At 42.5% G+C, this 119820-nt stretch overlaps 7 protein-coding genes and 2 non-coding genes across 19 annotated transcripts; 3 read left to right on the top strand and 6 right to left on the bottom strand.

The window, feature by feature from the left end:
- Window positions 1-6605: 6605 nt before the first annotated feature.
- Window positions 6606-25439, bottom strand: LOC108937868 (uncharacterized). The gene is made up of 23 exons (XM_018758061.2): window positions 25343-25439; window positions 19148-19298; window positions 18355-18546; window positions 16795-16881; window positions 16379-16526; window positions 16068-16192; window positions 14843-15034; window positions 14304-14399; window positions 13873-14020; window positions 13596-13720; window positions 11897-12088; window positions 11388-11483; window positions 10761-10908; window positions 10504-10628; window positions 10000-10200; window positions 9662-9757; window positions 9233-9380; window positions 8977-9062; window positions 8514-8705; window positions 8213-8308; window positions 7432-7579; window positions 7192-7296; window positions 6606-7021 (listed from the first exon to the last, which is right to left on the bottom strand). Exons 2-23 carry the CDS (start codon window positions 19271-19273, stop codon window positions 6978-6980), a joined length of 2916 nt encoding a protein of 971 aa, XP_018613577.2. The 5' UTR covers window positions 19274-19298; window positions 25343-25439; the 3' UTR covers window positions 6606-6977.
- Window positions 25440-35181: 9742 nt separating this feature from the next.
- Window positions 35182-69445, bottom strand: tep1 (telomerase-associated protein 1). 7 transcript variants are annotated; one of them, XM_018758023.2, is made up of 58 exons: window positions 69311-69445; window positions 68988-69063; window positions 66421-66930; window positions 66035-66184; window positions 65684-65833; window positions 65386-65550; window positions 65001-65138; window positions 64581-64652; window positions 64116-64237; window positions 63846-64003; window positions 63605-63714; window positions 62763-62841; window positions 62459-62636; window positions 62051-62276; window positions 61466-61618; window positions 61245-61319; window positions 60297-60418; window positions 56377-56409; window positions 56144-56215; window positions 55659-55805; window positions 55076-55367; window positions 54878-54999; window positions 54664-54777; window positions 54123-54240; window positions 52446-52640; window positions 51882-52066; window positions 51496-51637; window positions 50693-50872; window positions 50458-50550; window positions 50212-50344; window positions 49812-49971; window positions 49566-49699; window positions 49384-49472; window positions 49159-49273; window positions 48947-48991; window positions 48356-48584; window positions 47271-47391; window positions 47007-47131; window positions 46780-46879; window positions 44607-44762; window positions 44233-44445; window positions 44019-44075; window positions 43808-43931; window positions 43446-43670; window positions 43029-43186; window positions 42617-42724; window positions 42275-42379; window positions 41908-42037; window positions 41387-41478; window positions 40333-40468; window positions 40030-40163; window positions 39733-39854; window positions 39464-39604; window positions 39260-39359; window positions 39027-39144; window positions 38108-38190; window positions 37895-37999; window positions 35182-37581 (listed from the first exon to the last, which is right to left on the bottom strand). In XM_018758023.2, exons 3-58 carry the CDS (start codon window positions 66886-66888, stop codon window positions 37462-37464), a joined length of 7737 nt encoding a protein of 2578 aa, XP_018613539.2. In that variant the 5' UTR covers window positions 66889-66930; window positions 68988-69063; window positions 69311-69445; the 3' UTR covers window positions 35182-37461. The 7 variants fall into 7 exon arrangements, 6 of the variants coding, with proteins under 6 accessions (XP_018613539.2, XP_018613538.2, XP_018613540.2 ...); XM_018758022.2 differs by having other exon boundaries at window positions 69026-69063; XM_018758024.2 differs by having other exon boundaries at window positions 69026-69060.
- A 1506-nt stretch (window positions 69446-70951) lies between these two features.
- LOC108937829 (E3 ubiquitin-protein ligase ZNRF2) lies at window positions 70952-76886 on the top strand. Its single transcript, XM_029250267.1, has 5 exons — window positions 70952-71725; window positions 74827-74922; window positions 75619-75724; window positions 75889-75975; window positions 76239-76886. The coding sequence occupies exons 1-4, from the start codon at window positions 71209-71211 to the stop codon at window positions 75944-75946; spliced, it is 777 nt and encodes a 258-aa protein (XP_029106100.1). The 5' UTR covers window positions 70952-71208; the 3' UTR covers window positions 75947-75975; window positions 76239-76886.
- A 4697-nt stretch (window positions 76887-81583) lies between these two features.
- On the bottom strand, window positions 81584-81666 carry trnal-cag (transfer RNA leucine (anticodon CAG)). Its single transcript has one exon. It is a non-coding gene; the product is annotated as a tRNA-Leu (tRNA).
- Window positions 81667-83496: 1830 nt separating this feature from the next.
- LOC114912396 (small nucleolar RNA SNORD126) lies at window positions 83497-83574 on the bottom strand. Its single transcript, XR_003798253.1, has one exon. It is a non-coding gene; the product is annotated as a small nucleolar RNA SNORD126 (small nucleolar RNA).
- A 2704-nt stretch (window positions 83575-86278) lies between these two features.
- Window positions 86279-89620, top strand: sdr39u1 (short chain dehydrogenase/reductase family 39U, member 1). Its single transcript, XM_018758095.2, has 6 exons — window positions 86279-86404; window positions 86768-86874; window positions 87562-87644; window positions 87785-87906; window positions 88418-88570; window positions 88670-89620. Exons 1-6 carry the CDS (start codon window positions 86389-86391, stop codon window positions 89095-89097), a joined length of 909 nt encoding a protein of 302 aa, XP_018613611.2. The 5' UTR covers window positions 86279-86388; the 3' UTR covers window positions 89098-89620.
- A 55-nt stretch (window positions 89621-89675) lies between these two features.
- Window positions 89676-99504, bottom strand: mettl17 (methyltransferase like 17). Its single transcript, XM_018758073.2, has 14 exons — window positions 99363-99504; window positions 97221-97362; window positions 96633-96782; window positions 95759-95846; window positions 94773-94854; window positions 94575-94648; window positions 94048-94142; window positions 93148-93218; window positions 92946-93053; window positions 91063-91131; window positions 90813-90860; window positions 90444-90536; window positions 90171-90364; window positions 89676-90054 (listed from the first exon to the last, which is right to left on the bottom strand). Exons 1-14 carry the CDS (start codon window positions 99435-99437, stop codon window positions 89973-89975), a joined length of 1371 nt encoding a protein of 456 aa, XP_018613589.1. The 5' UTR covers window positions 99438-99504; the 3' UTR covers window positions 89676-89972.
- Window positions 98404-112702, top strand: parp2 (poly (ADP-ribose) polymerase 2). 5 transcript variants are annotated; one of them, XM_018758066.2, is made up of 16 exons: window positions 98404-99045; window positions 101703-101828; window positions 102026-102564; window positions 107068-107118; window positions 107216-107312; window positions 107420-107495; window positions 107598-107700; window positions 107975-108131; window positions 108265-108403; window positions 109866-109929; window positions 110071-110205; window positions 110302-110429; window positions 110601-110700; window positions 110821-110919; window positions 111445-111569; window positions 112282-112702. In XM_018758066.2, exons 3-16 carry the CDS (start codon window positions 102508-102510, stop codon window positions 112439-112441), a joined length of 1491 nt encoding a protein of 496 aa, XP_018613582.1. In that variant the 5' UTR covers window positions 98404-99045; window positions 101703-101828; window positions 102026-102507; the 3' UTR covers window positions 112442-112702. The 5 variants fall into 5 exon arrangements, with proteins under 5 accessions (XP_018613582.1, XP_018613584.1, XP_018613583.1 ...); XM_018758068.2 differs by lacking the exons at window positions 98404-99045; window positions 102026-102564 and adding exons at window positions 100925-101172; window positions 106587-106657; XM_018758067.2 differs by lacking the exon at window positions 98404-99045 and adding an exon at window positions 100926-101172.
- A 110-nt stretch (window positions 112703-112812) lies between these two features.
- Window positions 112813-118679, bottom strand: LOC108937881 (protein lifeguard 1). The gene is made up of 7 exons (XM_018758092.1): window positions 118543-118679; window positions 116244-116642; window positions 116018-116100; window positions 114839-115039; window positions 113741-113869; window positions 113514-113657; window positions 112813-113163 (listed from the first exon to the last, which is right to left on the bottom strand). The coding sequence occupies exons 2-7, from the start codon at window positions 116521-116523 to the stop codon at window positions 113011-113013; spliced, it is 990 nt and encodes a 329-aa protein (XP_018613608.1). The 5' UTR covers window positions 116524-116642; window positions 118543-118679; the 3' UTR covers window positions 112813-113010.
- Window positions 118680-119820: the final 1141 nt, after the last annotated feature.

Here is a 119820-nt window from a genome sequence, read left to right as displayed (position 1 = left end):
TTCATGACCACAGACGTTAGGGCGACAGGTCTGTAGTCATTAAGTCCTGTGATTTTGGGTTTCTTTGGGATGGGGATGATGGTGGAGTGTTTGAAGCAGGAAGGAACTTCACACATCTCCAGTGATCTGTTGAAGATCTTTGTGAAGATAGGGGCCAGCTGGTCAGCACAGGTTTTTAGGCAGGCCGGTGAGACACCGTCTGGGCCTGGTGCTTTCCTTGTCTTCTGTTTGACGAAGACCCGACGCACCTCCTGTTCGCAGATCAAAGGTGCAGGAGGGGGGGAGGTGGGGGTTACTGGAGGTGTTAATCGATTTGTGGAGAGAGGGTCTGAATGGGTGTGGGGTGTGAGACAGGGTTTATCAAACCTACAATAAAACTCATTCAAATCGTCGGCTAGTTGTTGAGTTGACACGGTGCCGGGGGGTGGTGTCTTGTAATTTGTGATGTCTTTCAGGTCTTTCCACACTGATGCAGGATCGTTGGCTGAAAACTGTTTCTTCAGCTTTTCAGAGTAGTTTCTCTTAGCCACTCTGATCTCCTTTGCCAGTGTGTTTTTGGCCTGTTTATACAAGACTCCGTCCCCGTTCTTGTAGGCGTCTTCTTTGGCCTGACGAAGCTGTCTGAGTTTTGCAGTGAACCACGGTTTGTCATTGTTGTATGTTAAACGAGTCCTGGTAGGGATGCACATATCCTCGCAGAAACTGACATATGATGCTACAGAGTCTGTGAGCTCATCTAGATCGCTAGCAGCAGCCTCAAAGACACTCCAATCGGTGCACTCGAAGCAGGCTTGTAAGTCCTGCTCTGCTTCCCCAGTCCATCTTTTAACAGTCCTTATTACAGGTTTAGCTGATTTCAGTTTTTGCCTGTAGGTCAGTACAAGATGAACCAGACAGTGATCAGAGAGCCCCAAAGCTGTCCGTGGAACAGAGTGATATGCATCCTTTACTGTGGTGTAGCAGTGGTCCAAAATATTACTGTCTCTGGTGGGACATGTAATATGCTGTCTGTATTTTGGCAGTTCACGGGAGAGATTTGCTTTATTAAAGTCCCCGAGAATAATTATAACAGAGTCCGAGTGTTGTTGCTCTGTGTCAGTGATCTGGTCGCCCAGCTGTTGCAGCGCTGCGTTCATGCACGCTTGGGGTGGAATGTAAACACTTACGAGGATGAACGAGGAAAACTCCCGCGGCGAGTAGAAAGGCTTGCAGTTGATGAAGAGCGCTTCTAGGTCGGGACAGCACATCTTCTTCAACGCTGTTACATCTGTACGCCACCTTTCGTTGATGTAGAAGCATGTCCCACCGCCACGTGATTTCCCCGCCGCGATCCGCTCTGAACAGCTGGAAGCCCGGCAGATGTAGCGCGCTGTCCGGGATGGCTTCATTCAGCCAGGTTTCCGTGAAACACAGAGCAGCAGAATTTAAGAAGTCCTTGTTTCTTTGGGACAGGAGGAAAAGTTCGTCCATTTTGTTGGGTAAGGAGCGGAGGTTCGCCAGATGGATACTAGGCAGCACTGTTCTAAAGCCGCGCTTTCGGAGCTTGAAAAGCGCACTGACTCACTTTCCACGCTTGCGCATCTTGGAGCGCTTGAGTAGCGCTGCTGCACCTCCGATTACACACACACACACACACACACACACACACACACACATTTTCAGAACCACTTGTCCCATACAGGGTCACGGGGAACCAGAGCCTACCCGGTAACACAGGGCGTAAGGCTGGAGGGGGAGGGGACACACCCAAGACAGAACGCCAGTCCGTCGCAAGGCACCCCAAGCGGGATTCGAACCCCAGACCCACCGGAGAGCAGGACTGTGGTCCAACCCACTGCGCCACCGTGCCCCCACCTCCAACTACAATGTCCAGCAAAACGTCAGAATAGTCGAAAACCGGTAAAATGTCGGGTGGTCTGTACTGCCGAATGTTCAGCAGTTCTTCCCTGGTAAAACTGATTGTCGGAGTATAACTAAAGACAGGGCAAACTAACAAAAACAGTAAAACAACTGTGGAGCTCCACACCGAGGCGGCCATTCGCGGCGCCATTGTGAGCATTCTTTCCTGGGGCACCACGATGGTGGAGACCCAGGCATTAGTGGATTCTGGTGCTGCAGGCTGCTTTATGGACATCTCGTTTGCCAAGAAGCACCAGGTCCCCAGGCATCGGTGTAAGATCCGGATGAGGGTAAGTGCCCTGGATGGACAGCTGTTGGGAAAGGGGATTGTTAATACCCAGACCAAACCGGTCCGTCTGACCGTGGGGGTGTGCTATAAGGAAGATGTACAGTTCTATCTGCTTGCTTCTCCTGAGGACCCAATCCTTCTCGGTTTCCCATGGCTCTCCCTGCATGACCGTATATTTAAGTGGAGCACAGGCAAACTGGTGTCTTGGGGGTCTCAATGTCAGGGAAGATGTATTTCTCTCCCATGCCGGGCCACGTCTGTTGAGTGTTCAGAATCACCCCCACAGGTCGACATTCCCTCTGAGTATCAGGAGCTAGCCGAGGTGTTCAGCAAGAAGCAAACCGCAGCCCTTCCTCCACATCGGATCGGCCCTGGGACTGCGCTATCTATCTCCTCCCAGGGACGACACTTTCCTGTGGCCGGATCTACCCCCTGTCTATACCTGAATAGCAGGCCATGTAGCACTACATCACGGAAGCCCTTTCTGCAGGTATAATACGGCCTTCCACCTCACCAGCCGCAGCTGGCTTCCTTTTCGTGGAAAAGAAAGACGGTGGCCTCCGTTCCTGCATAGATTATCGAGGTTTGAACAACATCACAGTAAAGTACCCTCACCCCTGCCTTTGATCACAGCAGCCCTTGAACAGATACATCAAGCCCAATGGTTCACGAAGCTCGATTTACGTAGCACCTACAACCTCATCCGCATCCGGGAAGGGGACAAATGGAAAACTGCCTTCAGCACCACCCTAGGTCATTATGAGTGCTTGGTAATGCCGTTCAGTCTCTCTAACGCATCCAGTGTCTTCCAGGCCTATGTTAATCACGTCCTTGGAGAGCTCATCAATAGAGGGGTTTTGGTCTACCTAGATGATATCCTCATCTACTCCCCATCCTTAAAATCACATATTGAGCTGGTGCGCCAGGTGCTACACCAGTTATTACAGCATCGACTCTTCATCAAGGCAATAAAATGCCTCTTTCATCAACAGCAGATCTCGTTTTTGGGGTTAGTGCTTAGTAAGGATGGGATCGCTGTGGATCCAGACAAGGTTAAAGCGGTTGTCCAGTGGCCCCGACTTTCCACCGTGAAAGCCCTCCAATGCTTTCTCGGGTTTGCCAACTTCTTTTGGCGTTTTATTAGGGCTTTCAGCACCCTGGCTGCTCCTTTAACCGCCTTAACCTCCTCCAAGGTAGCACGGCTCAGCTGGACAGAGGAGCCTTTGAGGCCCTGAAATGTAGGTTCCTCTCGGCCCCTATCCTCCACCACCCAGATCCAGACAAACCGTTTGTGGTGGAGGTAGATGCATCGGAGACCGGAATAGGAGCGGTGCTGTCCCAACGGCAGGGAGATCCCCCAAAACTGTATCCACGTGCTTTCTTTCCTTAGAAACTTTCCCAGGCAGAAAAGGACTATGACATCGGCAACCGGGAGCTGCTGGCCATGAAATTGGCGTTGGAGGAATGGAGACATTGGCTTGAGGGGGCCCGACACCCATTCGTCATCTTAACTGATCATAAGGACCTGGAATACCTACAAACAGTCAGACAACTTAACCCCCGACAAGCCAGGTAAACTGTCACTGTAACTTACCGTCCCAGCAGCAAAAACACCAAGGCCGATGCTCTATCCCATGTGTACGAAAGGGAACCCGCTGAACGAGGTCCAGGCTTTATCATATCCCGGACCTGCTTTGTCGCTCCTGTTCAATGGGACTTCTTTCAAGAACTCACCCAGGCCCAGGACACCAAACCAGAACCACCAGGTAAACCCTCTGGAAAGCAATATGTTCCCCCACAAATGAGAGCCAACATCCTACAATGGGCCCATGACCATCCCACCTCAGGACATCCCAGGTTTAGCAAGACCCAGATGCTCCTAAAAAACATTTCGGGTGGTCCTCGATGACCGAGGACACCCAAGACTACATTCAAGCATGTCAGATCTGCACCCAGGCCAAGCCCTCGAACCAACGACCCACTGGACGTCTGGAACCCCTGCTGGTGCCCAATCACCCCGGTCACACATTGCCCTGGATTTCTTGGTAGATTTACCTCACTCAGACGGTAAGACCACCATCATGACTCTGGTAGACTGATTATCTTAGGCCTGCTGGTTGGTACCCCTCCCCAAACTCCCTACAGCACTGGAAACCGCAGAACTTCTGTTTCTCCATATATTTCACCTCTTCGGACTACCGGAAGACATAGTGTCTGACCGTGGACCACAGTTCACCTCCCGGCTGTTGAAGGCCTTCTGGCGAAAGTTGGGGGTATCTGTAAGTTTAACGTCGGGGTACCAGGCGGGACAGGTGGAACAGTTACAGCAGGACATAAGCCAGTTCCTGCGTAGTTATTGTACCGAGCAACCACGACAGTGGGTGCAGTACTTACCATTGGCTGAATACGCACATAATTCTATGCCTCAGGCATCTACAGGATGTTCTCCATTCCAGTGCGTACTGGGCTACCAACCCCCTTTGTTTCCCTGGCAACCAGGCTCCAGTGACATTCCGGCCGTAGACAACTGGTACCGGTCCAGCACAAAGGTATGGCAGACCATCCAACGACACTTACTACACAGCCAGGCCTAAATGAAACGGCAGGCAGACCATCGAAGGTGTCTGCTCTTCTTCTTGCCCGGGCAGAGGGTCTGGCTGTCCACCAGGGGTCTCCGGGGGGCATACCTGTCCAAGAAACTCAGCCCCTGGTACATTGGTCCCTTCAAGGTCCTACGCTGCATCACTCTGGTCTCCTACCTCCTCCAGTTGCCACATCACCTACGGATCCACCCAATGTTCCACAACTCTTTCCTTCGACCCTGCGCTACGTCCTTACATCAGCCACTTCTGAACTAACCACCTACAATACCCCAGCCAAATGAGGACAGCCCCGCTTACAGGGTACAGACCCTGCTGGACTCCTGTCGGCGGGGTGGCGTCTTGCAGCACTTGGTAGACTGGGATGGCTACGGGCTGGAGGAACAGTGCTGGGTGGCCGCTCATGATATCCTGGACCCTGAGCTGATCACTGAGTTCCACCGGAACCACCCTGACCATCCCGTGCTTTGACCCCGAGGGCACCCACCAGTCGTCACAGAGCGGCGAGGGCCACTCGTGGAGGGGGGGGTACTGTCATGCCCACCACCTCAGTAATGAGCAACACCTGCAGCTGATCAGGGTCCGGGCACGTAAAAGGACAGCCCGGACTGCAGGAAGTTGTGGAACCTTGTTCAGCCTAGCCTCTCAGTCACGCTTCTTGTTACCGATCTCTTGACCTCCCTGTTTCCTCGTCCTGCTCCTCGTCGTGTTGCTCCTTGTCATCCAACTCCTCGGTTACGACTTCCTGGTTTGCCACGACTTCTCGCCTGTTTTCCTGGTCAACAACTTTCGGATTTGCCCTTCAGATTCTGTTCACAGATCGGTGACCCTTTTGCCTGTTTCCCTGACCATGTCTACTGGATCGCCCCTTGACTCCACTTCCTGTGCTCCGCACTTGGGTCCGATGCTTCCGCACCCGGGGGACATCATGACAATTTTTATTAATTCTGTTCAATGTTGTCATAATGAATGTGATTCCTAAGGAAATATCAATTCTAAAGAATGGCAATAGCTGTCTATTAGAAATGTTTTAAAAATTTGTAGTTCATATCAGACTGCAAGGAAAGAATATTTAAACTATGGATGTAAGAAAAAATCTTTAAGATCCATATTCCAAGTTGAAAATATCCTCGCAGTTACAGTATACTGGAATTCCTCATTTTGGACTTTAAAAGGTAAAGTAAAAGGTTCAGGGAAGAGTCCTACATTTGAAGACTTAAAAATACATTTAAAGAGATATTTGCAAACTTCTTCAAAATGTCAAAATATGAAAGCAGCATGTACTTTGTCTTTATTTAGTTTAACCTTTTTATGATGTGTATTTGTACTGTGTATCCCGATCATGCTTTCTGATATGTTTTTAGAAATGCTATGTACACTTGTGTTTCTATTGTTTTATGTGTTGTTATTCAAAATAAAAAGAATCGCTCTTTTAAGTGGTGCTCAAGCTCACTCTCTAGAAGTGGTGCTGTCACTTTGGTTTTCTCATGATTTTTATTCATTTAGCTGATGCTTCAATTCAGCTCAAAATACTACTACTAAAATATTACTAGTAGTGAAGTTCCCATGGCTAAAGTGGCAGAATCTAACTGAGACCCAGATGGTGCTTCTGACACCTTTGCTCCTTTCAGATATTATCATGCAAATATTCAAGCTTCTTAAAGACATTCTTTGGAAACAAAATTAATGGAAAACGTAGTTTTGATTCTGTGTAGAAAAAAATTTCTCACCAGAATTTTAATTCATTCCAAACCTTTTATTATTATATTAACAGACACAAATTCCAAAGGATACATTTAATTAATTTCAGTGTTGGGATAAGAAAACACCACCATATGAAAAAGCAGAAAAGGACTTTCACAGATACCCACTTCATGATTCTGGTTCGCAAAGGTAATAAAGGTTATCTTTTATTATACTGTATAGTATTTAATGATTTCATCACTTTTTGTACTCAGTGAATTGTTCCTCGAACTTACAATAAGTCTTACAACTTCATCTTTAAGTGAAACACACTTTGTCACTCACACACACACACACAGAGTAGGTGATTTTATAGTCACATTAGTGAGTAATTTTAATATTAGATGATAGAGAGCTTTTATATATGTCAATCTTCTGAGCATTGGAAAGGTTGACAACACATCGACCACCCTCTGTCTTCTTGACCTGATTGATTTAGATTTTCCTCAAAACAGCTGGAAGGGCACCACACTAAGTAGGATTAGCAAAGCTGGAAATAAAGCAAAAACAAATTAATTTAACTATATTTTCCTGATACACACTGGAAAATTGGAAGTAATATCATCTTAAGTGAAAAAGTGATGAAAGAAATATATAAGAACAGTAACTGGCAGCATTTCAGAATATCACTTTTTTTGCAAGATTTTTTGAACTGGTTACCTGAATAGGAGTGAATGGGTGGGCTGCTTGAAAATAAGTTAACAGTGGCATTTGCCAGGTCAACCAAGACAGGTTGCAACTTAATGACTGGAGCTTGCAGTGTTCCTGGGGAGAAAAATTACAATTTTACAAAGTCTGATATTTTTGGTAATTTGGTGGTTTTGGCAAACACCATAAAGTGAGCTGTTTGTAAATATACACTTCAACAGCTGGTATGCAAAGCAATTTTTTTTTTTTTACCATTGTTGACATCTCCGGTAGCAAGGAAGACAAAAAAGGTGGTATTTAGTGCACGAATCTTTGAGGCTGTGGAACTGAGGCCAGCAGTATTAAAAGTGCACCGAATAACATTTCCATTCTGCGTCCCCTGAATGTTGTCCACACTGATCTGAAACAGATGGGGAACAGACAAGCTTCACTGCTGCTGGATTCAGGTGTTTATTTGTGGCATGGAATCCTGGTTCTCAATGCCATACAAGGACAAAGAGTTTAGAGTTGGTTTTTTCTTCATAGGTGTAACCCTCCAAATCTGAATGACACAAGTCTCACACACTACTACCACAACACACTATTCATATTCCTCTTTCTCAGAGGCCCAAGGTGGCCTTGGTGAATTTAGGTCTTGCAGACTCTGGGCCAGACCTTCAGGTCCTCCACGCTGTTCCTCAAAACATCCTGCAAGCAAACTTTCACAAAAAGTTCCTGTCCTTGCAGTACACAGTATTCCTCCTAACTGCCAGCACATTCAAAGCACATATGACACCAAAAAGGTGTGTGAAAGGACAGGTAAAAGGAAATCCCACAGTCCCAGGCTTGTGGTTCCCACAGAATGGGTCACCACAGGCTAACAACCATGCAAATTCATCTCATTACTTCTGAGCTCACAGGCTACAGAGACTGCCATGCAGGTCAAGCTATGCTGCAAGTAACAGTCAGCCTAATAGGCAATATATTATAATTGAGGCAAAATGCAGCAAAGGAATGTAACAGAATTTGCATAAAAAACAATGAAAACACTCACTGAACTGTCCTGGATCACTGAACTGTTTATGAGCTTGGTGCTGAACAGGGAGACAGTGCCACTTAGCTGTGCACAGGCAAACATGATGGCATATTGCTAAAAATACAAACAAAGACAACACAAAGGTTAGCTGCTAAAGCAAAATATGCAAATATTTAAGATTAGAGAATTAATAATGAGGATATCAAAGGTTTTTTAGCATACAAGGAAAAATCACCAGTTACATAACAAAGCAGAAGTATCTGTTGACTATATTTCTGTCACTGGAGCCTCTGTATGGTGCTGTATGATGTATAGTTACCGTTGTGTTGGCTGTGCTGAGTCCCAACGCAATGTACCCATTAGACTGTCCTCGGAGCTCAAAAGTCATGATTCCTTGGGATGAGGTGGCGGAGGAGGCAAACAAGCACTCACTACTGCCTGCTGGGTTACAGCCATTTGGTGTCCTCAGACACAGCTTGGTCTTCCCACAGTTTGTGCTAGTGATACTTGTCTGTTTTCAACATCATGATAACACAAATTAAAAATCTTCACCGTTATTGATGTCTTCATTTCCCCAATTTCAGCATCTATTTCATGTATACAGTTCAAATCCCACTCCTGCTGTTGAACCCATGTCCAAGGTAATTTCCCTGATTCTGCAGTAGTTCATCTCTAGACAATTTTTGTGTCTGTTTCAATTCTAGGTTGATCAAAAATGAGGACAAAACAACAATGTGAGACTGCATTAGTTATTTCCCAAGGAGCAATACACTTATCCTTACTGTGAGAGGTAGTGTAGGAATGGGGATGACACTGTTACTGTTGAGTGACGTAGGTGACAACTGAATGACAGGAGCTTGCAGTATTCCTGGGAACAAGATCAATCATGCTATTCATTAACTTATTCATAAGAAAAGTACACAAGATTCAGTTCAGGATGAATGTTATAAAGTGCTGAATTCACTGTGTTTGGTTCAGCACTACAGTATGTGGCAAAAACTTGTATTGGTGAACTCTCATCAATTGCGTGATTTTTACCGTTGGTGATGCTGCCATTAGCAAGGAAGGCATACAGGTCTCTGATCTGATGACCAGAACCCAGAACCAAGGAACTGAGGCCATAAACTTGGAAAGTGCACTGAATGACATTCCCACTCACTGATCCCAAAGCAGAGAGCACTGGGTACTGAAAGTAGATGGAAATCCATTGATGTCACCACAGCCCACCACCACTTCACAACACCAAAATAAAGCCTCATTGCCTTTAACAGTCTACAGACTGTAACCCAGTACAGTAAAGTTATACCACAAAGTTCAACAGTGTTATATTTAAATTAAAAAACAGACCTATGCAACAGTGTGGTTTATAAATCACTGTTCATGTAATTCCCAGTTCTACACTCTATGACAGTGTCTGTATTATCAAACAGACAGAGGTGGAAAAACTAATTAACAGTAAAAACTCACTAAGGTGGACTGGTACAGAATATTGTCAATGGACTGGAAGGTGTACACGAAGATGCTGCCATTTTGCTGTGCACAGGCATACACAATGGAATTTTGCTGGAAATGATAAACAAATGAAGAACATCAAAATTCAAATTGAGATTTAAGACAAGATATAGTAGTAACTGAGCATTATTATAACTAGAGTGTATTGAAACCTATAAATGCAAAGCCTGGAGAGAGTGTAAATACTGAACAAACAGTTCATTAACCATAATGTAAGGATATAAGTAAGTAAATATATGTAAGTAAATTAATGTAAGTAAATAAAAGTAGGGTGTACATGGTGCAGATGTTACCGTTGATTGTGTTAAGCTCCCTCCTACTGCAACGTAGCCACTAGAATCCCCTCGAAGTTCTATAGTGACATTGGTGTTCTGTAGTGAGGAAGTGTTGGTGATGGAGGCAAACAGACACGGAGTACTGCCTGCTGGGTTGCATAATACTGGTGTTGCCACACACAGCTTGCTGTTCCCACAGGTTGTGCGAGTGATGCTTGTCTGTAATCATAACATACATTAAGAACCTTCATCATCACTGTTACTGTCATAAGTGCACTAGTTTCAGGTGTCACTTGGAAATACTTCAGGCTTTTTTTTGTCTCAGCAGCGTACAACTTCACAATCTAGCAGTATCTCACACTGCTTAAAACATTTAAGAAAAGAGATATAGAAATAACACTCAAAGTCAGTAAAAGACATTGATGGCAACTACACATTAACATCCAGAGGACAGAAACAAGTAATCAGAGTCTGTTCAGTTTCCTAGTGACTCATATGTTCACTGTCTCCATGTGTACGTACAGTCAGAGACTGTGTGGCCATGGGAACATAAAGCAGGTTGTTGAAGAAGGTGATGAAGTTGACCATATTCATTAGGCCAACGAAATCTGTGTTGACCAACTGAACGGCAGGAAGGCCTGGCATTCCTGTAAATAAATTATAAATGAAAATAGTTTTAGAAACAGTTACTCTTTTGCCGAGCAGCATGAAGAGGGCAGTTGAGCTGCTTTCTCAGTGTCAGTAGTGTATAGAAAGTAAATGGTTGTGTGAATCTTTACCGTTGGTGATGCTGCCAGTAGCAAGGAAGACGGACAAGTTTTTGGCTTGAGTTACAGAATTCAAGATTACGTAATTCAGACCAGGAACTTGGAAGGTGCACTGAATGACATTCCCACTCACTGATCCCGAAGCTGAGACCACTGGGTTCTGAAAACAGATGGAAATCCATTGATGTCACCACCACAATAAAGTCTCATTGCCTTTACCAGTGTACAGACTGTAACCCAGTACAGTAAAGTTATACTACAAAGTTCAATACTCACACACACGCACACACACATTGACTGAAACTGATTGTCCCGAGCGGGGTCGCAGCGAGCCGGAGCCTAACCCGGCAACACAGGGGGTAACGCTGGAGGGGGAGGGGACACACCCAGGACGGGATGCCAGTCCGTCACACGGCACCCCAAGCAGGACTCGAACCCCAGACCCACGAGAGAGCAGACACGGGCCAAAGCCGCTGTGCAACCAAGCCCCCCCAGGTTCAACACAGTTAAATTTAAAAGAAAAAATCAGACCTATGTAACAGTCTGCTTTATAAATGACTGCTCATATAACACTCTGCAACAGTGTCTTGTATTGCTAAACGGAGTCGGGTGGAAAAACAAGTAACAGTAAAAACTCACAAAGGTGGACTGGTACAGAATATTGTCAATGAGCTGGAAGGTGTACACGAAGATGCTGCCATTTTGCTGTGCGCAGGCAAGCACAATGGAATTTTGCTGGAAATGATAAACAAATGAAGAACATTAAAATTAAAATTCAAAATAAATAAAAGAGTTTGCAATTACTGAGCATTCTAATAACTGCAATGTATTAAATCCTATCAACACAAGTAATGCATGTAAACAGTTGCCTGGTGACAATGTAGAAAGTATACAAATAGTTAATTGACCCTAATGTTACGATACACTCAGTTAATGGAAGCAGGGTTCACAAAAAGCTGAAGGGAAATAAAGAAGAGGATCCCAGCATCTAGATGGAGAGATTTCATCACAACTACAGTGGTTGAAGTCTCAGGGCACAAATGAAGAACAGATGATTCTGGAAATAGTATATTGTCACATCAGCAGTTTTCAACTACTTTTTCTGGGAGCAGGTGTGAGTGAGGTGTGGAATGCAGTATGGAGATTACCGTTAGGTTTGCTGTACTCAGTCCCAGTGCAATGTACCCACTGGAATTCCCTCTGAGCTCAAAAACCAGGTTTCCTTGCCATGACATGGATGCGGAGGCAAACAGACATGATGCACTGCCTGCTGGGTCACAGGAGGTGGGTGTGGAGAGACACAGCTTCTTCTGTCCACACGTTGCATTTGTGATGCTTGCCTATGAACCACATGATCACAACAAATTTTCAGAACCATCACCATTATTGCTACTGTTCCAGTTTGAGGTGTTACTTGTAAGTCGATGATCCTCCATGTTTTGTTTGTCTAGACAGCATAGAGCAGGGTTCATTAACTACTTTCTCATGAGGGGCAAATTATTACATATAAAATGAAGGGAGGACCAAACATTTTCAGAGTAATTCTCAAATCTCTGCACTTACATGTGAGCATAAAAAGTAACACTAAACATAGTACTGTGTCAAAGGGTGTTTACTAACATTAATGGTGATATTTGAATTGATATGAATCACACACACAAACTATCTTGAAAAATGTACTGGGGGTTGGATTGTAATTGTGTAACAATAGGCTGGAATGCCATGCCCTTGATATGATGCCTTCGTTACATCTTTGGAATCTTACTCATGACTTGCTTCAATCACGGTTCATTTTAAGAGAACAGAAAATATCTGCAGGAATACACACACACACACACACCTTCAGAGCCGCTTGTCCCATACGGGGTCACGGGGAACCGGAGCCTAACTCGGCAACACAGGGCGTAAGGCTGGAGGGGGAGGGGACACACCCAGGACGGGACGCCAGTCCGCCACAAGGCACCCCAAGCGGGACTCGAACCCCAGACCCACCCGAGAGCAGGACTGCGGTCCAACCCACTGCGCCACCGCACCCCCTCTGCAGGAATATAGAATGAATAACAAAATGTGTGGATCTCAGGTGACCTTCATGATTTTTCTTTATTTCTGATTATATAGTTTATGTAAGGTACACATCTAACAACCAGGGTCCTCTTTCTCTTCTAACAAGCAAAACTGCATTTACTAACTTTCAAAGAGAGTGATTAATACAGGATCTCATAACAAAGTCATGAAAGTCAGAAGCATCCAATCAAAATCTGACAGTATGTGGGTGGGGCTAAAAGTAACAGCCATTTCCTGTTTGAGGAATTTGGAGTGGGTGCATTTTTCACAAGAAGAGCATTTTTTGTTTTTTTTTTTGGACAAAATAGCTTTTTAGTTTTTAGTGTTAAAAATCAACTAAAGGATTGGATAAGAAAATGGTTTGGTTCATAGGTGCCAGCTGAAGAGTCCTGGCATACAGCTTCACAAACTAGGACTAGCAGTATCTCACACTGGTTCAAACATTTAACAAGAGAAAAATACACGTAGTAACACACACACACACACATCTTCAGAACCGCTTGTCCCATACGGGGTCACGGAGCCTACCCGGCAACACAGGGCGCAAGGCCGGAGGGGGGAGGGGACAAACCCAGGACGGGACGCCAGTCCATCGCAAGGCACCCCAAGCGGGACTCGAACCCCAGACCCACCGGAGAGCAGGACTGCGGTCCAACCCACTGCGCCACCGCGCCCCCTCTCCACGTAGTAACACTCAAAGTCAATTAAAGACAGTGATGGCAACTACATATTAACATCCAGAGAACAGTAACTCAGATGTGTACTGTCTCCATGTGTACTTACAGTCAGAGGCTGTGTGGCCATGGGAGCATAAAGCAGGTTGTTGAAGAAGGTGATGAAGTTGGCCATATTCATTAGGCCAAAGAAATCTGTGTTGACCAACTGAACGACAGGAAGGCCTGGTATTCCTGTAAACAAATTATAAATGGAAATAGTTTTAGGAACAGTTACTCTTTTGCTGAGCAGCATGAAGAGAGCAGTTGAGCTGCTTTCTCAGTGTTTCGCTCAGTAGTGTATAGAAAGTATATGGTGAACTTTCTCCAGTTGTGTGAATCTTTACCGTTGGTGATGCTTCCAGTAGCGAGGAAGCTGTACAAGTTTTTGGTCTGAGTTACAGAATTCAAGATCACAGAATTGAGGCCAGAAACTTGGATGGTGCACTGGATGACATTCCCACTCACTGATCCCAAAGCTGAGACCACTGGGTACTGAAAGCAGATGGAAATCCACTGACGTCACCACAGACCACCACCACTTCACAAAACACCAAAATAAAGCCTAAATTCCTCTAACAGCGTACAGACGGTAACCCAGTACAGTATAGTTATACAATGGAGTTCAATACTGTTATATTGAAAAAAAACAAAAACAGACCTTTGTAACACTGCTTTAAAAATCACAATTCATGTAATTCCCAGTTTTTCACTCTACAACAGTGTCTTGTATTACCAAATGGAGTGAGGTGTAAAAACAATGAATAGTAAAACTCACAGAGGTGAAGTTGGAAAGAATACTGTCTTTGAGCAGGAAGGTGTGCAAAAAGATGCTGCCATTTTGCTGTGCGCAGGCAAACACAACGGAATTTAGCTGGAAATGATAAAAAAAAAAAAAAAAAAAAATGAAAACATCGAAATTAAAAATCAAAATAAACAAAGGAGTTAGTTGTCAGCAAGTATAATAATAACTACAGTGTACCAAATCTTATAAACACAAAGGTAATGAATGTAAACAGTTGCCTGGTGACAGTGTAGAAAGTGCGCAAATAGTTCATTGACCCTAATGTCAGGATACTCTCAGTAAGTGAAAGCAGGAAAATAAAGAAAAGGATCCCAGCATCTAGATGGAGAGATTCCATCACAACTACAGTGGTTGAAGACTCAGGGCACAAATGAAGAACAGATGATTCTGCAAATAGTACATTGTCACCTAAATCTGATACTGACTTGTTGCCACTAAACATCAACAGTTTTCAACTGTGCTTTTTCTGGAAGCAGGTGTGAGTGAGGGATGGGATGCAGTATGGAGATTACCGTTGGGTTTACTGTACTTAGTCCCAGTGCAATGTACCCACTGGAATTCCCTCTGAGCTCAAAAACCAGGTTTCCTTGCCATGACATGGATGCGGAGGCAAACAGACATGATGCACTGCCTGCTGGGTCACAGGAGGTGGGTGTGGAGAGACACAGCTTCTTCTGTCCACACGTTGCATTTGTGATGCTTGCCTATGGACCACATGATCACAACAAATTTTCAGAACCATCACCATTATTGTTACTGTTCCAGTTTGAGGTGTTAACTTGTAAGTCGATGATCCTCCATGTTTTGTTTGTCTAAATAGCATACAGCAGAGTTCTTTAACCACTTTCTCATGAGGGGCAGATTATTACATATAAAATGAAGGGAGGACCAAACATTTTCAGAGTAATTCTCAAATCTCTGCACTTGTGTGTGAGCATTTAAAGTTACACTAAATATAATACTGTGTGTCAAAGGGTGTTTACTAACATTAATGGTGATATTTGAAGTGATATGAATCACACACACAAAACTATCTTGAAAAATGTGCTTGGGGTGACTTGTAATTGTGTAACACACACACACACATTTTCAGAACCGCTTGTCCCATAGGGGGTCACGGGGAACCGGAGCCTAACCCGGCAACACAGGGCGCAAGGCTGGAGGGGGAGGGGACACACCCAGGACGGGACGCCAGTCCGTCGCAAGGCACCCCAAGCGGGACTCGAACCCCAGACCCACCGGAGAGTAGGACTGCAGTCCAACCCACTGCGCCACCGCACCCCCTTAATTGTGTAACAATAGGCTGGAATGCCATGCTCTTGGTATGTTGTCTTTCTTATATCTTTGTAATCATACTTAAAATTTGTTCCAATCACGGTTCATTTCAAGAGAACAGAAAATACCCCCAATAATACGGAATGAATAATAAAATGAGTAGATCTCAGCTGACCACTTGACCAATAAGTTTTTTTTTTTTTGCAGACATAATAGCTTTTTAATTTTTAATGTAAAAAATCAACTAAAGGACTGGATGAAAAAGGATTTGGTCCACAGGTATCAGATGAAGAGTCCTGGCATACAGCTTCACAAACTAGGACTAGCAGTATCTCACACTGGTTCAAACATTTAACAAGAGAAAAATACAGGTAGTAACACTCAAAGTCAATTAAAGACAGTGATGGCAACTACATATTAACATCCAGAGAACATAAGTAATTAGTCTCCATGTGTACTTACAGTCAGAGGCTGCGTGGAAATGGGAACATAAAGCAGGTTGTTGAAGAATGTGATTAAGTTGGCCATATTAATTAGGCCAATGGAGCTTGTGTTGAACAACTGAACGGCAGATGATTGTGACATTCCTGCAAAATAAATTACACATTAGAATAGTTTTAGGAACAATTAATTGCGCTTGAATTACTTATTTAGGAACAATCACTCTTTTGCTGTGCAGCATGAAGAGAGCAGTTGAGCTGCTTTCTCGGTGTTTCGCTCAGTAGTGTGTAGAAAGTAGATGGTGAACGTTCACCAACTGTGTGAATCTTTACCATTGATGATGTTGCCAGTAGCAAGGAAGACGTACAAGTTGTTGATCTGAGTAAAAAAATTCAGGATCGAGGAAGTGAGGCCAGAAACTTGGAAGGTGCACTGAAGGACATTCCCACTCACTGATCCCGAAGCTGAGACCACTTGGTACTGAAAACAGATGAAAATGTCATGATATATCAGAGAGGCTTCACCACATACCATGACAACTTAAACTCTTGGTCTACAGAATTTTACAGAGACCATCATTTAGGAGAAAGTTATGCTGTAGAATTCAAGATGATTACTTATCAATCTATATCCTTATACCAGTTTATTTTAGCTGGTTTACAGCTGAATAAAAATTCAGTATCCAGTTCTTTACAGTGCTGTTTTGTGTCTTTAATTGTAATGATCTCAAAAAGTTGTACCATCTTACCTGGTAATTTGGGTTCAGTGAATTATTTGTGTATAGAAAGGACGCATTGCCATTCATTTGACCACAGGCAAACATGAAACCATTTTGCTGAATAGAAAAAACAGAATACAAAGGCGTTAGGAATTTAAATATACAACTAGACCAGGGGTGTCAAACTCAGTTTCATCCCAGGCTGCATCAGCATTATGGTTGCTCTTAAAGGGCCGGTTGTAACTGGAAGACTATATGAATGTACGAAATCAGACATCAGAAGATTACAGCAGATAGTTCGGACTGCTGGAAGAATCATCGGCACACCCCCCAGCTCTCCAAGAACTGTACTTGTCCAGAGTCAGTAAAAAGGCTAGCAAAATCATTCTAGACCCCTCACATCCAGGCCACTTCCTCTTCGAACCTTTGCCATCTGACCAGTGCTAGAGAGCGCTGAGCACCAGGACAGCCAGGCACAAGAAAAGTTTCTTTCCTCAGGCCATCTACCTCATGAACAGCCAATTCCCACCTAGAGAGTAAACCAGTGCAATACACAATGCTATTTATATTTATAATTTTATCGATTTATCACATCATATGTCTTACATTCCCTTGCATTTGTATAGAACATATCTGTACATACATATAATGTCTAGTGACTATTTTTGTATATTGTGTACTTTTTATTTTTTAATACATTTTTTATCCTTTATTCATATATTCTATCTTCTCATCTGCGTCTTGTCACTGTCATTCTGTCTGTGCTGTGGAAGTTTCTGTCATCAAGACAAATTCCTTGTATGTGTGAACATACTTGGCAATAAAGCTCGTTCTGATTCTGATTCTGATGTATCTACTCTTTTATTACATTACATAATTACCTCTGCATTCAATTACTACTGGTTGTGGTAATAACTCAATTAATACCTAACTTTGAAAGTAGAAGCCCAGGACAAATATAATGATAAAGTGTATTCAAGTGTACAGCTATTGTACAGTTTATTTAAAAAATAAATGAGGTAACAAAAACACATGCTTGTGCTGGATGTGAGCACACGCTCAGATTTCTCTGTGACATTCTAAACTACCTTAATTCATGAAATTAAGAAAAAATCATTACTTATACATTTGCATCAACTTTTCTTTTCTTCGACATGATGGGTCTATTCGTATTTTTTTTACTAATCCTATCACTCCTTCTAGAACGCCGCTGCAGGATAAAACAGATATCCAGACATTGCCGTCTACTGACTAGATGCCTTCATCGCGCAGGCAATGAAACTGAGATGCATTTTCAGGTCCCGAAAATAAAATTTATAATAACAATAAAATAATTTGTAAGCTCTCACGGGCCGCATAAAATGAGGGGGCGGGCCTTGAGTTTGACACCTCTGATCTAGATGGAGAGATTCCATCACAACTACAGTGGTTGAAGTCTCAGGGCACAAATGAAGAACAGATGATTCTGGAAATAGTATATTGTCCCCTAAATCTGATACTGACTCGTTGCCACTAAACATCAACAGTTTGAAACTGTACTTTTTCTGGAAGCAGGTGTGAGTGAGGTGTGGAATGCAGTATGGAGATTACCAGTGAGCTGTCTGAGCTCAGTCCCAGAACAATGTACACATTGGAAATCCCTCTGAGCTCAAAAAATAGGTTTCCTTGCGATGAGATGGATGCGGAGGCAAACAGACATGGTGCACTGCCTGCTGGGTCACAGGAGGTGGGTATGGTGAGACACAGCTTCCTCTGTCCACACATTGCGTTTGTGATGTTTGTCTGTTGGCCACATCAACACAACACACATTCACGACCTTCACCATTAATGTTACTATCATCTATGCACCAATTTCAGACAGAATTGTAAAGTTGCATCATGAAGTGAGTTACACCAGCAATTCACACTAATTAAAATATTTAGCAACAGAATAGCAAAGAGGTCGTTACAAGAGAAGGTGACACCATTCTCGGTTCACAACACGGACTGTGTGAGCTACTTCACTCGCGCACTTCTGTATGCTTCTGTATTTCAACCATCCATTTACTAACTCGGAATATATCAAGATGGCGCCACACATGGCTGCCTCAGTGCGGTGCCCTCCAGTACTTTTGTTGTTTTTTGTTTATTTGTCCTGTTTTTAGTCCCATTTTCCAACCAGTTAAATTTTTTTTCTGTCAGCTGTTTGTTTGTCTGTCTGTCTGTAAATATTGGAGGCACCTAGAACCAGAGGAAATACCTTGTGTGCCTCAGCACACTGGCCAGTAAAACTCATTCAGATTCTAATTGATTGATACCAACAGGTGAATGAAAGCAGTCAGGCGGAGTCTGTATTAATTATTTCCGAGAAAATACCACGTGTCGTGCAAGTGCAATACTTACAGCGAGAGGCTGCACATCAAATGTGTTGAAAGTAGCGTTACCGGATGTTGAGATTGTGGCTGTCCCTCCTTCCAGTATTAAAAATCCGGCAACCAAGGTCATAGCAAATATCAGTCTGTGATCCATTTTTGAACAGTTTGTAAGAAAAAATCTGTCAGGAATGGAAAATAACCAGAAACAAATTTTCACATGTGAAGAAGAATTATGGAGTAAGATTCAGAATGTCATAAATTATTTCAAGTTTGAAACAGGCTCCAAACTATAGAGAGATGTTAATATATGCATGTTTGGAATACATTTTTATGTAATTCTCTCTTCGGTGGGCTCACCACCTGCCGGAGAAACCATAAGGGGCCGGTGCGTTGTGATTTGGGCGGTGGTCGGGGCCGAGTGCCCGGCCGACCCGAACCTCGGGCGCCAACTCTGGTTTTTGGGACTTGGAATGTCACCTCACTGGCGGGGAAGGAGCCTGAGCTGGTGCGGGAAGTTGAGAGATACCGTCTAGATATAGTCGGGCTCACTTCCACTCACAGCTTGGGTTCTGGAACCACTCTGCTCGATCGAGGGTGGACTCTCCACTATTCTGGCGTTGCCCAAGGTGAGAGGCGGCGGGCTGGTGTGGGCTTATTAATAGCCCCCCAGTTCAGCCGCCATGTGTTGGAGTCTACCCCGGTGAATGAGAGGGTCATCTCCCTACGCCTTCGGGTCAGGGAACGGTCTCTCACTGTCGTTTGTGCTTATGCGCCTAGCGGCAGTGTAGAGTACCCGGCCTTTTTAGAGTCCCTGGGGGGCGTGCTGGAAAGCGCTCCCACTGGGGACTCTGTCGTTCTACTGGGGGACTTTAACGCCCACGTGGGCAGCGACAGTGATACCTGGAGGGGCGTGATTGGGAGGAACGGCCTCCCTGATCTGAACCCGAGCGGTGAGTTGTTATTGGATTTCTGTGCTAGTCGCGGTTTATCCATAACGAACACCATGTTCATGCATAAGGGTGTCCACCAGTGCACTTGGCACCAGGACACCCTAGGTCGGAGGTCGATGATCGACTTTGTAGTCGTTTCTTCTGACCTTCGGCCATATGTCTTGGACACTCGGGTGAAGAGAGGGGCTGAGCTGTCAACTGATCACCACCTGGTGGTGAGTTGGATTCGATGGCGGGGGAAAAAGCTGGACAGACCTGGCAGGCCCAAACGCATAGTGAGGGTCTGTTGGGAACGTTTGGCGGAGGCCCCTGTCAGAGAGGTCTTCAACTCCCACCTCCGACAGAGCTTCAACCAGGTCCCGAGGGAGGTGGGGGACATTGAGTCTGAATGGACTATGTTCCGCTCCTCCATTGTCGGTGCGGCTGTTCGGAGCTGCGGCCATAAGGTCTCCGGTGCCTGTCGCGGCGGCAATCCCCGAACACGGTGGTGGACACCGGAAGTAAGGGATGCCGTCAAGCTGAAGAAGGAGTTCTATCGGGCCTGGCTGGCTCATGGGACTCCTGAAGCAGCTGACAGGTACCGACGGGCCAAACGGAGCGCGGCTCTGGCAGTCGCCGTGGCAAAAACTCGGGCTTGGGAGGAGTTCGGTGAGGCCATGGAGGAAGACTTTCGGTCGGCCTCAAAGAGATTCTGGCAAACCGTCCGGCGACTCAGAGGGGGGAAGCGGTGTTCCACGAACACTGTTTACAGTGGAAGTGGTGCGCTGCTGACCTCAGCTGAGGATGTTCTCGGGCGGTGGAAGGAGTACTTTGAGGATCTCCTCAATCCCTCCGACACGCCTTCCGTAGAGGAAGCTGAGGCTGGGGACTCGGAGGGGGACTCGTCCATTACCCTGGCTGAAGTTGCTGAGGTAGTCAAAAAACTCCTCGGTGGCAAGGCTCCGGGGGTGGATGAGATCCGCCCCGAGTTTCTCAAGTCTCTGGATGTTGTGGGGCTGTCTTGGCTGACACGCCTCTGCAGCATCGCGTGGAGTTCGGGAACGGTGCCTCTGGACTGGCAGACCGGGGTGGTGGTCCCTCTTTTTAAGAAGGGGGACCGGAGATTGTGTTCCAACTACAGGGGGATCACACTCCTTAGCCTCCCTGGGAAAGTCTATGCCAGGGTACTGGAAAGGAGAATCCGACCGATAGTCGAACCTCGGATTCAGGAGGAGCAATGCGGTTTTCGCCCTGGCCGTGGAACACTGGACCAGCTCTATACCCTCACTAGGGTGTTGGAGGGTTCGTGGGAGTTTGCCCAACCAGTCCATATGTGTTTTGTGGACCTGGAGAAGGCATTCGACCGTGTCCCTCGTGGCATCCTGTGGGGGGTGCTTCGGGATTATGGGGTTCGGGGCTCGTTGCTACGGGCTGTTCGTTCCCTGTATGACCGGAGCAGGAGCTTGGTTCGCATTGCCGGCAGTAAGTCAGACCTGTTCCCGGTGCATGTTGGACTCCGCCAGGGCTGCCCTTTGTCACCGATTCTGTTCATTATTTTTATGGACAGAATTTCTAGGCGCAGTCAGGGAACGGAGGGTGTCTGTTTTGGTGGCCGCGAGATCTCGTCTCTGCTTTTTGCGGACGATGTGGTCCTGTTGGCTTCATCAAGTCAAGACTTGCAGCGTGCACTGGGGAGGTTTGCAGCCGAGTGCGAAGCGGCGGGGATGAGAATCAGCACCTCCAAATCCGAGGCCATGGTTCTCAGTCGGAAAAAGGTGGATTGCTCCCTCCGGGTTAGGGGGGAGTTGCTCCCTCAAGTGGAGGAGTTTAAGTATCTTGGGGTCTTGTTCACGAGTGAGGGAAAAATGGAGCGGCAGGTCGACAGACGGATCGGTGCGGCGTCTGCAGTAATGCGGTCATTGTACCGGTCTGTTGTGGTGAAGAGGGAGCTGAGTCGTAAGGCGAAGCTCTCAATTTACCGGTCGATCTACGTTCCTACCCTCACCTATGGTCATGAACTCTGGATCATGACCGAAAGAATGAGATCGCGGATACAAGCGGCAGAAATGAGTTTCCTCCGCAGAGTGGCTGGGCGCACCCTTAGGGATAGGGTGAGGAGCTCAGTCACCCGGGAGGAGCTCGGAGTAGAGCCGCTGCTCCTCCGCATCGAGAGGAGCCAGTTGAGGTGGCTCGGGCATCTGTTTCGGATGCCTCCTGGACGCCTCCCTGGGGAGGTGCTCCGGGCTTGTCCCACTGGGAGGAGGCCTCGGGGCAGACCCAGGACACGTTGGAGAGACTATGTCTCCCGGCTGGCCTGGGAACGCCTTGGGGTTCCCCCAGAGGAACTGGAGGAGGTGTGCGGGGAGAGGGAGGTCTGGAGTACTCTGCTCGGACTGCTGCCCCCGCGACCCGGCCCCGGATAAAAGCGGAGGAAGATGGATGGATGGATGTAATTCTGATATTTTCCAATATGTTTTTAACATATGTAAAAGACTAAAGATTAATTGTGTCGATACCCATTTCCTTTTCAACACCACAGAGCTGGTTCTTGAACTATTTTCTCATGAGGACCAGATTACACACACACACACACACACACACACACACACACACACACACACACACACACACACACTGACTGAAATTGCTTGTCCCGAACAGGATGGCAGCAAACCGGAGCCTAACCCGGCAACACAAATGATGGGAGGGCCAAATGTGTTTAGAGTAATTAATTAATTAAGGATTGGGGGTGAGCGTTCAGTTTTTACTGCATTTATACTTGAATGTTCACCTCATAATGAACATAGACAAACACTGTCTCAACATTTACAGAGTCTAGTCACTATTAAACTGTCTACTTTCATATTCCACTTTTCCCTTCTTTATGCAAGAAAGGGATATAGTTGTTTTCAGAGAAATGTACTAACTAGCAAAGAGGTGGATTAGTGCAGAATCTTCCAACTTTGTCAAACTTTGGCGTGCAGCTCAGAGCATCCAATCAGGATCTGACAAGAGGGGTCGGGGCAAAGAAGTTTTATTTGTTTACTTGTCAGGTTTAATCTCGTAAATCAAGGAATGCTTGTATTCTTGTCATGGGTTCCAAGTAATGGGGTTTGACTGGGTGCATTTTGGCCCAGAAACAGCTTTTTTGTGCAGATAAGTGCATTTAAACATTTAATGTTCCAAATCAGCTAAATGGTCAGATAAAAAGTATTTACGGGCCACCACTTGAAAAACCCTGCCATAAAGAAACTGTGGGGCGGACTACTACATTTATCAATCCATACGTAACCAATCATATAAATAAGTCGAAAAATAAATGTTACCATGTGAAATGTGAAGTGATTAATTATTAGACCCTTTTTTACAGCTGACAGTTAATTTGCAGTCAGTCTAATATGACTTACTTTAAAGCTACGTCTGTAAGTGTGATTTAGTTTACTTATTTAGTTGCAACTTCTTATTCTTGTGGTGTTTACATTACTTTGTCCAACACCTGCATGCCTTTTTTACAGCAGAAAATCAATTTCAACAAAGCAATCGCATTAACTGCTGTCACCTGTTACCCACATACAGTAAATTACTTTTTACACTTGTGCCTTGTGTTATGAACATCTATGACTTTTCTGGTTTCCTTTCTGAAATTCTGCTGCCATGTGGAAATGGCCTCAAGTTCCACTTTCCGCCACTACGGCAGTTAAACCCTCTCAAGTAAAGTCGAAATGGAAACTATGGAGGGAGGAAAAATGAAAGTGGAGAGGGGTAGGATGCACACGCGCACACACACACACACGCTGTTCAAAACCACTTGTCCCAAGCGGGGTCACGGCAAACCAGAGTCTAATCCGGCAACACAGGGCGTAAGGGGAGGGGAACACACCCAGGACAGGACGTCACTCTATTGCAAGGTACCCCAAGCGGGACTCGAACCCAAGACCTACCGGAGAGGGGGACCCGGTCAAACCCTCTATGCCACTGTGCCCCCCCACAGAGGTGGGATGTGCAGTTTTAAATATTTATTTAATAACATTTTTATTATTCCGATACATAATAATTTTTATTATTGCTACATCCAGAATTTGCCCAGTGAAAAAACAAAAGTACTCTTTAACAAATTAAACAGTTTTGACTGCAGATGTTTTCAGATGCTCACAAACACGTGCACTGTATATCCTCAATCAGCCTCTTTCTCATGGCCAGTTTTGTCACAGCTTCACCACAAGACACACAGCTGGTATTTAAGGTGGAGCATTCTTTATCCCCATGCAATCCTCCATTACTCTGCAGCTCATCCTCCACTCTTTCTTTGGTCTGCAGCACTCAAGTCACACACATTGGCTAAAACCACTTGTCCCAAGCAGGGTCAAGGTGAGCCGGAGCCTAACCCGGCAACACAGGGTGTAAGGCTGGAGAGGGAGAAGAACACACCCAGGACAGGACACCAGTCTGTCAGAAGGCACCCCAAGTGGGACTCAAATCCCAGACCCACCTGAGAGCAGGCACAAGCCACACACACTGCCCGCTCCACCACTGCACCCCTCTAGCTGCACCCCAAGTCTTACAGTCAATTTTCCCTCCAATTTACCTTTATTTTACCTTCTGATCTCTTTAAAGGAACCTAATCTGTGAATAAATTAAAGGGTTCGGCTATATTATTAAGGTTTTATTGTGAAAGAGTTGGTGGATTTACAAATAATTCAGTTGCGATCTGACTTCTGGTCCCAGTTGCATTTGTAAGTTGCGGTACATAGGTATATCAAAACTGGACCATGAAACAAAGTGGCCAACATTCCACTGAAAAAAGTACAACATGAGGAGCAATTAAATGTGACATGATAAACAAAGAAATACATGTAATAATTCCCAAAAATATTTCACTTTCTAACTGCTTAAAATGATGAACAGTTAGGACTGAATAGCAGTTATGCATCAAATTACATATTTATATCTCAACTACTTTTAAAATTAGTTTTAATGTTTTATACATTTATGTATCATATATGTCACAATTTATTCACAAGTTGAATATGCTTGCATAAACTCTGCATATTCAACCAGTTACCCTGTTTTGCTTTACCTACATTTTACCCAGTTTATATTTTGATATAAACCTTAAAATGCTATGAGATCAACTCTTACAACTGCAGTTTGACTACCTTTTTACAACAATAGTTTTATGCAAAAATATCAGAGTATCACTTTCAGGTGTACATAATTGTAATTAACCTCTCGGTAACCATTTCTCTTTAAGGGTTAAAACAGTTTGTGTGATTATGACAAAGGCTCATCTTTACCTCTATATGTGTATCCCTGATGAAGTAAAGTGTTGGAGCAAAGTTGTTCCTCTGGCTGCTTGCTGTCTGCCAGCAGTCCTGGTGGTAGATGCATGGAAAATTTGTTCTTCTGCAGTTTTTAACCCATAAAACCAGATGGGTGAGTTGATATCATGAGTCTGGGCGTGGTGTGCAGGTTTTGAGGCGTATGCATGCATTCAAATCTCTGTGATGTTCTGAAAATCATTAATGCAACTGGGGGAAAATTCTATTTGAACCTTTCATTTATAAAAGCTGCTTAGCATAAGATGTGATACGTTTGTACTTCTCCTGTTCATTAAATAAACAAAAATAAAACGTAAAATATTGCCTTAGAGGGGGTATGGTGGCGCAGCAGGCTTGGCTGGGTCCTGCTCTCTGGCAGGTCTGGGGTTCGAGTCCTGGTTGGGGTGCCTTGTGCCGGACTGGCATCCCATCTTAGGTGTGTCCCCTCCCCCTCCAGCCTTACACCCTGAACAGGCTCGGAAGGCTGGCTGAGGTGCAGGTTCTGGAGGAAACGAGGTCTTTGGACCAAGAGTGTTATTTCCCTGGTGCCAGTGTTCATATAAATCGTTTGTAACGAATGCTGCCTCCACATCCTTTTTTGCCCCCTCCAAACTGATGGTGCTGTGCGCCACAATACTTCAGAAATACACTGTAAGTAGCAAACAATTTATGACAAAGAAACTGTTTTTCAGTTTTTTGTCCCATTGCGCCAGGCCTTCCCCTGGTTCTGAAGGATTATTGGTTCTCTTTATACCACAAATAATGCGCCAGCACATTACACTCTCACTTTCAGTATTCTCAGTTTTAAGTACTCTGGCTGTCTATTGTTATTATTACTGTATTTATTGTTATTGTTAGCATTATTTATCATTATTGTTTTGTCCAGTATTATCTACTGTTTTTTCTTCATAGTCTGTGGAGAAGCACTCAAGGAAGAATCTCATGGTACTTGTACCTATGACAATAAACCTTGATCCTTGAATCTTGAACCTAAACTCAGCACTGAAATAGAGATAACTAAATGAATGCCAAGTGCTCCAAGAAAACATGTACACTTTGGACTATATTGTTATGATCAGGTAGTAACAGAAAATCTACATTTAGACTATATTCTAAATACACACACACATACACACATTTTCAGAACCGCTTGTCCCATATTCTAAATAAGGCTTTATGAATCAGTGTCATTCTCCTTATATAAGGTGTGAATAATTTGTGAATAATTACATTTTATGAAGAAATTATACACCTTGTTCATTCAATATTATCTAGAAATGCAACCCGTGAAATAACCAGATTAATGGATAAGACTAATTTAGTCTAAGCAATATTTTGTGTTTTTTGGGGTACATAACATACATTTCTGAACCGCTTGTCCCATACGGGGTCACGGGGGACCAGAGCCTAACCCGGCAACTCAGGGCGTAAGGCTGGAGGGGGAGGGGACACACCCAGGACGGGACGCCAATCTGTTGCAAGGCACCCCAAGCAGGACTCGAACCCCAGACCCACTGGAGAGCAAGACCCGGTCCAACCCACTGCGCCCCGCTTACATAATGTATTACATTTGAAATTTACTAAAAGCAGGATAGAGCAAAAGTTTGAGTGTTCCTGTGCTAATACTGAGAAGTCCCAGATTACATTATGTGACTCATACGTCCTCAACAGATGTGATAGTTACACTTTAATAGTTAACCGAAGTGATGATACATGTCCTGAACATTGGTTCATATGGTGGAAAGAAACAAACTAACTGTACTTAAGAATCATGCATCTGCATCTAAGTCTCTCTTTCTGCCAATGTAATGGACACATTGTATTTTCTATGAGATGTATGTTGCTTTGGAGAAAAGCATCTGCTAAATGAATAAAAGTAAATGTGCTTAGCTGAGTTTAAGCAGAAGTCCCTCATGCAATCACACTTTTGTTTAAAGTGATTCTGTTCACTGAAGTGTCATATTTATCATATCAGGGCCCAAGTCTGAAATGACCCAGGGATTCAGTCACTGTACACACACATTTTCAGAACCGCTTGTCCCATACGGGGGTCACGGGAGCCTACCCGGCAACACAGGGCGGAAGGCCAGAGGAGGAGGGGACACACCCAGGACGGCATGCCAGTCCGTCGCAAGGCACCCCAAGCGGGACTCGAACCCCAGACCCACGGGAGAGCAGGACCTGGTCCAACCCACTGCGCCACCACGCCCCCACTGGTCACTGTACACTAACACACAAATCAGACAGGAATTTGGTGATTGCAGAAGTAAAAGTAAATTATTCTGCTTTGTCACTTGTTTATCTCTATAACTGACATTGATAAAAGTATCTGAAGAATTTTGTATGTTTTGGAAAACAAGTGTACAATTAACCAGCATGGAAAGAGTTTCATTTTATCTTTGTAGATCGAGTAGAACCAGTTTTCCACCTCTGATCTGAGTGGTTCTGTATTTTGGTGATAACTTTCATTTCATGAAAAATACGTTAAAAAGTGAGGGGTGTGGTGGCGCAGTGGGTTGGACCACAGTCCTGCACTCCCGTGAAGCTGGGGTTCAAGTCCTGCTTGGGGTGCCTTGCGCCAGACTGGCGTCCTGTCCTGGGTGTGTCCCCTCCCCCTCCGGCCTTACGCCCTGTGTTACCGGGTAGGCTCCGCAACCCTGTATAGGACAAGTGTGTGTGTGTGTGTGTGTGTGTGTGTGTGTGTGTGTTTACATTAAAAAGCACCCCTCACCCAATCAATTGAAGATATCAAAAGTACTTCTAAAACCTAACAGGCCTCACCCAGAATCATTCACTATATTTTTCCACCATCAATGACCGAGGAAAATGCTATTTTTTAAATCATTTCCTGCACTGCATTCTGTAACTAAACATCAGCCAGGCATTTCAGCATTGTATGTTGCCCATGCTACAGCTTGGTGTCCACCACCACGAAATAGCCTCAGATATATCTCTCACTATCTCTCTTATGGTAATTGTTTAGGTTAACACTAATGTCATGGAGCCAAGAGAATTATTATTATCATTATTATTTTTATTTTTTATAGAGCGCTCTTCTCACGTAGTGACACAGAACGCTTTAACACAGGCATACAGCAAGAAAAATTGATTGAAACAAAGAAGACAGTCAACTAATGGCTACCATAATGAAGAACTTATTATAGAGCTACAAGTATACCTACTGGCCACCGGGGAAAGGAACAAAAACTCCCAACTGAAGGTTGAGGGAGAAAAAAAAAACCTCTGGGGGTCCACAGGCCAGTGGTTGCCCACCCCTCCTGGGCATTCTAGAAAGTAACAATTTGTAAGCCAGTGTTTAACAAGTAATTATAATGTTGGTAAATGGCATCTTGGATCCCCAGCTTGGCATGGAACGTCTCGATCATCATGGCAAATGGACATCATCCTCTGTCAGCACGGGATTCATCTGTTTCCACTGGCCAGCCTCCTCAGGTCTTATGTAGCGAGGTAGTGCTCAACGAGAAGATAGGACAGTTAGTAATTTGTTACTTAAGTAAATTTAAAATGTATTTTTGTAAAGGTGATAAAATACACAACCAAGGCAGGTTGAATTACATTAGGAGGTGGAATGCCTGAGTGAACACACACACTTTCAGAACCGCTTGTCCCATACGGGGTCGCGGGGAACCGGAGCCTACCTGGCAACACAGGGCATGATGCCAGTCCATCGTAAAGCACCCCAAGCAGGACTCAAACCCCAGACCCACTGGAGAGCAGGACCCAGTCCAACCCACTGTGCCACCGCACCCCCCCAATGCCTGAGTGAACATATAAGTCTTAAGTCGGGATTTGAAAACAGAAACAGACGGGGCATTTCTGACAGTAACTGGTAGACTATTCCACAGTTTAGGTGCTCTATAACTAAAGGTGTGACCTCCTACTGAGGTCTTATTGATCACAGGTACTTTAAGGTAATCTGCATCTAATGAACGGAGATATCGTCCTGGGATATAAAAATTAATGATCTCACAAAGGTAAGCCAGAGCAATGCCATGTATTGCCTTATAGGTCAAAAGTAGGATTTTATAATCAACTCTATAAGAGACCAGGAGAGAATGCAAGGATTTAAGTACCGGTGTTATATGGTCATACTTCCTAGTTCTAGTAACAATTCTCGCAGCAGCATTTTGTACCAACTGTAGCCTGGATACAGTCTGGTACGGACAACCCGACAATAAAGCATTACAATAATCCAGCCTGCTGGAAACAAAAGTATGAACCAGTATCTCAGAATCCCATCTACAAAAGAATCGCCGCATTTTAGCTATGCTTCTTAATTGAAGGAAGCACGACTTAGTCAAAGCATTTACATGTGATACAAATGACAGCTTTCCATCCAGCAGGACACCCAAATCCTTGACACAATCTGGATGCTTGAAGGTAATACCATTTGTTGTAAAGATTAGTGTGATTATGTCGAGAGTTTTAGCATCACCACCCACCACAAGTACCTCTGTTTTACTGGCATTTAGAGATAAAAAATTATTACTCATCCATAATTTTATACTGGTAAAACAATTAGCTAACGACAGAATCCCTTTACTCCGTAAGCCTGACTATCGACACTTTCATATCACATGTGAAGATATATTAAACACGCAGCAATTTTAAATGGACTCCATATTGCAGTTTAGACATGCTGTTAAATGGAAAAGAAGACACCCACTGAAGCTGTTTTAATACTGGTTAATGACATTTAACTCAACAAAAATTGTGAACACCTTTAGTATTCTACAAATTGCATGTTGCAATTTCACGAATGTATATGCATTGTTTTCAGAATCAGAGAATCAGAATCAGAATGAGCTTTATTGCCAAGTACGTTCACACATACAAGGAATTTGTCTTGATGACAGAAACTTTCACAGCACAGACAGAATGACAGTGACAAGATGCAGATGAGAAGATAGAATATGTGAATAAAGGATAAAAAATACACACACACACTTCCAGAGCCGCTTGTCCCATACAGGGTCGCAGGGAACCGGAGCCAACCCGGTAACACAGGGCATAAGACCAGAGGGGGAGGGGACAAACCCAGGACAGGACGCCAGTCGGTCGCAAGGCACCCCAAGCAGGACTCGAACCCCAGAGCCACCGGAGAGCAGGACTGTGGTCCAACCCACTGCGCCACCGCACCCCCCCGGATAAAAAATATATAAAAATATAAAGTACACAATATACAAAAAATAGTCACTAGACATAATATGTATGTACAGGTATGTTCTGTACAAATGCAAGGGAATGTGAGTAAGACATATGATGTGATAAATAGATATAAATATAAATAGCGTTGTGTATTGCACTGATTTACTCTCTAGGGGGGATTTAGCTGTTCATGAGGTAGATGGCCTGAGGAAAGAAACTTTTCTTGTGCCTGCCTCTCCTGGTGCTCAGTGCTCTGTAGCGCCGGCCAGATGGCAAAGGTTCGAAGAGGAAGTGGCCTGGATGTGAGGGGTCTAGAATGATTTTGCTAGCCCTTTTACTGACTCTGGACGAGTGCAGTTCTTGGAGAGCTGGGGGGTATGCCGATGATTCTTCCAGCAGTCACACACATTATTATAACAATTTAATAAGTATATTAATGTTAAGGGGGCATGGTGGTGCAGTGGGTTTGGCCTGTGCCTGCTCTCTGGTGGGTTTGGGGTTTGAGTCCCGCTTAGGGTGTCCTGTGATGGACTGGTGTCCCATCCTGAGTGTGTCCACTTCCCCTCCTGCTTTGCGCCCTGTGTTGCCGGGTGGGGCTCTGGCTTGCTGCAACCCCACTTGGGACATACAGTTTCAAACAGTGTGTGTAGTATTGCTAAATGTACAGGGCTTCATGCAATCACACTTTTGTCAGTTTTTTCACATTCTGCTCCATATATACAGTAAAGTATATAAGTAAATAAATACACACACTTTCAGAACCGCTAGTCCTATACGGGGTCGCGGGGAACCAGAGCCAACCCGGTAACACAGGGCGTAAGGCCGGAGGGGACACACTCAGGACAGGACACCAGTCCACTGCAAGGCACTCCAAGCAGGACTCAAACCCCAGACCCACCGGAGAACAGGACTGTGGTCCAACCCACTGCGCCACCGCACCCCCTAGTAAATAAATAAATAAGTAAAATATAATATAAGTTCATCACATACCAGTGAATAATTCTCAAGTCAATCAGCGGCAAACAAAAACCGTGTGGTGCCACCAGGGAGACAGCGACAGTGGGTTTGGAACTCGACTCAATGAGGTCCCTGGGAGAGAACTGTGGCTGAGACGGTACAAAACACAGATGGTAAAGATATCTGAAGATTAACCCACAATCAAGGCTCGTACAGGAAGGTTGCAAAAAGGAGGAATGATGAAGAATGAAAACGTAATGTGCTGTGTTACATACCATATATAATATGGAAACACCTTTGGGACAATGCATGTACACTGTGCAGGACAAACTTTTTAAGTATTTTGGGAGTGGGCTTCTTCAAAAACCTAAAGAATTACTGTCTATTGTTAAAGTATTTAAGTGCATATTGTGTGGGTATTTGTTAAATTTCACTTATTGACAACTCATTAATGGGCCCATCATAAGGCAAGCTGTGACACCAGCACTTCATTTTGACCGGAGCTGATGACTGCATCTCCTTTACCTTTTGCTCGGCAGTTTTTTGCTCTGCTTTGCTCTGTGGTTATTTGATTTCCTTTATAGCTTTAATGCCTTTTACACTTGTAGTAATTTAACGTAGAGCTAACTTTTTATCTTTGCCACTGCTTTGTCTCCTGATCCTTTATTCATTGCTGTGTCCCTGCATGAGAAGAACACTGTAAAAATGAATGGAATTGGACTGGATTGAACTGGACTGGATTTAGCTGAACTGAAGCGAAGCACACCTTTCCGAGAAATCACATGACAACCCTAGAAATGTGCTGAACACAAATATAACACATGTTCATTGTCTAGAGACTATGTAATGAAAGAGTTAGATGTTGTACCTGCTCAGCTACCACCTACAGGAAATGCAGGACTAAAGATGTCTCGTGTGGCTGATGGAATGATGTGAGTCAAGTAGGACTGCAAAATGCCAGACCTGTCAATCAAGTATCTGGGAAATGTACCAGTAGACTGCAGTCCAAGGATGGAGAGGAGGAGACACACAGGTATGTGGCAGTTACACTCTGCCCTTCTCTCCATAGTTTATACAGCTGTTTGTAAAAGAATAATAAAATAACAATAATAATGTTTAATCACAATGTCCTTGGCTGGCACACTAGTGCAGTGGGCAACCCTGCTGCCTCATAGTACCTGGTTCCAGCTCAGTCTGTGTGGAGTTTGCATGTTCCTTTGAGTCTGTTTCCTCCCACAACCCAAAAACATGCAGTGCAGGTGGATTGATGGTGCAAAATTGCCCATTTTGTGTGTGTGTGTGGTTACCCTGCAACGGACAGGCAATTTAACAACTTAATTCCTGGTGTTGCTCTCAGTGACTCTAAAGGCTGTAATTTTGTCTGTGTTCGCAATAGGATCAATTTGAATTTCTGCCTGAGTCTAATTGCAGAACATGTGACATCACTGAAAAAATTGTTCTGTGTCCTTAGCCTATGTGTGTGAAGCATAAAGGTTTGAATGTGGAACTCATTCAATGAACAGTGATAAAGCGCACATTACTGAAGAGCTCAGCTGCAATAAAAGGCAGCATACACGAGGGTCCCAGGGGTCTGCAGTCCCACTACTCGATACCCCTGACCTGTAGGACTGGAAGTTATCACAAGCAAATTAATAAAAATTGAATTGTACATCTTAATCATGAAAAGGAGGATGATCATTCTTTAGGGTCATACATTATATAACGTTACATTCCATTACATTTTGTAAATGACACATGACTTAGGTGTTACAAACAGTTTTTAAGGTCGTCAGTCTAATTCTCAGACTACTAATCCTCAGGAAGGTTAGTTTGACTTTTGGAAGATGATGAAAGGATATTTTTATCAATAGGACAGATGATCATGGGGGTGCAGTGGTGCAGCCGGTTTGGCCTGGGCCTGCTCTCTGGGGGGTCTGGGGTTCGAACCCTGCTTGGAGTGCCTTGCGATAGACTGGTGTCCCATCCTGGGTGTGTCCCTTCCCCCTCCAGCCTTGCGCCCTGTGTTGCTGGGTTAGACTCCGGCTTGCCGTGACCCCGCTCGGGACAAACAGTTTCAGACAACGTGTGTGTGTGGATGATCATTGGTCATTAATAGAAAGGGCTTCTTTCAAAAACATGTGAGTACTAGTTTGAACACCAAAAAAAAAAAACAGAAAAAGAATCCCTTAAAATTTTCTTATACAGTATCTTTTAATGAAATTCACAATTTCTTTTTCTTTTAACTGGGAACTGTGCTTCATTCCCAATGATGTATAACCGGGATGCAAATATGTGTGTACTATTTTCAGATTGTACACTGCAATTTCCCATATGCACCTATACACTGTTTTCACAAACAATATTCAAATATATTGTTTCATAAATCTACAGTGCATCATGCAAATTGCACTTCAAATTTTGCTTCAAAAACATTTCGGAACAACCAAGCTGCCCCATCTGTCAGACAATGACGGTGGGTCAGGAGGGTCAGGATGTACCTATGAAAGAAGATATTCTAAGATTAACCCACAAATAAGGCTCACATGGGAAGATGTCAAGAAGGAGGACTGCTGAATGAAGAAGTTGTCCTTCATACTTTTTGTATGGAAACACATTTGGGAGGACAATGCATGAACAGTATATGTGAGAAGGTGTTTAAAAGCCCTCCCAGTGGAATAAAAAGAATGATTAAATAAGTGCTTGAACATTTAAGGAATTGATTGCTAGAAGAGAGCTGCCATGTATCATTAAAACGTCATTAATTCACAACTCGCCAAGAAGTGATGTGTGCCAACCTGTTCTACAAGTCCTGTACTGGAACAGGGAACGTTCATGCACACAATTAAAATGCAGTTTCATTATTGAGAACAGGTATAGCAGCATTTATTCACGCTGATGATACTGATGAATCTGATGGAGTAAACACATTCCTCTGTGTGGACTAGCACAACTGCCATTTACAGGAAAACAATTATCTGTATAATGTCAATTCTATTTAAACAACTGAAATTAACTGTAAAATTCCTAAAGGCTGAACCAAACACCACTTGTATGAAACAAAAAGTTAAAAACGGCATCACCAACCAATGTCAACAATCACTTGCCCCGAGCAAGGCTGCAGCGAACCTAAGCCTAACCCAGCAACACAGGCCACAAGGCTGGAGGGGAAAGGGACACAAGTCCATTGCAAGGCACCCCAAGCAAGACTTGAACCCCAGACCCACTGGAGAGCAGGACCCAGTCAAACCCACTGCACCACCATGCCTTCACAAAAAAAAGTAGTTTTTCCTCAATGTTTTTTAAGCAATGCTTTTGCTGGGTATCATCTGAAAATTCATTTTATAAAATCAGAGCCCCAGGTTTCCATTTTCACTGTTAATTCCACAAAAATTCTCCCTCTGTGTTTTATTTACTCATTTATTGTATTATGTTAGGATATGTTTTTTTATTGTGGGGGTGCGGTGGCGCAGTGGGTTGGACCGCAGTCCTGCTCTTTGGTGGGTCTGGGGTTCAAGTCCCGCTTGGGGTGCCTTGCGGCAGACTGGCGTCCTGTCCTGGGTGTGTCCCCTTCCCCCTCTGGCCTTACGCCCTGTGTTGCCGGGTAGGCTCCGGTTCCCCGTGACCCCGTAAGGGACGAGCGGTTCTGAAAATGTGTGTGTGTGTGTGTGTGTGTGTGTGTGTGTGTGTGTGTGTATTTTTATCTGTGCATTATTACTTTGTATCACTTTAACACTGATCAGGGTGCTTTCCCTTCAGAATGCAGAGCCTGTTCTGGAGAGTGATGCAGGTGAAAATTCCAGACTGTGAAAATATAACTATAGTGCTGTGTAGTGTTACTATTCTATATTAGTATTAACATGAATAATATGTGAAAACACTATTACACAATTTAACATTCACACATACATTGTTTATATACAGTTGCAAGAAAAAGTTTGGGAACCGTTTGGAATTTGCTGGCTTTTGGTATTATTCATAAAATGTGGTCTAATGTTCAACTAAGTCACAGTAATAGATAATCTGCTTAAACTAATAACTCACAGTATTTAATACATCATTTGAACATTCACAGTCCAGGCTGTAAAAAGTATGTGGCCTCACATAGTACATCCGGAGCCGCTCGTTGCTGGATGGCAGTTTGAGGACCAAAAAGGTAGGTCAGTGGCAGGTATTCCATGAGGATTAACTCACTCTTGTCCCAGGTTTCAGCACCAGTGCCTGTTAGGTGTGACTGTGTTGGAGCTGCTGCCTTTAGACCCAAAAGGTTACAGGTTCAAATCCCACCACCAGCTGTAGAACCCTTGAGCAAGATACTTTCCCTAAATTGCTCCAGTAAAATTACCCAGGTATATAAATTGATACAAAGTTGTAGATAGCCCAACATCACAAATTGCTCTGCAAAAAAGTGTAACTAGTGGAAGATAGGAAAATGTTGTTTTTGGATATTCTCTGGGGTCAAATCCAGTCTGTTACTGACTAGTGAAAATCATATGGAAACCCCCAATTCACCACCTCAGACAACCTATAAGGTTATCAGCACTAGGTTTGGAACACTGCTTGTTGAAGTTACGGTGAGACTTCTCTAGCAGAGATTCAAAATATAGGCTTCATTTCCTTCAATATTGGTACACAAACAGCCTGCACAGAAGGGTGACAGCCACCTGTGAGGAAAATCCATTGTGTGATCCGTAACTTTTGCAAGGATCTCTTTTCTGTAGAGTGCAATGTATTATAATTTATGAAGTTCATGTACATGAGTTCATTTCTTGAAGCTGAAATAGCAACACTGGTGTGGTTAAGTACAGCACTTACACTGAGGAACCTATTCGAGCAAGAAAGTTCTCCTACCTGCCCCTACTCATTTACAACCATTTCCGGCCTTACGCCCTGTGTTGCCGGGTAGGCTCCGGTTCCCCGTGACCCCGTAAGGGACAAGCGGTTCTGAAAATGTGTGTGTGTGTGTGTGTGTACAAGAAACAAGTAAAACCTGGGGAACTAAGGAATGAGACAGCTGAAGGAAGTTTATAAAATAAGTAATGGGTCACACAAAAAACTCTAAAATGTCTTAGCTAGTAGCAGGAAAACCCAGGACAGGGAGGAGTTGAAACAGGTTATGGTACAGTACAGTTTTGGTACATAATATTTTTTCTTGGTTGGGTACTTGCACAGGAAAATTATTCTTCAAGAATGTTGGTTCTTAACTTTATTATCTTAGTGTGCAAGAATTCAGGCTTGTTTTAAAACATGTGGGCCTTGCCTGTTGCACACTGCAACTGATTCAAAGAATGCTAACCCAGCCGTAACACCTTAGCTAGATCACGTCAAGTTCATTGTCATGTGTACAGAGTACAGGCATCGTGTGCATTTAAAGAATGCACAACATCTGACTACAAAAGTAAACATTCAACATGTAAATTAAAGCTACTGACTTTAACAGCCATGCAAATTAAATATATGAATTTTTGGCTTAGTTTGACTATTTAAAATATACAACTGATGCAGCAGGTCATTAGTGGTGCCCCCAGAAATTTCAAGGTTAAGGGGATGATGATACACATCACTATCTTCTATGAATGTATAAAGCACAACAACACATGGAATAGGAGGTTGTGGACATTATATGTTTATCCACCTTTCAGCCATTTTAAAGTACATTTTGCTTTGTCTTGCTGTGTCTTGCTTTAGGCTCATTGTTTGCTGTACAGAGGAACACAAACACTGCAATATGTGAGCTGTTCTGGGAAAATGAAATAAGTTTTAACAGCACATTTTTATTTTAATAATCATTAATTTAATAATTATTGTTAATTATTTTTAAGAATCAAGGGATTAAAGTTGTATTATTGAGCTTTTATTAACCATGATGTAGTGGATTGTCCAATTCAAGTTACAAACTTCTGGTCTCAACTGTGTTTATATGTTGAGGTGCAAGCGTGTATATGGGTGTTCAGATGTGCCATAAATAGAAGTCACTCCCTCCAGGACAGGTAGTACACTTGTCCCTGTCTGTCTGCACACACCAGTTCGTTGGGGTGACAGGGGTTCACCTCAAGACTCACAACAGGACCTTTGCATATGAACAGTCCCACCTATGGGGGGGGGGGAAATACCATATTAATACAAGGATGTTACACTTACCACACATAGTTAGTCACTCTCTCCATGAAAAGGACATCCAGAGAGACAAAAATGTTTTAAAGGCAAATATTATCCATATAAAACCAAAGAACAATGTAATAAAAATGACTGTCCGGCTTTCTGAGCTGTTTAATTATAACTTATGTTCTTATGCATATAATTTTTTTCTTCCCCCAAGCAAGTAGAACACCTGTTGATTAGTCTGGAAATCTACAGTCAAGTACATCTTTTTACTAGTATAGTTTAGTCCATAATCTAACACACCTGTTTCTTTGTTTGAAGGTCCCACAGTTTAACGGTCCGGTCGTGTGACGCAGAGATGATCTTGTTGTCTGTAAGTCTCAACACGGTGATTCTGTCATGGTGCACCTGTAAACCCAGCACTATCATCCTCATCACAGTTACAGGAGTCATTACACTGCCCAAGAATGCTGACATTTTGAACAGCACTGTACCAAACATGTTACATCTCCTTACCCCCATCTTCTTCTTCCAGGAGCTTAGTTCTGGTGGCATATTGAACCAAAGGTTCCCCCTGGAATCTCCACACACCATGAACTCTTTAAGAGGCAAGAAGGAGGACAAGTCAACATGGCCAGGACAGAAGTGGTCCAATTTTCAATTTTACATCTTTATGTGAAGCCACTTAAAGCTTACTCGTTTATTCATTTAATAACTGGGAGCTACATCACATTTAAAACAAATTTTAAAGAAATAAAAATATGTTTCCACAAACTCCTATTCAGTGCTTATTGCTGACGAATTAACTAATTTTTGGTATTTTCAGCTTTCTTTGAGCTCCACTCTGACCTTCATTCTGAGAGTCCACCTGTTCTCACTGGCTCTGTCAAAATCTCTGACACGCACACATACCAGAGAATTCTGTAAAAGTGACTTAAATTAAAGTTCCCTTACTTCTGGTCATTTAATCTGCTGGCAGCAAATAAAGGAAAACATAGGTGAAGATAAAAACAGGTCATATTTCTCCCTCTGCAAACATAAATTTTAGAAAATCAGAACAAGAATTTGGTTTTTTCAACCTTTGTAGCAGTATTTTGCTATTGTCGTAACTTGTTGGATCTACTGAATGCTAAAGGATGTCACAATTTCAACAGCACTGTAGCTAACCTGCTATACCTCTCTTAGTTTCTTCTTTCTCCAGACATTTAGCTATGAGCAAGACAACTGGAAAAATAGTTGTATCTTCAGAGAGTCTTAACTTGAATTCTCCTCTTTACCAACTTCATACCACACGTTTTTTATATATATAAAAAACAGACTCTTGTAAATGACAAACTTATTAACTGAAGGTTCTGAGGGTCAACAACAGCTGCTCTTTACATAGTCAGTAGACAAAGACTGCTAATATACCCAACATAAAAGACACTTGCCGTACCCTTGTCCAAAGTGGCCGCAGTAAAGCAGGTTTTGCAGGCCAGTTCAGGTGCAGCTTTCTCTGAAACATCCATCTTAAAGGTACTACATGATCTGTCCATGTCAGGACCCATGGCAAACTAGAAAGAACATTATTAGGTAAAGAGCCACTCAGTGTGCAGCAGTAAAAAAAACTTCATATTTAGATACAGTAAGTATCCTGTCATTACAAAATAAAGATGACAGAGGACTTACTATGAAGCCCAGGACAATGTCACCCTTGGACTCTCCCAGAATCCAGGCACTCTTCTTGTCATTAAGTTTTGTACCCAAGGGCACAGTGTTATATGAAAAACTGCAATGGAAACAATACGTGCTGAAGGACAAATACCCAGTCTAGAGAAGACCTGAATTTTTATTTCCACAAATACATGGATGGTGCTATGAACAAATGCCTACCTCAATTCATGATGCTCCCTTGTCTCCTCTGACTCTGTGATGCTGTAAATGCATTCATCATCGCAGATGCCGAACAGAACAGAGCAGTACAGAAGGAACAACACTGGCGAGGGAACTTTGTAAGAGGACACATGAAGGAAGCTGGAAATAAACAGCACCATGGTAACCTTGGTTACAGGAAATTAAAAAAAAAACATTAAAACCCTGGGAGTTCACAGTGCTTCAGTTAGTAGGACAAAAAAGTAAAACTTCATAGGTCACAAACTGACTGTGCAGATGTGCGTTGAGAATTCCAGGCCAGCTGCCACAGAGAAACAGAACAGTCACCGGAGCTCACGGCAAACTGCTCCTCTTGTAAAAAGGTCACTGCTGTGATCATGTGCTCAGTCACCTGAAAAGAAGGGCGTCTAACACTGTAACCACACAGTTCAGAAAGCATGAAACTATCAATAGATGATTAATCGAAAAATTGGCGCATGAGAAAATTATTGGCAGTAAACAAAAAAGTGTCAGAACAAGAACCCAGTAGCTTATCCAGTGAAAGAGAATCACAGAGAGATCGTTACCTGTTTCCAGCATAACACAGAGCTCTGGAACCACCACATCTCCACCCTACCAGAGGTGTAGCCCAAGAGCACCAGCTGACCCAAGGGAGAGAAACAGAGGGCTGTGACACTGCCCTTTTTGATGGGACATTCCTCTGCAAGTAGAAGAAAAATTCCTTAACAGCTGTAAACTATACAGCTTTTTACAGTTAAATTTGAGAAGCAGAGTGAAAAACGCTGCAATTACATCATATCCCTTTAAATAACTGCAACAGTGAAGGTAAAGCAGCAAAACTGAGTGTGAATTACTTAATTTACAATTACCCATTGCTGTATCAATGCACCAGGACCTTAATGAAAAATCTTCAGACACAGTGAGAAAAGCTGAGACTACATCCTGCCCCATCGCTGCAGCCTGTATCCCTCCACTGTGCTCGGAAATAGTGCTGTGATGGTGCACCTGCGAAGAGATAAATTCAACAGATAAAAATTTACTGCAAGACCTTTATTTACTTACTGTAGTTTCATAACTCGGTTTTATGGCTTCTCTATACTGGAAACATCAGGTGTGAAAAACAGAATACGGAGGAAGGAACAACACTCCATCAGAGAATTTTTTTACTACTTTTAGAAGTAACATTAAATTTAAGACTATGATTTATTTTATTTCCAGAACCTCCACTTACTCATCTCCATTTCCTTCTACTGAATGTTTGGGGTTTCACTTTATACATGCAGGACAGTAACATGCAGTACATTACTGTACAGCACATCTGGAGGCGCAGAAGTGTAATGGAGGATATTGTAGGGAGAACATTTTAAATTGTGTTTGACCTTAAATACTGGCAACGTATTTCATTTACAACTGAGGTTGTAAGCATGTAATGTCTGTCAGCTTCTGAGCACTTTCAGTTTGTAATCAAAAGGGCTTTACTAACAGATACGTACAGCTTTACTTAACTTATTCACTAGGTAGATTCCGTGGAAGTCTCACCTATAGCTATAATGAATTTTTTAAAAATGCTGAATGAAATCAGTCCTGCACAGTTCTGTGAAGTTGCCCTACAACAAACAGCACCTTTATGTTTCTGAGTATGTTTTGCTGCCAACTATTGGCAGAAAGCAAAAAGAGAGGTCACTTCCACTTCACAGAAGAAAATTTTAGAGAATAAAACAGAAAAGAAAAAGCTATTAAAAATAAGTGTCTCTCTCTATTTCCTAACCCAAATTTTTTAAACTGGAGGTACCAGTGTGTTTATGATATACTTAGCTCTACACAGTTCAGCCATACTGAGAAAGTAAGAGGTTTTTAGTGTTAATCAGACAAGAACTACATTTAAAAAGACCACATGGATGTTTTAGACATAGAAGCACCTGCCTTCAATGGCTGCCAGAATTTAACTATTCCATCATCAGATGCTGTGGCAACCATTAAATTTTCTTCATTGACTTCTTGACTCTTACCTGAATCTGAAAGTTTAAGAGAAACAAAAATCATGTAACAATCTTTCCAAGGATTTCCAATCCTATGGGTCCAATTTAACAAACCAAAGATGTATGGTAAATCGTATCAATTCAACTCATGTGCTAACCCATTATACCCAGACAACTAATGTGACAAAAATGTGGAATAACAGTTCATAGCAGCAGATCTGTTGCAGTGATTTCAAAATTGGTTACACTGTTCATTACTAATCAGAAGTGGCATTGCTTCACTGCTCCCCACTAAAAGTGAGATGGGTAAATAGTACCAAAATTTAATTCATGGGTTAAAGGTTTAAAAAGGTGAGTCTTTAGTCCAGCAGCAGACAGGTAATTCTCACAGGTATCGGGAGCCTGTTCTACAGCTATAGAATGACTATCCACTTAATTTAATGTGTGGTGCGTGTTGTGGTATACCAGTGTGATCCAACACGCAGCACTGGTGGATTGTGGACTTGTGAGCAGGGATCTTTGTAATCTCCACCCCCGATTCAGAGTTCCACACCAACAACTCCCCTTGTCCTGACCCAGCAATGACATACTTTTGCTAGAAAAGGAGAGGGATGGAAAATAAATACAGTAAATAAATAAATACTATTGCCTGGACTGTTTCTTACTACAGGACACTTCAAATACAATTATTTATAATAGTTTGCCTTCAGTACTATTTCACACCTGTCCATACAATATATTTTGTTTGTTCAAATCCACTCTTTCACTACAGCCTTCACCACACTGCTGTCCTTAGTACCATACCACCTGTCCCCTATTGTGAGAAACTCACCAGACAGCAAACTGAAGTTAGGGAATCACTCCCTGAAAATTCTTGAACCCAGTGTCCTGTACTCAGATCCCACAAACGTACCGTGCAATCAACAGAGCAGCTCACCTAAGGAGACATGAGTTGCGGTTGGTATTAAGAAGGGTGAGACAAGAAGATAGTTTTTTTTTTTTTACCCATTAAAACCATGAACACCTCTGTGTAACATGTAGCATTATCGATCTATATTTAAAAGAGGTGGAGGACAGGCAAATTCAGGAATATCTAAAAGGGTATGAGCTCAGTAAAATTCAGTTTACTGGGGTAGTTTTAGAGTGCAAGTCCTGATCTATTAGAAAATCTCACCACAAAATGGGGGGTCCAAGCACAGCCAGTTATCCAGTCTCCATGACAGTGAAGGAGGGACTGAGAAAGTGATGGTGGGGAAGACATGACATTCCACACAAGCAGAGCCTGAAACACAAAAGGTTGGAAGTCACTATCACCAGGCCAAAAACCAGCATCAACACTACCATAACCACTTTAAACTGCAATCAACACCGCTGTCATAACCCATATAATTCTAACAAAAACATCATTAATACCTTCATAATCATGAGAACCACAAAAACCACCACTGCCATTATCATCATTCACAATCCCTGGAATTAGTCTCCATCATCAAAAATACTATGATCATCACCATTAATTACTGTCAATGTGAAAAATATGCTTTGGTGGTACTGGCCAGTAAAGACACACTGGATTCATCATATACCTGGTCTTTCCCCCCTGAAAGAAGTTGCTCCCCACTGGGACTGAAACACAAGCATGTGACTCCTTTACTGTGACCTCTGAGGAGAGAAACTGGACTGGGGTCAGTAAATGGGTTGGCAGTCAAGTCCTGAATTGACCACAGAGCAATGGTGAAGTCCTCTGAGACAAAGAGATGAGTGTGGGGGAGAAAAAGAAGACACTACTGTTATTAAAAATATTTCTTTGAACATAGCAGTGTAGCAATGGCCAATAAAACTATCTTGCATAGCATGGCAATATGACAAGGTAATAAACTCCTAAACATTTAAACAGTGATCACTAAAGACTGTATAAAGTGAATAAAAAGCTTAACAGAGCATCTGACTTGGGATCAGTTTCATTCATTCAATAACAAAATGTAGGTGATGAGTTGAAACACCTGATGCGGAAGCCAGGTAAGTCGAGGACTGAGCCATGGCAATGACAGGTGCCTTCTGCTTTCCAAAAGAGGCCTGTGGCTCCATGCCACCCTCTGTCCGCCTCCAGATCCTCATGTAGCTGTCCCCACCCCCTGAGACAAGCAGCTCCGCCTCATTCTGTGTCATGGCCCAAACTAGGCAGTGTATGGACACACTGACATCTTCACTGGCCCATATTCTCTTCCCTAAAAAAAGAAAAGAGGGCCAGTGAAGCACTACACTGTGGGAAAGCATGTGCAAGTGGCAGAACTTCCTGTTACGAATTCTGGATGAGGCTGAGAAAAGCTCAAGATATTATAAATACATGGTGTCCTAAGCATACCCGATTCCACAGAAAACAGCTGGAGGCCATCACCATGGTAACCTACAGCTGCATAGACCCCAGCAACAGCTACACAGAGGGCTGGGGATTTTACTTCAGGGAACCAGTATGAATCTGTCTGCGTCTGAGGAACAAACAAACAAACTAAAGTCATACACAACAAACTGAAACAATATAAAGGTATCAGTACAGACTGGTAAACTGGATCTACCTTTACTCCTCCCAGCTGACCCACTGAAAACCCAAGACTCCCTGACCACAACTTGACCTGACGAAGGAAGAAAGGAAGAGAAACTGGAAAATTATACATTTAATCATAGCTAGAAACCTTTATACACACACTGCTTCTGCAAAACCACAGCATCTACAGCAAGGTGTGTGAAAATCATACAACTGTTCATCATTCAGTGTTATATTTATCTTACCATGCTGTCAGATCCAGCACTCAACAGCAGTCTTCCTTCCTGCATGAAGCTCAGCACTTCTGCAGATCCCTTGTGAGCCTGATAGCACCCCACACAGGATGAGGTGGGAACAGACCACAGCCTTACCTCCCCAGACAGAGAGCCAGAGGAGAGCAGAGAGGAGGAGAGAGAAAAGGACAGGCTGCGCACAGACTGCTGATGACCAGACAAAGCCTGAGAGAGATCAGGAAAAAATAAAGCAAGGAAAAAAAAGGTGACAGCTTAACCAATTTTTTATGAACATGAAAAATATAACTATACATTCACTTATTTCACTGTACAGCACATTCAGCTCATCTCACAGAGGATTCCTATTCCATTCCAGTGGAACTTACCACAACCATCTCCCCACTGAGCCAGTTGCAGAGCCGTACACAACCATCCCAACAGCCAAGTGCCAGAATATGACCCTCGGGATGAAAAGCCACACAATTGAGAGGACAGGGGTTTATGAGTGTGGCAGCAAGGGTTCCCTTTGGAGATGCCCACACCTAGGACAATATGTGAAACCAAAAATATTGTTGTATAGCAATAATCATAAAAAACCAACAGAGCAGAACAGCTATCATTGCATAACCAGAAAAAACCATTTTGGAAGATCTGTCTGCAAAGAGAATGCTCATACCAAGAACTCCTCATTTCCATTCAAATGTAGAAAATATATACATATGGAGAATTCCTGCCTTATCCTTTAAGCACAAAGAAAATGTAGCACTTAAAACAATTACTTTTGCTCCATTTTACACTAAAACTATAATTTTTCAATTTAGACATCTCCGATTCACTCGGAGGGGGGTGTGGTGGCACAGTGGGCATGACCTATGCCTGCTTTCTGGTGGGTCTGGGGTTCAAGTCCTGCTTGGGGTGCCTCGTGGCAGTCTGGTGTCCCATCTGGGGTGTGTCCCCTCCCCCTCCAGCCTTGCACCATGTGTTGCAGGGTTAGGCTCCGGTTCACCGCGACCCCGCTCAGGACAAGCAATTTCAGACAGTCTGTGTGTGCTATTCACGCTCTCACTGCAATTTCTACACAGGCCTACAAATCAGCTCACGATAATAATTGCGCCTCTTGGCAAAAAAAAAAAAAAAAAAAAAAAAGGTTGATGGTAAAGAGCTACAAGATTTCAAGAGTTACTTGTGAGTCATAAGAGATATCTGACAACTAACATGTTCCAGACAAGTACCTTTTGAGGTGTCTCGATGTCAGCAAGGTGTGCATATTGAACTGTCTTTAGGCGAACATAAGAATCGACAGCTATAAATGGGGAATTTTTATAATTCTCACTCAAAACCGCTGAATCCCTCTCAACATTCCACAAGGGTCTCAAAACAACTGTATATGGAGCTACCCATGTAATGTATACCAGTTTACATCCGTCAAATTGTACTGTGCTGTACTGACTGCACTTTGAGAATTGTGTTTCTGTACCCATGTCTCTATTATGAAATGCGCATCTGTTTTTGTCAAGTTGGGTGTTGGGCTAAAGCATCTGCACACTGAATAAATGTAAACTCACACCAACACAGGCAAAAGATATAAACACTGCAGACTAAGCCAGATTTAAAACTACATGCAAACCCATAGACCAGGAGCAGTGAGGGATTAGTGCTACCTACTGCGCCACCCAAGAGCAACAAAATAAAACAATGAAGAGAAAAATCATAGTAATGTACATGACATGGGGTAGAAAAGGAAGAGTATTACTGTGCAGTTGTTGTGTATAAGCCAATTTAAACCTGTGGGCATTAAGTCTGAATTTAAAGGTGTAGTAGTTTTGATATTCTGGACATGGTTTTCAATTACATTTACATTTACGTTTATGAATTTAGCAGACACTTTTGTCCAAAGCGACGTACATCTCAGCAAAACTACAATTTGTGCATTACATTAAGAGAAAGAGACATGGCTACAGACATGTGACTCTTAAGCAAACCTAGTCTGTTACTATCCACTTGATGCACCGATGTTCATCGCTCGAGTAGGCGCATAAAACGCAGGATAGATGAATCCTGATGACCTCCTACCAATTTTTTTTTTTTTAAGAATAAGGTACACAAACTAATAATCACATACAATGCCGGAGTAACGGCTGTGTAAAGGCCTATCTGGGGAACATCACGAAGCTATGGTGCATCAACTTTTACACCACACATGAGATGGAGAGATCCTGGGCGAAATGGGTCTGGAAAAGGTAAGTTTTCAGACCCTTCTTGAATGTAGACAAAGTTTCTGCAGTTCTGAGTGAGAGGGGAAGGTCATTCCACCACAGTGGAGCCAGAACCGAGAACCTCTGTGCTTTACCTTTCGTATTAATATATTGTTAATATATCATATAAATTAGATTTCCTATGTGTTTAAAAGATAAGGTAAGGATTCTGCATGCCTGGATAAACGTTATTTATCTTTCTCCTTGCACTTATGGTAGCAGAGTTCAAGAACAAATTATGCCCCTCATGCAAGACAAGCCTGTATTTCAGAATCCATATAAGAATTGCTCCCTTAAGCCAAACCTTCAGCTTCGTATCCAAAGAGACTGTTGCAAAGTGCTTTCTGTCTGCACTGACATCACTTCCTGTGATATTGCTGGAATGGGCATCAATACAAGCAGTCCTTGCAAAACAAAAAAGAATATTCAAATTAAATGTTAGTCAAAAAAAAGTTGACACGATTGAGTATACATGCATGATTCTGTAATACATTGTTAATTTCAGATTGAGCATGTGCAAACCAATCTTACCTACAACCACTGTCAGTGTCCCACATTTCTATCTTTCCATTAAATGATGTTGAACCAAGAAGCCCCTCTTCCAGGAAAATACAACCAGATATGCCATCACAGCTGCTAAAGAGCAGTCTTACTTCCTGTAAACACCAGACATATTACGGCCCAAAATTTTTATTCTCTTCAATTATGAAAATCCTTATGATGCGAAAGACACTTTTGACATATATGAATGTTGGGATGTGTTCTGGAAAGACAACAAAAGAAGCAATAACATACCTGCCCAGTTGCCATGTGCAGGATATGAAGGGAACCCTTTCCAGTGCCTACAACCGAGGTCCTGCCTGTAGGACTCAAGGCCACACAGGTGGGTTTGGACAGAAAGGTGGACACCAGTTCACTGCAGACAGTTGAAACATGGCATGTATGTGTACATGTGTTATGACCCACTCACATATCTTCACAATTTTGGCTTTATACACTTATTCCCTGTTATCTTGTACTAAAGGAAATTTTTAATTTTAGATCTTTAAAATAGATTAACAAATTAAGATTTAATAAAATTAACATACCATGACAGTAGGCATTAACTGGCTCAAATAAGGTGAAGGTCATACGTGACATTGAAATATATCAATTATTAGCCAACTGAAGCACAAGGGAGCAAAATACAGAATGCAAGCCAAAAAAAAGTATGCAGCTAAGAATGTAGAGTGCAGAAAGCAGGAAGCATCTTGGGAGTCTGGGAATGTGGCTCCCACAATATAGTGGGTCTCTCAAATAGCTGCTGGCAAAGTTGTCAAATGTGGTCTCAGTTTATCAGACCAAATCAAATATCGCATGTTTAGGCTGGATGTGACAAACTGGAACTAGAAGAAAATCTGGGCCAATTAATGATAAGTGGTATTAATAATCTCGGATCAGACACATGAAAATCCAGATATCAAGAGACAAAATAATTAAGGATGAGTGTAAATATTGTGGCCGTTCGTGGGGTGGGGGGGGACCAAGGCATGTTTTAAAATAAACTGGTTTTTATTGAGTAATCAACTAGAACCAAACTTTCCAGGTCAAAACGAAAGCTAATTAAAAGTAACTCTCCCAAGCCATGCCCTAAACTGTTGTCCAAACTCCTCAGGCTAGCCACCTTTATTGTCCATCCTCCAACCCCTTAAATGAGTGCAACTGGTCATCATTATTCAGTTAGGACAGCAGTGGGCACTTCAGAGTTGCCAATCATGCAGTTCTCATGTCCTGCCCAAGGTTTGACTGCTGACCCTAAACAACTAATAATACCTGTGTGCTTTAGTAATTTAAAGAAAACCTCTAACAAAAGCACAGAATTTTTAACACAAATTATGTACCTGAATTCATTGCGGGCATTTCCTGGTTTGTTGTGCCATCTCATAACATGTACCCCTCTTGGAGAATTTTTTTGCCCTTGTTCCAAAACACCTTTGGCCCAGGTGTGGGCAGCTCCACCTTCCGGCTCATTGAATGCCTGCTGCACAAAGAGGGCCGGCCAAGAGGACAAGATATGTGCATGGTGTTTCAGAAAGGTGTGGCATTCTTCCAGGTCTCCATGGACAGTGCCTATAAAAGTATAATAATACTTCGTGAATTTTCTAGACAAAGTAATAAAACAGTTTCTTCAACTGAATTTTTTGACCTTGTTACAAATTTTCTGAATTCTTACTGAAAATTAAACAGTTCACTCAAGGAGGTTTAGTCCTGCATAAGTCTAGTTCTGACATTCATGGCACACATTACAAAACAGGAAAACATTAAGCAATCAACACCTTAAACAAACAGATGCATTATCACACAAAGTTTCTACCAATTTGAACATAAGGGGGAGGGGAAGAAAGGGGAAAAAAAAAAAAAAAAAATGTACTGCCATTCATAATTCCACGCCATACAACCACAAATTCAAATCAACTTTCCTAACTCCTCACCTGAGAAATCTTCAGCCTCCAGCTCATTGTCCAATGTCCTTTTACCTGCAGTTTTTGTAATTTCATAATTCACTTTATCATGATTGCAACAATATAAGAGAAATGAGCCTTGCACTCCTGTTTCTAATAAATAATCATACTGTACTTTCAAGTGTTAGTATGAGGAACTGTGTACAAGGGTGTCTGGAAGACAAACTGAACCTTTGACTCACCAAACAGACTGTATGTCTCCAGTAGGCGGTGAAGGAGACCATTCCGTATGTTGGCATACAGGAAGTCAAAACTACAGAGCAGAGAATGCAGTATTGCCCAGTGGCCACTGCTCATCTATAACAGGAGATAAGACATTATATAATCATTAATACAGAGGAAAGTCAGAAGCTTGGTTTAAAGTTGGTGAGGGCTGGCGGTGCTGGATGACAGCAGAAGTCACTAACCAGGTGGAAAGGCAGGTGAACAAGGGCATCAGTGTCACAGTGAAGAAAGGTGCTGTTGCCCTCAGGATCACACTGCACCCAAAGGTAAGCTGAGCAAAGCAGATATAAAACATATTGCTATTATTGAAAATGGGTGAAATTATGTACATTAGAAGAGAATGTCTCTGCACTACATCTCCCACCTGCCAGTAAGCTGTGAGCTCTGGACCTGTCATCATCTCTTGACAGGAACAGTTCCTCAAAGGCCAGTTTCACCTCAGGGTTTGTCAGGGCAAGACGGCTGTCTGGGCCTTGGCAGTAGGACTGGCCGATCAGGCTGCAATATTTTCCATCAAGGGCTTTAGGCCAACCAGAAAACTCTATCCAAATACTTCTATAGCACTTTGGAATATGGAGTATTATCACATTTCATAATAATTTGGTCTAACCTCTGTATATTCCTAGTAAGTTGAGAGAAAACTGCCATGGGAACATGACTCTGTGGCTTCCTGGCTGACTGCAGCAATTCCCTCCATGTGACTAGTCCACTTCCTGTGCAGAACTCACTGCACATGGCCAGTATGGTGTATAGGTCCATCTCCCTGAGTCCTGCAAGGCAACCAAGAAAGTATGTCAGTATGACAGCAAGAACTAGAAGAGCTGCTCTGAGGTTTGAAGCTATAGTGAAGTCATGACCTGCAGACAGCATTTACAGAATGTGACAAAATGAATAATGCATGTATTGCAGCACAGTAGCAGTGCAGAAGACCTTGAATCCAGGTTCATTATAGTTGGACATGTTGAGCATGAGCTGAGCATGAAATCTGATGTGTGTAGTGCTCTTCCCACCTGTGTTGCTGACAGCCAGTGCTCCCATTGCCCAGCCCAGCCCCCGTTCTTTGTACTGGGACTCGAGTCTGGACAGGCAGTGCTGCACCAGCTGTCTGAGAGACTGGGGCAGAGACTGCAGGCTCTCCTTCATCTGAAAACACACCCATATTTACCTTCTCTGCAAGATCTTAAAGCATTCCTGTGGAATTCATAATTCATTTCACAATAAGGTAAAGCAGGTGGCAAGAGTATTGTGACCCTGACCTTTTCAAAGACAGCAAAGCTCCTGAGTTCCTTGCAGGCAAGACAGAGGTAGAGGGGACTCACTGCTCCTTTCTTCATCAATAGGATCTGTAGCTGCATACAAAAACACAACAGAGATTCAGCAGAGATGCATTCAGATGGTAAAAAGCACACAATGTCTCAGAAGTTGTTTATACAGGTACACATCCCACATATGATCTAATCATTTGGTTTCCCTTTGCAGTAAAGAACAAACCTGATTGTTAAAAGCAGAATCGTTAAGTTTTTTTCCATACATGGCAAGTTCCTTCTGAACAATCTCTCTCCTGTCTGGCAGTGAAAGCTGACCCAGGGAAAACGAGACGGACACTTTTTTCTTAGCCAGAATTTGCCGGAGCGAAGAGCTGGAGGTGACACTCAGAACCAGACACACACCCTGAAAAGACAGCAGGTAAGCTCATGAATGAAGAAACAATACAGAACGCACAGAAAGATGCAATAAAAAGTACGTTCCTGCAAACACACACAACAGAACAAGAGACATCACATAATCATGCAACTAAAAAGGATTTATATTTGGAAGGAGGTTGTGTTTCAGACCAGACATGGGTAGTAGCGAGTTACATTTACTACAGAAATGCAGTAAATGTACATTCCAGAGTAGTTTAGTACATCAATGTTTCTTACTTTTACTCAATTACATTTTCACATGTAATGGTTTTACTTTCTACACTTAAAACTTATAAAGTCAGCACTAGTGTGAACCACGATGACAGTTATACCAAGCAGACAGTTCTAATACCTAGCAGACTGTGGCCTTTTGAATTTATATGAGTATTCTTATTGAAAGTACCTAATTTTATTGGCACAACAGAATTTATTTAAAAGATATGTAGACATTTTTTCATCAAGTTAAAACTACATTTAAGCTGCTAACATTGCTAATGGCCCAGAACATTAAAAGACTTACTTTGAATCAAAGAAACAAGTGTTTGAGTAGACTTTTGAGCTTTATTTATTTATGTTTTACTTGATTCAGACTAATTTGAGCAGATTTACCGGAGGGGGGCAATGAGGGATCCAGTCAGAAATCAGCTGTCCTTTGGCATCTTCCACAAGGTCCACTCCATCAATCAAGAGGATCAATGACTGATGTTTCTCCAGGGAATTAAGGTGAGAGTAAAATTCTGCTAATAAATCCCTACAGAAATATAATTGCAGATCATGACAGCATTCATCAATTTATCAGATTACATTTTAGGTCACAATGCCAAAAATTTTATGGTAATATACATTTGAGTGCAAACAACACTTAAGGTTGCGTATTTCATGTTTGTTATGACTAGACATGTCGAGACACTAAACCTAATTAATGGGATATTTGGATACTTTGTATCCAGTAAGTATGATTCCTTCTAATTCACATCACATCACCCTTAACATACTTGTAAGTGGTAGGGAGAGAAACCTCCTCTGGTTTTCCCAACTTTTCCCTCAGTGACCTGATGAGGTAGCGCAACATCTGTTCCACATTGCAAGCTGATTGGCTGGCAGCAGTGAAATAGGAAATGACATCACAGCTGTGAGTTCCTTTGGACTGGCCAGTCCTCAAGGCATTAGTCAGTGCCGCCTGTGGTAGAATTACAAGCAGTCAAATGAACTGACAGGTAGAAGACAGAGTGAATGAGGACACAAACAAGTGACGTAAACAAATACAGAGGAATAAAGTACACCAAGAGGGCTATTTTACTGAGCTACATGTCACACAACCTGTTTTAAATGGGCCTATAGGTTTTCTGATGTACAATAAAACAAAAAAAAACCCACTTTCCCCCTTGCTGGTACAACATCTTTTAAGTTTATTCTACACCAATTTCCAGTGTGAAAATAAAAGGATACAAGAGACACAATGCACTACACATATCTAATGAGTGATGTCTTTATTGATTGTCTGTGGTTTATGAGCAGTCCCTTTCTTAGTGTGTGTTCACAAAAAAGGCAATAGTTACCATGAACACAGTCTTGCCATCTCCAGGGGCACCCTCCACCAGGATCAGCCCCTTGCCACCTTTGCACAGGGTTTCCTGAACTTTTGCCATCACAATAGCAATGAGCTTCTCCCGCCCATGACACTGTCGTTGCTGGGCATCCTGGTAAAATTCCTGTTCCGTGACCCCTGACACAGCTTCTGTCTTGTCCGCTTCCTAGAAACCACACAGTCATTTTCTTTCACATGTAATGAGTTGCCTTTAATTACGCTGTTGCCCAGAATGTCAGAAGGGATGTTAAGTCTAGCATCATATAACTAACAAAATTAACGCTGTACTTCGACTTGTAATTTAAGGCCAAATTTAATAATAATAATAATAATAATAATAATAATAAAAAAAATGTTGCAGTTCCCACAACCCGGCCAATCTTAATGAAGTACTGAGACCTTGTCACATTTCTGGTAGCGGATGGGAGTTTTGACCATTTTGTATATAAATTGCATAATAAAATTGAATATACACTGGAAATCTCAAATGAAAATTACATGTTAATCAAACACTCACGCCAAGGAATACGCATTTTATAGACTAATGTACATCTCAAGTAACAATGTCGAAAGGAGGTAAGTTCGTTTTAATAATTTCATGAAAAAGAATAAAAATATGGTTTTAAATATACTCAAGTACTTTCCACATTAAAGTCAGTTTGATATGGTTTTGAAAAGATCCTGAATTTTACAACGCTATTATATACGTTTAAGGGGGGGGTGCGGTGGCGCAGTGGGTTGGACTGGGTCCTTCTCACACACACACACACACACACACACACACATTTTCTGAACCGCTCATACCATATGGGGTCGCGGGGAACCGGAGCCTACCCGGCAACACAGGGCGTAAGGCCAGAGGGGGAGGGGACACACCCAGGACGGGATGCCAGTCCGTCGCAAGGCACCCCAAGCGGGACTCGAACCCCAGACCCACTGGAGAGCAGGACCCGGTCCAACTCACCGCGCCACCGCACCCCCCTGTGTGTATATACGTTTATATATTTATACTTCTACGAATTTTCATTGTTCATCGATATCGCATTTAATTCTTTTCATTTTTGCTCATAATTGCTCTACAATGTTGATAAAATACACTAATTGTGCTAACACGTATTTGTAAAGATTAAAGCTAATTAATCATTTATATACAAGAATGTTTAGTAGGAAACCACTGTTATTCAGACTGCCTGTTTGAAATGTCCACCCTATTCCATCAAGCAGTTGCCCCTGCAAAAGATTTTGCTGAAATCCAACAAGCAACTCAGCATATTAATAAAGTATTCTGATGGTGGCACAGATCAAAGGAACACCTGTTTAATAGTTATTTACATTTAACAATTAATGCCCTGAAAGGAAAACAGTTCCAAGTTGAGCTGTTAGAACTATGTCACTATTCATATGGTACTACAGATTAATAAATATCTGTGGTACTTTTACCTTCAGTGTTATTTTTCTTGTTATACCACAGACTATAGTATCTACAGAAAATACCACTAGAATGTGGAGGAAAAAAAATTTTGGCTATGTTACTGGAAAACCCTATTTTTTCAGCCATGTTAAGGGAACCTCAACATTTTTTATTGGCCTAACAAAAAACTTTGGTATCTGGCTCTCATTTTTCAAAGTAACACCCAAGATTTCTCACTTCCACAAAGAGTGCCAGCAGCGCCTCCCATAGGTCTTCAAGAACAATCTTTCCAAACTTCTCCAGTCCTGAGACAAAAGGTTTCCCTTCCTCAACACCGCCCCACTCACAAGGGTAACTGAGGGAGTGGTGGAGAGATGGACAGAAGAAAAAAAATTTAAATGGAAGACATAACAACAGGACAGAAGGCAGAAACATGCACCACAACAACTAACTCCTAACAGAATGAACGTCTGTATTTTGAACAGGCAGTAAATTACAGTTGTAAACAAGAGGCTGAAACTCCAAACCTGACAGCATGCTGCCAAATTTTTCAATATTTAACATAATACTACAAAACAATTACACAATATGTTCACTCAGGACATCTACTAATCATCAGAAATAGACTGTAAAGATAGAATGTATTGTGACAAGTGAATAAAAGCAATACTTTTGGCCATATTAATAAAAACTGAAAGATTCCTGATCAAGTTTTAAAAGTAGTGTTTGTTTAGTTAGAATCCTGAGATCATTTAAAATTCAATGAAACAGATCTCACTTTTTGTTTACTTTCAGTCCACGAGACACAAGTCTGTTTCTAAGGTCTGACATCCTGGATTCTGACTCCTTGGATTCTGCTGCAAACTCTGTCCGCCACGCCACTGGAACAGAGCTTAAAAATTTGTATTGTTAATAATCCGTGTAATAATAACTGCCCAAACTGCTGCTCTTCTCCCGAGCTGAAGCAGGAAACAAGACTCTTTTTTAGATACCTGGAGAAGTGGGGTGACCTGAAATAGAAGAACATGCGGCTCTCTGCAGACTCAGGGTAAAGGGACTCAAACTGCCGAATCTCCATTTCAGTGATGGACAGACGAGGAGGAGCAGATTCAATCTGCGGGGTGGGGTGGGATTAATTTCTCGCCAAAGAATGTGATCCAGAGAGCAAGAAAAAAAGAGCTGAGTCTTACCCAGCGGTACTGTGGTAGTTCTGGCAGGGTGGGCCGAGGGGGCACAAGCCCATACCTCTCTCCCAGAATACCGAGCAGCAGCTGGCTGCGACAGACCTCCGCCAGGCAGAGTTCCACCATGCGGCCCGCCTCCTCCTCAGTCACGCCCCAGCGCAGGTCTACCTCCTGCAGGTGAAGGCCATAGGGAGCAGCGCGACGCTGAAGCTCTGGGAAGACATTGCGTACCAGCACATCTCGCTCTCCGTGCATATCTCGGAAGGTGGAGGACACAAACACTCGCACCCCGCGCCACCTAAAAGGGGGGGTCGGGGGGACAGAGGAACCTTTCAATGAAACACATAAAAACCAAAAAGCAGCTGTAGCTCCTCAGGTTACAGACTTTAAGACTTTCAAACACTTTGATTCCGAACATGTGGTGTTAATTCAATTCAGTTTATTTTTATAGAGCGCTCCTCTCACACTGTGACACAGGGTGCTCAACAAAGGCAAAAGGGCAAAAACAAATACATCTGGCAAAGAAAAATAAGGATTAGCGTAACACTTATCAATGCATTTATAATTCCGGCATCCAATTCATGATTACCTCAGTCTTGGGGTGGAAGGAATAGGGGTGAGAGCAGGGACTCTTTCAGCCTGTTCTGTGCTGCCTGCTGAGGGTGGGATGTTATGAATCTTGTCCATCTGCTCCACATGGTCCAGAAGTCTGGCAGAGCCTCTTTCTGCCACAAACCTGAAGGAAAACAAGAGGAAACAACTGTACAAGACCCAGAAGAAAAGGACTGTTAATCAACATTTAGCTAAATCAGTGGACACGATCTATCAATTCATGTCATTTTGCTGAAATGTGAAGCCACTTCCTGTCTTTACTCACCACTGACAATGTGAGAAAAGACAGGAAGAGAGGAAAATGCCACCTGTGCTCAAGCTAGTAGCACTGTTCAAATTATTACAGAGCACGTTCAAAGGATGGGATGCAGCCTTTTACTTACAGGGCTCTAGCGTGCCATTACCCCTTGACACCTCTTGTAAAAGGAAGTAAATGGATCTGAGAGTCCAGTGCATCCTTACTTGAGGATCTGTTCACTGAATCCAAACAGCTCCACGCAGTTCCTGTCCGTCTTCTTGTCAGAAGAAGAGAATCTGAAATATGGAAAATGAAGATCTGCTGAAAGGCACAGAACTGTGCACCAAACACCTCTTTTTCACACTCTCATATCAAGAAATTAGCACACAGAATACTTCCTCACACATCTTAAAAATACATTATCTCACGTTGTGGGAAGCTCTGAAAGCCTACTTACGTGGTCAAATTATTTCTCTTCTTGCTTATCGGACTAAGATACAGAAAGAGGAAAGACAAAAATTAATGGAATGAATTTCAGAAATCGATCACTAGTATGCAATGTTCCCTACTACTGAACTTCTGACAAAAAGGATAACATTGCAAACGGAATTTAATCTTTTATCATCGGCCAAGACTGTTAAATTAATAAATCGCTCCAGACATAAATATTATGAATATGGGGACAGAATAGGAAAATATTTGGCCCATCAGATAAGAATTTGAGACATCAAAATTAATAAGGGAAATCCGCACTGATTCTGGTTGTATAACAAAAGACCAATTAGAAATTAATCAAGTATTTAGGCAATTTTATGTTAAACTGTATTCAACTGAGTCAACAAAAGATGGCAAACTCTTGGACGACTTCTTAAATTTAGATATCCCTTCCATTTGTGAAGGAAATAGGAAGTTATTGGAGGAACCTTTTACTCTGGACGAGGTTAAATTTTCTATAGGTAGTTTACAATCCTCAAAGGCACCTGGTCCAGATGGGTATACACCTGAATTTCACAAGATGTTTCTTGCAGATATTGCCTCTCTCCTTCTAGATGTGTTTAATGAATCTTTAGAGAAGGGTCTTCTTCCAGCTACATTTTACCAAGCGTCAATTTCTTTATTACATAAACAAGGAAAGGACCCACTTGATCCAGCCTCACACAGAACGGTAAGTCTGCTAAACATAGACAACAAAATATTAGCTAAAATAATGGCAATTAGGTTAGAAAAAGTGCTCCCAACAATAATTCATGAAGATCAGACAGGCTTCATTAAAAATCGACAAATGGCTCATAATACCCGTAGATTATTTGATATAATATACTCCTCTCATTCAAGATGTCATTCTGAGATACTTATTTCTTTGGACGTAGAAAAGGCCTTTGACAGGGTCGAGTGGGATTATCTCTTCTAGGCCCTGTCAAGGTTTGGCTTTGGCCCAACATTTATTTCATGGATAAAGCTTCTGTATGTATCACCTATGTCGTCAGTACAGACAAATAATGTCAGGTCAGATTACTTTGTGTTAACTCACTCTACTAGACAAGGTTGCCCATTATCTCCGATGCTTTTCGCATTAGCAATTGAGCCTCTGGCAATCTGTCTGCGAAGCTCCACTGTTTATAGTGGGGTCTCTCGAGGTGGAGGGGAGCACAAGGTATCTTTATACGCGGACAACTTATTATTATATATTTCTGACCCATCCAAGTCTATTCCTGGGATAGTCTCTGCTTTAAAAACATTTGGACAAATATCAGGGTACATACTTAATATGGGAAAAAGTGTACTATTTCCAGTTAACAACTTGGATGACCAAAATTCTTTTGAAAACTTGCCCTTTAAAACTTCAACTCAGTTTAAATACTTAAGGATCAATGTCACTAAAGTCTTTGCAGATTTATACAAAGAAAATTTTTCGAAATTACTGGATCAAACAATACAGGATTTGTGAAAATGGTCTCATACTCCCATCTCGTTGTTAGGAAGAATTAATACAATAAAAATGACCACCCTCCATAAGTTTTTATTTCTATTTCAATGTATACCAATATATTTAAAGAATTTTTTTTTTTTTTTAACAACCTAGATAAAATCATTTCAGAATTTATTTGGAATAGAAAGATTCCTAGAATAAGGAAGGCTTTATTGCAGAGGCCCAAATCAAAAGGGGGAATGGGATTGCCAAATTTTCAGTTTTATTACTGGGCGAGTAATATAAGAATGATGGCCTACTGGCTACAAAAACAACCCCAGTTATGGGTAAACTTAGAAGGAGCATGCTGTTATCCTTCTTCACTTTCAGCTCTACTGTTTTCGCCTTTACCTACTACGCGTCTTGATCCATTGGATAATCCAGTGGTTTTGCACACACTCAGGATTTGATCTCAGATTCGTGGGTTTTTCGGTTGGCAAGCTGGTTCTCTCCAAAGCCCTATTACTAAAAATCATTTATTTGCTCCCTCATTTAAAAATACTATATTTGATGATTGGGTTGGAAAAGGAATTTATAGCTTTTCAGACATGTTTATTGACAAAGTATTTCCATCATCTGAACAGCTACAAAGCAAATACAATATACCTCGGTCAAACTTTTTTAAATATTTACAGGTACGAAATTTTATTATACAAAATAATCCATTATACCCCAACTTGCCAAATAAATCTGTAATGGAACTGATACTGACACGTGATCCTCACAAAAAAGAGGGTATTTCATATATATATATATATATATATATATATTCCAGTTGACAAGTATACCAACTTTAGATCACTTAAAGTCTTCCTAGGAGGAAGGTTTGGGTGTAGAAATTGCAGAAGAGCAGTGGGAGGCAGCCCTTAAACAGATTCATAGCTCATCGGTGTGTGCTAGACACAGTCTCTTACAATTCAAAATAATACATCGTTTACACTGGTCTAAACAAAAAATGAACAGGATATTTCCAGATATACACCTTTCATGTGACCATTGTGGGCTTGCGCCAGCTTCATTGGCCCATATGTTTTGGAGCTGCCCTAAATTGTCAGCATACTGGAAAGGTGGTTCTCTGACGCTGTCAAGAATATTGCAAAGACCTACTGATCTAGACCCCCTGGCAGCGATTCTAGGTATAGTAGAATCCGAGATAGTAAAAAACAGTGCTGAACACAGTATGGTCTCATTTGTCAATTTACTAGCACGGAGATTAATATTATTAAATTGGAAACATAAATCTGCCCCTACACATATAAATTTAATGAGAGGTTATGAAGTATTCGGAGCTAGAGAAAATTAGGCTCTCCTTGAAAAAGAAAGAAGAAAAATTTTATAGAATTTGGCAACCCTTCATGGATTATTTCAAGATTAATTCTACAGGTGACAGCTAAACAATACAACCCCTTAATATACAGTGATCAAAGTAAGAAGTGGATTTAATGAATATATGAGGTATTTAATAACCTAATGCCCCCTGGCATTCATTACTATTTTTATTATGATTATTTTTTATTTATTTCTTTTTTTTCTCCTCCTTGGACATTTTTCTTTTACCTGTAAAGGTGACTAATATCAGGAAAGTTTATGGATTTTGCAATGTAAATTGCTTTCTCATACATTGTCAATTATGCAGGCTACTCTGATAAATTTAGCTGTTTCTGTTGAATAAAGAACAGGTTCAGGAAGGAGGGATGCTGACACTACTATGTACAAGGAGAGGGTTTTTTGTGAGATTGTTTTGTACATGGTTGTGGATGTGTTGGTTTATGTGTTGTGATGTTCTGATACATTTGATAAAAAATAAAGTTTAAAAAAAAGAATACATTATCTGAAGTTAATCTATTAAAAACACAAAAACATACAATGGTCAGTAAAAATGGGCAAGAATGGACATAAACTATGCCTACATGTGCCTGTGTATGCTGTGGGGTGAGAGTCAAGGAGCTCCTCTGGCACTGAAAGATTTTTGTAAAAAATAAAAATCTATCCATTCAGTAATCTTCAATAACTGTTCGTCCAGTTCAGGTTCATAATGGTCCAGAGTCTATCCCAGAGGCACAGGGCACACTGTCATATACCTCGCCGGTGCATTGTAGGGCAATCACACATATACACACACAGAGGGCCACTTGGACTCACTAGTTTACCTGAAACACAAGTTTGGACTGTGGGAGGAAACCAAAGTACCTGGACTAAACTGATGCAAGCATGGAGGGAACATGCAATCTCTGAATAGACTGAGCCATACTTGAACCCATGCCCAAACGCTCAGCCCAGGCACCATGAGGTACCTGTGCCATCCTTTATGGCACCCAATGAAAATTTTCAAAAACGTAAAATAGACAAAGCATTAAATCTGCAGAAATAATGTAAACATAATGAAAAACAGAGGGCAACAGACTTACTCTGAGCATAAAAAGAGTCTGACCAGCAGGGTTTCATTGTTCATGCTCTTTCTGTACTTTTCAATGTTCAAGTCAAGGTCATAACACCCGTCATTGTCCTCCAGGTTTATTATTGTGTCCACCTAAAGGGCAGAAGAGACGACGCTTTTGGAAAACAAACTGACTGACTGTATAGTATATGCCAGTTCTGTCATGTATACATACATCATACACACAGATAAGATATGAACACAACGGATAATTTTCAAGGGAGCAACAACTGAAACATGCAGACAGCTTTCAATTTTTTCTAGTACTATAGTACTTTCTCATTCACTACCAGTAGCCATTTATCCAAGTCAGGGTAACAGCTGCCTGGAGCCCATTCCAAAAACACAGAGCATAGGGCTGAAGAAGGTATACCCAGGACACTGTCTCTCTCTCTCTCTCTCTCTCTCACACACGCGCACGCACACACACACACACACACACACACACACACACACAACACATTTAGACACTACATTCACCAGTTAACCTGCATGGCATCTCTAGACTGAAGGTAGAAACCAGAGCACATGGGGGAAACCCACGTGAACACGAGAACATGCAAACTCCACACAGACCAAGTGGGATTCGAAACTGCATAGGTAGGACTGTGCACATGTGCAGTGACATCCAAAGTGATGTACTGTTCTGAAAGTAAAGTGTTTCACAGACAGGTTGCATACAAAATATGGAGTCAATGCGTTTTACCACATCTGAGCTAAGTAAGGGCAACAGCAGTTTGGAGCAAGATGGTAGGATAGTTTATGTATTTCACCAATAACACTGTTTCTGAAGATTACAGCGAGGACAAGTTGCTGAAAATGGAGGGACAGCTGGCATCATTTATCTGTTTGCAGACTTCTGCCACAGGGTAGCGAAGCAGCACAAACACCTGAGATGGCTACCCATCTTGCAGAGTACCTTGATGTTCTGTGATCTCAAGTTGAAGAACAACTTGGAATAGTCTTCGAAGACGATGTCATCCTTTTCACTTTCCTGGGAGAGAGAAACAACAAAGTTAGGAGTCCGAGATGTCAAAGCGTCCCTCAGACGTCCCACAGAGTTCGACTGAAAACACAGGGTGAAGAAGCTGTTTTTTTTTTTCTGAACAATAACAGGCAAGCAGTTCACCACAGGCTCACCTCCAATCTTCTTAACACATGCCTCACATTCTGCAGTAGAGCACCAGGCTTCAGCTGTACCTCTTCAACACCGCTATAGTTGGAGAGAAACAGCTGAACGTGTTCACAGCGCTGAGCCATCATGAGCGCTAACAACACTGTCATCTCCTGGGGCTAAAAGAAATAACATCAAGACACCATAAAGGGGCACCCTGTAACATCCAAAAGCAGTCGGGCAGCCAACAGGTGCCCATTAAAGGTCCAAAGTTAATTGCAGTAATGCGACATGTTAGAGTCAATAAATGACTGCCGAACGGCATCTGTCAGCATCTTGTCACTGTACGCTAGATGTAGAAACAGAAATCGCCTACAGTTCTACAGCACCTTCTTTTAAAAAGGTACCTGATGAGTAGTGTTAGACAAACAGCACACTGACATTACTGATGAGAGGAGAACACATGGAGAACCTTGCAGAGGGCATGAAGGGTTAATAGGGACTATGTGAGGTGGTGGAGACCTATTTGACAGCAGCAATGGATTCACCTGGGAAAGACATACAAGTCTGAGGGGGTAAAACATAGGAAGAGAGGACGGAATAAGACTTACACTGGGGGTGAGAGAATCACATGTTGAAGCCTCCTTGTCAGCATCCAGGGGAAGACAGAAGTCCTGCTGTGCAGTAAACCTGTTACTTGTCCTATTGAAATATGTGACGCAGAACAGCACAGTGTGGCCTGGGAGGGGAGGCACATTGTAGTCACATGAGATCTGGACCGCTGTCTCCAGGGCCCGTTGATACCGGCTCAACAGCTCCTCAGTATAGAGCTTCTGGCTGGGAGAGGAAGAGGAGAACACCAGTGATCATTTGTACTGCGGAGGGGCGCAGAATAGGAAAGCCAAAAGAAATGCACAGATAAGAGCAAATAAATTTAGAAAGAAAAAAAAATAAAAAATTCACAGTCCCCACTGCAGAGATGTCTCAGGCATAAGCGCTGCCCATTTCTTTACCCATACCTCGCCCTGTGCAGTTGATTCTTCTTCATCTTATACATGCGGTACACAAAGGGCACGCCCAGTGCTATGCTCAGTCTCTTGCGTCCTGCTGTATGCCAGTCCAGCTGCTGGTACTTCCTGACCTTTGGGATTTTCCTCAGGATATTCTGCAGCACCGTGGAGTTTGAGGGAAGCTTCACTAAGGCACAGGTAGGAAGAAGGTGCAGTTGTTCAGGAAGGTGTGTGGAAGGTATGAACTCAAGTCATTCAACTTTAAACTTGCAGGCAGAGAAGAAAGATACTGTGGCCAACAGATGAAGCTCACCTGAACCATATAGCTCCATGATCACCTTGTAGGCAGCAAGGAAACGGAAGGGGAACTGTCTGCTTTGAATAACTGTCTCCTGGAACACAAGAACCAAGTGGCGTAAATTTGTCTGCGTGTTTTGTAAATGTATGCACGTGTGTCACACATGGGTTTACAACGAGGGATCAAAGTGCTTCTTCATGAGTTTTTAATTTGATGGTAAATCATATGCAGCGTAAAGATGTTTAAGTAAGGGCAAAGAAACAGACATTACACACAGTATTTACTAGTGTATTCCATATGAAATGTACAAATGCAGCATCATTGTGCGTGTACATCACACTTCCAGAAAAACGATCCCTTGAAATAGCCTCTGTTCTGTTTTCAAGAAGAACTGAAGCACTTTACACCAAAGAGGTATGTCAGTAATTCACATCTCAACCCACCAAATCATATTGAAGCAATTTACCATCTGCAGGAACAACTCACTCTTTATTAGAAATTACAAGCGCTTATGCATAAAGACAGCAAAACAGGAAGCCAGGCAGAACAAGTAAGGGGTAGAACTCAACGAAACAAAACAACAATGGTCAGCAACAAAACATGAGCACAATAATCCTTGCTGCTGAGGGATGATGGAAAGTTCCCCCTCCCTCACTGTTACATTATGATATGTTATAGATCAAGATATTTCAGCAGTTTTACTGACTATCACTTACCCTTTCATTACAGTCCATCATTATTATTAATACACTGTGATCAACTCAAAGGAGCTAGAAGTGTTTGGAATAAACAATGCCAGTAATCACACACTGACTACACACAGTGACCAAAAAACAATATGATTTTTTCCTGCTTACCTTATTGGTCAGTCTAGCCAAGATCTTCTCATGGTGTTTCTCACTGATGCCTCTGGTGATCATGTTCCTGAGATTCCTCAGCATAGCCATGAAGGGCAGAGCATTACTGTCTGCATAACACAGGATAGAGTACAGTTTACAGAACAAAGGACAAGGGAATCAGTGTGGCACAACAGAAGGCATGAAACAGTCAGTGTAACTGGTAAATGCAGTGCCATGTGTCTTCGATAAACTGAATGACCGATGAGCTTTTCCCAGGTGCGCGCCTTGTTCCCCTCCTGGCTCAGCTTGCGCTCCCAGGTGTTGGGTTGTGCCAGCTTCATCCGCTGCCCTGCCCTTTCCCTGTCCCATTCGCCCCGGAGGCCACTGCGTGAGAATTCCCGGTGGTCTCTGGGGTACCTGTCCAGGGCAAAGAGGTTCCACTAAGGGGTTCCCTTTGGGGTGGCACATCTAGGTATTTTTATCACCTGTAAACTATGTGTGTGTCAGTTACCAGAGAGCAGTTTGTTACCTCTTCCCCATCAAGGCCATCACGTGCTCTGCTGGCTCTCGGATGTGCAGCCTGTGAATCATCTTCTTCAGGTTGAACTTCTCAGCCTTCTTATTCACCGCAGAACGCTCCTGCATCTTCAGCTGTGCAAATGCAGACACAGACACACATGTGCAACACAAGAGCCTCACACATAACCATAAGAGGGAGACACAAAGCATTCCTGCATAGTCCTTCACACAACTGTGTGTATGAGTGTGACAGAGCGAGTGTGTTTCACTAATGCATGGATGAGTAACCCCTTGTAAGTAGTGTATCTAGCAATGTAGTCACCTTGGTGAATAAGGTGTGGGCTAGTAACATTACATAGTATCTGTTGTAAGTCGCTTTGGACAAAAGCGTCTGCTAAGTGAATAAATGTAAATGTAACTCCCTGGTAATCATACAAGCAAAGAGACAACTGCACAAGGGAACAAAAACACTCACGTATTTCTTCAGTACGGCTGGGTTAGATCGAAGCTTGGTGGCCCACTCTTCCCACTGCTCCGGTGACGGGCTCTGAAAGGCAATGAGAAAGAATTAAGAAAAGTGGTGCAGGAACAGAGAGAGGAGACAGAAAAGAGCATGGTTATTCAAATGAATCTAGTGAAGATAAAGCGAAGAAGCAGAGATGCATTCTCTGCTGTACTTGGGCATCACTTTAGACTGTGGATTCCTGCCTGACCAGTATGGTGTCCACAGCACATGACTCTTTCTGCACCTCGTGTTACTGTCACTTGGTATGTACTGATGCTTTCTATGTTACGGGGGACATGAGAGGTTTACAAACTGCTTAACTTACTGCGGAACACTGGCTCTGGCCCTGTGGCTACTGTGTCTGCAGTACTATTTTTGTTACCATGGTACCTTGGTTTTGGCTCTGTTGCGGTTGTGTTTGCACCGCTGCTTCCGTGTGTTGTACTTGGCGAGCTGGTACTCAGTGAACTGTTTAAACTTGTCCACCAGAGCATTTTTCAGACAGGATGGCAAAGACTGGGAGAAACACTGAAGGAGGGGTCAGAGAAAATAAGTCAAACTAAAGCATCTGTTTTACACTGTCTTGGACATGAAGAATAGGTTACAGATTACATTGGCTTAAAGCAATGTTCATGTGGTTTATTACAAAAATATGTTATTTATTTTTTTTAAAAATTAAAGCCACAATGAAATCGTAATAGTAAATAAGTAAGAACACGATCAGCGCTGGAATTATAGTCATTCATCAGTGATTCCGACAGCAACAGAAACCCACCGTACTATAAAGCCTGACGACTTCCAGCCAATCAGAGGGAAGCTGCACAGCTGCACAGAAATACCTTCGCAGGTGTGGCTTGGTGTGAGGGAGACTGGCCGCCAGTGCCAGGAGGAAGTTGGCAGTGATGCGGATGTTCAGTTCCTGTCTGGTGTACACTGCCACCTATCGGTCAAAGAGTGGCTCTCACATGAGTTTGTTGGTAGAAGGAAATGTTAAAGTGGAACCAATAAAGAGCAGGACTTGAATGAAGGTTTCTGTCCATTCCTGTGGTAAGAGTACACTGTGAAGAACTCACCTTTAATAAGAACTCTGGGTCACACAGAGCTACATCATGGGCCAGGCTCTTCATCCTCATCCACAAACTGTGCTCCTCATCCCAGCCCTGCTGTCCTGGAGAAGTGTTCTTAGTCACCAGGGAACAGCAGACTGTGTTGAGCAAGAGGTACTGGACACAGAGAGAGAGAGGGGTTAGGCCCAGGGTTTGAGCTCAAACTGTCTGTCACTGGTAAACAAATATTTACCTTTCTACACTGAGAGCTACATAGTGATAAAGTATTGTAGGCAAAGCAGAATAGCACAGCACCTTCCAAGATTCATCCACTTGACTTGTTTATCCACAAAGTGTAAGAACACAGTATTATCTCACCTTCTTGTCTTTCAGCTCCTCCTCTTGAACACTGCTCTCCTCTGTCTCTCCAAACTCCTCCTCATGCCCCAGTGGGATCTTTTCCTCTTCCTTTTCTTCAACCAGAGGCAGCTCCAGGGCAGACTCCTCTACAGACACCTCGCTGGAGTCCTTTTGCGCACATAAGATCACACACGTTAAGATGTATGAAAAGCACATGACTCATTAACATGCAAAAGTTGGATTTAGAGCTTTGTGAAATGCAAGTCAATACATATTTTAAGGTAGACATGTTGACACTCTAAAACACATACAAACAAGGATTACAACATACACCAATAAGTGGGTTGACCGTCACAGGTGTGGCTAACAGACACGCTTACCTAGAGTGACAATGTAGGACTTACCTCACTCCACACTTTCCTGTTGCTCTGTACATCATCAGACATACTCAGCACCTCCTCTCCAATTCCAACTGCTTGTTCTCCTTCTGCCTCAGCAGGAGACTGCACTAGAGAAGGAGACAGGAGATCTCCAGAAGTTATGACACCAGAAAAGGACAAGGGCTGGAGAGGGCAGTGCTTCGGGATGAGGAGCTCTTGACTACCGAACAGCTGGGAGGAGAGGATGGGGGAGGCAACAGTAGAGGAGAGCTGAGTAGGATTCAGTCCTGGGGACTGTGACTTGGAGAACCACAGCGGAGCTGCACAGTCGAGCTGTAGCGTGGGGCTGGGGCATGGGTGGGAGAGAGACGCTGAAGCCTCGGCGAGGATCCGGTTCTCCAGGTTTAACTCAGTGTAGGTGGTCAAGAGCCCCGCAGATTTGACCTGCTTGTTCAGGTCTGTGCTCGCTTTAAGCAGAGTCAGTGGCATCATCTCTGTGCCAGAGAACTTAACGTAGTGGGAGGGAAATTCAGTCTGAAAGATTAAAAAAAACACAACAGCAAATAAGTCATCAGTTTTTCCCCCTCTGTCAAAAAAGACTATTAACAAAATAAATAAACTTCTAAGACTGTCAAAATCCTAAAGACTAAAAGATTGAAAAAGGAACTTCATCAACTTGTTTTTCTTCAAAAACAGGCAGACATACAAAATTTGACCACAAAACACCAAACTCATATTTAATAATAATAGATGGATTTAACCATTTATCTATGCTAAAATTCCATATCCCATTAAAGAATACACTACTTTTACCAAAAACTTCTGGATTTACAATGTAGCAAAGAAAGGCATATTTTGATTTTGTTCTCAAGAATACTGAGTTTGGACATTAATTTGAATGCTTTACAAGAGCAGATTATTCAGATGGCTGCTCTAAGGAGGAGGACCCTAAGGAAAATCATCAAAATAATAAATGTTAAAGATTTATTGTTATAATTTTTCACAGTGCTAATATGTTGCATATAGAGGTCCTGGAAGGCATAATATTTGCCACATCTTTTTGGAGTCTGTCCAACACCTGTAGGCTCACTGGTTGGGCCTACAGAACCTGCAGAGCAGCTCCACATGGCTTTAAACAAAGTGAACCTACACACCCTGCAGCTTGTGAACACTGGACCCCCTTCCAATTGTTTCAGTTGTTTATCAAGGATTTAACAATAAAACATCTACAGAGCATCAAATTTTTAATGTGCTCAAAGTACACAAAAGAAAAACAATCCATTCCATATGGAAAATGTGCCACCTAAAATTAATTCAACGTAACTATACAACACATGACATTTTTAATCATTTTATTCAGTTGCTATAGGATCCCCACATGAGAACAATTCACCTAACAGGGTGATTTCATGGAACAAATCAACTCTAGTATTTGAGGGACGGGTGCATTTCTGGTGAGCAACTACGAACATGGTTTGAGACATTGCTTTGAAATCTAAACATCCTCGGTTTGAATCCACTCTCCTATAATAGCATTTATGGAAACATTTCATTATTGTGAAGCTGCTTATGCAGCATCATAAGTTGTTTTCTACAAAGGCATCAGCTAAACAAAGGTTAATCATTTCAATGTATAACTAGATAAACATTATTCAATTATACTTTCAGTTATTCATTTCTTTCATTCATTCATTTCCTCCTAGAAATACCAGCAGAAGCATCATAAACACTATAGTTTAATTAGCTAAACATAACAGTAATAATACAGGGCAGGGGCTCAGAAAACTGGTGTGGTATACAGTCACAGTGTATGTGCAGTTTTTCCATGTCCCTTAAAAGTACAATCAACCTTAGCACTGAGAAAATCATCCAAATCAACTGAAGCAGAAGAGCAATTTATTATTCAGTTATGATTATGGGCTTAAACTTAATTTTACACTGCATATGCACTGGATCAAAAGGATCAGAAACAAGGAAACAATACTTGTTTGGATAGGACAAATTCAAACACATTAAGTGCTTTTTAAAAGATCACATAGCAAAAGTATTTTGTGACAACCTAGTTAAATGATTTTTAAAATGTTATTTTACACATAATTGGGTGGCATTGTGACACAGCAGGTTGCACTGGCGCCTCAGTTCCTGATCTGGGCAGCTGGACATAAGTGCGAGTCCAGCATGTTCTCTCCGTTTGCCCTTTGTTTCCTCTAGGTGCTCTGGTTGCCACCCACAAAGACATTTTTCAGGTGAGTTGGACACTACTCGTAATTTAGAGTCCCCAGTTTCCCTGTGTTGGATTGGCCTCCCTTGCAGGCTGTTCCCTGCCCCAAGTTCTCTATCTATTCTACTTATGTGATCGTTCTTAAAACTTCATGAATCGGTATCAGCTGGTCAGTAGCTGAAAAGCCAAGAACCTCTATGTAAGTGATTTAAAATAAAATACGAGTAACGCCACACTCAAAAGACTAAAAATGATAAATGAACAGGACATCTGGGACAAAAAAGTAACATCAAAGTGTGACTGTGTGAGCAAATGCCAGTTTGGAACAGAAGCAATACACTTTGTGTTATTTTTAGGCGACGGTATTTACTAGTATTTAATAAGTGAGGGTGGAGTGTTACTTCGTACCCGTCTGAAGGCTGCAGATCAACTGTGTGCTCAGCCTGCTGGAAGAACAAGAAGAGCAAAGTTCACTTTTGTCTCGGACAGAGTCGGACTCTACAAGAATACACCTGAAAGCCACTCTCACTTTAGACATTTTTACTTATATAATGCGCGCTATGCTTAACATAAGCGTACGCTAACTGCAGAGCTTTTTTATCATAAAATTGTGATGTTACTGTGTGTAAGTTGAACTGACGCGCGACAATACATCGTGTATTACACCACACAAACTGCATTCTTGATTCTTACCGAAAGTGTGTCTTCCTGTCGTATGTAACTAGTGTCCGCTTGTTGAAAGAAATAAACTAAACCATTACATGAACAACACAGCATACAACGCCATACAAGCTGGCGCTGCGTTCGTGCCACTCCGCTGCCGTCGACTCCTACTTCCTGGATTGGCAACTACTGCGCGGATTGGTCAAGGGAAACGCCCATGAACCAATCAGAAGATAGAATATGGGACTACTCTGGAAATAGGAGAAGGGGAATATCCGCAGGATGATTCCGCTGTTTGGCCACCAGAGAGTTTAGTGATCAAGGACCAGTTCCATCCAAGGGATTTCCACCAGCTTACGATGTAACAGGAAGTGTTGATTTGAAAAGGTCCTTGAGTGAAATTATGTTTATAAAAGCACACATATGAATAATGGGACAATCGTATAATAATAATAATAATAATAATAATAATAATAATAAGATGTTGCGCTATCGCTCCTTGTGTTCATTTTACCTTAGGTTTAATTGATTTTAATTTGTTATTAAATTAATATTTAATTGTGTTAATGGTTATATTGTGTTTTGGTTGTTGTTTTTATGTATTCATGTGTTGATGTTTTTAACTCTATTAAATGAAGCTACCATGGATTTGACAAATTTTAGAAAATGTAACATGGAAGGAGGGGGGTGCGGTGGCGCGGTAGTGCAGCGAGTTTGTCCGGGTCCTGCTCTCTGGCGGGTCTGGAGTTCAAGTGCCGCTTGGAGTGCCTTGTGATGGACTGGCGTCCCGTCCTGGGTGTGTCCCCTCCCCCTCCAGCCCTACGCCCTGTGTTGCCGGGTTAGGCTCCGGTTCGCCGCGATCCCCCTTGTGACAAGCGGTTTCAGTCAATGTGTGGGTAAAGGATGCGAACAGATTTTAGACTACAGTCTAGTCGATAGTTTGAAATCCGATTATGGGTTTAGTGTTTGTTGTAATCTAGTTTAAAAGCCTATTAAATGAGAGCGTGGTTTTTATTGTGTTGAATTTCATCTGTCCTTTTAATAAGAGGACATAAGTTCTTTTTTGTTTAATAAATTTTAGTTGTACTTGCGGTGTTTGAGAAGTTTTGGATAATTGTTGTATTCCATGTGTTTTAATACTTTGCGTGTGTGTTATTCTTTATTTCAAAAATGATATTATCATTTAGGTTGTTTTGATTTACATTTTGTAAACAATCTTTGCGTGTAAACGAAATATTTCTTCTAATACGCACAAATAAAATAGCCGCTCACTCTAAAGCAGGGACGCAGAGTAGACTGCGCAGGACGGCAGTCCATCACAGGGCAATCAAACACACTCACATTCACACACTTTGAACAGACCTTTACCTGCCAAATGTGAATTATGACGTCTCAGGTCTTTGCTTCGATCGCACACACTCTCTGTTTAATGCATAAAACACATCCATTTACAACGTTTGAAAACAAAGACTGATTCCAGCGTTTGTTTGCTTCTGAGTTCATTTCGTCTACACAAGGATGTACTTTTGCACTGCGAAACTGATCGTAAAATCACGTGTCTAACCGGCCGGTTCGCCTGCTTCCGCGACATGAAAATTTCATTTGCTACGTTACACGAATTTAAATACAGATCAAATGAAGCCCACTTCCTGCTACGTGGTTGGACGAAAAGTTCTCCTGGCTTTGTGACGTCACAGCACAAGTCAACAGAGGAAGAAACCAGTCCTCACTTCTCGCTTTTTTCAGCGAGAGGGACCGCCTGGGCGAGGAGTGTGGGAGCGTCGAAGAGCGGAAAATGTCCAGCGGTTAGTCTAGGACTGCAGGGCGGCTTTTGAGAGACAGAGGACCACGCAACCCTTGTGGAGGCGTCGCTCACTCGTACCGACGGGCGGAAGGAAGAGGAAAAAAGCAGCGCGAGGGGTCCAGTCATGGGGACGAGGTCGAGTCGCCTACAAGAAGACGCCGTGCCGTCGGCTTTCGCGAAAGACGGCATAAGTCGGGAGACGTACCGCCGCGTGCGGAGCAAGAGGCCCACTAGCCTGGTGGTGGGTTTCTCGGGGAGTTTCGAACAAGACTCGGAAGCGAGCCGTAGTCGCTCGGAAGAGGGTAGCGACTCCGACCAGGGACAGCATGCGAGCGCCGCCGGGATTGCGGCTGACGGAAGCCCTCCCCGTGGCGACCAGGCGGACCCGTCGGACGAGAGCAGCACCCCCGGAAAACACACAGACGAGCAAGGCCCCGAGCCGGACGGCCACGGAGATGTGCTGTCCGCGGCGGACACAGGCCGCATCCCTCAGCGCACTTTCTCGGAACGCCTGCCCGTGAATCGACATTCTTCTTCCGGCCGGAACGGCTCCGCACGGTCCGCCCGCGCCCGGGCCGCCAACACGCGGCCCGTTTCCGATGCGTGGATCGGCCTGTACCGAGTCAACAATCGCCATGGCAGTAAGTTCGTCCGCGTCCGTCCGCCCGCCGCCGCCGCCGCCTCTTTGTGCCGAGGGACGGTGAGTCAGTGAGTGCGCAGCCAGCGAGTGCGAACATGTCGCAGAATAAGCGAGGGCTTGTGCTGCAGAAGCCGTGTTCGTGCGGTGACGATGTGCGCTCGGCTCGGCTCTGTAGGGTGGTGCGGGGCTACAATCACAGTCTCCCGCTTTGTCCTTACTCTCCTACCTGTATACTACTCTCCGTATGAGTACTGTGTTGTAATCATTCATTCATTGTACACTGGTACGCTGTAATCAGGTGTATAACGTACATAATCGTACTGTCCCTCCCTGTATATCACTGTCCCTGTATCACTACTGTAATCAGGGTTAATATAGTGGTGTATAATCATTATGTACTCTGCTGTATCACTACTGTGTAATCGGAGATGTGGGGTGTCTCCATTTGTCACTACCATTTGTTCAGCCTGTCATAACGCCCGTATTGACGCATGATATCAGCTCTTCACTTACAGACAGACACAGTAAAATAATCATGCCCGCCTTAAGCAATGACATACTATGTCACATAGAAGCAGAAGCTGCAACAGGATTATCAATTTTGCAGTAACTGAGCAGCTACATAAAACCTTGCATGCTTTTTAAAATTTTCCCCAGCCAGATGCATTGTGATTGTTTGTTTGTTTGCAAAGTAAACAGAAACACAGATTATTTTTTTTAAATTCCTTTATCGTGACAGGTGTTTACATTGTGGGTAAGATTAGAAACTTGTTACTCGACAGTATTGAGTTGAAGTTTGTTTATATAAATTTTTACACATGCTGTTATGGTAATAATACACAGATGTGTAAAATGCATTATAAGCAGTCATGTTAAATACTTTAACCGGAGGTTACTTTTAATTAATTTTTTACCTCCAGAACTATGTGTTCAGCACACACAAGTTCTGCTCCTGGTGATAATGACTGGTTTTGTTCGAGTGACCAAAACTGTCCCACAGTAGCAGCAGTACATGGGTTCCAAAGCTCATTGACAATGTGCAGGCATTTAACAAAACTATTAGCATGACAAACATGGACTTTTAGCCCAGAGGTCACCAGTTCCAGCCTTTCTCCATGCTACTGCCACAGTACCCTTGAGTGATGCATTTACTGATAATCAATACATTGATAGGTAAGAACTTCATTGATCCCAGGGGGAATGTCACAAGGTTATAGCAGCATATACCCAACAATACAGTGGCAGATGACTTTGGACAGTTACTGTCGTGTTTTGACAGGTGTCCATGAGACTGCGAAAGTGTGCAAATAAAGAAAATGCGTAGCAATAGACGGGTTAGGCTCCGGCTACCCCGTATGGGTCAAGCAGTTCTGTGTGTGTGTGTGTGTGTGTGTGTGTGTCTCCAACAGTGAGAGGACTCATTGTGAAGCCCAAGTGGCAAGAGGGACCCCAGGTAACACAACTGAGCTCTTATCTTCAGCTCTGGTGAGACTGTTTATGATGGAGAGCAGTTTTAGAGTGGATGTCTACAAGTCCCTTCAGAGACTCTAGCCTAACTCACGGGACTGAAACAGACTTCCTGATTTGTTTTTTCGGCCTGTTGGCATCATCTGTAGAGCTGCCCTAGCAACGCTGTTGCATACATCCACATCTGTTCATTTAGCAGACTCTTTTGTCCAAGTCCACATCTCCAGCTGTGACCTGCGAGCCCTCATGTGGTGCTGGGTCACTCCAGCCTGCTGTCCAAGCGCACCCCAGACTTAACCAAGGCTGTGAAATCATCCTTCTGCCAGTCGCTATTACATTCAACTCTTGGTATATCTCTGCAGGTGAGATAACTTGGTGTTGGGACTGAAGTCTGAGGTGTGCTGGTTGAACCAGAAGGGAGCAGTGAAGGTCCTGGGAGAGGCACCATGCCTTCATGGCCGTGTCTCACACCTGGCCCCGTGGTCTCTCCCCCATGAGCTCCTGTTTGTGGTGTCTAAACCTCTTTAAAAGTTACAGCATGGTTCCCCCACCGCTGTCCACGTTTGTTGAGCAGAATACCCATCGGTACCAGTAGTCCAAATGCCGCACCTTTTGTTGGCTAAGAACATGACTTAAGCAATGCGGTTGAGAGGAGGATGTGTTGTGAAAGTTGTGCAAACTTCTTTTTAACGGCACTTGGCACTGAAGAAGGCCGGGGGGTCTCTGCTCAGAAATTCTCATGTTGAGACTCGCATTTTCTGTTATGCAGCCGAGTTACAGGTATTTGTTCTCCTTGCAAGTGTGAGCGGTCGGTGCCGCGTGTGTTGGGAACGCGGTGCTTGGAGGAGTATCTGTGTGTGCATGTCTGTCCTGCGTTGCCAACAGAGCCTGTGCACCAGAGGGCTTTCCTCTGTCCGCCGAGCTGCGCCTACAGGCCATCGTGGTAAAGTGGGTCAGTGTCTCTTGCGTTTACTTGGCAGCGGTCCAGTTTTGTGTGTCAAGAGGGCAGACAAGCGATCTTGTCAACAGTGAAAATGCAGTAATGCCAGTTGTCTGGTTTATTTTATTGTTTTTTTTTGTTTTTTATGAGTGGACTGCCTTGATTCCACTGAGCTCATTTTAGAAACTCCTCAGATACGGAAACAGATTCATCCGAGGGACACGGTCACGTTGCCTGGCATAATACAGTTCAGTCTGCCTGGGAGAATTTTTTTTTTTTTTTTTTCCTCTTTTCTTTCTGCAAATGATCCCATTAGCCTCTTAATCATGGCTTAATGGTTTGTGTTTAATTGGCAACAGTTGGAAGGTCTGTGTCTGGGGTTGTTTCCCCCCCCCCCCCCCCCACCATCCCCCCAAGTCTGAGACTGACAATATTTTTAATTTTGGGTGGCGAATGATTTGAATTTTTGTGAGTCTTGAAAGGATGCGCTCAGTACATTCCTGTTACCTGCTCAGCCTCACTCCAAGACACATGCTGTGTATAAACTAACCCTCTTACTGTGTCTGTCTGGGTCTTGCTCCCTTGTCCACCTGCCCCACTGTCCTTCAGGGTGTGCTTGAAATGCTGCAGTTTCTACCCAGATGCAGCACATATGCTGTGATGACACCTTCCTGCCTCTCCTCTCTCCTCTCTAGCAATCCGCTGTCCTTTCTGCTCCAAGCCTTTTCCAGGCAGTAGGATTGAAGACCACCTGCTGAGCTGCCTCACGTCCCCCCCACTCCCCTACAACAGTGAGTATCTTGGACACTTTAGTTGTTTCACCAAATTATTGTATAATTGTTCTTGCAAAAAAAGGACAAGTACAAAAAATGCAAGATATCAGAGTAAATGGTACCACTGGTAAAGCAAGGGCAGCACCGTCATGGGGGGTGTTGTGGTTTGAATCCACCTCAGTCTGTGTGAGGCTTGCATCTTCTCTTCATGCTCTGGTTTCCTCCCACAGTCCAAAGATGTGAATTGGTGACTAAATTGTCCCTAGTGTGTACAGGTGAGGGGGCACGGTGGCGCAGTGGGTTGGACCAGGTCCTGCTTTCCAGTGGGTCTGGGGTTCGAGTCCCGCTTGGGGTGCCTTGCGACGGACTGGCGTCCCGTCCTGGGTGTGTCCCCTCCCCCTCTGGCCTTACGCCCTGTGTTGCCGGGTTAGGCTCCGGTTCCCCGCGACCCCGTATGGGATAAGCGGTTCAGAAAGTGTGTGTGTGTGTGTGAGTGGGATTGCTCTATGGAGGATGTATTCAGTGGTTAGCTTCAGGGATAGGCTTTGGGCCAAGTAGTTAACAACAGGGCATCAAAGAATTAATTTTTATTAGAAGAATGAATGTAAATATTAATGATCTATGTAGATAGAAACAGGCATCTGTGTGGTTTTTAAATGCTGAGAAGCCTTATCTGACATGATCCACCTTGTCTTTTTCCCTATCGCACTAAAGCTGACACTCTGGCCAAGGACTCTGGGGAATGTTCCATTTGCCTGGAGGATTTGATTCAGGGGGAGACAATTGCCCGTCTTGCCTGCCTCTGTGTCTACCACAAGAGGTAAGCATCATGGGTAATGACCTGAGCAGTTGGCAGCGTTGGGATGTGCTGCATAGCAGTAACATTCTTTACTGTTGTCTTTGTAGCTGAATGGGTGGTTATAATATTTGATATTGAAGTGCTCATGGTGGGAGGTAATGATGAGCTCTCTTCACTCTTTCCAGCTGTATTGACTCATGGTGCAAAGTGAAAGCCTGCTGTCCAGAGCACCCCTTTGACTGAACTTCTTGTCAAGCGTCTGAACATTACAGGTAAAGTATGTATGCAAGTGCTAGAGCATATGTACACTTCCTCTTTCTCTTCCTCTGACAAACTTTGCTTTGGTTTTGTGTGTGAAGACATAAAGCTTCTGATCTTCGCTGCGAGATCCTGTGTCTGCTCCACACGTGTATGTGTATGTCTGCATGTCGTGTCTTTGTTCTCATCCTTGTCTCTCATCGATCTGATTGACTACAAATTGTATTTGCAAGTTCTGAAATGTACATTTGCTTCTTTTCTTTTCCTCCCCCTTCAGGGCAGAATTTGTTGCAACTGTGCAAAAAAGAAAATGCAGAAGAACTTCAAGACCTATGTTTGCTGCGACTGAGCGATGGCTGGTGTCACGGCTAACTTGTGTTTAGCTCAGCTCGGCGCTCGAGTGTAAACTTTTGTCACACTCTGGAACCAAGAGAATGCGCTTTATTTCATCACTTTTCCAAACTGTTAAGGTTAGTAAAAAAACGATGCTTGGCTTTTGCTATTAAAGCCTCAACTGTTCCAGCGTGGTACCAATAGGTTTTACAGGGAGCTCTGCGAAGAAAGGTGTGTGTTTTCAATGTGTTTTCACTGGTGTTGCCAAGGGGACTCCAGGTCATGGAAAGGAAGAATCCTAAGCAGGCTTTTCTGCGAGTGACCAGGTGTTTGACTTCAGTGCTGTTTTTGTTCCTCTATTAGTTTGTCACAAGTTTTCTCTCTTTGTGGACTGTCCAGCAAACTGTTGGGTTGATGCCAAACTGTTACATCTGAAGGGCAACTCTCTTCTGGAGTTGTCACATTTTTACAATGTTTTTGTAATGTTTCCACAACCAGAAATGTTTTTTGAGGACACAGCCACCTGTGGTTACTTTTTCACCACTGCGGTGTCTCTAAGTCAGGGTGGGAAGCAGTAGTGTGCCAGTCTTCACTGGGGTTCCCTCCTGCTTAGACCTTGCCAGTACACACATTACCCATTATCGCTGTAGTATTTAGCCATGCCAGTGCCAAGGAAAACCATATGTCTACCTTTCTGATGTGTGCTGTACCATGGTGATTTGGGAGAGCTAGTGGCCTGTCCCAAAGCACTGTCTCCCTTACTGTGTCACAGCCACATTTAGCACTTTAAAACCGTGTCTGAACCTTTGAGACAGTTATGAACAACGCTGCAGTAGATGGTTGTTGAACTCAGGAGCTGTTCACTCCATGCTTTACAGCCAACAGTGTTACCTGAATGACCTGACTACTGGAGCTCCAGCTGGTGCAGGGGAAAATGTTTTGGACGTAGTTGTTTGCTTTAAAAGAGCCGGTGTTCTTTTAACATCCCTGTGCACCACAGGGACAAAACTTTGCTCCATATGGCTGCCGTCTGGCCTCTAGCTGGAGCAGTGACCAGCCGATGAGAATTACTGCCCTCCCTGGGAGATTGGTCACAAATCCAGGAGCTTATTATTATAATAACCCTGATTAGATCAACAAAGCAGTGTGAGCAGACCCGCAGCTGTCGTTCTGTAACTCAAAGAAAAGGGGTTGTAGCTCATATAGATATTCATGTAAGAATGTTTGCTGTGTTTATTAAAATGCTTTTGGTTTTTCTATGGATGAAACAACTGCTGGGCTCAGTCTGGTTGTGGACATTTTAATTTTCTGCAGGTGTGTTTATGGGTCAGAAATCTGCAGAACTGCTGCTGCTGACATCCTTTGGGGTCGGCTTTCACAATTTCTTCTTTATTTTTAATTATTTACAGCTTTTGTCTTTTTCCACATGTCTCATTTGTTTTGTAGCCAAGAGATGTTGGAGTGAGGTTTAGGGATGGTCATGTAGTCTCCGTGCAGGGTTTTTATTCCCCCCCCCCCCCCCCTTCAAATTTCCCGTCTCATTTGGTGCAATGGTCCCACCACAGTGTAGGGATTCTGTCAAGGTTGCCCTTGTCTCCCATACACTGTCTTGATTTGAGAAGTCCCTGGAAACTCCAGTGACAGTGTAAGTTTTGTTGGCACAAATTATATTAAACATGATTAGTGGTTGATGGTGATGGTGATTGTTTTGTACCAGTGGGTCAAAGAAAGTCCACATCATGTTGGATTAAACGTTCCCTTCCACTTCCCCTTCTCATTTGTGGTGCAATAATTTAAAGTTTACTTCCATGGGTACAATTCCCAAGGTGTTTTTTTTTTTTTTTAAACCCAAAACCAAAAGACTTGAAAGCATAAACATAATTCTCCAAATACACACAGCCTCCACATTAACTTCTGGCTTTAATAGTAATGATGAATTTTGAAGCGCAGATGTATTACGATCAGTGACGATCATTACCTAGACATTTGAATTTGTTGCATTGAGAAATGTGGACAATCTGCCTTCTCAGTCTATTTAACAATTTAGTATTTATTTATTAAATTGTAAATATGTATTATTCAAATTGATTGTTCTCCTGGTTTCAATTCTGATACTGTTTATATGCCCAAATCTTTTGTATGTCTAAAAAAAGTTGTTTTATATGTATTTTTTACAATAAATATGCATATGTGTGGAACAGGTGTTCTGTTTTTTTTTTTTTGTGATGTGTGCAGGTATCGTAGTGCTGTCCTGAAGTGCACATTGAGGTTATATGCAGAGTATGCAGAATTAAACAAAATTCAATGTGTGTAGCCCAACCTTGAAGCTTAATTCAAAGAAGTAGTGCAGTTCCAAAAACTGGCTGTAAATCTTTTGGTGTTCCAAGTCTCCAAATTGCCCTAAAAACATTATGGACTGGTTTCACAGGGAGAGTTTAAGTCTTGTTCTGGAATTCTGTCTGAATGGAGATTCTCCTTAAGAAGAACTTGGTCCTATGATTTGGGAAACCAGCACTATGAGTCTGGGCCTGAGGTGCCCGTTTGTCATTTTCACGCTATACAAAATGCACTATAGAAATTCTCCTGTGCAAAGATACAAAACACTTGTTCAGTTTTAACACACAGGGCCAAATGTTCTTGTGTGGCTTCTTATAATCCAAACTAAGTGTCAACAGTTTCATAATTGGAGTAAAAAGCTGCACCAATGTCCTCATGACAGTGTTGAAGGTGATGCTGAACACATTAGTGTATAACTAAGTTACTATATGTAGTGTATTGCTAACAGCTAGCATCTTTCAGGGGTGTCACATGAAAACACATGAAAGGGCTGTGTCGCAGGAGCAGGTTCCCACATCCTGTCTCTGAGGGCAAGTACAGTTAGGTCAGGTTAGTTTGTTAGGTGCTGTGCAGGTACAAGTCTCTACTACGTCAACTGACCCCTACTTTCATAATCTTTTGATCCGTCTCAGCTGTGGGCCTGAGCAGATATTGGAATGGGCGTCTCAAAATTGTCTCAGTATACATTTACATTTATTCATTTAGCAGATGCTTTTCTCTAAAGTGATGTACATCTCAGCAAAAATACAATTTATGCATTACATTAAGAGAAAGAGACATGGCTGCAGACGTGATTAAGTAAACTTAGTTTGCTACCTTCCTCTTGAGGCAGCAATGTTCATAAATTGAGTAGGTGCATAAAATGCAGGATAGATGAATCCTACCAAATTTTTTTTTAAGAACAAGGTACACAAACAACCAATCACATACAATTACTGGAGTAGCGGTTGTGTAAAGGCCTATCTGGAGAAGATCATGAAGTTACGGTGCATAAACTTTTACACCACAGGTGAGCTGGAGAGATCTTGGGCAAAATGGGTCCAGAAGAGGTGAGTTTTCAGACCCTTCTTGAATGTAGACAGTGTCTGTAGTTCTGAGTGAGAGGGGAAAGTCATTCCATCACAATGGAGCCGGAACCAAGAACCTCTGTGCTTTACCTCTCGTGTGCAGGACCACCAATCGAGCAGAAGTATATGACCAAAGAGGTCTGGCTGGGATGTAGTGGATGATCAAGTCTTGTAAATAGCTGGGAGCAGCTCTATTGATGCATTTGTAGACAATAACCAGGGTCTTGAATTTGATTCAGGCAGCTATAGGAAGCCAGTGCAGAGAAATGAGTAGAGGAGATACGTGGGAATACTTTGGCAAATCGAACACAACTCGTGCAGCAGCATTCTGTATCAGCTACAGAGGTTTGATGGCAGTAGAAGGAAGGCCACACAGGAGAGAGTTGCAGTAGTCTAGACTGGAAGTCACCATGGCCTGGACAAGTAATTGTGCAGTCAATTGTGAGGTAGGGACAGATCCTATGAATATTATGGAGGATGTATCGGCAGGACCGGGTTGCGGCTTCGATGCGCCAACAGAAAGACTGACTCGAGTCAATTGTTTCTCCCAGACTCTTGGCCGAGATATAGAGACTCAGGACTCAAGAGATGCTTTAATGTCATTTCAACCATATACAGCTGGTACAGTACACAGTGAAATGAAACAATGTTCCTCCAAGACCATGGCACTACATAAAATAATCTTCCATGATTCAAAAAGACAAAGTGGAATACTAATTGTTACAATTTAACGAAAAAACTTTATATTCGCAGTGATTCTCTCACATAAAATGTACTAAGAGCACAAAAATAATCCATTAAATGCAGATTTGGTTAGGAAGTGTCCCAAGCTGAGCTGAAGCAGCACTGCCAGTTAGCAGTTTTCTGCTTTCAGGCAGACATGTTACACAAAACCTAATTTAGTCATTTTAAACGCTGGCCATGATGACGATACACTTTGGACAGTAAGGCAGCAGTTTCATGTTGCAGAGAATTTCCTTGGAATTCCCACCCCCTTAGTGATGCAGCAACCAGTCCCTAGAGTACTTCTGCTTACGTGCCGTGCGCGAGTTCCCGAGCGGGAATGGCGCCCATTGTTGAGAGGGAGGGCAGTTCGCGGGGTTCCCGATGTCCCTTTAGTCTAGTGCTGAACGTGAGCAACAATGCAATTAATCATGCTAAGAATAATGTAAAAGGATGTTAATTATTATCATTTTTGTGACGTGTGTCATTTTCCTTTGAGGGGCGATTCTGTATATGAACACGGAAATGTTTATGTTACAGTGATTTATCACTTGAAAGCAGGGTTACAGAGACAGGACTGTTTGAAATTGTGAGAAGAAAGAAAGAAACAAACAGCCTCGACTTCCGGCTATAAAACAAAAAAAGAGGCTAAACTTAGAGTTGCCTGTTCATGTTACAAATTGTCCAGAAATGCCGTTTTACGTCACTTACGGAAAGGAATTTCGCAACAAAAGCAGTTCCTCTAGTGCTGAATGTGAGCAACAAATGCAATTAATCTTGCTAATAATAATGTAAAAGGATGTTAATTATTATCCTTTTTGTGACGTATGGTATGTCATTTTCCTTTAAGGGTTTTTTTTTATCTCTCTGTTGCCTGCTTTCTAACATCCAGTGGCGAACAAAATGGCGCAAAACTAATAAAAGACTGTTAGCAGGGTTTAAGTTTTGAGGCAAAAATGTATATCTTTTATGTTTAATGTGAAACGTATATATGGCTGAGCAACGCTGATTGACGAGTCTCCTAATCGACTGGACCGAGGAGTTGCCTACTCGTACGCCTCGTATATCTAATCAGCCGCCGAATAAAAGCAATATGGTAATAACTGTTTATTGTAGTTTCGGAAAGTACTAGAATGTTTAAAATAGAAAATAAAATGCAACTTGTCAGAAGTGGGATTCGAACCCACGCCTCCAGGGGAGACTGCGACCTGAACGCAGCGCCTTAGACCGCTCGGCCATCCTGACAATTAACGTTCCTAACAATGCAGAACATTTTGACCTACCTTCGCAAACTTCTATGAAAATTTTTTAATAATACTTGTTTAACTGGCTGTTATATATAAAAATTTCTGTAATTCTAATATGTACTGCAAAGAAATATGTTAATGGGTACTTCTTCTGAAATGTAATTCACCTCTTCCGGACTCACTTCTCCCATCCCTTAAGCACTAATGTGGAAATGTTTATGCGCTATAACATTTCAGATAACTGTTGAATAACGGATGAACTTTGAGGCAGCTACTCGTGTGATGTACATGGTGGAAAGTGATAACTGTGCTTAGAATCACGTGTCTGCATTTAAGTCTCTCTTTCTGCTAAGGTAATACACACATTTTCTATGAGACGTCGCTTGGAAAAGCGTCTGCTAAATTAATAAATGTAATTTTTAATGTAATTTGTAATTTATAAATTAGAACGGTTAGTGATCCCACCAGAATGGATGTGAAGTGAGCACTACCAACATGGGCCAAGTGGCAAAAATGTAAATTACATTCACAGAAGCGCTCAAGTTCCAACTCGCTGAAGAAATTCAGCGTTCCATCCTGCAATAAGCGCCTTGGGTCATTCAACTAGGTTTTCCAGAAATTAGACATGCACGTAGGAATATTTTCAGTTTTCCAAAACTATAGACAACTGTTAATATCCAACTGGCACTCTAAATTCATACATCGTTTGACCTTGAAATAAGTTTTATTTACACAAAGGGAAAATAAAACACACAAAAATGATAGAATATCAATATACAGTATGTAATAGTTTAACAGGAATGTTTTATAGAAAGTTGGTGTAATTCACTCCTGCTTGTATATTTAAGGTGTTTATATTCACCAAGAACCACTGGAAGCAAAGATAAGAGTGGGGGGGCAGCTGTCATACTGGCTCCTGCAGTAAGGAATAAAGGATTTAACCCATTGTACCACAGTAATGCACAGTACACTGTATGCAATACCTCATTTATGTATTCCAATATGATCTTGCAATAAATGTGCCCCACAACATTCAAGTAAGTTTAATCCTAGAAACAGGGCAACAGTACTGCACAAACCTGCTTATTTATTCTCTTCCAAACTGATGTTTTGTATTGGCATTAAGCCCTTGAAGGAACTGAAACTCTTCAAAGAGCATTGATGTAAATTTAGGATAAGTTGTATTATGAATGAGGTCTCCACCATTTCATAACTTCTGTCTCCCCTTGGACTTCAATGGACTGAAAAATAGACTTCAGGTCTACATAATGGAGGGGGCGCGGTGGCGCAGTGGGTTGGACTGGGTCCTGCTCTTCAGTGGGTCTGCGGTTCGAGTCCTGCTTGGGGTGCCTTGTGATGGACTGGCATCCCGTCCTGGGTGTGTCCCCTCCCCCTCCGGCCTTACGCCCTGTGTTACCAGGTAGGTTTCGGTTTCCCGTGACCCCGTATGGGACAAGCGGTTCTGAAAATGTGTGTGTGTGTCGACATAATGCAGAAATGTTTTATTTGAAATCAATACATATTAGAAAAACATTTTAAGTTCTTAAAGACCATATTTATAGGAACACAAGGAAATTATGGGACTTTTACCCTTCAAGAAACTTCCACAGACACCAAGTGCATAGCCAGTATATTTTATTAAGTTATAAAACTACATAAAATTTTGCATCAGAACTGTGCTGGACAAGTCTAGAAGTGTAGGAGCAGCGATCCTCTCCTTCCTGGTTTCAGGATCTACCGAAGAACAGGAGGTAAATGTAAATACAAGTGAAAATGTAATGTCACTCAGGAACAGACCAAAAAAAAAAAAAAAAAAAGTTTACGAGATGACCTGCTCAGCGCATGTGTGTAATCATGTGATTTTCAGGTGAAACACGGACTAACATGCAACTCATCACAGCACGGCCTTCCTGCACCATTTGTTTTGTCGCCTTTTGATCGGCCTCGTGGACACAGTGGACACCACTTACCCGTCTCTTAACTGCAGCTGGTCACCGGAAGCAAACCTGCAACGACTGCACTCCTCAGTCATGTTCGGTAAATAACCGCGTCTCAAGTCTTCGCCCTTGTCTCCTTGTACCATCAGCCACCCGACCCGCTGGAAGCCAGCGCGCGCTCGCGCCCGATACGGACCTCCTAGGCTACGGCTACCCCACGCGAGCGCTTCTCGCCTGCATCACGCACACACCACGTGGTGAACAAGCTGTGGCCCAGCGCAGCCACAACACTGCGATTCGATGTATATAGAATGCATATGGGCCGTTTACGCCGGCGTCGCCGCATTGCTGCACCTGTTAACAGCGTAAAACCACTGGTTTCCCGGCAGTGCGCTGAACACCGCACCTGTACTACTTCAGATACCGCTGAATTTAAAAAAATGGTCCAGGCATGGGTCAGGCGTCCTACCAAGCCAAGCGCACAGCTAGACCATCCGGAGACGCGTCTCACGGGCAGCCTGAACCGGCAGGTTCTCGCGACCTCCACCGGTCTGTCGGCGGAACGCAATCGGATGTGAGGCTCAGAAATAAAACGAAAACCCCTTTGCCGCTTATCCTCCGTCAATATACAAATTATAGACACGTTTTCTGAACTCGGTGTAGAGGCGAGCCCTCGAGTCCCGACAAACAACCAACTGCAGTCAAAAAACGAAATCGGAAATGTAGAGACAAAACATCGGTCTCACTGGCTGAATACCAATAACGCGCTCACTAAGATATCTAATCGCAATGCTGCGCAACACGATTTAATAATTTAAAAAAAGCTTTCTATTCTAAAGCACGCCTGCAGCCACGGACACCTGAGTAGCTAACCACCACTACTCCTCATTCTGGCTGCAGCCGGACAGAGAAAGAACAAACTGTCCCTGGGAGGTCGCTTTATAGTCTGTTATCAAACCACGTGCTTCTTTTTCCCCCCCATCGCCAATAACACGGTGTGTCGGGGAACCTAGCGCACTGATCCAGGATCAGAATTCAGAGACAGGAACAGTTTGAGCCTCAACAGCTTCCTCCCAGATCATGTGGCACAGTGATATGAAATTCTTAATTATTTACCTTCTTTTAATTCACTGGTCACTGTATTACCTATTAACATGCAAATTTATTTATTAGTAACGACGACAATAATGTATTACTCATTTCTATTTCGTTACTGTGGGTATATGCTGACAGAGATAACTGTAGCAAAGTAATAAGATATTGATACCTATGCCGTTTCCATCGAATTAGTATTAACCGAGCAAACGTAAGAAAACATGTTTATTTTTTTAAGTTTATTTTAAGCACGGAGTTTCTTTTAAGAAATTAACACATCATTAACCCTTGAAAGATTAGATTCTGATGGACTGAAACGTCAGATGTAAAAAACGGGGACACAGAACTACAAAAGAATAGAATCATTTGAGAACAACTCCTTTAAACCCTGCTGTAAAATCAGAATCCAGGATTAGAATTTATATTTTCTTAATTTGTTAGTTATCTTGGACTTTAACATACTGAGAATAACACCTACCTGGGGCAGGAGGCCTGCATAATTATTCTAACAGAAAAAAATCAATACATTATAAATAAATATTTATTCTTGTAATGATTACATTTATAGGAATAAAGGTAATTATGGGGACTTCAATCCAGGAAATCCAGTGTTTTATCTATAGCACTTTCTGCAATTTGGAAACCCTTCCATCATCCATGTCATGGACTGTTTAGAACAGACTCAGTCCTGCACATTACATTCATGTAAAAATATTTTTCCAAAATAGAATTAAATTCAAATCTTCCTGTATTAAAATGTCACTATTCTAGACTCCTCCCGTTGTAATAGCTCATTTAAACTGTATTTTGCCATTTTTTGACCGCATTGGGCTTTCTCACACTTACTCTCACATATCATACTTTTGTCTCAAAAATCACGTTTCTTGGACATAAATTAACAACCTTTCGATCATCTTAAATCTACAAACAAAGCTAATAAAAAAAACTAAAATTTGCGGTACAGGAGAAAAGTGCTCTGAAGAACCGAGCATTTCGACGGAATAAGCAGGAGCGCTCTCACCTGATTCACTTGAAATATTTTACAGGCCCGAGATTACCTCACATTCTTATTCATAAATTGATCATTACTTTAATAAATATACTGTTAATATATATATTCACATTTAAAATCAGACATTTCCAGTTTATTCGTTACATTATTTAATCTATTGAATTATTAAATTTTGCGCGCAGTTACTCAAGTTTAACTGTATAATTTACTATAACTTATATATTACTTATAATATATAACTCTAAAATTCAATTCAGTGAGTTTAAATCTCACTTCGTAAAATACAATGTAATTTTACATGCAACCCTTCTGTAATGAATGATCGCATATACTACATGCTGCGTCGAATTACATAATCGTGCATGCCAAATTTTCCCTTTGAAATCGTGTATGAAATACAATCATTTAAAATGATCGACAAATCTTTTTAAGCGAATAACTATAAAAATCGGTTCTCTGATCGACCACGTTGCTCCTTAATGAACGACCTAGGCTAAGACCTCAATTTCCTGCTGAACATGTGACGGGAAAAAGCTCGCCTATTGGCTAGTTCACTCTGTGACGTTTCAGGTCATGACGTTTGCGGAGGATTGTTACTATAATCAAAATTAGCTGCTTCGCAAGAGATTCGTGCGGCATCTAATCCCTCATTGTTAGGATACTAAAAGCAGACGTTATGAGAGTCCTCATAGGTATGTTTATCTGCTACGTTCGTTGTCCTGATCGCAGTTTAAGACATTTAGTGTATGCATTGAAAATCCTTGACTGACGCAGTGAATTAAACCACATGTCACGAACTTTCTTAGCTTTTGTATAGTCGTGTATGTTGGTGAAGCCCGATATGTTGTTATCAAGGTCACTTTTTCTGGAAATAGATACAGAAGCTGCGCTCAGCTTTCGTAACTTTCCCGGTGGCGCATGCGCAGTTGTACAGTTTCAGTGTTATTTCAGTACACGCGCTGTTCACGGCAGTGATCCTTACGTCATAGGTTGTGTGCTACATAAATGTGTTAATTATAATGATAAATATTTTAGTAACGATTCGCTTTTCCCAGGTGGAGGTTCGGGTTTTGTAGGCAGAGAACTAACGCAGCTGCTACGCAGAAAAGGTCATGAAGTCACCATTATTTCACGACAGCCGGGTCCTGGAAGAATCACATGGGTAACATGCATTTATTAGCCATCTCTGTTTCAGAGCTGTTTGTTTAGATCACAGTTTACACCCACCCCTGTACATTTTTCTAATTTAATTGGTAAATGTAATACACAATAATGATCGGGAGTGATGAAAACCATGAACATTATTGTAAAAAACAGCTGGTAGCATAGTGGTTAAACTTAAAGCTCCTGCCTTTGGACCTGAAGGGTGGAATCCCACCTCCACCTGGTACTCTAAATTGTAACTGTAGGAATGCTTATTTACCATTGTAAATATTGAAACTGTAATATGTTGTAATTTGCGATTATTAAAAAGCAATTGTAAATTGCTTTTGAGAAAAGTGTTGGCTAAGTGAATTAATGTAAATGGGTGACACAGCAAGTAGCTCTGCTGTCTTACAGCACCTGAGGGATGCGAGAGGATGTGGGTTCGATCCCCACTCAGCCTGTGTGTAGTTTGCATGTTCGTGTTCTGTGTGGGTTTCCTCCCACAGTCCAAAGACATGCTGTTCAGGTTCACCCATAGTGTGTGAGTGACAGAGAGAGTGTGTTCCACTGATGTATGGATGAATAAGGTGTGTGGGTTGATAACATTACATAGAGTTCATTAGAAGGTGACTTGGAGAAAAGCATCTGTTAAATAAATAAATGTAAATGAATGAGTTTGATAGCCCTGATTCATAACTTACAGGCTGATCTGGAGTGTGGTGGCCTCCCACCATGTGAGGGTGCCGTTAATCTGGCTGGGGAGATCCTGTTGAATCCCTTCCGCAGGTGAGACATTTTTTATGGGTAATCATAACAACAGAGATGTTATTTTGACTTGTACTGTGTTTCTGTAAGCATGTGGTTATTGGTATATTTGACAGATACTCTATTGTGTATATTTCACTGTTTTCCTTTCCATGCATCAGGTGGAATGAGAGTTACAAGAAGGAGCTATTCTCCAGTCGGATAGATACTACAAGATCTCTTGTTCAAGCCATTGCCTCCTCTAGCAGCCCCCCTAAGTCCTGGGTCCTTGTCACAGGAGTAGGTGAGTGTTTAGAAAACCCTTAATTTCCCAGGGCTACTCAGCCCTGTTTCCAACAGATACTTAGTCTTGTAAAGGTAGCAGACTAAAGCTGTCAAGAAATAAACTTCCTCAGAGATCTTTCCACAGTACTTGGTGTCAAGCCTTTTGGGGGTCGTTATGGAAGGCCCACAGCAGTTTTTTGAACCCAGTAAATATTTATTACTCTGCAGATAGATGCAGAAATTAATTCAACGGCCATCACAAAAGGAAAAGAATGAAATCAGTCTATAATAAATGTAATTTCTGAAGCTGATTTGTTGTAAATGGCATAAAGAAACAGACTTTTGTCAGATCTGTTCCTTCTGGGAATTTCAGCATCTTCACACACACTACGCACACACAGATCATTCCCTAGTCGTGATACTTTTGTTCATACTTCACACGCTGTGCAATTCTGTGAAACAGAAAAGATATAAAATGATCTTTAAGTGGTAAAATTCCAGTCGCATGGACCTCTTTCTTTCTTTTCTAGCATGTTATAAACCAAGTCGGACAGCGGAGTACTCTGAGGAAAGTGAGTGGACGCCCTACGACTTCCTCTCCAAACTGGTGAAAGAGTGGGAAGGGACGGGACGTCTTCCTGAAAATGTGGCCCAAAACACCAGACAGGTGATAATCAGGGCAGGTCAGTCTGGGCTGGGATTCACATTTTTTAGTAACCTGTGTACCACAGGAGTGTAGTAGTGAAAAATATTCCTTCTTGCCTTTTTCTCTTCCCAATTAGGGGTGGTGCTTGGTCGAAACGGGGGTGCTATGAAGCAGATGTTAACACCATTCTGGCTGGGCTTGGGTGGCACCCTGGGGTCCGGGCAACAGCCGTTCCCTTGGATTCATGTTGCTGACCTGGCAGGAATAATAGCCCGTTCCCTGGAACCTTCTCCTGACCCAACCATCAGCGCTCCAGAGATCTACAATGGCGTTGCTCCTGCCCACAACACCAATTATGAGTTCACGAAGGCTCTGGGCCAGGCTCTGCAGCGCCCAACTCTATTTCCTGTACCTGGCATCGTCATCAGGGCACTTCTGGGTGCAGAGAGGGCAGTGGTGCTCACAGAGGGCCAGTGGGTGACACCTAAGAAAACACTGGAGACAGGCTACAAGTTCCAGTATCCAGACCTGGGTTCCGCACTGCAGGAGATAGTAGGAAGCTAAGAGCTGGAAGCTGGATCTTTATTTGCAGGGAACTGCTGCACCTGTGTTCAGTGGGTGAACATTGAGCTCCTGAAAGGGACTCAGCCCCTTTATTCAATGCCCTAGTGGCTACAGACCGAAATATTTTTGGCTTTCCAGCAGAAACGTGTTGAAACCGGTGTACCATGCTAATTGCCATGATGTGGATCAACCTTTTTGGTCCCAAGAATTTGGGCACTTTTTCATGTGGCATCAAGGGTACAAAACCATTGCGTTATCTTTAGAAACATGTCCACTCCTGTACAGTACATGTGATGCTTCCTGATTTCAAGGCTCATTTTGGTTACATTTGTTAAATTCTTTCATTTCTAAGCATTAATGGAAGACTTGTAGGAAGACCACAGTTCATTGCATCCACTAAGAACTGGAATATAAGACAGATGAGATACTGGGTTTATCTGTTGGGTCATTGAAGTAACAGTTGTAAAAGGAACATATTATTACTCATGGGTCTATATATAAAACACTGAATCAGAACTCTTATAACTGTCTATAAATGGTAATGCTCAGTATTATTTTGTATTACAGTGTTTTTATTCAGATCGTGTCTCAGATCTTCCATAGGGGTGTGAGTGGGAGTCCAAAAAGGTCCAACATTTATATTTACATTATTCACCCTGCAAAAAAAGTAGCTGCAGAGTTGATCAGATGGTAACTAAACCTTGCATTTCAAATAAGTCAAGTTACATCAGCCTTCATTTCCATTTCCATTCTGTCATTTTCCATAAGCTGCTGTTGTATTTCAGAGGAGATGGAGGAAAACACAGTACAGTTAAAGTCAAACTACCTCCCCTGACAAGTTCCCTTGTCCACTAGTGTACCCTCCTCATTCTTCACTATGGCAGGCTTTCATCTTCAGACTGGAGGAGTGGGAGCCGGTCTCCATAGTCACTGCTCCGTGCACAACGGTACATGGCCCTGCAAAGGACAAAATACATGAAAATGCTAACGGTACCTTTACTGACGTGAACCTTTCTTACAAACTGCCAGGGTGTTCAGGTTAGAAGAAGTAATGACATGGGAGCAAGTCATACCGGCCATTGCGTTTATCAGTGACGACGAGGTGCCTTAGTTTTCCATCGGGGCAGCAGACATGGCAGTGGACATGCCGGGGCCTGCGTAGTACAGGCCTGATGAGTCGGGCCCACTGCAGGCTCTTGTCTTCACGCGTGGTTTCTTGGCGTGCCACCACCAGGTAGCTGAAGCATTCAACCTCATGTTCAGGGTTCTAGGGGAAAGAAGACCTTTCAGGATCTTCCTGCATCAAATTTAAAATGTGTCAGTTACAAGAAGCAAAGCTCTCTTACCCCTGGGAGTGGAAGAGGCCTGTACGCCTGAGGGTAGTTACAGGGTAGCTGGGGTTCCTGAGCGAGCTTGGGGCAAGGAAACTGATGTGCACACTGTTCGCAACAAAACACATTAAGCAGGAAAATTACCTTAGCTGTGAACAATCTCCTAGTGTTTACACAGCTAATGGACCTTTGTACATTTCAAAGACAAACTCTTAATTCTATAGTCACAAACAAGATATAGAATCAAAGCTCTGTAATACTGAATGGTATGTATGTTCATCAATAATGTGCCCTTATCCAATATTCAGTTTCTACAATTAACGAAGGACAGAAGTGCATTTTAATCAAGCTCTTGGAAAAAGTTACAGCAAGTGGGATACACACCGGAGCAAAAATGAAGGGACTTCTAGGGTCATACGCTTTGTCTTCTCCCTGGTCATAAGACAAACTTGTTACTTCCATTTGAATAGTTACACAAACGCAAACAATATGACACGTACACAAGTACGTACATGTATACAAGGGTGAAAATATGAACGTGTCTATATAAATGCATACATGTATATAAGGTCATATGTGACAGTTTCTGGCAAATTGACTGCATATGTGGTTACAGCATGTCTGAAGACCTCACCTTCAGCACAGTGTCCCTTGCTTCCATGAGAATCTGATGACCTTCTTTGGTCCCATTTTCCACCAACACCTGCACAGAACACCAAATACAATGACTGAACATGAAAGGTACATACTGAAGTTCTGCATATGAAAATTGACTCATTACAATGATAAGAAATATGATATGAAGTTGCAGCAAACAACTACAACGGGCTGACGGAGAGGGGGTAGAAGAGAGGGAGGAACTCGCCATACCTGGGACTAATAACTACAGTTGAACCTCAACTTTCGTGGGTTTAACTTTCGCAAATTTGATTATTTGCGAGTTTGCCATCAATAATTAAATGGGAATTTTTTTCGAGTTTTGCGGGCTACTGCAGAAAATCATAGACAACGCACGTAGACTACAAAATGTAAAGAAAACTAAAAAAAGTTTAATAAGTCATAAATGCATAAAATATATGTATTATTAATCTATTTTATCATTTACTAACATAAATATACACAGAAATTTATTATAAAAAGTTAAATTTTGTGAAAAGTTTCAGTGCGCTAAAGAACTGCGGACTACGCACTCTGAGGACGCCCAACATATAAAACATACTGTTGCAGTACAGTGTATTGTTTTACTTTTTTGTGCTAAATCTGGTCAACAGCATTAAGCTGAGGTTTGGGGAACCTAGAGGTATTTGTGGTTTTTCCACTTTCGCAAGGGTCCTGCACCCCTAACCCCCATGAATGCGGAGGGCTGACAGTACCTCTATTTTAACCCTTGTGCCTGACAGTGAGGAATGGAGACACAGCCACGAGGAGCACACTGTCAATAAGGAGCCCCAACGACCCCGCACAGACCCACACACCCAATGACACCCTCCTTCTCTGTACCCATTCCCAGTCACCCCCTTTCCTGCACTCCCTCCCCTGTGACCTGTTCCACTGTCTGCAACACAATTAAATAAAAAAAGCATGACCACGTAGCGGCCATCTCTTGGACCGTGTGTCACAGAAGTATTTACCCAATTTTCGAAAAGGTGGGGACTACTAATCACTAAAAAACATCATATCTACAGTTTGCCAAAAAATCATGTGAATGCCTCTCAAGACTTATGGAAAAAATTTCTGTGGACCGAGGAATCAAAAGTACAGCTTCCTGGTTGACAAAAGCCACACTGTGTCTGGCAAAAACCAAATGCTTCATTACTGTGCAAGATCTTTCTTCTAGCAGTCAAGAATGGTGGTGGAAGTGTGATGGCCTGGGGATGTCTTGCTGCCATAGAACCTGAACATGTTGCTATAACTGAAAGAACCAAGAATTCCCCTGGGTATCAAAAAATTCTAAAGGTGAATGTCAGGCCATTAGTCTGCGAGTTGAAGCCGAAACACAACTGAGTCACGCAGCAAGGCAACATCAGAATGACTGGAAACAACAGAAGCGAAGTAACGGAATGGCAGACTCGATGTCATAATCTGAATCCAACTGAGGTTTTGCGGCAAGACCTCAGAAGAGCTATTCATGTTCAAAAACCTGCAAATTTTGTTGTGCTCAAGCAGTTCTGTGTAGTGGAGGAGCAGGGCAAAATTCTTCCACAGCAATGTGAGACTATGGTGAACAGCTACAAGAAGCACTTAGTTGCAGTCACTGCAACTAAAGGTGGCACAAACAGTGACCGTGAAGGGGCAGCTACACCTATGATTTCATGTTATCATGTTCAACACCAAGAAAGTGATGTAAAAACACCACTGCTATCACTTTTTCTCTCTAAGGCTCTATACTACCAGAAATGACAAAAATATTTGATTAAATTCACTGTCAGAAAGCTGCCGAAACAGAGACATTTGGAAAGGGGGAAAATACTTTTCACAGCACTTTGAGTAAGTTTTGCAAAGGTCTGTTTTACTGACCATATAGGAATGAGTCTTCCTCCACAGAGTCAGTACAGTTTCCGCCCTCTCCTGCTTGGAAGCCAACTCAGAGAGCGCAAACGCACTGACCACGAGGTCAAACTGTACCTGGAAAACATATGGGACATACAAACATGCATGTTAACAAGAAAGCTTTGTATAGAAATCACTCTTTAATTATTAGAAGGGAGTGCAAGTTTACCGTGGGGGTCACTGGGAGGAACTGACGGAAATACACCTGTTTGAGCAATGGGTCCTTTGTCTCACTGTCCCCTACACAATGAGACATACAGTCAGACATTTTTGCCCACATAAGGTCTGTCTCAGTTCACCTCAGTGTCTGAGCAATGTCATACCAGATAATACTGACAAATCAAATCATTCCAGTTTTTAAAAACAATGGGGCCTGAAATGGAGGATGAGGGCTGTCATGTAAAAAGAAACGAGTAATCTATCAACCATGAAACAAACTGAAGATATACACCAAAATTAAATTAATCAATGACACAATACAGAGTACACACACACACACATTTTCAGAACCGCTTGTCCCTCACGGGGTCACAGGAAACCGGAGCCTACCCGGCAACACAGGGCGTAAGGCCGGAGGGGGAAGGGGACACACCCAGGACGGGACGCCAGTCCGTCGCAAGGCACCCCAAGCGGGACTCAAACCCCAGACCCACCAAAGAGCAGGACTGCGGTCCAACCCACTGCGCCACCGCATCCCCTCAATACAGAGTATAATCAATTAATTGATAAAACACATTAAAAATTCATGTAAAAATAGAATTAATTTTCCAATTAAAATGATTTCCTCCTTGTACTTTCTCTTTGCCTTTTATTTCTCCATTGTGCTTCTTATTTAGGACTTCCTTGCAAGTGCAAGAAACGTTTTCATTAGTCATTCCCTGGACCATTCAGAACCCCTTTGTTCCTCACTTTTACTGGTTTTTAACTGAAGACTCAGACCCACCCCTTTGCACTCCCTGTTGCGCTTCATACGTTCATTTCGCCCATCCATTTGAACATTAGTTATTGTTTGCACACTGAATCTAAGAAAAAGGACATGAAGCACCTGCTGCCCATCATATCTGCATACCTCTCAGCAGCCGTTCAGCCAGTGTGTTCATGGCCTTAGAGCTGTCCACACACACACTCTCTTTCAGAGTGTCTCCCCATGTAGCATGTACTGCCCTGAGGGACAGAGGGTGACAAGAGACACACTAACAGTCCAACACCACATGCTTTGTTCTGCACGTCCAAGACTTCATCGGCAGAATGCAACAGTTTCACTCTGTTTCACCCTATTTTGCCTTCAAGTGACACAGTTACGATGCATATGCTAGGTGCTCAATGGCACCAAAGCTACATCTATGAGGGATTAGACAATCATGCTGTGTGACCTGTACTTTCAAACGCAGTTTCTCCGAGTATGCAAATTAAAATGATTTTAATAACATCATTGGGTCCATAACATTTATAGTTTCAATACGATTTATAAGACATTTCTAAGAATTTAAATGAAAATCTAGGAACAAAAGTCAAAAAAGTAACATTCAAAGTGAATTATGGGCATCTAAATGACCTTATCAGCTTTCTGATAATCAATATTTGTATTTTCCTTACCAAACGACAGTTCCTAGACCAGAACCAAAGTCTAGGAGGGAACAAGGGGAGAACAAGTCATCTCGCTTTTTTATCTAAGGAGAAAGTGAAAGTGAAAGAACATGAATGAGAACAATGAAGCAACAATTCCGTTGTTCCAACAGAAAGTATAACCCACCAGAGAGGAAAACGTGTCCATCAGTAAACTAATGATGTCACCTCATTCAGTGCCCTCCTCACAGCCGCATAGCCCCCCGCCAGTCGTGCAGCCAGATAAATGATGCTCAGTTCGTCATCATACCTGGCAAGGGGAGACACCAAGTACATTACACTGCATCCACCAACACTGTACAGGTGCACCAGCAGGCAAAGCGGAGATGCTGATTCTGAAACGCACAACACAGACACTATAAATACTGATATGCTGAAATATGTAGTATGACATATGGACTCACACTGGATACTATAAACATAATGTGTCTGTATATTATTATTATTATTATTACTACTAAAGGACTGTTGAGTAGTGCTGCAGCTTTAGAGTGCCTGGTTGGTGCAAGAGACCGTGGATTCGACCCCCGGTATCTGTGTGGAGTTTGCATGTTCTCCTTGTTTCTGCATGGGTCTGCTTTGGGTGCTCTGGTTTCCTCCCACAGTCCACAGTCACACAATATAGGTGAATTTGTGGCTAAACATCTCTCGTATGTGGCCCCGATAGATCAATAGCTCCTACCAGATCAGAGTTTGGGGCCCTCTGGTTGTTTCTCTGACCAATTCAATCATGAATGCATATAACCACAACGTTGACGTCAGGTAAAATGCTCAAATGGTGTCCGACCCTCAGTCATGAGAATGGAACCTAGCATAGCGTAGCAATGAGCTGAAATCTTTGTTGAAGGTGACTTAAAGTACTAGAGGGACTCTGCTAAGATCTTTCCAAGTTCCTACCCATCTACACAGCAATGCTATGTTAACACACACACATCAGATAATTTAGAGGCCCCATTCTACTTGAGCCATAACTTCAGACTGTGGGAGGAAACCACAGCTTCCAGAGGAAACCCATGTGAACATGGGGAAAACATGCAGATTCCACACAGATCAAACCAAATTCAAACCCATGTCTGAACCCACAGGTATTGGAAGTACTGGAGTGACACATTGAGAGACTGAGTGTTACAATGAGAAACATGTGAGGAAGGTACCTTACAGGGGTCCAGTGGTAGGTTGTTTTTTTAAGTTGTGACAAAACCTCCTTCCGAATACGAATGTCTGTTAAATAACGATCTCCGTCTAAAAAGATGAAAAAGCCGTAAATTTTCTGTAGACCTCAATGACATGAAGATCAGTTGACATTTTTGGATGCTTTACAAGTACAGCAAGTGATTTTCCACTTATGTCGAGATTGCGTGTGTGAGTGCGTGCATGTGTGAGTGTATGTGTGTACAACAGGCAGCTTATCATTTAAAGACATGGACTTGTAACCTAAACAGTGTGAGTTCAGGCCTCATTCTTGTAGTAGTCTTAATTGCTGCACTTACTTAGAATTACTCCAGTTAAACTACCCAGCTGTATAAATGTCACATATTAAGTTGCCATTGAAACCTGGGCAATAATTTCAAGGGACAAACTGGGCAGAAACGTAAACCCACTATGGTCCTACGTCCCTGACAGGTGCAGCAGAAGAGCTGGGAAGACATGTTGGCTGACTTCCTGAGTACATTAAAATAGACATACTTTAAATATTCATCCTACATATTCATACTTTAGAGAGGGTACAGTGGTGTAGCGGGTTTGGCCTGTGCCTGCTCTCTCGGGGGTCTGGGGTTTGAGTCCCGCTTGGGGTGCCTTGTGACGGACTAGCATCCCATCCTGGGTGCGTCCCCTCCCCCTCCAGCCTTATGCCCTGTGTTGCCAGGTTAGGCTCTGGCTTGCCGTGACCCCATTTGGGACAAGAGATTTCAGGCAGTGTGCGTGCATTCATAGCTTAGTATTCTTACACTATTCTTATGGGAATTGTTGTATGCTTCACCATTCTCCTATTATTCCTCCATGTTCTGCATACCTCTCAGTCCTCACCTCCTCCCTTTTCTACTTCCTGCTCCAGGAGCCTTTTCTCCAGATCGAGAGCCTTCTTCCTCAGAGCCGCTTCATCAGTTGCCCTCTTTCGGCTCCACAGGAAGTTGCTGAGTCTCCGTGCCCGTTCAGGGAGCTCCCTCAAGGCTGCCCCTTTACGAGGAGAAAGCCCACAGCAGTAGTGAATCCCTGCACTGCTGTCAGCTTCCATATGACATATCAGTGCTTTAAAAACCTTTTCACACACATGCATATTTACTGCTCATACTGACAGCATTGATCACCACAACCTTTGATAGCACTCAGTGGGTCAGTGTTCACTGTACTGATTCTTGGATGGGACAATCAATAACATGGACATTATGGGCAAAAAAAAACAGAGTGTTTAGGGCTGTCATTTTGCATCCTCAGGGTTCCTAGTTCAAGACCCAGCTTTTACTGTGCTTCCTTTTATCGACGTACTTAACCCTGAACTGCTCCAGTGAGAACATCCTGCTCTATAGATGGGTAAATCACTGTAAACATGTAGGGCACCCTGGTCAAAGAGGTCAGCTAAATAAAGATTATTAATAATTCATGCTGCTGCCTCACCATGAATGACAGACAAAGCCCCTCTCTGCAAATCTTCAGGTAAGCGCACTGTCTTCAGGGCAGTCACTCCAGGGTGCTTCTTGTAGGAGGCGCCTTGCAGGAAGTCTGCTGGTGCTCCAGCGGCAGCTGCGGTGCCGTGGCCCTAGCGGAGATCAGGCTACATGGTTACAGGTGTTTTCCAAAGCCACACTTTGGGACACAGGAATTTTAATGACATCAATGGTACACCTACACTGTGTTTTAAGAAAAGTACAAATAAGAAAACTTCAAATGGTAGAAATTTGGTAATGCTGAAAATACCTCAATTTTACAATAGCATTTTTTTTGACAACTAAACTTTTCAAACTAATGTTATTAGGAGTATGCTGAACTTGGTTTTTATACATTTCTTACCCTAACTGAATTTAAACAATTAGCAGGATATTAATTTGAAATTCTGGCACCAAATAAAAACATAAACAATTTATTTAATACCGCAGATATTACAACTGAGTCACTATCAGTAACTACTTATGGTAAAGCAGGGTTGTGGCAGTCAGAAAAACATTCTACATACAATTATGTTTTCATATACGAATTCTTAGTGCTGTATATTCAGCAATGTGTACTGGGTGGATGTATACAGCAAGCCTGTAGATGTAGGCATCAAGTATATAGTTTTTCCACACACACACACACACACACACACACACACACACACACACACACAGAGAGAGAGAGAGAGAGAGAGAGAGAGAGAGAGAGAGAGAGAGAGAGAGAGAGAGTCAGTCTGGATGGGTAGTTTTTATATATTATGTGAAATAAATTTAGAATATAAAAATAAAGAATTTCCCCTGTATTGTTACATGTCTATGAAATAGTTTTCATATTTATTGTATATATGCTTATACATATATATGACGAGATAATACAAAATAAGGGTGGGAATATTCGTCTTAACCAATCGCTGTTGAGAAATTAACATATATTAGCATGACGGTAGATCGCATTCTTAACGGATTTTTTTAAGTTATAATAGATTACCAACTGGATACAGTTCAGCTGTAATCAGTTCTATTTAGCAAGGACTACAAGAAATCACTATTTAAAGGAGTTAAAAGTGCAAACCATACACTAAAACGCTAGGACGATTACGGTGGTATATTAGCGTTTCAAATGACTCCATTCTACGGAGCGGAAGGAAGCTCACTGTAGAGGTCACATGCTGAGTGCCTAGTCACTCTACCAATCACCTCGGGGAAGGTCTGAGAAAAGAGCCAATGGCTGCCCTAGCAGGGCATCACCTGACATGGGTGAGCGAGCGCACAGAAAACACGGGTTACGACGAGTTCCTTAGCAGGAGAAGCCGTACGGTACAATGAAGGTACTGTTCGGTGGATGCGGTCTCGCTAACTTGGAAACACTCGCGGCTGGCGAATGAGTGCGATGTGTGAGCTGGGGACACGCCTCCAGAACCCAATTCAGACTACTCTCCTTCCACTCTTTTAGAAACAAAACAACCTACGGTAAAACAACGGTGTCTATACCACGAAGCAGCGGGTGGCCCACTTTCATTAACTTGTGGGCTCTTGCTCCGCAGGGAGCGGGGGACAAGCTGGACGGACCTTAGGACATCGTTCAGTCGACGCCAATGAACAGTGTGCGTAGCGCAAAGGCGGAGCAAAAATGTCGACTTTTGAGCAGCGAGCCAATATTAAATTCTGTGAGCTTCTCGGTAAATCGGCAGCTGAAACACTGGAGATGTTACGCCGGGCGCACGGAGAGCAGGCACTGAGCGCCACCGCCGTGTTCGCCTGGCACCGCCAGTTCAGGGAAGGAAGACAAGGTATGTGTATCATGCCATGGCATGGCTGCATTATTAGATTGATACTGTATCAATACATCACTGTATTTATTAATTTATTCAACTTTTTGCCTTTGTCCTATTTTCTTAGTTGTTCTTCTTAACATCTTGCAAATATGTCTCATAACTGTTGACCTCGTGAGTCTTTATTTGGTATAGCGTAGCAGTCTTCCGATCAAGTTGATTCAAGATTGAAGATAATCATTCATCTTTTTTAAAACAAAGTGAGAGAGAATCAAATTCAAAGTCGCCAACGACGGCGAGACGAGCGCTGTCCCCGAAATTCCTCCTTCACTCACTGTGCACATCGCCCTCGCTGACTGACACAGCACATACACGCCGCAGTGACGACTCCAAAACGCTGCCATGTTCATCTCTTCTGATCTCTTGCACTAAAAGATACAGCACTTGCTGTTGGGGGAAAAACCATGCGACCCTACCCGGAAGTTGTTCCGTCGATTAAACGCGTCCGACTCGGCACAGTGTAATGTAATACCCAAACAATTTTAACGGATAAAATATAAGACTTGAGTGCTGTACTGTGATACATTTTTCTTTATGGTACTGCACTTTATATGACGGTAGAATATACAATAATATTTTATAGGCGGGGTGCGGTGGCGCAGTGGGTTGGACCGCAGTCCTGCTCTCCGGTGGGTCTGGGGTTCAAGTCCCGCTTGGGGTGCCTTGTGGCGGACTGGCGTCCCGTCCTGGGTGTGTCCCCTTCCCCCTCTGGCCTTACGCCCTGTGTTGCCGGGTAGGCTCCGGTTCCCCGTGACCCCGTAAGGGACAAGCGGTTCTGAAGATGTGTGTGTGTGTGTGTGTATTTTATAGGCTGCAGCGGTATTTTGCACATGAATGATGTGGAGGCTTAGCCTTATTACTTGTCTAACTTAATTTTACACAGGTCGAAATTGGTCTCGTTAATTGTTGGCGAGGTGCACAGTTGTTATGATGGGTGACCCTCCTCCGTATGTGCAAAAGAACAGCACCATGTGTTATCCTGTTACAGTATTGTGTTCTTCGGTAGCAGTCCTGAAATCAGTACACACCTACATAGAATAATAGTTCTTCAAATGCAACTAAAATAACTCTTTGAGTACTAGTCTAGTGTATTTATGAAGAAGTGGAGCCACATTTCGCCCACTGTGCCCCTCATACTTTTTCCCTCTGTTTAAATTACCGTATTCACGCTAATAGAACTCACCGTTGCGTATATTTCTCACCCCAATAACTTTACTATAAAAGATATTAAAAAGTTTCGCATATACCTCGCACATGAAAAAAGTTTAAAACTGTAAGGAATGAATAATCAATGTTGTTACGGCAGTTTCAAATATTTTGGAATTCGGTTAAAGAGAATCAGCATTTAAACAATCGTCGGCTTGCCTTGAGTCGCGCAATCTTTTGTTAATACCGCACCAATCATATGCGTAGCGGCCCATTGCTGTGCGTTTCGCGTTAAGATCACTTCTCATTCATTGGTCATTCGTGAAACATTGTTCGTAACGTATCTCAAGTCTTGTAAATTACCGGTAGTTTTTGCTTGAACTATGGACAAACGTTCAAGTTACAGTGCTGGTTTTAAACTCAAAGTTATTGATTTCGCAGAAAAACATGGCAATCGAGCAGCAGGGCGTGAGTTTACAGTGACTGAGTTTAATGTGCGATATTGGCGTAAACAGAAACTTGCATTACAAAACACCAATAAGTTAAGAAGAGCATTCCGAGGACCTAAATGTGGAAAGTTTCCTGCATTGGAGGACGAGTTATTTGAATATGTGTTAGGTTTGCGTAAAGATGGTTGCTGTGTTTCGCACGAAATGTTACATTTAAAAGCGCGCGAGTTAGCTACAAAACGAGGCATCAGTCGCACAGATCTGAAAGTGAGCCAAGGTTGGATCACGAGATTCATGAAGAGGAAAAGTCTTTCCCTTCGTCGGAGGACATCCCTTTCCCAAAGAGTGCCGAAAGATTTCGAGGATAAAGTGATGGATGTGATTCAACTTAGGAAGAGCAATAGCTATATGTTATCGCAAATACTAATAGCCAATGCCGATCAAACACCCCTCAATTTCGACATGCTGCACCAAACAAAAACAGAAAAAGGTGAAAAAAGCGTGATGGTGCCCACAACTTGAGGAGGGAAAAACAGCGATGCACCATCATGCTCGCAATTACAAAATAATAAAACGTATTATAAATATTTTTATGAAATAAAATATAAATATCCATTTCATTTTTTCCTGAAAAACTTTAGTTTCCGAAAATTCCCGCATATATCTCGCACCCCGATTTTTAAACTTGAATTTAGGGGGGGAAAATGCGAGTTAGTTACATTAGAGTAAATATGGTAAATCTAACCGACTAGTTGTCTGTGGAGCATGAAAGCAAAGTATTTTTCCATAGGCAGGTATTTACACTTACTTGCTTTTTTGGGATTCGGTAAAATCATGTGTGTAATAATAGCGCAAACGACCGCAAAAGAGCATATACTCGAGGGTGCTGGTGATAAAAACGTATTTGCACATCTGATCTGGGCTCTGATTTTAATAATAATAAATTAATAATCTGAAGTGAAAGTTGTGTTCAGGGGAAAGCACAGTTTGGAATGATTAAAAATATTGTTCTCCCTGCAGCAAGTGCTGAAGTCAACAAGGTCAAGGAGGAGCAGGATGAGCAGCCCATAGCCAAGAAGAAGAGGGGTGGAGGGAAGAGCCAGGAGGAGAGCAGAGAAGTTCTGAGTGATGAAGAGGATAACAAAGGTGAGCGCTGCCTTCTTGTTGACCACATCTAAGAAAATGGTACTACATGTCAAGTTGCTGCTCAAGTACCACATACTCAGAGCATTTCCACACTGCTGGTTATAAAATGTGCTTACACTTTTGGGACCCGCAGTATAAGATGATGTGAGGAAGAAAGCTGCCTGTATAGAATGATTACAAACATTATTCCCCTACAGAGAGTGGTGAAGTGAATAGTGTCAAGGAGGAGCAGGAAGAGCAGCTGGTTGCCAAGAAGAAGCAGGGTGCAGAGAAGAGCCAGAAGGTGAGGAGAAAAGCACCCAGTGATGAAGAGGATAACACAGCTGAACACTGAGTTTTGTAGACTCCATGCAACAACTGGTAAACAGAGGAAGTGGTACAATATGTTGTATACAACATACTTATTGGGAACTATACCAGGACATTTTCTTCTTCTAGGGATTGGTTGTACAGTCTATTTTAATATAAACTACCTGAACATCTCGTTTCTTGTTTGCTGACTGTGTGTTGCACTCTGATGGTCTGGTGTCCCATCCAGGGTGTACCCTGCCTTGTATCTGGTGCTTTGGGAATAGACTCCAGACCACTGCAATCCTGTATTAGGAAATGAATGAATGTATGTATGACTGAATTTTTGTTAATTGTTTGTGTTTTATGATGTACAGAAGTAGCTAAGACCATGGTGATGAAAAGAAAAGCTCCAGTTGACTCAGAATGCACTGCTAAATTAGGAAAGGTAATTTGTTCCACCTGTCTTGATGTCCCAGGGGCAACATCTGTGGAATGGTGTTGGAGCTGGAGGTTGAATTTCTCTCCATTGGAGTTATTGTTCTCAGTTGACCTCAGGTGTCCCAAAAACTGAACATGCTTTACTCAGCCATTTAGCCTTATGGCATTAGTTGTGTGCTTTTTAGTTTTCTTTTATATCATGGTAACCCAGTTTTGTTGCTTCTGTTTATTTCTTCAGTACATGTGAAATTCCTGGCTCTCGCACGTTTTGTGGGATCAGTTTTAAACCCTTGAACAGTCAACATGCACCAGGAGATACAGACTCTTTAACATCCTGTAGGGGACTTGATTGAATGTTTTCACCCAATCAAGTTATCATTCATTAAAAGTCTTGTCTGGTATTTGTATGTAGGTCACATGACTTGGTTCAGGTTATCTGTCATCGCTTAGTCAGCCTGATCAGAAATCATCATAGCCACCAGTGGTGCAGGACATGCTGACCAGGTGGTAATTACATATTAATCATATTTATTTTCAATAAAGCAACACTATAAATTCATGAAATAATTGACTATTGTCTTAATATGCTGATGAAGAAAAAAATGCTCTAATGCTGTTTGTGGTGTTATTCAGAAATCTATGTATCCCCCAAGATATGTTGCCAGATTAGGGGTAGAAAGTTGGTCAATTTTTAGTATTTAAAATTTAGTTTCAAACAGGAAGACATGTTAATATTAACTCCAAAAAAAATTCTATACATTATAACAGTATAACCATACATTTTCCTGCATCACAGTTAGCTCAATTTATGGCAAAAGAAAGGTGAGTAGAGGAATGACAGACAGGATGAGAGTGATAGAGGAGACCCCTGCAAGCTCTTCAGATTCAGACTTCAATGATGAAGATGAGGAAATCATTGTCAGACAGCACGGAGAGAGGGAGTCAGCGAGTGAGGATAGCTCTACTGAGGAGATTGATTGAAAGTCCGAAAAAGCCAAGTGATTTAAGTGACCGTGCTTTTACTGAGGGACACTTAAATGTGCAATTTTGAAAAAAAATCTCTTAAAGGTGCAATCCGTAATAATTTTAGTGTAGAACATCCAAACATTAACTAGTAATATCAACAGACTATAAAGCAATAATATTGATGCAACATGAAAAACACAAACCTATTGTGTATGGTCGTGATATTTACTGAAGGTAACAAGCTAACCAGCTAACTTCGGTCCGTAATTGCTTGTAATACTGCTTTTCGATAGTGTTCGGTCTGTCTGCCCACAATACAAAAGACCCCGCGTTTCCTTGTTTCTTCTTGTCTCTTGATGTGCAAAAGCAGAAAAAGCTCGAGATGTTCAGACTGGAGGTTGCGGATGCACTTATCAACGCTGGAAAGAAGAAAGGAAGGCCCTCCAAGGGAAGGGAGGCGGATGTGCCCACCAGATTCCTCCAAAGACCAACAACCCCAAGACCCATAGATGCTGTCCGCTATGATTAAGTGGATCACTTCCCAGTTTTTACTGACAAGGGAAGGTGCAGGTTCTGCCCAGATGGACAGACAACTATCTCCTGTCAGAAATGTGGTGTATGTTTGTGCATCATCACTGGGAAAATCCCACGTAACTACTTCCAAAAATTCTACAAAAATGAATAGAGAAGAATGCACATATTGTATTCTCTATGAGATGTACGTCGCTTTGGCGAAAAGCGTTTGCTAAATGAATAAATCATTTATTACATTTAAATACGTTTTCTCCTCTGTCATTAGAACCGTTATTTTCCTGAACGGGTTTACTCACTAATCTGTGCACACACACAATGCAATTTTCAAAGAACAATTTAATAGCCTCTCTCGTCCTAAGGGAAACACAGCGATTGCGATTTGTCGAATGTGGCATGTCATGTCCATGCGACCACATCTCAAGCCAAAGTTGGATAAAATCCGCCCCATATTAACCAACACTTACAACTGCTGTATTTCTTTTACGTGCAACTGCAATTGGCAATGGCATGATGTAAATTAATCATTAATTTTATGCTTAAGTTAATGTTAGCGAAAATACGTCAAACGAGAGTGCTAGTCACAGTGCAGTTACGTTTATTCATTTACGCACCGTATCGTACGCGACATTCAATTTTAAAACCTAGTCAGTGATGATGTGACTGGCTTTCTTTATATTTTTCACACAGACGTGTCCAGAACAAAGCGATATACACAGTCATAGTCTAAAAGACTACAAAGTGTGTTTCTCCGTGGGTCGCGAAAGCACACGAACAAACGGCGTCCAATCAAAAGTTTAGGTACCATCAAACCAACGACTGTTTCTCTATCAACCAATCAGAGTGAAGGATGTAGAGCGTGACAGAGACTCTCACCAATCATGTCCGAGATTTTTGTGGCGCTCAGTCGTTTACTGTTCCTACATGTCTGCTGGGTTTGTTTTCGCCTCACTCACTGCTTAAAGTAAAGTCTAATTCTTTTGTTTGAAAACCCGAACGGCTCGTAGTCTTTTTTTTTTGTAACGCAGTTTAATATATAGTATTTCATTTAAAATGAGACGCACGAGAAGTTCTCGCACCCAACCCAAAAATGTTGCGGATGAGCAGTCAGGTGTGTTTCCATGTTTTTTTTTTTTTTTTTTTTTTTTTTACCCGGAACCCGCGTTTCTTCTCTTACCTTCTCTCATTTTTTCGCAACTTAACAAGCGATTTCAGATTAATATTTTGTGTACATGCCATGGTGAAAGTTAGTCTGTGTTACCGCCCATTTTTTGCCCGACATGATGATGTTCTCAGAAATTCACGAGTCCAAATTCCGGTCTGAGGAGGACAAGCTGTGACACGACTGATAGGTTTTTTACAGAAATAATAAATAAGTAAATGTTGTCAGCACTCCTGGGAATCAGCGAAAACCTACATGTTAATAGCTCTTGAACGCGTCTTAGATACAAGTCCAGCCACATTTAAAATGTCATTTTGCCCGGCTGAGGTCATACTGTACTTATTTCCCCCCAACCAAGATCATTGTAATGAAATTGATATTCATATTGTTTTCCAGAAGTCTACTGTATCTTAGTTTCTCCGCCCAAGATCGTTTTCACATTAAAAGTTAAAAACTTCTTTGTCATTTGACTGAATTCAGAACCACTTCTGTGCAGTTTTATTTTATAAGAAAATGGAATTGCCTCGTCGTCCTGTTTTATTCTATTCTTCTGATCTGTATGGGTGGGGAGTGAGACTGACTTAGGCTTTTGTTTATGAGATCACCCAAAAACCAGACCTGTGTGTAGGGCCAGAAGGCTCAGTGTTTTTGGTCAGGCAGCTGTTTACACTTCCTCCTTCTCCTCTGTCATTTGTCTTTAACTTTTAAGTAAAACCAAGTGAAATCATGATCTGGATGCCAAATGCCATCGTAAGACATATATCGCTCTTACTATGGCATTTAATATCAATTTAATTTGTATCTATATATATATACATATACATACACACATGTGTGTATTTATTTACTTGTAAAAATGACAGGGCTGCTGGTAAAATGTGCTTCTGGGCCCTCAATTTGGAATAATGTGAGGGGAAAGCTGTGTTTCTCAGTTTATAATGATTAAAATCATTGTTCCCAATGTAGAGAGTGCTGAAGTGAACAACATCAAGGAAGAGCAGCCAGTTGCCAAGAAGAAGAGGGGTGGAGGGACGAGCCAGAAGGAGAGCAGGGAAGCTCAGAGTGATGAAGAGGATGACAAAGGTGAGCGCTGCCTTCTTGTTGACCACGTGCAGTATGTAGTAGACAGAGGGAACACTACCATTATGTCACAGTGCTGCACAACATTACAGTCTGTTATAATGTAAAGGCATGTAGACATTCTATTACTGGGCTTATAGTTGCATGTTGAACTGTGATGAACTGTTGTCCCACACCCTGTTTTTCTGGGATATACTCCAGACCACTGCAGTCCCTCATTAGGACAAATGGATGTGAATGAATGATTTATTTTATTTTGTCAATTGTTGTTTGTCTTTTGTGATGTACAGAAGTAGTTAAGACCATGGTGATGAAGGGAAAGGCTCCAGTTGACTCAGAATGCACTGCTAAATTAGGAAAGGTACTTTACCCTACCTAATTATGTGGTTTTAGTTTTTCATTTTTATGCAGTTATCAAGCTGTGTTGCAGCTGTTTGTTTATTCAGTACAGAAATTCCTGGCTGTTACACACATGTTGTAGGACCTCAATTTTAATCATCCCAGCCTACGTAGGTAATAACATTTTTTACTTCACTACAATTTTAAACAGTATATAGTCTTTGTGACAAATTAGATTTGCACTTCTCTTTGTTAAATTGCATCAGCTATTTATTGCTTCCCTTTTGGCTGAAAACACATTTTGAATAAATGTTTTCCTTCAAGGCTTAGACAGGATGTTCGGGTATATAGTAAACCACCTCAATGAGTGTGGTCATTCAGATTTTCTGCCCACATCACCTAGCCCCTCACTCTTCTGTCTTTCCCTTTAAGGCTCACGTTTACAATGAAGGAGATGATATCTATGATGTTATGTTGAACCAGGTACATCCACTGTATTATTTTGTTATTGTTCAATTGTTGAGATGTGTGGTTTAATACGAGTATGTTTCGTCACACTATACACCTCAATGTGTTGCAGACCAACCTTCAGTTTAATAACAACAAGTACTACCTGATTCAGCTGCTACAGGATGACAACATGAAGAACTACACTGTGTGGATGCGCTGGGGGAGAGGTAGGGAAAAGAGTGTTTGTTGTTGAAGGCATATGCAAGCTGACAGTATGAGATGCTCTGTATTCTGCCATCTCTTACTCCTTTCCTCATTCCTCTTGATATTTCAGTTGGAAAAGTTGGGCAACACAGTTTAATGTCCTTTGGTGGAGACCTCGAAAAGGCCAAAGACGTGTTTAAGAAAAAGTATGTTTACTTGATGTAGTACATATGTCATTGTGCACCTTAGTGTAGATGTGTATGAGCTTGTTTGTAAATGTCATTCATGGTGCATTTTGTGCCTTTAAGGTTCTTTGACAAGACAAAAAATAACTGGGACAGCCGGGCACAGTTTGAAAAAGTAGCAGGAAAGTACGACATGGTGTTCATGGATTACATGGCGAGCAGCAAGGTATAAATACATCTCATAACCTCTACATCCTGCAACTGACATGTCAGGCCCGTAGTTCTATATCTGGAGTTTTTCATGCCACAGATCTTTTGTGAATGATATTCATGTAAATAACTGAGAGGCACACAGTGTCACTGCTCAGCAGAACATTGGCTCCACTTCAGTGTATTAGCTTTTCCTACTACTGTCTTGAGTGTGCCACCAGCCCACTGTTAGTGAGTGTCCATCAAATGTGCACTTGTTTCCTCACACCTGTCAAACATCTGCCTCAAAGGAGGAAGAGAGTCAGGGTCCTTCAAAAGCTTCCCTGCCCAAGAAAACTTGCCAGCTGGACAGTAAGGTGCAGTCCCTTTTAGATCTCATTTGTGACATCAGAGCCATGGAGGAGTGTGTGCTGGAGATGAAGTTTGACACCAAGAAAGCACCTTTGGGTCAGTGAATGCTCTACATTTCTGCATTCTTGGCTGTGGGTCTGCATGTTGTTCTGCCATGGGTTTCATTCCTGTGTGCCAGCTTTTTGGGTAAATTGGTGCATGTCTTTAACAGTGTTTACTACTTCTGCAGGTAAACTGACAGTGGAGCAGATCAAGGCAGGGTATGCCTCATTGAAAAGGATTGAGGAGTGTCTGAAGAGGAAGGGTAACAAGAAGGAGCTCTTAGAAGCCTGCAACCAGTTCTACACCCGCATCCCTCATGACTTTGGGTAAAGGAGCTAGCAGTTTTCACACCGAGGCCCAAGCTCAGTCAACTTTGTTTGGTGTATTAAATATTTATGGCTATTTCATGGCTTGGCTTTGCGAACGAAGATTTAGGAAGGGGGCGCCCATGTCTGCTGCAAGCTTGCTGGTGGCTAACGAGGCCAGCGCAGGACAGGCAGGTCCGGCCGCAGAGGCTGCAAGGCAAAGTCTGTTCTGGGTTTGGTGCTGCAGTGTCACATTTCTTCCTCCATCTCCTTTTGTCATCAAGACCTGCCCTGCATGCGTTCTTGAAGGAGGAGACAGCCTGGTGAATGGTGTGTCTCCAGGCCTCACGGTCAGAGGCTAGAGCAGACCACTTGTGGTGGTCAGTGTAACAGACACCAAGGAATTCTTGATGGTGATGTTGCTCGTAGACATGGGTGTGCATTTCAAGCTTGCGCAGTGGAGTTTTTAGGTGGAGTGCAGTGTGCATAGTACTGGCCCCTCCCTTTATACCTTGGGTTCATCTGCCATGGCCTAGCAAGCTGAGACGGTGACAGCAAGGTCCCCGGGTCGTAGGTATTATATCTGAGTGTCGTTCTCCTAGATGGATAGCCTGACAGGGCTAACGAGCTTCATCTGCCTGGGTTTGGAGTCAGAGTTGTCCTTCTCTTAGGCTGGCTGCCAACCAAGGCTTACGAGTCTGGCTTACCCATCCAGTTATACCGCCAGACACTCGGTCATGCCATGACGTAGCAAGCTCTGTGAAAACAGGGGGACCGACAAGAAGGTGTTGCTACGAACGCAGTAGTGTAGGAGAGGCCGTTTGCAGTGACCTCCTGCCTGGTGAGCCAGACAGTGGCCATGCGGCGATTGTTACACCGAGAAGGAGAGGCGATGTATTGCACATGCACTTTCCCTAGGTGAACGGGACATTTGGCCCAGACCTCTCCCCCCAAACCCATTCTAAACTAAATTGCTCTGTAAGCAGAATAAGCTTTTTGCACTGCTTTTTTGTATTATAACACATTTTAAAGCCTTAGTGTTTCAAATGGTTCTATACTGCAATGTGGAATGGAAGGATTGCTTCATATATGAAACCATTTTAAGTGTGTTTTTTGATAAGCAGTGTTTTGGAGTTGTTCCTCAGTTTTTCTTGAATTGCTTTTGATTAACAGTCTGCTGATTAATACTGACTTGCAGGGAGTGTGCTTGTGTGTATGCATGTGGTAGCTGCTTCTTTGAAGGGCATGACCCTATGCTTTTAACACATGAGTATGGGGCATTGTTCTAATTAAAAAAACTGAACACATATGGTTCTTTCAGCTTTATACTAAATGCTCACATCTCATGCTAGAATAAAATCATAATGCAATAACTGATGATGCTCACAGGTATTCAGTGAACTTTGATAACGTCAAGGTGCATACTGCAGTTTTAAGTGGTGTTTTGGGGGTATATAGGAGTCTTCTGCACTTTCACTCGCAGGTTGCGGACCCCCCCACTCATTCAGACAGAGCAGGAGCTGAAGGAGAAGATTGCATTGCTGGAGGTAAGAGACTCAGGCTGGGAAGCAGCTGTGTGTGTGTTGGTTTTTTTTTTTATTTCTTTACTGCAGTCATATTTAAAACTGCGATAACTGGGTCTCACCATATTTGTGGATGTGAGTGCCTTTCACTCTGTTTTCTGCCAGGCTCTCAGTGACATACAGATAGCAGTGAAGATGGTCCAGTCTAGTGTTGAGAGCTTGGAGCACCCTCTGGACCGACAGTACAAGTCCCTGCGCTGTATGCTCGAACCCCTGCCACGTAACAGTCACGAGTACAAGGTCCGTGTGTTACATCTCTGTCCGTACTCGCATGCATCTGTGTTTTCATCTGTTTTATGTCAGTCCCTTCTGTCCTCCATTTCTCCTTCCGTGCAGGTGATAGAGCAGTACCTCCACTCCACCCACGCTCCTACCCACAAAGACTACACCATGACCGTGCTGGACATCTTCACAGTGGAGCGAGAGGGAGAGAAGGAGAGGTTCAGCACACAACTTCACAACAGGTTCATAGCAAATACATGCCATGAACTGTGTGTATAATATGTGTCCCGCTTTAATTACGCACAGACTGTGTATCCCTCACTCTCTCTTCTTCCTACAGAATGCTACTTTGTTTGTGTGTCTGTGTGTGAGTATGTGTAGTCACCATGTGTCCTCCATGCTAACCTTTGCAGGATGCTGCTGTGGCATGGTTCTCGCCTTTCCAACTGGGTGGGCATCCTCAGCCAGGGTCTCAGAGTCGCCCCTCCAGAGGCCCCCATCACTGGATATATGGTGAGGGGAGTGATATCAGGTGGAGCTGCTAGTATCTGTGCAGTGTATTTAAGTACTTTAGTTGTGTAACCCGCCCTGTAACAATCCCCATGTACTGAGCTGCCTTTTTGTTCATTCCAGTTTGGAAAGGGCATCTATTTTGCTGACATGTCCTCAAAAAGTGCCAACTACTGCTACGCCAGTCAGAAGAACAACACAGGACTCCTCTTGCTGTGTGAGGTGTGTATTATGTGTAGTTTGTTCTTTTGTGGTATTGGCTTTCTTTTGTCTAAATTTCTGTGACCTTTGCAGTTTAAACACAAAGGTAACTGCTATAGATTAAAAAACCATTTTTTGTAAACCAAAAATTACATGATGTATTTGTATTTTAATTATATGGGGACAGCATGTGTCTTGAGTTTAGAGCTGGACATAGGTTCAAATCCAATCTCCTGTTGTAGTACCCTTGAAAAAGGTACTGTACATACCCTGAATTGCTCTAGTAAAAATACCGAGCTGAATAATTGAGTGAATAACTGTCAATACATTAACATTGTATAGTTGCTTTGAAAAAAAAAAAATAATAATAATAAAAAAATAAATGTTAATTCAATTCTGTACCTACTTTTGGAGTTGAAAATAGACAGTTCTTGTTACAGGGTTGAGGTCTTTATTTTTGTTGAACAGCTGTTGGGGGAATATTTCGAGCTTGTTACAATTATACAGCTTTTGTGTAAAAATTTTTGCATCTTTTGTTGTTGACAGGTTGCCCTGGGAGACTGTAACGAGCTGTTGACGGCAGACTACGAAGCGTCCAAATTGCCTGTGGGGAAGCATAGCACCAAGGGTCTTGGGCAGACTGCCCCTGACCCCAGAAATGCTGTTGTACTGTAAGTCTGTAGCACACATGACCATATTTACAGTGCAAAACTTTTCTAGCAAAAAGCTGTCACAGTGAAGCTACTAGGAGAGCAGGAGTAAGTGTTTGTGTTCCGGCAGCCTGAGGGCTGTGGATCTGAACCAAGCCCATTTGAATCCGCTTGTGTATTTTGCATGTTAATATTGGCTTCTCACAGTTATTGCATTTTCCTCCCATATGCTGTTTGTGTGTGCTGTGATTTTTGTGCTTAGTGTGGTGTATATTTCTGTGTCTCCAGGGCTGTGGACAGCTCTTTTTCTGGGATCTGTCTCTCTAGGTCTAGCTGAATAAGGGGTTGATGAGAATGAAAAGTTGAATAATTAGAGCTGTAGATCATTAATACTTAAATACTTTATTAAAAAGCATAACATAACTGAAATGAAGAACCAGTTAATGTAAAAGTGATGCGCTTTAGTGCAGCTTGGTATGCTGGACAGATACACCATACCAGGGAGATACTGCTGGTCCTTTACTGGGTTTGCTATTTGAGTATCGGAAAGCTTAACTACATGTCTGGCTTGTTCAAATACTCATTGAAACTTCCTGTTTTAAGTGTGAAGAGCTGAGGATGTTGGTGTGTTTGGCTGTGTTTTCAGTGTTGTTTTGTTTTTGTAAGTCTTAAGTTTTGAGGTAAACTGCATATTGTGACAAGAAACCCAACAGTGACTTTGGCACTTCCACAGGGACGGCGCCACAGTGCCGTTGGGCCCCTGCATGAAGACAGGGGTTGGCCAGAGTGGTGGCTATACTCTCCTTTACAATGAGTTCATTGTTTACGACCCATCCCAGATACACATGAGATATCTCCTGAAGGTGCAGTTCAACTACTCCTCCTTGTGGTAGAGGATTGGCAAGAGGACAGGAAGGGGTTGTCATCACAAAGCAGGTGACAACATTGCACAACTGGTGTTGCTTTTGCCTTTTGTACTGTTTTTTTATGTAGGGATAAAATGTTCACAGCAATTTGATAAAATTTCCTTGCTGATTTTTGAGCACATTTTATGTCCTTCATGTTGTTGCTTGTTTTATGGTTATAAAATAAAGCTCTTTTGTTAAACTTTTTTCACTTATATATATTTGCATTTATTCATTTAGCTGATGCTTTTCTCCAGAGCGACTTACAATGTTAAGGTTACAATTATTTACCCATTTATACAGCTGGGTAATTTTACTGGAGCAATTCAGGGTAAGTACCTTGCTCAAGGGTACTACAGCTGGAGGTGAGGCTCGAACCTGCAACCTTTGGGTCCAAAGGCAGTCGCTCTAACCACCATTGCGTAAGATACAGCGAGTGGATCTCGTTCAAGCAGTATAGCAAGGAAATGGTTCATTTGCAGTTGTTCATCATTAAAGATGTTCCATTTGATTGGGTCTGAGTATGAACTTGTGCATATGTGTGTACGCACATGTGGTTAATTATTTGAGCTTCCTCCCAGTAGGATCAGCAGGTAGAGGAAGATCATGATGATGTCAAGGTAGAGGATCAGTGCAGCGAAGACATATTCTTCTGGGCTGATACAGTACTTCTCTCTGCCCATGACCAGCTGGCAGTCCACGGCCAGGAACTAACAATGAAGAGGGAAGGAGCTTTAAGGAGACATAGAGACTGAAAAAACACTGTTCAAAGGAAAAAAGGGAATTTGGCTCCTTGTAGCAGCATTACATTTTTGTGCTTCATTTTTCTCAAGGAAGGTCACATTCATTAATTCACTATCGAATTGATGTGCGTCAATCTTAAAGTTGGTTTGTGCTGGTCCAGAGGTATCCCAGAAGCACAGGGTGCAGTTTTTACACTTTGGATGACAAAGTAGCCCACGACAGGGTTCATGTTGATAACATATTAAGGAAATCCTAAATTAAATCAGGAGATTAGTTAAACAGAGTATTGGCTAAAAAAAAGGCAGGAGTAGCTCACCATTGCATACAGCAACGCTCCTAGACATCCATAGACAATCTGGAGCACAGTGGAGTGGAAGAAGATGGAGAAGAAGCCGAACATCAGCAGGTCCACTGCCAGCACAAGCAGAATTCCATTGCATATGGTGAAGTCCACACGAGTCTGTGGCATCACGGAACAGAAGTTTAGGTAAGTTCATACAAAGGAGGCTTTTAAGAGTGACGGAAGAGGTCTGGCAAATTCACCTGGGCTGAGAAGATGACGATAGTGAAGGAGATGATAAGTGTAGCACCCATGGCGATGGCCACAGCCGTTGTGCTGTGGAAGGAGGCCACTGTGCCTACCATGTAGGACAGGCTGAGCGTTACCACCCCCTGCATGCACCGAGACATACACACACATTCATGAACAAGATGTTATCAGTGCAGGGAAAAGCAGTGTTTTGTCTAATTACTTTGCAGTGATGTAGTTTTGCACAAATGACAGGCATTTTTTACTGAAATCCATATAGTGTTATAATAAATAATGATAGTGTAATCAAAATAGTGATTGCAGCTTCTGTTTCTGTAAGTAACAGTGACTAAAGAAAAACATTTGTATCCCACAGGATTAATGATACCATGAAATAATTTAGTTGTTGCTGTGTGGTTATACATTGACTCTTCATGTTACTGACATTCCACTTACAATTTTAGAGTCTGAGAACATTTCATCCTATATTTAACTGAATCTTCCATGTTTTCGGTTCTGAATTTTTGTGGGTTGTGCAGGAAAAATGGCCTGCATTTGTGTGCTCAGCTGTTATATGGCAGTAAAACTTGCACACAGCAGTGTATGGGGCTGTTTTCATTCAACTCCTTCCAAAGTGTTTATACCTCCTGTGTGGTATTCTACATTTAGCTGATACTTTTCTCCAAAGTGATGCAATGTTAAGGTACTTCCAGTTATTCACCCAGCTGGGCAATCTTACTGGAGCAATTGAGGGTAAGTACCTTGCTCAAGGGTACTACAGCTAAAGGTGGGGATTGAACTTGTGACTTTTAAGTCCAAAAGCAGTAGCTCTAACCGCTACCCTACCAGCTCTCCTACATGTTTATGTTATGAGTGTGTCAACAATTCACAGAGCAACTTACAAACTGATGGTTCTGATCCTAACTGTTGGTAAATTGAGGAGCTGGTGCACCTGTTAACTGTGAGGTTGATGTGAAATACTGCAGGCCTAAAGAAAAGTAAACAGCTGGCTGTGTGTCCCCTGTGAGTCCAAAATTACTGATTACAACCTCAGATGGGCAACTGCTAAGGCCACTCCTTCACAGTGTCGCAAGTGGCAGTTTTTCACCTACCAGTGCCACAAAGTTCCAGGGATGCTTCCTGCTGAAGGAGCTGCTGAAGGTCAGGCAGAGGGCCACCACCACAAATATGATGTAGGAGCTCAAGTAGATCCAGATGTTTCTTTGCACTGCTTTCTGCACCACTTCCGAGAAGGTGAAGATGCATACCACGCTGAAGGTGATAAGCAACTGCACTGTGACTACGGTAAACACCTGAAACAGGCCAGAGGGACCTTAACCACACAGATCACCATTTGGTTCACGATTTAAACGCTGAGATGATTGAAGGGATGGTGGCACTAAGGGTCTGATCAGCCCTTGTAATGGGATCACCAAGGTCCGTTTCTGACTGATGGAGCTATGGCCTCAGCGTTGTCCAAACGGCTCGTTTTAAAGGATGGTTTGTTATCCAGTAATGACTCTGCCTAAAATTGTTTTTTTTTTTTTTTACTCTCTGATTCAAGAAGTACCCATCCATTTTCCATATGACCTATTTTTGTTTTACATTTTATTTAATCATTTTTCATCTTAATTCTTTTTCATTGATGGCTCCCTTTGAGCTGTTTAGTTCATAGCTCATCCGCACCTAACCAGTCCATGGCTGACCAGATAGCAGATGGGCCGGACAATCCAGTGACCCAATATGTTATTTTTTTATGTATTTTCCAGCATTTTCACAAAAAAAAAATCTGAAAACATTTGTTGGTTAATTGGTGCAAAAAAAACAGTGGGTTTACACTAGTGGAACAATACTGGGCCAAGTGAAAGACAAGATAAATCCTCTTATTTCCACATTTCACATGATTTGCAAGCACAAATAATAGTTCATTAAACTTTTTTCCAGTACAACATTTATGTAGGACAAGATGTGTGACCATTATTATTTTTAGATTATTTATTGTTTTTAAATTATTTTTAAAAAATTGCAGGTATGATACAGTGGAATAAGTGGTCATTTGGGGATTAATTGTACTTCATGCTTTGTTTGGTTTATAAATGCCTGGTTTTTTCTACTATGTTACATTTTGATGTTATTACTCTTACATTTTGATAACAACAAGCATAGTTCCAGTTTTGTGGCTGAGGTAGAAGTGTGAGGCCATGGAAACGGATGGGTGACCATAAATGTGAATGCAGACCGGAGAGTGGTTACCGGTCACACTCGCACTCAGCACCGACAGACGGACATACCTTACGGATGAAGGCTCGACGTATGGTTTTGTCTTCAAACGTGGTGTCCACTATAGGTCCACTGTCCGGTAGAACCCCAACCACTGAGGGAAAACAAAATCATCTTTTCAGTATTTCTCATTCATGTGTTTCACCCTAGTAAAACTCTGGTACTAAAACTACACAGGCAAAAACAGGGTTCTTTACAGCAGTCCCTAAAACTTAAGTAAAACTCAGTGTAGTTTACCTGAACTGTCCATCTTTATCTCGGGTTCTTCAGCTTTGGAGATTCCATCTTCTCCCGGTGGAGCAATGTTTATGACAAATCCAGGCTGGGGGGGCTCTGGGACTACAGAGCACACTGAAGGAGGGTACAAAGCCGGATGTGCCGGGTATGGTGGAGACATGTATGATGGAGGCTGCTGCTGGTTCACCTCCCCATGTGGATAAGGAGGTGGAGCAGAGCCTGGGGCACCAGGGTCATTGGGTGTCTTTTGTGGAATGGGAGCGCTGCTGATGTCTGCCATTCTGACAACTGATATGAGGGTTGGCTGTTTTGGGTGGAGAACAGGAATGGGAGAAGAAATGACGGCTGGTGACGCTTGTGAAGGATGGTGGGCAGAATACTAACGTAAGGGGTCGAGGCCTGAAACAGAAAAAGGTTCCTCAGTCAGCTCAGGTGTGTTCTCCCTGTTGAGGGAGACGTGCACTGGAAACCCAGACAAACCCTGCCAAACCCTGCCAAGGCGGAGCAAGATTCGAGTCCATGTTTAATTGTGCAGCTCAGGCGCTCCGAGATACAATGTCAGCTTGTTTGGAGAGCGCGATTTCTTTTGTATTGTCTTCACTGATTTCATCTGTCTCTACCCTGTTCTCATTTCTCTGCATTACAGGTTGAAGTAAGGTGTTTAGATAGATAATTTGTTATGTTGGTCTTGTCACATAAACAGTCTGTGTTCTTGACTGCAGCAGAAACTACATTTTTTGTGAAGGTTAAAAGTATTTGGGGTAAACCAGAAGATTTTGTTTCTGTTTTACCAGTCTGTTTTTGAGAGCTTGATAAGATATGGTATTATAGCATGGTATTGAAACTTGACTGTCCAATCAAAATCGAAACTTGCACGACTAGTACATACTGCCCTAAAAATTATAGGGTGGGAAGAGAAACGACCCATAAAGGAGTTGTACGAGGTATATATTTTAAAACAAGCTAAAAAAAAATTGCTGCTAATGACATACATATTTTACATGAGAATTTTAACATGTTACCCTCAGGGAGACGATTTAGGATTCTGATGTGCAAATCAAATCATTATAAAAATTCTTTTGTGCCATCTGCGGTTAAGTTATTGAACAGAGAATTCCAAAACTGAGAATTTAGATTGGTATTCAGTAGATTTTTAATATATTTTGATTGTTTTATTTCTTCTTATTTTATTGTATGATGGTATGTATTGTTTTATGTGAGTCCAATGTTGTGCACTAGCCGTGTCATGGTTGTCCAAGATAAATTTCACAGAAATGGGGCAATAAAGTATATTCTATTCTATTCTATTCTATTCTATTCTATTCTAAGACATAGCTATTGAGTATCGTATGTCTGTGTAGACTTTATGAGTGGTACATAACAGCGATACACAATTTACATTCACATTTACATTTATTTAGCAGAATTAATTTTCCCTTTATTAAGCCAAATGTTATAATAAAATTTATTTAAGTTGTAACACAGGTGCCAAAAATGATATCTACTAATACCAGTCAGGACAAACTTCAGATTTTCATCATCTCTCTTCCACAACACTTAATACATGTCTAAAAAGTTAAAAAAAAAAAAATCTAGTAGACCTTTGAAAACATTTTTATAACACAAACACAGTGAAACCCCAAAATTAAAAAATGTGAGAAGGAGACAATGTATGTTCATGTGCAGGGGAATTATCTGTGACATTAAACTTAAGTATAACAAGTACAGTTATACTTATTAGTTTGTCACAGTATATCACGTTGGAGAAAAACAGCTACTAAATGAATAAATCTATTTTAGTTCTTACTATCTAGTACAAAGTATGTAAATTTGCATTTATCATACTGACTTATGTGACACTGCAAATTTATTTGTATGTACCTCCCTTAGCCTTCCACCCAGTACTTCTGAGATAGGCTCTGGCTTTGGAAGAGCAGGTGACATTTTGTCTTCAAAAGACGATGGGAAATAGACAACTGAAGAAAATACAATATAGAAGGACCCAGTATATTGCTCTTTGTGAAGAAAACCAAAGTGGTTACTTTATCTCCTCTCATAATGACTATATTTATGTTTTTCACTGAAGATAGTCTATTATTATTATTATTATGCTTTGGTAACACCTTAATTCAGAGCACCTTTTATATTAATTTATTTATGCAGGTATGCACTTTGGAAGTAACACATGTTCAATACCTTACTCTCCAGGTCACAGTCTGTTCTTAAGCACTACATGCCGTCATGTCAATGTGCGAAGATGTGCTATGCTGTGCTGTCAAAGTGTGATAGAGTCACTCACCACTCTCACTTGGGTTCTTTTCAGTTTGCTGCAAGGACCTGGTTGGAGAGGAGACAGTAGCCCATGCAAGGTTTTCACCGACTGCTTCGTTGCTACAATGACCTGTGAGAGAGTGAGAGCCTGTCCCCTGCTGTCCAAGCCGATCACTTCCCCAAAACCTGCTCAAGCGGAAGCAGGACAGGGGTTGGTCAACAAAACAGCAGCTTGCACTTGCAGGCCACAGCTCACAGGGGTTACAGGAAGACCTCAGCATTTCCTAAACGCTATGGCCACATGGAGCAGAGCTCCAAAAACAACACAAGTAGCACACTGCACATATTAGCATGTTCTTCTAAAAAAAACTGTGTAGTTACCCATGTATGTCCTTGCTCAGAGGACTATTAAACATTTTCTGGGGACAAACTAGAAGTGTCAGATGGACTTATGATCTCTTCTGTCTGAGAAGGAAATTGGTTTTGCTTCTATCACAAGTCTGTTTTTATCATACCACATATGACTCCGTAGCTCTATTATAGGGCTGCTTGAAAGTGTGCAAACCACTTGTGTCCCACAGTTTTACCATAAAAGTGTCTTTTTCATGAGACACAATAGGTGTAGAATGACCAATTTCATATGTTGCTTTAGAGGAAATCATGTGTGTTTAGTAGAAACATGGAAGTAGTGCAGGTGCAAAAAAGTGAACCCCAGATTACACTGGTTAAACCAAGTAGGTAAGTAGAGCCAAGTGTGTAAATCATGGTCATTTATTCACTTTAACATTCACATTTTATAAGCTTATTTTAACATTTTATACAAGAATGATGACCATCCGTGCAGGGTTCACACACCTTGGAGCAGCACTGTTATTGCACTGGTCCCACTGGACTAAAGGGACACTCTTCTTCAAGCAAAACCCCACACATGGACTTTTTTGTTTGGCAGCAAGTTTCCTTTTACGTAAATAAAATATTTCCTTGCATTTGAGGTCCGGTGTTGTAAGTGTGCCTGTTTCTTTTGTCAAACACCAGGTTTTGAAAGCGTTGCGAGAACACAAGGAACTGAAAAAGCACTGCATTGAGACATGCTGTGGGATGCGGTGGTGAAAGAATGGAGGAAGACTATGTCCAGAGCACAGTGTTAATGGCACTGAGTAAACAGTAAATCAGTAACACCCAGAGTAAATGAAGACATGGAGTGTAAGAAATAAAATCAGGCTCAACAGGTTACAAAAGCCATGAGCATCACACTGCCAAGACTTGGACATTTTCACCCCACTGTGATATGTCCTTGTTCTGCAAA

The sequence above is a fragment of the Scleropages formosus genome, chromosome 1 (genome assembly GCF_900964775.1).
Source record: "Scleropages formosus chromosome 1, fSclFor1.1, whole genome shotgun sequence".
Classification (NCBI taxonomy): Eukaryota; Metazoa; Chordata; class Actinopteri; order Osteoglossiformes; family Osteoglossidae; genus Scleropages; species Scleropages formosus.
Note: the sequence above shows the minus strand (reverse complement) of the source record. Positions and strands in the feature narration are given on the sequence as shown.

Bases quoted from the DNA above. Each gene is read 5' to 3' on its own strand.
- LOC108937868 (XM_018758061.2), bottom strand. From the start codon at position 19,273: ATGGATCACAGACTGATATTTGCTATGACCTTGGTTGCCGGATTTTTA. The intron at 16,193-16,378 runs GTAAAGATTCAC...TTTATTTTGCAG, and splicing joins TACTGGCAACATCATCAATG to GAATGTCACAATCATCTGCC. The intron at 15,035-16,067 runs GTAAGTACACAT...TGTGGTCCATAG, and splicing joins TTTCCACGCAGCCTCTGACT to GCAAGCATCACAAATGCAAC.
- LOC108937881 (XM_018758092.1), bottom strand. From the start codon at position 116,523: ATGGCAGACATCAGCAGCGCTCCCATTCCACAAAAGACACCCAATGAC. The intron at 116,101-116,243 runs GTAAACTACACT...GTTTTCCCTCAG, and splicing joins GATAAAGATGGACAGTTCAG to TGGTTGGGGTTCTACCGGAC. The intron at 115,040-116,017 runs GTATGTCCGTCT...GGCCTGTTTCAG, and splicing joins GTCGAGCCTTCATCCGTAAG to GTGTTTACCGTAGTCACAGT.
- tep1 (XM_018758025.2), bottom strand. From the start codon at position 69,394: ATGCTGTGTTGTTCATGTAATGGTTTAGTTTATTTCTTTCAACAAGCG. The intron at 63,715-63,845 runs GTCATTCAGTTT...TGTGTTATGCAG, and splicing joins CACCTGGGAAAAGCTCATCG to ACAGTAATGCTCTGCCCTTC. The intron at 37,582-37,894 runs GTGTGTTAGATT...CCCCCCCCATAG, and splicing joins ACCTTCAAACAAAGAAACAG to GTGGGACTGTTCATATGCAA.
- sdr39u1 (XM_018758095.2), top strand. The intron at 87,645-87,784 runs GTGAGACATTTT...TCCATGCATCAG, and splicing joins CTGTTGAATCCCTTCCGCAG to GTGGAATGAGAGTTACAAGA. The intron at 87,907-88,417 runs GTGAGTGTTTAG...TTTCTTTTCTAG, and splicing joins GGTCCTTGTCACAGGAGTAG to CATGTTATAAACCAAGTCGG.
- parp2 (XM_018758068.2), top strand. From the start codon at position 100,977: ATGAAGAGGAAAAGTCTTTCCCTTCGTCGGAGGACATCCCTTTCCCAA. The intron at 107,496-107,597 runs GTATGTTTACTT...TGTGCCTTTAAG, and splicing joins AAAGACGTGTTTAAGAAAAA to GTTCTTTGACAAGACAAAAA. The intron at 110,920-111,444 runs GTGTGTATTATG...TGTTGTTGACAG, and splicing joins GACTCCTCTTGCTGTGTGAG to GTTGCCCTGGGAGACTGTAA.
- mettl17 (XM_018758073.2), bottom strand. From the start codon at position 99,437: ATGAACATGGCAGCGTTTTGGAGTCGTCACTGCGGCGTGTATGTGCTG. The intron at 97,363-99,362 runs GTGAGTGAAGGA...GATCTCCGCTAG, and splicing joins CAGCGAGGGCGATGTGCACA to GGCCACGGCACCGCAGCTGC. The intron at 94,855-95,758 runs GTACCTTCCTCA...TCCCCTTGCCAG, and splicing joins TACCACTGGACCCCTGTAAG to GTATGATGACGAACTGAGCA.
- LOC108937829 (XM_029250267.1), top strand. From the start codon at position 71,209: ATGGGGACGAGGTCGAGTCGCCTACAAGAAGACGCCGTGCCGTCGGCT. The intron at 74,923-75,618 runs GTGAGTATCTTG...ATCGCACTAAAG, and splicing joins CCCCCCACTCCCCTACAACA to CTGACACTCTGGCCAAGGAC. The intron at 75,725-75,888 runs GTAAGCATCATG...CACTCTTTCCAG, and splicing joins CTCTGTGTCTACCACAAGAG to CTGTATTGACTCATGGTGCA.